Raw genomic sequence first — 121896 nt, 5'->3', positions numbered from 1 at the left:
TATCAAAAACTACCTTGACCAAAAACTTTAACCTGAAATTTGCACTATCATTTTCTATGTTCAGTGAACCGTAAAATTGGGGTCAAAACTCTAATTTGGCATTTAAATTAGAAAGATCATATCATAGGGCACATGTATACTAAGTTTCAAGTTGATTGGACTTCAACTTCATCAAAAACTACCTTGACCAAAAACTTTAACCTGAAATTTGCACTATCATTTTCTATGTTCAGTGAACCGTAAAATTGGGGGTCAAAACTCTAATTTGGCATTTAAATTAGAAAGATCATATCATAGGGCACATGTATACTAAGTTTCAAGTTGATTGGACTTCAACTTCATCAAAAACTACCTTGACCAAAAACTTTAACCTGAAATTTGCACTATCATTTTCTATGTTCAGTGAACCGTAAAATTGGGGTCAAAATTCTAATTTGGCATTTAAATTAGAAAGATCATATCATAGGGCACATGTATACTAAGTTTCAAGTTGATTGGACTTCAACTTCATCAAAAACTACCTTGACCAAAAACTTTAACCTGAAGCCAAAAACTTTAACCTGAAATTTGCACTATCATTTTCTATGTTCAGTGAACCGTAAAATTGGGGTCAAAACTCTAATTTGGCATTTAAATTAGAAAGATCATATCATAGGGCACATGTATACTAAGTTTCAAGTTGATTGGACTTCAACTTCATCAAAAACTACCTTGACCAAAAACTTTAACCTGAAGCCAAAAACTTTAACCTGAAATTTGCACTATCATTTTCTATCAGTGAACCGTAAAATTGGGGTCAAAACTCTAATTTGGCATTTAAATTAGAAAGATCATATCATAAGGAACATGTGTACTAAGTTTCAAGTTGATTGGACTTCAACTTCATCAAAAACTACCTCGACCAAAAACTTTAACCTGAAGCGGGACAGACGGACGAACGGACGAACGGACGAACGAACAGACGGACGAACGGACGCACAGACCAGAAAACATAATGCCCCTAAATGGGGCATAAAAATCAAGGAATTCAAAATGTAGAAAGAAATACTTGTTTTCAAAATATAGGCCATTGAAAATTTGGCGGGAAATAATTCTTTCTAGACTTTTCATATATTCAACATTGGCACTCTTTTTGTTTTAATAGTTGTAAAAAATTAAAAAGGATTTGATATGATTTTCTAATATGGCTTTTTAAACTATGTGTAAGAAGATCATTAAAATAAAAAAAGGGGTTACCGTGAAATTATTTTAAAGGCAATACATGGAGTGTTCCTAATATATGGCAAAAAATCAAAAACAAGCGACGATCCTTAATTCAATCAATAGAAATACATACAATAGTTTTATATTGTTATGAATATTTTGTGGCTCCTTTGACATCCGGCAGTAAAGGCTTATAGCTATCTGATTTAAATAAATACTTCAACTGTATACTAATAAAATTGAGAATGGAAATGTGGAATGTGTCAAAGAGACAACAACCCGACCATAGCGCAGACAATAGCATAAGGTCACCAACAGGTCTTCAATTTAACAAGAAATTCTCGCACCCGGAGGCGTCCTTCAGCTGGCCCCTAAACAAATATATACTAGTTCAGTGATAATGAACACCATACTAAACTCATATGGTTCACTTCTTTGACCTCAGGCATGAATGACTAAACACCAACTAATTTCAGGTGACTTAAACTAATTTGGCTCGTTTAATTTTCATAAAATTTTGACAAAATATTTACTTCGACCCTTTGACAAAAATTTCAAAATTCAAAAAAACTTGAACCAACCACATTATGGAAAGAAATGGGTTGAATATATAGCAGTTTGACAAACACTAATTTTGATCATTGAGAAGTATATTTTCTTAACAATCGAAAGTGATTAAACCATTCAACTGATTTTACAGAGTTATCTCCCTGTAGTGTTATGTACCACCTTAAATAAATGTCAATGCATGTTTCAGTTGTATTGTTCACTCCTTTGGCGTCAGCCAGGAATAAACTATAGCGAACTGAATACATACTAAATTATAATCCTGGTACCTTTGATAACTATGAATGGTGTCCCCTGTGAAATGTGCCTTCTTATTCTTTACTCATGTATCAATTCTACTAGCAATATCAAAACTAATTAAATTCGAAATTTATTTCTAGCTAAAAGCCAAAGCCATAATCATTTCACACATGGGTGCAAGTGTCAATGTAGGCATAATTGTGAAAATTCACATAGATATAAAATATAAAGATGTGTTATGAGTACCAATTCATTGGAATATGTCTATTTGAGGGAAAGATTATTTGTGAAGATCTGTCTTATTAGGATGGGGCTAATTGGAAAATTCAATAAATTAAAAAAAAAAACAAATACAAATATTTTTATTATTAAAATATATATTATCTGAAATGATTATTTACATTCATGGCTGACAACACATCTAAATTCTCAAAACATTTTAATAATAAAAACATACATTTCCCCCCACACAATTAAAGCTCAGAGTCAACTATAAATTTCATTGGTTTTTAAGATATCTGTATCATCCTGCAGCTGTCAGTGTAATATTGTAATGTTGACTGAAAAAAACTAAACGCTTTGAACAAAACAATCATAAAATTACAAAAGTTTATTTTCTTTTTCTGCTATTTCAAGAAAAACTTTTGTGAAAGTTTCATGAAATTCCATAAAGGTTTGACAAATTTCTTTTGATGTCCTGAAAAAACTGTTACCCCAAATTGTATTTTTTTATGTGAACTGTGAATGTACATGTATCAGTAAAATATGAAATGAATAAAAATATTTTCAAAAATTAATGCTGGACACTGTCTTTTGAACATAACTAAGATCTCTTGTTGTTAACTGTTTTATACATGAAAATGGTCAAGTAACAAAAGTGTATCAGAAATAAGATGGATCGACAATAATTGAAACTATAATGCATTAAGGACTTTTCCTCTTATTAAACATCAACAAGATAAAAAAAAGACTTGACTTATTTATCAATTGAAAAATTAATATAAATTGATTTCATCTAGATCTTCAAGTTCAAATATAGCACAAAACCAAAAAGTTCTATAAAACCTAATTCATATCATGCTTTTCAGATTGTCAACATTTTCAAAACATGATTCTTTTTTTAAACATCTAGTATACAATACATGTCAAGGTGACGTTTACTTGTTACAACATTGTTCAATTGAAAATCTTTCTGTATTTATTAAATTACAGATAAGATCCAAATAAATTACCTAGTCAGTAAAATCACATTGAGACTTTCTAGTTGTCATGTGACAATCACATGACAATCACATGATGATCACAGAGAGACATATTTATACACAATTGGGAATGTTATAGGTAAGTTATTAGGAAAAAATGGTTTCCATCAACAATTAAAACATATAAGTAAGTCATTGTTGAGTTTTAACTAAAGTAACGTTCTATTCATACTGACATGTCAAAATGAGTATCTACTGCAGAAGACTTTATACTGTTAATACCAGTAATGATACACCTAACCCAGTAGACAGAACTTAGAAAATACAGATTTAGTGTTGTAAGAATTACTGTTACATGACTTTGGAAAATATTTGACAATTATTTAATTTTGGATGTAAAGCGTCTTCTGATTGGCCGACGTTATTTTGTTATCAGACCATAGACATAATTTAGTCATGTGACGGTGACGTCATCAACGTTTTTTCAAGGTTTTCTACGGTTTAAAATGGAATTAGAATTAAATTATAAGAAATGACTGTAATATTTTTTCTGTCTATTCGAAATAACATAAACAAGGGTGCACACACTGAAATGTCTCGCCTTCTTTACTAATCATTGATATTACGTTGATAGTCCTAAGTATAAAGCTTTATTACAACTGTCACATAAACTTAACATTAACCAAGATAGCTAAACAAAGACCAATGAACCATGAAAATGAGGTCAAGGTCAGATGAACAATGCCAGGCAGACATGTACAGCTAACAAAGCTTCCATACAACAAATATAGTTGACCTACTACTTATAGTTTAAGAAAAATAGACCAAAACACAAAAACTTAACACTGAGCAATGAACCGTGCAATTGAGGTCATGGTCAAATAAAACCTGCGGGACTGACATATAGATCATAATATATTTCCATACACCAAATATAGTTGACCTTTGGCATATAATATTAGATAAAAAGACCAAAACTTATAAACTTAACTTTGACCACTGAACCATGAAAATGAGATCAAGGTCAGATGCCATCTGCCTGCTAGACAGGTACACCTTACAATCATTCCATACAGCAAATATAGTAGACCTATTGCATAAAGTATGAGAAAAACAGACCAAAACACAAAAACTTAACTATAACCACTGAACCATGAAAATGAGGTCAAGGTCAGATGACACCTGCCAGTTGGACATGTACACCTTCCATTCCTTCCATACACCAAATATACTAGCCCTATTGCTTATAGTATCTGAGATATGGACTTGACCACCAAAACTTAACCTTGTTCACTGATCCATGAAATGAGGTCGAGGTCAAGTGAAAACTGTCTGACGGGCATGAGGACCTTGCAAGCTACGCACATACCAAATATAGTTATCCTATTACTTATAATAAGCAAGAATTTAAGATTACAAAAATTCTGAACTTTTTTTTCAAGTGGTCACTGAACCATTGAAATGAGGTCAAGGACATTGGATATGTGACTGACGGAAACTTCGCAACATGAGGCATCTATATACAAAGTATGAAGCATCCAGGTCTTTCACCTTCTAAAATATAAACCTTTTAAGAAGTTAGCTAACACCGCCGCCGGATCACTATCCCTATGTCGAGCTTTCTGCAACAAAAGTTGCAGGCTCGACAAAAATGTAGTGCACACTGTTAAATAACTCGCTACGCGCGTTATTCAGTGTGCACCAATTTTTTTATGTTATTTCTTCATAGACAGAAAAAATATTACAGTCATTCCTTAATAAGACTATATTTCCCCAATGCACAGCTCTGATTCTCTGATTTGTGACCCGACTTTGACTTTATTTTTGGTTTATAAGCTCTTGTTTTGGATTTTCCCATAATTTGGCCTCAAGTATCCCTGAAGAGACATTAATGATGGCAATGTGTTTCAGGTACAGAAATGGTGGTACTGTTAACATCATTAACTCAGTGGTGAAACACAGTTTAATGTTTGTATGAAACGAAAAGGTGTGCATGTGACTTTTATGTATCAATGAATAAAACAGGACATTTTTTGGGGGGTAAATCACTATTAGAAAAAAAAATCTTATTTCAAAACATTCTTGTAACCTGATGTTAATGTCAGTTATTTCTATCTGTTCACTTTTTTCATTATAGTGAGGATAAAATCAGTCATTGTTTACTTTTTCCATTATAGTGAGGATACAATCAGTCATTGTTCACTTTTTTCATTATAGTGAGGATACAATCAGTCATTGTTTAAAAATTTCAAGTACATAATTCAACAATACAAGAAAAATCATAGCATAACAAATTGGATTTCTTTACAAAAAGTTCAATCACAGATTGACTGATAAAATAATAAAATAATATTGTCACTTCCTAGTTGTCATGGAGATTATTGATGGTGTTTCTCGGCAACAATATCATTGAGGGGTAGCCAATCATCCTCTAGTTGAAAGCCAAATGAAAATCTGTTTATTGTTGCTTCCAAAGTCAACAGTAATGACTTAGGACTCATGATTAGATACATTCTCATACTCTCAATCAGAAAAGCTCATATCACTCAAGTAGCTTCATACAAAAACTTATCACTAACAAGCAAAATCTATAGAATACACAAATGTCATTATTACAACAAATTATATAGAAAACAAACATAACAATAAAATTCACTCATACAATAACAACTGTTCTACTTCCAAACATAAATATTAAATAATAAAGTTAGTGTTAATTAAAGGGAATAAACTATAAACCAATTCTTACAATGGACTGGTGGATTGCAAAAATACACATTAGCAACAAATAAGATAGCATGGATTTATATTCCTTTATATTGTTGGATACTTATGTTAGTGGATACATGTTTTTATGTTCTATGATGTTTGATGTTGCTGTTTGCCAAATTCTTCTTACAAACCCTATTTCAATTTAAATCCTTGTTTGTACATCTAAATTTGTGGTTAACCTGATCATGGCTGTCGTGCAAAAAGTTAGAATGCCACAAATAATTTATAAATTTACAGTAAGCTCCCTTCTTGTACAGTGTTCCATTCACTTCAAATAAAACATTAAAATTTAGTGCCACTACTTAACTGAACTGAAATAATCATGTAAAAATTATTATCCCTTCTTCAGTAATTAAGGAACATCCATTGCACTGATTTAAGACCACTTCATTTAAATTAAGATCTGTTTTGTCTTTTCTCTGTAGCTGTATTTACCGATACAAAACAACAGCATACTAACTAGTCTGTAGAGTTACTTAACCAATACTGCATTGACTCAATCCACAATAATTGGCATCCAAGAATATAAATGAATTCGTCATATCTTAATGGTACTTGCATATAAAATGGGTGAATAAGACAAATATATATTTACTAGTGAGCTGCATATATATAGATAGTAATCAAATATCATTAGAAATGAAAATTGGTACCTGATAAAATAAATAAATCCAGAGAACATTTAACCGTATGCAAACTTTGTCATTTCCAACTGCCCAACAAGGTAACACTTATTGCCAAAATTTAAAATCATTGCATATATCAGACAATGAAAAAGATACTGCACACAGAGTACAGAACTTCGTGTTATAGACATGGCAGCTGTGTCCTGAAAATGGTGGTCGTCCTGACCACTAAAAATAGGTTGGTCCACCAATTTTGAGTGTAGTGATTTTTTGCCATCAGGTATTAAGTATAGCTACTGCTTATAATGTATATCAATATTTGATATTAAACAATATAACTATAACTTACCTAATTTATAAACAATTTGATACCACCAGATTTATAGTCTCTATGGTCATTGTAGCCATAAAAAACATTTCTAGAACTACGTGTATGTAACTAAAATAACTCTTTCAATCACTGTTTATGGTAGACACACAATTGTACATGTTTATGGTAGACACACACAATTGTACATGTTTATGGTGGACACACACAATTGTACATAAATGACTAAGTTCAGCAGTTGTCACGTCCAGGATGTGTCATAACCTTTCCACCCTTCTGGAGGGGCTAAATAAATTCTTTGACCAGAACGCATAAAGCTAACAACACCATGGTACGCAACTCTAGGTACGCCAGCCTGAAATTAAGAGAAAAAAAAATATCATCCCTTTTAATAGTTTGTTCAAAGAACTAATTTATATTTCAATAAAAGCAACACTCCTGGATTTTTCCAAAAGAAGGTATGATACTCTTGATGTCTTTATCTTGTCATTAATATTTGAATATGAACCTATGAGTGTCAAATATTTATATGAATAGCTTATTCATATCTAGGCTATAATCAAAATCTTCTTGTACTACAAAATGTATCAAACAAAAATGTGTCAATAGCCTAAAACAAAGTTGATCCTCGTCTTTCATGAATTCGATCATAGCATGTAGGTCTTTTTTGTCATTTAGCACTTTTTGAAATTTGTAGGTATTTACACATCAAATGTTTGAGTCTGAGTGTTCCTATTGAAGGTAAATTCAGAAAACTATTTAACTACATAAATGTTTCAATTTGTGAACAAATATACACATTCAGTACTGTTGTAATATCTGCATTACATACCTTAAAATCTTCCATTATTTTTAAAGTTTTAGCTGCCGATTTAAATTCTTCTTTTGTTGAATACTGAACTCGTAAAGCAGGAAGTGTCTTCTTCCTCAATGCTACCACATCTGTCACAGAAGCTAACGGTGTTCCGTAAACCGTTTTGTGGAATGTTGGATCATAATTTTCCTGTAAAAATATTAATATTGTTATTCCATTTAAAAGTTTGACATCGAGACCAGGATTCTTGGCACATTACTGAAAGTTCAAAATAAGTTTTATTCTCACAAAATCTGTTCTATTGACTAGTTAATATTTAAGTCAGAGAACAATAATTGTATTCCAAATGTTTCTGACCATAAAGACTTCTAAACATGAATCTAAGATGAAACTTTTTCTTGTTTACATTCCTACAGCTTAAGCACCATCAAACATACAGAGGGAAAATCAAGATAACCAGGAACCTAATGCTTTATGTCAGATTAATTATCATTAGTGGCACAAGGATATGCTAGATTATTTGGGTATTGGAAAACCATGCATTCAACTGTTCAACTATAGCTCATAACAAATTTTCTACAGTCTTTTATTCCGCTAACTTTAGCAATAAAACAAAATTCACCATAAAAATAAATGAATCAACAGTACACACAATCTACAGATGTTACAGTAATGTTGAAAACAAAAAACCTTTATTTTGATTTACTACAAATTCAGTTGGATCTGATGTTGCATTGACAACAGGTTATCAGAATTTAAGTCATTGTCCATGAAACTCGGATCATCACCAAAAAGTATACAGATCTTTAGATTAATATTACAAAGAAGTGTGTAAAGTTTAAAGCAATAATCATAAATTGTTTTTGAGATACACGCGACATGTTAAAAAAACCTCCCCCTTTTTACAAATTTTGAATCATCACCTAAAAGTATACAGATATTCTGATTAATATAACTAAGAAGTGTGTAAAGTTTTAAGCAATAATAAAGAATCGTTTTTGAGATACAGTGCGACATGTGAAAAAAAAACACCCCTGTTTCAGTTACAAAGTGCCGTAACTCAAAAAGTTTAAATCTTATTTTCACCAAAAAATATACAGATCATTTGACCATCATAAAAAACAACTATATTAAGTTTCATGAAATTTAGATAAGTCGTTCTCAAGTTACAGTGAGACATGTTTATGCCAGACAGACAGACGGACGGACACTTGTATACCATAATACGTCCCGTCAAAATTTTGAGGGGCGTATAAAAATCGATTTTAGATCAACAAAACTTGCAGAATTTTAACACATCCCCCACCCCCAAACTATTTGATTTAAGTTTTTTATCCTACATTGATCTTTTGATGTCATCCCTAACAAATCAAATAGTTTATCATTCATACTTACTTGTATTAAATAGGTTAAATCTTTCTTTGTAAAGTCTATTGGCTTCTCATTAAGCTTTATAAATTTTAAATGCTTGTCAAAAAATAATCCCCTGAAAGCAAATAAAATACAAAAAGTTAGAAGGTTTAAAATTCTGAGGAGGTAGATAAAAGGACATAATTCTTAAAAACAACAAATTATCTCCCCTTACAAGTTAGGTATACCTGGGGTAAAGTAAACAACTCCCACAAATCACTGGAATGTTACTGTCAACCTTTACAATAAACAAATAATACAACTTGTCTTTGGCATATAAATTATCAAAAATGAAGTGTTGAAGACAATTGGTGGCCCTACAGCTGTTTTCTGCTGTATGGTCGGGTTGTTGTCTCTTTGACACATTACACATTTTCATTCTCAATTTTAATGACCATTCAATTATGTATGATTTGTATTTGAACATAGTTTTGGTTTGATTTCACCAAAGTCTAAACAAATTCTAGAATTGTTTATTTGGTCACAACTCTTGAACCAGAAAATATTTGTGTTGAGGGACAATATATTGATAGGTACATTTTGGTTTAAGAACATTTTTGATTGTTGGTTGCGGCAAAACCTTTTATGCTTTCGAAAATGATAAATTTAAGAAAAAAAATATGATCTTTTTTAATGTTTAACAATCAATTTGAAATTCATGGCAATATTTGGCCAGAATTGAACCATGTCCTTTATAATACGTACTTGCTTACCCCCTTTTTTACCAAAGGTGCTTGTCCTACAGATATCTGGTTGTATACAAAATCTCTTTTATAATATGTACTCGCTAACCCCCTTTTTACTAAAGGTATTTGTCCTACAGATATCTGGTCCTATACAAAATCTCTTTTATAATATGTACTCGCTAACCCCCTTTTTACCAAAGGTATTTGTCCTACAGATAAAATTGAGAATGGAAATGGGGAATGTGCCAAAGAGACAACAACCCGACCATAGAAAAAAACACAACAGCAGAAGGTCACCAACAGGTCTTCAATGTAGCGAGAAATTCCCGCACCCGGAGGCGTCCTTCAGCTGGCCCATAAACAAATATATACTAGTTCAGTGATAATGAACGCCATACTAATTTCCAAATTGTACACAAGAAACTAAAATTAAAATAATACAAGACTAACAAAGGCCAGAGGCTCCTGACTTGGGACAGGCGCAAAAATGCGGCAGGGTTAAACATGTTTGTGAGATCTCAACCCTCCCCCTATACCTCTAGCCAATGTAGAAAAGTAAACGCATAACAATACGCACATTAAAATTCAGTCCAAGAGAAGTCCGAGTCTGATGTCAGAAGATGTAACCAAAGAAAATAAACAAAATGACAATAATACATAAATAACAACAGACTACTAGCAGTTAACTGACATGCCAGCTCCAGACTTCAATTAAACTGACTGAAAGACATAACCCGTGTCATGCCAACAACTGGTTTTTGAATAAATGTGTTTAGTTCCGATGCAAAGACCCTATAAGTGAATCAATATTAACGCCAAAATATGCAATCTTTAATGACCTGACAACAGTATCGTAACTATATCCCTTCTTAATAAGTCTATTCAAAGGTTTTGTTAGTTTTTGAGGTGAATACTGACACCTTTGTGCTTTATAAAGAATATTTCCATAAAAAATTGGATGTGAAATACCTGAACGTATAAGAAGTCTACATCTGGTCTTATACAAACTCTCTTTTATAATACGTACTTGCTAACCCCCTTTTTACCAAAGGTGCTTGTCCTACAGATCTCTGGTCGTATACAAACTCTATTTTTTCTTTGGTCAGGGTGTCTCATCCAGTCATCCCAAAATCTGAAATCAAAACAAATCTTTACTAGGAATCAATTGTAATGTCAGCAAATTCTTTATGTTTAAAAAGAAAGATACTTTTTTCTATCATAATTCATAGTTAAAAACTTATATAGTTAACCCACTTTTTTGCATAAGAAATGCCATGAATAAATTGGAAAGGTAACCTCAAACTGCTTAAAGATCATCAATATTGCTTTTAATCTGTAAACATAGATGGATCCAGGGGGCCCTGGGCCCCCCCTTTCGTGGGAAAAATTTGGTTGATTATATAGGGAATCATTGAAGCATGACTGGAGCGGGCCCCCCTTAGGAAAAGTTCTGGATCTGCCACTGGTAAACTCTACTTTTATGTTACACCCCAGGCTCAGCAGAGTGTTAAGGGCAAAGAAACACACATTTTCTTTATATAGATATAGGATATATAGGAAGATGTGGTATGAGTGCCAATGAGACAACTCATAATTGCCAAGTGTTGAGATTTGGCATTAGTCATAAAAAGCAAAATCACAAAAATACTGAACTCAGAGGAAAATCAATTCGGAAAGTCCATAATCACATGGCAAAATCAAATAACAAAACGCATCAAAAAGGAATGGACAAGAACTGTGATATTCCTGACTTGGTACAGGGATAAGTTGTTGCCTGTGATATTCATTGGGTTTTATTACAGTTATAGTATAAATTCTCGTAAATAATGTTTCACATTTTGCCTTGCCAGGGCTTTGAGGCTCTGGTGGTATGCGTATCTCTTTGAGGCTCTGGTGGTATGCGTATCTCTTTGACAATCATATCACATCTCCTTTTATTAAACTTACAAGTTAAGGTGTAAAACAACAAAATATATGTAGGTTTATTGTCTGTTTATGAGAAAGGCTTTTTTACATGTTTTTAAGGGTTTCATCAAATTGAATATCAATAATCAATATATTATTCCATTCAATGATACCAAAACTCTATAATACACATATACTTACGAATCTGGCCATTTCGGACTAAGTTCAAGCCAAACATGTTTTTCTAACATCCATCCCAATCCAGGAAAAAAGTCTGATCTGTATAGTAATTCTGAAATAAAAAGTCTGATCTGTATAGTAATTCTGAAATAAAAGTCTGATCCATCTGTGTAGTAATTCTGAAATAAAAAGTCTGATCTGTATAGTAATTCTGAAATAAAAAGTCTGATCTGTATAGTAATTCTGAAATAAAAGTCTGATCCATCTGTGTAGTAATTCTGAAATAAAAAGTCTGATCTGTATAGTAATTCTGAAATAAAAAGTCTGATCTGTATAGTAATTCTGAAATAAAAAGTCTGGTCTGTATAGTAATTCTGAAATAAAAAGTCTGATCTGTTTTTCAATTCTGAAATAAAAATTCAGCCTTGAGATTATGTCCCTTTGTTTGTACTGACATGGTTTCTAAAGCAGGCAATATACTGTGGATTCATTATTATTCGTTGGATACCAATTTTCGTGGATTTCGTTGGAACAGTTAAACCACGAAATTAAATGTTCAACAAATGACAAATTTCTTATGGCTTCTATGCAGACTTCGGCAAAACCACAAAATCAAATATCCACGAACATGTAAGTTTTCCTCAATCCACGAAAATTGGTACCCACAAAAATAAATGAATCCACAGTATAGTGAAGGACAAGTTTGTTCCAATTCAATATCTATAACTACTCTTGAACATTCTGTGTTCACATGAACTATCATTGATATGGTCATCATTATATAGCAACTATCAACAAAATTTTGACTTCTTTGTAATACTAGGGATCTTGTCCCCAAGTTATAGATTATGTTGAATTATACAAAAACTCAATAACTTATTTGGTCTATTTTTCTTTGATTGGAGCATCACTGATGAGTCTTTTGTAAAAGAAACATGAGTCTATCTGGCGTATAAAAATTAATCTTTTTTTATAAATTGTTAACCGAACTTTTTCTGAATACAGAGGATTTATTACTCGGCAAAACCTTACAGCATTTTTCTTTCTCATTAAATTGCAGGTGAAGGTTTCCACCCCGAGGGCATCATCAGGCCAATAGTCAGCACTTCTGTGTTGACATGAAATATCATTAATATGGTCATAATCATGTATTATATATGATAAAGTTTATTTACCTGGATCATCAGATACAATGCCACTTTAGTATATTTACCTGGATCATCAGATAAAACTGAGAATGGAAATGGGGAATGTGTCAAGAGACAGCCATCTGACCAAAGAGCAGAAAATAGTGTGCCACTTTTGTATATTTACCTGGATCATCAGATACCATGCCAATTTTACCATTATCATTCCAGGCTGACACACACCATAGAGTAGGATCTGCCTTTAGTATGGGGTAGGTGGCAGAAAAGTAGTCGAAGAAATCGGGTGAATATTCCAGATCATCTGAAAAATAAACCATACTGATATATAGCAACATAACATTTCTCACAGAATGACAGAATGCAATGAAAAATTACTGACAAAATTGTAAAAATGTAGATACAAATTATTGACGTCATTAGTGACCAAAATAAAATGTTGGGACCATAATCCCCAATATCAATCCCAACCTTCCTTCTATTGAACCTTCTAAAAAAATTTCATTAAGATCTATTCACTTAAACTAAAGTTATTGTCTAGAAACCAATGTGTTTTCTGACGACGCAGATGACAACGACATCATACCATTATATGATCCCAAATTTTTTTTGCAGTCGTATAAAAATCAACCATTGTAGAATAAAATCTATGTTTTGGTTAGATAACCTTGTACTAAAAAACAAAACATTTGGTCAAGGAAAAAAACTAAAGAAAAATAACATGACATTAAGAATTTTAATTTTAGAGTAGAAATAATGAAATAAGTATTGAGGTCTGGAGTTGGCATGTCAGTAAGGCCAGGGTTTTTTAATTTGTTGGTTTACGGATTTTCCCCATGAAAAAGTCGGGTCGGTGGGTCAAAAACTGATAAAGAAAAAAAAATGTAAAAATGTCGTACGAAAATAAGTTTCAACACACGTGTCAAACATGTAATAGACACGTCCATGAGAAAAACGAGAATATCGGGTTAATCTGTTGTCCTGCATTCCTGTTTTTTATCCAAATGGACGATATTTTTTTATTATCTATGAAACAAGAAAATACCAAATAATCATTTAATATTCAGTACTTTAACTTGATGTCTTCCACCTGTCCACATTTGGACAAGTCTATTTTTTCAGATGATGCATCTTACGGACTGATGACAAATATGGGAAACGAACTTATTGTGTAATTGGTTTTAAACACAGGTTTCGTTTTGCAAAATTATTTGCACAATTGACATTTCAAGGTGAGTTATAATTGATTTGTCTATTTTTAGAAATGTTAACTTGAAGTTTTATTTTTTTACTACAGAAAGTGTTATCAATTTTGTTAGTGATAATTAAATGCAATCATTTCATAAAAAAAAGACTATTCTAATTATTTTCAGGGATAATGCATTTGTTAGGGTCGGCGGGAATAAAAAAGTATGAAAAGTCAATTTTATTTTGGGTCATCGGATCCGTAAACCAACAAATTAAAAAATCCTGGCCTAACTGCTAGTAGTCTTTTGTTATTTACGTATTATTGTCATTTTGTTTATTTTCTTTTGTTACCTTTTCTGATATTGGACTCAGACTTCTCTTGAACTGAATTTTACTGTGCATATTGTTATGCGTTTACTTTTCTACATTGGCTAGAGGTATAGGGGAGGGTTGAGATCTCAAAAAAACATGTTTAACCCAGCCGCATTTTTTGTGCCTGTCCTAAGTCAGGAGCCTCTGGCCTCTATTAGTCTTGTATGATTTTTAATTTTAGTTTCTTGTGTTTCATTTGGAGTTTTGTATGACGTCCATTATCACTGAACTAGTATATTTGTTTAGGGGCCAGCTGAGGGACGCCTCCGGATACAGGAGTTTCTCGCTGCATTGAACACCTATTGGTGACCTTCTCCTGTTGTCTGTGCTATGGTCGATCAGTTGTCACTTTAACACATTCCCCATTTCCATTCTTAATTTTACTAGTTCTGAAACCATGAATTGTATAAAAATACAACCAGATGCTCAGCAGGGCGCAGCTTTATACGACCGCAGAGGTTGAACCCTGAACGTTTGGGGCAAGTATAGACACAACATTCAAGCTGGATTCAGCTCTAAATTTGGATTGTGATTAAATAGTTGACACAGAATAGGTTTTGGACACAGATTGAATGTGGTCAAATGAACTTAAAATAATTTTTTTGTCTTTGAGCAATCACTATGCTGTTGAATATTAATCCTCTCAAAAAAATGTTTGAAGAAATTTTCTTTTTATTTATGAAATCTGAAATGAGAACAATTTAACCCCCCCCCCCCCCCACACCATTTTTTTTTCACATCCCCCTTTCCCTTTTTTCAAAACTGATCTCAATTCAAATTTCTAATGGAGTTTGCAACAATAACTACTCATTTAAATACATCATAAAATATTAAAATGTAACAAAAAGTGCTGAATGGTAAAGATTGTTTGAATTTATCAGTTGGTAGTAAAAGTGAATATACATTGTGTATTGTATAAAACAATGATTTAAGTTGATTCAACTACTATTCTGAACAAAGAAAGATAACTCTAATCAATTGAAAATTTCTTGCTATTGCACAATATTGTGCAATTAGATATTTCTTGCTATTGCGCAATACTGTGCAATTGAAAATATTTGCTATTGCACAATACTGTGCAATTGAAGATTTCTTGCTATTGCGCAATACTGTGCAATTGAAAATTTCTTGCTATTGCACAATACTGTACAATTGAAGATTTCTTGCTATTGCTGAATACTGTGCAATTGAAAATTTCTTGCTATTGCACAATACTTAATATAATAATTTTGGATCCTGATTTGAACCAACTTGAAAACTGGGCCCATAATCAAAAATCTAAGTACATGATTAAATTCAGCATATCAAAAAAGCCAAAGAATTCAATTTTTATTAAAATCAAACTTAGTTTAATTTTGGACCATTTGGTATTTAATGTAGACCAATTTGAAAACGGGACTAAAAATTAAGAATCTATATACACAGTTAGATTTGGCATATCAAAGAACCCCAATTATTCAATTTTTGATGAAATCAAAAAAAGTTTAATTTTGGACCCCGATTTGGACCAACTTGAAAACTGGGCCAATAATCAAAAATCTAAGTACATTTTTAGATTCAGCATATCAAAGAACCCCAAGGATTCAATTTTTGTTAAAATCAAACTAAGTTTAATTTTGGACCCTTTGGACCTTAATGTAGACCAATTGGAAAACGGGACCAAAAATTAAGAATCTACATACACAGTTAGATCCGGCATATCAAAGAACCCCATTATTCAATTTTTGATGAAATCAAACAAAGTTCAATTTTGGACCCTTTGGACCCCCTTATTCCTAAAAACCTGTTGGGACCAAAACTCCCAAAATAAAACCCAACCTTCCTTTTATGGTCATAAACCTTGTGTTTAAATTTCAAAGATTTCTATTTACTTATAATAAAGTTATGGTGCGAAAACCAAGAACAATGCTTACTGGGGCCCCTTTTTGGCCCCTAATTCCTAAACTGTTCAGACCTCAACTCCCAAAACCAATCCCAACCTTCCTTTTGTGGTCATAAACCTTGTGTTTAAATTTCATTGATTTCTATTTACTTATACTAAAGTTATTGTGTGAAAACCAAGAATAATGCTTATTTGGGCCCTTTTTTGGCCCCTAATTCCTAAACTGTTTGAACTAAAACTCCCAAAATCAATCTCCAACCTTCCTTTTGTGGTCATAAACCTTGTGTCAAAATTTCATAGATTTCTATTTACTTAAACTAAAGTTATAGTGCGAAAACCAAGAAAATGCTTATTTGGGCCCTTTTTGGCCCCTAATTCATCAAATTTTGGGACCAAGACTCCCAAAATCAATCCCAACCTTCCTTTTGTGGTTATAAACCTTGTGTTAAAATTTCATAGATTTCTATTCACTTTTACTAAAGTTAGAGTGCGAAAACTAAAAGTATTCGGACGACGACGACGACGCCAACGTGATAGCAATATACGACGAAAAAATTAAAATTTTTGCAGTCGTATAAAAACATATTCAAGCTTCATAGCAACAGTGTATTCATTGGACATGTAATATATATGTTGTGAACAAGTTGTTATTTTGTACAAATTATAATTTGTATTTTAACTTCAAACAAATTGTAATTTGTACAATTTACAATTTGTACAAAATTTGTGTACAACATTATTGTTATAAAATGATGATTTTGAATTTCCTTCCTTTACTAGACAAGAAGATGCAGTTCTTCAACAAACTATAGGCCTTTAACAATGATCAAAACACATGCTTGCATAGCTATATGAGCAATAAAATGTCGCATTAAAAAAAATGAAATAAAAATTCAATTGACAAAACCAACAGCCTGACTTTGTACAAAACAATAAATGGAAAACAAAAAAGATATACAGCAGCAAAATTAAGACAGACCTCTATAAACTGAGTTTTACTGTGTGCACTGCTGGGTTTTGTTTATTCCATATATTACTGTTTAGGTGCCAGCTAAAGCCCGCCTCTAGGTTTGGGATTATCACTCTGCTAAGCTCTTATTAAAATTGCATATCATCCTATGTGACATCAAATATATTTGACCTGGACCTGGACCCTGTTTTTTGTGTTGTTGGGTTAATGTCTTACAGAAATGTCTCCTTCTTTTCAAATTGTGTCAAACCAAGCAACCAAAGTAAAGTTAACACTATGACAATAAACCAATTACAATTCATGATGACAGACACAAGGAATAGAGAATAATGGTAAGAAAACATAATGAATCAAGAAAAATGAGAAAACATAATGAATGGAGAATAATGGATTACAAAAGTATAAAGAACAAGAACATATCCCCAGTACACTGATTCCCCACTCGCACTATCATTTTCTATGTTCAGTGGACTGTAAAATTGGGGTCAAAACTCTAATTAGGCATTTAAATAAAAAGATCATATCATAAGGAACATGTACAAAATCAGTTCAAATTCTGGGAATCCTGGATGACGTAGTTGAATCTGATTGGATAAGATAGAAAAGTGTTGAGGGGATTTTCCCCTTTCAATTTTAGAAACGCCAAGACTTTTTTGTTACTAGTCCGTCAGACATTTTGGGTTACAAGTTTTGGTTGCCCGAGGTATAAATGTTGTAGTCCAGGCGTCGGGCTAGTGGATTTCTTAACCCCTGTAACTCCTTAAGGGGTCAATTGACCACTTTGGTCATGTTGACTTATTTGTAACTCTTACTTTGCTGTACATTATTGCTATTTAAAGTTTATCTCTATCTATAATAATATTCAAAATAATAACCAAAAGAAATTTTCTTCAAATTACCAATTCAGTGGCAGCAGCCCAACAACAAGTTGCCTGATTGTTCTGAAAATTTCAGGGCAGATAGATCTTGACCTAATGAATAATTTTATCTGTAGCAGATTTTCTTTTAATGCTTTGGTATCAGAGATATGAGCCAAAAACTGTATTTTACCTTATGTACCACTTTTAGCCATGTCAGCCATCTTGGTTCACAAAATTTTACAGCAGATAGATCTTGACCTGATAAACAATTTTATCCCTGTCAAATTTGCTCTAAATGCTTTTGTTTCAGAGATTTAAGCCAAACTCTACATTTTACCCCTATGTTCTATTTTTAGCCATGGTGGCCATCTTGGTAGGTTGGCAGGGTCACAGGACACATTTTTTAAACTAGATACCCCAATGATGATTATGGCCAAGTTTGATTTAATTTGGCCCAGTAGTTTCAGAGGAGAAGATATTTGTAAAAGTTAACGACGACGACGGACGGGACAGGTGAGCTAAAAAAAGAAATCACCAAATCACATGAAAAATTTGGTATTGTAATGATTTTAAGTAGAATTTTACAGGGTTGACCACCCCCTGCCAATCCATATTCTTAGATATGTAACTTTAGCTATGCACTTGCTCTACAAATGTTTGGGAAATTTTATATGCAACCAAGCTAAAATAAATCTCAAGTTCAAGCCAAAAAAGCCAGAAAGATAATGTGAAAGGAAAGATAACTCTAGATGATAGATTGAAAGTATAAGAATTTCTAGCAATGTTAGTTTACCTTCTACGATTATAACTGCCGTATAATTAAAAGTGAAGAAAATTTGATCGAGTGCCCATTTATAATGGCGGGCAATTTTGAAGTAGCCTTTGAACTTCTTCTGTGGCCAAGCAAGTTTTAAATCACTAAGGTCAGGTTGCTGGAAATAAATACATAATTACTCAATTAAGAGGTCACCAATTGATGGACAGGTCACCAATCGATGGACTGATTATGGATGTCATATACTGTAAACTCACACATTAATGGGTGACAATTAACACAAGGCAATTCAGTAATTTGTTAAAATGAAAGCTGATAAATTTAGAATATTCCATGCAAGAAATAAGAAATTTGTAGGTTGAGTATTTTAACTGTTATAGTAATTCACTCAATAACACCAAATGATGTTATTTAACCGACTCGCATCATGTTTGATGCTTTAATTCAAAAATTTAGAGAAATGTGACAAAGCAAAACGTGACAAATTCACTTAGATGAAAAAACATTCCACTAATTTATGAATTTACAGTAAAATGATTTTACATCCTACTTCTATAGCAGCCATCTAAAATTGCAAGAATATAAAAATTTCATTAGGATTTATTTTCTATATTCAAACAAAAAAAATCCAAAAATAAAACGGCTAAAAAATCAATTTTTGTTCTAGATTTAAATGTTCTGATTGTAAAAGTGTATATCTTGTGCATCCAAATTGCTTCTGAGAAATAAAACGAAAAGTAATTTTGTTCTATGTAATCAAAAAAAAGTCCTAAATAACAGCATATATATGTATTGCAAAATCAGAATGGCCACTATGAAAATACAAATGAATCATGGAGGTACAAATGACAAGTTACCATAGTTACAATGTATGGGGAAAATTAAGATGTTACTTAGTTTCATGCTTCCAGTTTAAATTTCACCCTATAAGTAAATATCTATGAAGACAACGTTAACATAATCTATGTAAATTTTCTTTGATAGAGCACTTCAAATCAAATTTTAGGTTTTCAAATTTTTATGAAAAATATTGGAGTTAGTCAGTCTTCAATCAATTTATTTTGAATAATACAACCAAAGAATAATTTATATTTTTAGTTCATAACTGATGATGAAATTTATTTACAATGTTTTTCCAATCTTCAACTGCCCTGAATAAATGTAATCTGTTTGATGAACCCTTCCTTAACTGGAAGGTCATAATATGAAAACAAGCATCTGATTTAATTTTACCCATACATGGTAACTTATTCCATCACCATGGCGACCTCTTTAGACCAATATTTCGCTGTTTACCTTCAACAATGATCACAGCTGTGTAATTAAATTTGTGGAATATTTGGTCGAGTGCCCATTTGTAATGACGTGCAATTTTGTAGTAACCCTTGAACTTCTTCTTTGGTGAAGGTAGATTAATATCAGTAAGATTTGGATGCTGAAAAGACACAAAGTTCTATGAGACAGTACTTTTAATTGGTTGAAATAAAGAATGTAACAAAGACTTTGATTGGCTGCTAGAGGTGGCATGTTTCAGCATATCTTCCTCACATATATCGGGAAAAACATCTGCAGTATATGTGGTTTTCTTCAATATCTTCATTTGCAATTATATTTAAGGTGTACTAATTTAAGAAATACACAATCCTTCTTCCTGTTATTTTTCTGTTTTTTTTTGCTATAGACTATATAAATACTACAGCAAATAATTGAAATGAATGTAAAGATACGAACCAATTTTTCAATGGTCAATTTTTTTTATAATGCATTGAGGAATATTGTGGAACTCATCTACCATGAGCAACTTTTGAACTCTGAACCTCAGTGTTGATAGGTTGGTGAACATGATAAACAAACTACCGTGAAAGTACTTTTATTTGTTGGGAACCAATTTTATAGATAAAAATGATCTAGAGAATATATTGAATATTGCAAAATCTGATAATATTATAATAGTAGTCACATGGCAAATGCACTATGAAATACAACTGCAGGCAGGATTATACCCATTTAATCTTTAAAAACATAAACTGTGCATTCAGTGTTTTCCGCAGATATTTGATTTAGCCTCCTGGTAAACAGGGGAAATTGAAATACCATGATCTTGTTTCTAAAAATTATAGCATCACATCCATAACATAATCTATAAGAAATCCTCTTCAGATAGCATCACATTAGATGTCAAACAGCCCTGGGGAGAACACTGACAATTTTTTTATCTTTTAACTCTCATTAAAAAATATTTTTTATCGATGAAAGTCAGATTCATGAAAGTCATGTATGATATGCTTATGATATATTGTTCATTTTATATCCTAATAATTCTTGTACGAATGGTAAATAATAATTTCATACTGGGCTTGCTTTTGATAAGAATTATTTTACAATTCATGATACGTTTATAGCATTTGTTTAATGTTTATGTAACTGTTTTCTTTAGGTGACATATTAATGGCCTAATTAACACCTTTGATGGTCTTTAATCTGTTGATCACTCTATCTCTGGTTTATTAGTGTGATCACATCAGTTTTACACGTGTTAATGTTTACTTTGCCTTCAATCCACACAAATTGTAACCTTAGTTTCTACAATGTTCTAATGACTTCAATTTTTCATTTTTTTTTTTTTAGAAAATTAAAATCCACCAACATATACATGTTACTCAAACCACAAAAATTGATACCCACTAATTAAAGTACTTTCACAGTACTCAAATTACTCAGCCACTGAGGCCTTTTATTTTGTAAAAATAATGATCTATTGTTAAAAACTACATAACGCCTCATAAAAGTCTCTTTAACATTGGGTTGTCCAAAATATTGATCTATAACCCATATATTTTGTCATACAAAACCCCATATACTATCTTCTATAACTTGTGCTCGCATATTTGTTTTCATCAATATTGCACAAATACATTGCACAAATATACAAACATTAGTTGGAAATATTGGGTTTAACCTATCAATTTCTCCAGAAAATGCCTGTACCAATTTAGGAATAGGACCATTGTTTTCTAGTCATCCTAATGGTTGATAAATGTTTTTTTTTGGTTTTGTCTTGTAAAGAACCTCTTTTTGCTAAAATTGCTTTTGAGTTTTGATATTTTTGTTATCTATTTTTTTTTTTAATTTGAGCATCAGTGATGAGTCTTATGTAGACAAAATGTGCATCTGTCATATCAAACTATCAGCCTGGTACCTTTGATAACTATTTCCCTGTTGCTAACCAAAAGATACAATACCTTTATATGGGTAACCAGTCCCTTCTCTTTCTTGACATATGTTTGTATGACATCAGATGTTGGTTTGTGGCCACAGTCCTGAGAGACAACAATAGGGAACCGGTCACCTTTTGGACGAATTCTAAAAAACACAATTATATAAAAATCTTTTCAACATTTTACGATTAAAATTAAACAAATATATAGTTATATCAAGCAATATAAAAATAAAAATGAAATGTCACGGTTCCACAAAGTTTGGAAAACTAACAAACCATGAGAATTGCCATTGACCAATCATAGGCCTCTAAACTGACCTAATTACAAACTTTAACATTTTAACATATAAATTATACAAAAGTCATGACCATTGGGAATGTGACATATAAATAATGATCATAGACCTCCTTCCAGTCATGTCCTTAACCAGAAAAAAATCGCCAATTATGTGGTCCTTTATAACAACCTTGTTTACCAGATAGAGGGAGTCACCTGTATCCCTGCACAATTAACATTTATCAATTAAATTGTGCTTTTTACAATTAATTGTTTGCAAAAGTATGAATTATTCTAAATACTAAGGATTTTCTTATGTGAGAAAATTACGTGTCTCAAAACTTGTATATGCAAGTAAAAAAGAAAATACTTTGCACCATTCGTTATGCTGGCATTTTCTCTTCACGATTTGTTAGCATTTCTTGTGGATAAATAATACATTTCGGCTACAACAGGAATACTTCTATAGCTGCATCAACTCGTCGTTGCATAATATTCATTTATGCACGATGAATGTAAACTTGTGTGTTGTATTTAGAACAGTGATCTTTAAATATTTTTAAAGCAATTAATTGCTGTGGAAAGACAATACACATATCAGTGATCAACAGTGCGTGGTTGTGTAACACAATTGTGTTTCATATCATTAATTATTATTATTATTACTGGAGTATTAATTAGGAAATTCATTAAAAAGGAATTGATTACAGCATAACCGAACATTCAATGAAATGTACTCTTTGGACACTGAATAACGATCTGTACGAATATTACAAACATATAACCTGCAGCCAATAAATGACCATGTATACTGTGAAATAACATGTATCCTGCGGGTTGATTGTATGGGTTGACAGTTGGCCACAGACTAGAATTATTCAGCACCCAGACTAATACGTAGCCGGCCATCAGCTATGGGCCGATGTTTATGGACCACTGGACTATATAAGATCCAGCTTTGGACTTGGACAGGAGGACGGATTGGTACAAGAGATTGGTACCGGAGATTCCGCCAAGGTCTTCCCCATCGTGGGTAGGCTGGAACTCATGCGCTTAATATCCGAAATACTCTAACAGGAACGAACAGTTATACCACTATACGATCACGTGCCCGTGTGAGACATTGAACATTCGAACAATTTAACTTTAAAGACAGTTTGTGAACATTCGAAAACATTTGAACTTTAGAATCTTTCTTGAATTTGTAATTACATAATAAAATATATTTTATCCTATTAATGACTTCGTCACATAAGTCACGATTTGGTGCCGTTTGACCACGATCGACTTGGATTGTCTAAAATAACGCGAAGGAATATAAAAGGTAAGAACTCAGTTACTTTCATTTTTCTTAATGGACAATCAAGATATTTCTATGTCAGTACAAAAAGTAGAAAAGGCTTTTCAAGGGATGGCACACATATTAAGTAAAGGTTTTGATTTTAAAGGGATTGAGGCCGTATTTTTAAAAGGCTGAAAATCTGAAGTTTGTTCACGAGATATGGTTGGCACGATTTTTGTTATTAGGTATTTTTAGGTACCATATATATAGGTCAATTTAAAAATTATGAATACACATTTTTTGTTCATAAGAATGAAAGGTTATTTTTGTTTGTGTTATTTTTTATGCTGTAGGTGTTGTTTACGAGATAGGATAGATTAAACATATGATTCTTCAAAATAAATCATTTTTTTTTTGTGAAGTTTAGAGAAGCTAGTTTTTCGTTTAAAGTAAATATGTAAAATGATAAAATGTCTGATACATTAGCATTTTTTTTTCGTATTTAATGGTGGTTTTTGGTCATATTATGGGTTATTTTTTTGAAGATACATTCAATTATTCTAGAAAATATGTATTTTACGTAAAATGAGCAGAGCACCGGTGTAAATTAAGGTTGATTTAGAACCTTTGGTAGATGAAGTTAAGGGTACATTGAGGATACATTGTTTGCGTATTCTAGCCATTTGATGATTAATGGGTTTATGCAGTTGGGTAGTGTGTATGCACATTTGTTAAGAGAAAACAAATAGTCTATAATTTTAGATTCCAACCCCTTCTTCGGATGATTAACATAAGTGATGTTAAGTTATTAAATGGTGCAAGTTGTTTATGGTGTTAGATTACGCCATATTTACATATTGTTAATAGATTAAGAGAAGTATCTTCATAAAGTAGCACATTAAAGAAAAACATGGATATGTTTGCCCTTAGGGATTTACTAGTATTGTTGTAGTAGACTGATATTTGTAAAGAAAAAATAAGAGACATATGAACTTCAGAACTTAATGTCAAAATTTTAGTGAAATAGATAATTGATATTAAAGGAAACATATAGCATTCAAATAAAATTGAAATTGAAAAGTAAACAATTATGAGGATCATTGTCAGAAATTAAAAATAAGGAAATAATTTAAAATTAAGGAGTTGAAAAAAAAAAAAAAATCTTAACGATGTGTTTTGTTCATAAGTAGGCATAGATTTTTTTTTAATTGTTTTAGTTTTTAAGAGGTTAGTTAAGTTTTAAATGTATATAATATTTTAAATCAGATCTCAACATATACCCTAACACTAAGTCGTATTGAAATGTATAAAAGGGATAGGCAGTAGGTTTGGAATTTTAAAACAAATGAAAAATAGATATATAAAAAAGAAAGGAAATAGTATGATAAGGAAACTATACCAATTTTAGAAAAATGTAATACATTACAGAGAACAACAATTTTTCGCAATAAGGTGTTGTTGTTGTCAAATATGGAATATAGTCAGTAACCAATTGCGCAAGATATAGTTATAATTTTTATCAATGGAATCTTAATTTTATTTTTAAGAGTGATGAGAATAAATATGTGATCATATGTGGTCTGTATTTTATGTTTAGCCTTAAGATTAATTAATGAGGAACTAAATTTAAATAAGTAAAAACTATTACAATTGGTAACAAAGTAACACATATAATTTTAGTAATTTTTTTTATTAGTATCATGTAGGTGTAGGGGTTATATAAAATGATCGAATTGATTTTTGTTTATTGTAAATTTTTAATGATTATTTTTACGTCTAATGTAAATATTATGTAGGATTTGTAAACTTGTAGAAGTTGTATACGACAGATTCCCCCTTTTATTTAGTTTTTGTTCTAACAGATAATTCGATAAAAAAAAGAAGATATTGATTTATATGTAGGAATTGTTTTACAAAATATTGCTAGGCTTGGACAATCCTGAGAACTCAAGGCGAGTGAACAAATTATCAATAATCTGATAGATGATAAATAAAAAAAAAAGAAACAAGGGGAAGTAAACAAGTTTTAGTTTGTACAAATTGAGATAAATTTATCAGCAGGGTTTAGGTGCGATCTTCATTGGAATAGCCATATTTGTGTACTGTTAATTTATTAAGAATATATCTTGGTTAGCCAAAAAGAGGGGTGCGAGTTCTAGTTCTAATGCCACGAACAGTTAGCACAACATGGTGTCAACGCAGTTGGTTGGAACAGATGTTACTGCTTCCAGAGAAACTGATGTCTTTCTCTGCGCCATTGATCAAGGATGAAACTTAACCCTATGACGATGTTATTAACAGCCTCTTTAGAAGGACGAACCAACCAGCTAGATGCGTTAACTACTACGTAATGAAGATGATGATGACCAACACTTGTACAAAGATTTGCGTCCTTTCCCGCAGTTGATGAACATTATACTATGATGGTGACGGAGATGGAACATGAACTGTGTATACCGAAATATTGAACTTGTGATTCGAATGAACTATGTGTAACTATGTTCCACTATTGGACTTGATGAATGTAATGAACTTGTTGTGTCCTGATATTGAACTTGTGGAACTTTGTAAACTTTAGATGTGTGGTGATGGTTACCGGAAACCTTACAGTGAACTATTGGGATGGTCTACAGGAAGAGAGACTACCGTATTTTGTTGAACTTTCGTTCTATTTTGGATGGAAGGCATGATATGTAACACAATTGTGTTTCATATCATTAATTATTATTATTATTACTGGAGTATTAATTAGGAAATTCATTAAAAAGGAATTGATTACAGCATAACCGAACATTCAATGAAATGTACTCTTTGGACACTGAATAACGATCTGTACGAATATTACAAACATATAACCTGCAGCCAATAAATGACCATGTATACTGTGAAATAACATGTATCCTGCGGGTTGATTGTATGGGTTGACAGTTGGCCACAGACTAGAATTATTCAGCACCCAGACTAATACGTAGCCGGCCATCAGCTATGGGCCGATGTTTATGGACCACTGGACTATATAAGATCCAGCTTTGGACTTGGACAGGAGGACGGATTGGTACAAGAGATTGGTACCGGAGTTTCCGCCAAGGTCTTCCCCATCGTGGGTAGGCTGGAACTCATGCGCTTAATATCCGAAATACTCTAACAGGAACGAACAGTTATACCACTATACGATCACGTGCCCGTGTGAGACATTGAACATTCGAACAATTTAACTTTAAAGACAGTTTGTGAACATTCGAAAACATTTGAACTTTAGAATCTTTCTTGAATTTGTAATTACATAATAAAATATATTTCATCCTATTAATGACTTCGTCACAGTTGAACTTTGAACTTGACTTCGATCACAATATTGAATGATAAAAATAGTGACATCAATTTTGTCCACGAGATTTTTATTTGGCGGGAAATATTATCACGTAGCAGTAAACTCAGGTGACCTTTCTGAATAACCGTGGGAAAATTCATTCAAGGTTTAAACTTGCTTTGTGTAATGATTGACATTTGTGTGTGTTAAGATTGAGGCTCTAGAAGGTCCTTTTGCTTTAATTAACCGGAATCTAAAATATAATCCTTTTCTGAATAAACGAACACCAGCCTTTTATTTTTACGTTTCTTAGTCAACACAGGACATAAACCTGGATATTATTTATACGTCCATAGTCAACAATATATACATGTATACATTAATGGAAGATTAAAACAGGATGCATGTCGTTCAGTTCCTGATGGGCGTTGGTAGAGATCCTCTGTGAAAATGTGTTGATTGTAAAAGTTCTATCCACATTTTTTTTTTACATATCTCTTACTTGTAGAACACATATAATTCATTTAAATATTCTATATTATAAATTGTTGAAATACATCTTTTTTTATTTCGCTGAGGACTTTTAACGAGCAGTACAATACGGATTGCGCCAATCCAATTTTATTTTTAATAATAAAAGATCAATAACAGATCATAACAGTTAAACTCATGATTTTTTTTCTTCATTGAATTAGGTTGTGATTATTGTGTTGTGTCTGGGCGGGGAATGTCTCTCAGTATTTATGAATATGAGGCACATCGCATATAAAATGTTTTCCCTTCGTTCAACAGAGTTGTCACTCTACAGTTTCTTTTTTAAATTCAAATATTTCAAGATGGTAATCTACTGAGGTAGTGAAACATAATATTTTACATTGCATAATAAATTGAAAGTAACAGAGTTCACTAGTTGATCTGATAAATTAACTCTTGGATTTAGATTGGACAAATTACCGTAAAAACATCATTTTGTTTTAAGCCAGTTGATATTTATTATATAATATTTAACAATTAATGAACCGGATATTGCTCACTGAGAAGGTCATAAAAGATTCTAATTGTGGTAAAATCGTCTTCGTTGAAAAAACAAAAATTATGACCTGATCGGACTATAATAAAAATACAAAATAAGTGTTTTATTTGTATTTTTATACATTTGTACGTTTTATTTCAAATGACAATGACATTAGGCAAATACATACAAGAATAATTATCTTATTTTGAATGAAAATGTCACACTTTTATCTGACAAAGAGAGGACATTTTCATAACGTATTTTAAAGCACACAGGTGCAATCAAGATCGATTAAATGTACAACGGTTATAAATCTGGCTAATTCGATTATGTTGTCACAAGTCATTAATTTTCAGTACATCTGATGGGCAATAAACCAATTAGCAGCCAGGCAGTGTTGGGAGAGAATCTTTAGAGGAAATTGGGAGTATACTGCGTGATTTGCGGTGTCACACTGCTACACTTGGAAATCGGTGATTAGAGTTCGTGATTACAAACTCTCTGGACATACTGTATAATAGCAAATGTTCTATAGTCAATAGACCTTGACAACAAATATCACAGGTGAACATTCAATGTACTTGCACCCGACTGTATGTACTTACTTTAATAAAGAGTCGAGACTGCGACTGACAGTAGTTCTATCACAGGAGAACATTAACACAGCTATCTTATGTGTGGCAGGATCAGTGTCTTTAACTCCATGAGTTTTCAGCTTGTTCCCTTTTTCTTTCTTCACTAGATAAATAATAGAAAGGGTTTGATGCATTTATAAAAACATTACCTAATCTTAAACAATACCCACTATATAGCAATGAAGAGGAGAATATATTAATTGATTCATTTTTTGCTTTAAATGCCAGTTCAGTACTATTGGGTATTTCATTGGCAACCAGTTTTTATTGATGGAAGAAGCCAGAATAACCTGAAAAGAAAAACAATATTCGGTTGTATAATACCTCTTGCAGGGTATTAACATGATTAACTTGCAACCTTGATGTTGACAAGCCAGTGGAACAGTTGTTAAAGATCTTAATTAGACTATAATGTAAATCATGATTAATAATATTAAAAGGCTGTTCATTTATTTTTGTTGGCTTCATAAATGTGTGATGGTAAAATAAAGATTTTAATGGTCACTTGGTTCACAATAGTTTATACATGAAAAGGAAAATTGACAACTATTACAAACTATTTAGCTTGAAATTTTACTAGAAATTAAGGTCTGCTGAGCTTAAAATGATGACAGGTATTACCAAAAATACTGGACACTCAAAACAGACCACAAGATCATACTCTTGATGAAGATGGAAAACAATCCGGTATACCAAATTATCATCCTGGTATCTTTGACCATTTTTACCCATTCTGTGTCAAAAGGGTTGTGAAAAAAACAATCTGACCTACACAGCAAAAATAATATTATTCTGTATTGTAACTGTAGTGACTTTTCTCCCATAATGCAGTAGAAATTTAATACCTGTATCTTCTTTTATTTGACGAAGATCTTCCAGTAGCTTTTCATTATCTCTAATTTGTTTCTCTATATCATTCTGTAGCCATATTAACCTATTGCTGACCGATTCACTGTCATTCTGTAAATAACAAATAAGAGTAAAAGTTTCATCTCAACCCATGACTAACCAACACAGTTCTTGTTCTGTAAAAATACTGTGACAGTATTTTAATTCATGGGAATCAATATTTCGTGGTTTGAAAAGATACATGTTTGTGGGTTTTTAAATTCATGGATTTTAGTTTCTTAAGAAATAACGACTTGAGTGAAGAATTAAAGCCATCAGAAGATTATCTAATATTAACTATATGGTGTTTATAATGTGGACATGGCAACATAAGGTGTTCATTTTCACTTAATACTTGTTGGTCAATTGCTTACAAATTGCCTAGATTGAAAGAAATTGCAAAGTAAACATTTGAATGCACATGTGTAATCAGAAGTGATGACACTAATTAATGGAATTTGCAACCATAATTACACGTTTAAATACATCATAAAAGTTTTAAAATATAAAATGACATACATAGTCATGGCTAAAATTAATCATACACATAAACACAAGTTATTGTCTGGAAATCTGGAAACAAAAAAAAAATGCTCATTTGGCCATTTTTTGGCCCCTAATTCCCAAACTGTTGGCCATGGGACCATAACCCCAAAAATCAATCATCCTTTAGTAGTTATAAACCTTGTGTTAAAATTTTTTGATTTCTATTTACTTTTTTTTTATAGACACCAAAATAGTCTTTCGGACGACTCTGAAGACGACGCCATGATGTCAATATACGACCATTTTTTTTAAAATTTAAAAATGGTCTTTTCATGGCAATAACCTCTTCAAAGAGACTACTGCAATTCAACTAATGTTGTAGATCTTATGTCTAGCTGATCATAATTTCTTATAATGTCTACAGTTTTTCTTTATCATTTAAAATGTTCAAAGCTAAACATGCTGAAGGTATAATTATCATCTGATAATTTTAGTTCTGCCAATTGGTATTATTGTAACCTGATTCAGCAAATGAAATTTCTCTTTCTACATTTTCAAGATGTTACTACTACCACTACTTGCATTTTATATCGTTAAAGTGTAAAAAACAGGACCAAGATTTATTTTCTCTTTTACAACAACCCTAATCAAAATAACATGACTAATGCCTGCAGGAAACATGTAGGTTTGAAATCCCTCCCCCCCCCCCCCCCCAACATTCCCTATTATTCAAATCAAATATGTACAGTGAATCAAAATCATGTTATCTCAAGTAAATCTATGTCATACAAATTTTCTCTGCTTAAGGAAACACATGTTTTATCAGCTATGACCATGATGGCAATAACACATTACATATTATATGTAAATTTATAGTAAGTTAAATAAGTAACAGCTGACAATGAACATTAAATATTTCATGAAATACATAATCATAAAAGCAAACCAGCCTTTAGTGAAAAACTACCTTATATAGATCTATTACATTTTTATTTTTGTCTTGTTTAATATAGCTAAATTATCAAGTCCTTTTATTTTCATTCATGACTTTTATTTCAATTCAACCAAATTCTTTTTATTTTGGCATTTTACATCATTTACTGTTAACATTTTTATTTAATTTTTCTTCTTCTTACTATATGTACTTATCTGAAGATTTTTATCTAGGGATTGTCATGAGAAAAGTTTTACAATTATCATTAATAAGTTTAAATTACATTTTTAATTGTTAAATGAAATAATAAAGTACATACACATATGTGTTTATTGCTAAAACATCACAGCCTTAAACTATTTAGTAGATTTCATCATGTTCATACTGGGAATGTAATATAAGTTGTCAATAAATAAATCTTCCTCCTGTTTTATCTATGCAATCTACATCTGAGGAAGTTGCCTTCAGGAAGTAGGTAGTATATAATGTGATGTAAGTACGCCTCTACCTGTTAGGTTTTATATTAACTACATGTATTACAAATGTACATCACTTGACAAACTTGTTTAGGCCAAAGATTACGTATGAAATTGAGAATGGAAATGTAGAATATGTCAAAGAGACAACCTGACCAAAGAGCAGATAAAAGCTGAAGTCCACCAATGGGTCTTCAACACAGCATGAAAATAGTGAACCCAAAGGTGGGCTTCAGCTGGCCCCATAACATGCATAATCATGTTAATCATGTTAAGAAAAATGTGTACTAGTTCAGTGAAAATTGTTATCATACTAAACATGCTAAATTCCAAAACATATATAAATGAATTAAAATTAAAAACATACAAGACTAACAAAGGCTGGAAGCTCCCAATATGGGACAGGCACAAAAATGGGGCGTTTAAATAGGTTTTGTGAGATCTCAACCCTAAAATATACCTCTAGCTAATGTAGAATAAACAAGCACAGTCCGTCAGTGTTACACACAGTAAAACTCAGGTTAAAAGAAGTCTGAGTCAGATGCCAGAATAGGTAACAAAAGAAATTAGCAAAATGACAATGATACATAAATTAACATAGGTATAGGAAGATGTGGTACAAGTGCCAATGAGACATACCTGTTTCTGTACCAGTATGTATATATTATAACTGGTTACCAAATAACATGAACTGAATGTTAATTTCTATCATAACATTTAATACTTGTCATTTGAGTAATAGGTTCTTAGGGTTGATATGTCTGTGGTCATTGTGGTATACAGTTTGAAAGGCCAAACAAATATATATATCATTGTATATTGGGACTGCTGTACATATATATGCAACTAAAATATGGTTCATTAACTCTAAAATTTTAAAAATTATATATTATAGAAACTATTTTTATATAACATGTACATGATGTATACGGTTATGAAAGAAATTTGAATTTTGTTCATGTTATTGGGGGGCAACCAGTTATAATAAATACCTATTACATGCATAACATGTAGACTTTTTTAAATAATTGGGGAATGTTTGTATGGTGCCCAGTATCGAAAAAGACTTCTAGTTAACAAGTTTAAGTTAACAGAAAACACACAGCTAAATTCAGATGCAAACTATTGAAAAATCATTATATTTTCCAATCATGAATGTTGTTGTATGCTGCCGTGGTCACATTTTTCAAAATTTCATTCTTTCTTAGGGTACTTAAAGATACTGTACCGTATCGGTCATCTTCAACACAAAAAATAAAATTATTCCTCTTTGTTTTATTTGTTCAAATTGTACTAAACATTTAGCTTAAATATTAAATTATTCATATAACGAAAGCTAAAAAATATTTTTGTAGCTGAAATTTACAACATTTTCAACGAAAGCAAGTTGATTACGAGTTACTATCATGAGATTTTTATTCGTAATGAAGCAATAAGACAGGGTTTATATTTTTGCCAAATATATTTTGTGTAATGTTAAACGATGCGAAGAAATTAGCAATTTAAAACACAAATTTATTCCAAATTTCTAACTTGATTCAAACACGCATTACCTCATGCCGTTGGTCGTTTTGTAGTTCAGTAGTACCAGGTCATTAAATAGGACAAATTCAATTGTCACTCACTTCATTTCTCATTTTGCTTTTAGAACTTTAATTGATTTATTGAAGTGAAAGTTTTGTTTTAATTGTAGTACACAAATCAAATCCTTCAGACCCGGAATATGGCTGAAGTTCATTGTTTTATTTGAGGAAATATTTTGTTGCAAAAACTTTAGTTGTTTTATTGAATTCATAGTTTTGTTATAATTGAATAATATGGCACACATTCGACACAGTCCTGTTAAACTATGTTCATCAAGTACGAAACTTAGTAGGAATGAAATACAATGGGATCAGTGTATTATATGTCAGGGTTCTGCTTCTGAATTGCTCATTTACATTTGAGGAATAAGCAAAAATAGCTTTATTGATGCTATGGAAGGATCATGTATATTCTAGGATATTGCATGATGTTTCAGACCTAGATCATCTTCGTGCTGATAATTACAAAATATTATACCACTGTTCGTGCTTTAAATCCTTCACTAGCAGACACAACTGCAGTTATTTCAAAGCTGATCGAATCATCATTAGGTATACCCGAGAAAACCCCTGCAGCCGTGCCAAACATGCAGGTTCAATCTATTTGCCAAGTTTTAAATTGGGATGTTTGTTTTTTTTGTAAAAATAAAACATTCAAAAAAAGACAAGAAGCTTCGCAAAGTAGAGTCAAATGACAGAAAGGATAAAGGTAGAAAGGTATTCCCCATGTCGCCAATATTGCAAATATATATTTCTCATCTTCCCGATCACCTACCAAAGAAATACCCTGTAACTAAACTACAAGATAAACTGGAAAGGTATTACAACAAGGCAATTATTGTCCAACCACAGTGCGGTCAAGGGAAGTCAAACTTTGTATTTAGGAGCAACGTGTCAATAGGTAACGTTGTTGCAGCTGCAAGAAAGTTGACATCAAAGTTGAAGACATCTAAAATTGAACAGGACGTATTGCAAGTGTCCGACAATATCAGCAATGATCAAATATTAATAATTCCTATTCCAGATGGAGGGGGTTTTTGGTTCAGGAAGGTGCTGATATTAACACGGAAACCATAGATGGAAATTTAAAAGACACCTTCCATTTAATGACAAGGGCTGTGTTCCATATTGGACATTATAACTAAGAACCAAACATAGATCAGTCAAAAATAAAAAGAACCAAAGAAAGGTCAATACAGATCAATTTGTTAAACAACAGAAACGCCTCGTAGAAATAAAAATGTATACAGCAAGCAAACTATCCAATACATCAGAAATGCTTTGGGTTCTCCTTACTGTCGATCTCTAGAAAGAATTTAGACATTCCTTTTTATTTCCTAACAGACGTGCCTCAGAAAATACCTTTTTAGACCAGCTATAACAGCTGTTTTTCGAATTTTAAACTCCATTTCTCGATAGTGACCTATACATCTATTATCGATTCTAAGCCAAATGATATGGCAACGGTATACACTACGATACGAAATTGTGTTGATATGACAGTAGCCATGGGCCAGAAGTATTCAGTTCAAACATTTGTCCAACAACTATACTCCATAGCATGTGCCAGAGACATTCCGAAATCACATAATATGCCTAGGTGGTTTCCATACATTATCATACTTCATTGCAGCTATTGGAAAGTTATGGGGTGATGGAGGTTTAAAAGATTTGTAAGTCGATTCTTCTAACTTCAATACAAATCCAGAAGTCTTATCATCGATTCATTCTGTAATGGCTGACATTGAACGTCACATGCTTCCTCTCTTGAAAGACTTTAGACAATGGGGTTGCAATGTACAATGTATCACAAACATTTAAATTTTGGGACATGTTTCTCACGACAGTCGAAATAATGTTCCAAAATATTTGATCCGAAAGAGAAGGACTATGGAGTTTACATTTGTCGTCAGTGTCGGCTATGGTGCTTTCATTTTTGTCACAAACAGGGTGAACTATTCTAGATGGTTGCCAGTTTATATACAAGATAAGTTCAATTTACCATACTCGGACAGGGACAGGACAATCATTTACACCAACTGTGCAAGGCTGTATAGCCAGTCAAGGTCGTTAAAAAAACATTCCATTTGTTGACAATCATTTTCGCATTTATCTGCATGTATACTATGAATAATATACAACTATAATATATAGCCTCTCTATATAATATAGCAGTGATCGCCATGGAGAAGAAACTTAGAATTAATAGCAGATTAAATACACTCTATTTATAATACAGATATGTATGTTATAGAATGCAGAAACAAGAAAATAATGGAATATATAACAGAAAACAAAATAATTATGGACTTTGAAAACTAGAGGCTCTAAAGAGGTCTATGTGCATTTTGGCCAAGTTTGGTGTAATTTGGCCAAGTAGTTTCAGAGGAGAAGATGTAAAAGATTACTAAGATTTACGAAAAATGGTTAAAAATTGACTATTAAGGGCAATATAAACTCCTAAAGGGGTCAACTGACCATTTCGGTCATGTTGACTTATTTGTAAATATTTTTTTGCTGAACATTATTGCTGTTTACAGTTTATCTCTATCTATAATAATATTCAAGATAATAACCAAAAACAGCAAAATTTCATTAAAATTACTTATTCTGGGGCAGCAACCCAAAACCGGGTTGTCCAATTCATCTGAAAATTTCAGGGCAGGTAGATCTTGACCTGATAAACAAATTTACCTCATGTCAGATTTACTCTAAATCATTGGTTTTTGAGTTATAAGCCAAAAACTGCATTTTACCCAAGGTTCTATTTTTAGCCATGGCGGCCATCTTGATTGGATGGCTGGGTCACTGGACACATTTTTCAAACTACATACCCCAAAGATAGTTGTGGCCAAGTTTGGATTGATTTGGCCAAGTAGTTTCAGAGGAGAAGATTTTTGTAAAAGATTACTAAGATTTACGAAAAATGGTTAAAAATTGACTATAAAGGGCAATAACTCCTAAAGGGGTCAACTGACCATTTCGGTCATGTTGACTTATTTGTAAATATTACTTTGCTGAACATTATTGCTGTTTACAGTTTATCTCTATCTATAATAATATTCAAGATAATAACCAAAAACAGCAAAATTTCATTAAAATTACTTATTCTGGGGCAGCAACCCAAAACCGGGTTGTCCAATTCATCTGAAAATTTCAGGGCAGATAGATCTTGATCTGATAAACAAATTTACCTCATGTCAGATTTACTCTAAATCATTGGTTTTTGAGTTAAAAGCCAAAAACTGCATTTTACCCAAGGTTCTATTTTTAGCCATGGCGGCCATCTTGATTGGATGGCTGGGTCACTGGACACATTTTTCAAACTACATACCCCAAAGATGGTTGTGGCCAAGTTTGGATTGATTTGGCCAAGTAGTTTCAGAGGAGAAGATTTTTGTAAAAGATTACTAAGATTTACGAAAAATGGTTAAAAATTGACTATAAAGGGCAATAACTCCTAAAGGGGTCAACTGACCATTTCTGTCATGTTGACTTATTTGTAAATATTACTTTGCTGAACATTATTGCTGTTTACAGTTTATCTCTATCTATAATAATATTCAAGATAATAACCAAAAACAGCAAAATTTCCTTAAAATTACTAATTCAGGGGCAGCAACCCAACAACAAGTTATCCGATTTATCTGAAAATTTCAGGGCAGATAGATCTTGACCTGTTACACAAGTTTACCCCATGTCAGATTTGCTCTAAATGCTTTGGTTTTTGAGTTATAAGCCAAAAACTGCATTTTACCCCTATGTTCTATTTTTAGCCATGGCGGCCATCTTGGATGGTTGGCCGGGTCACCGGACACATTTTTTAAACTAGATACCCCAATGATGATTTAGGCCAAGTTTGGTGTAATTTGGCCCAGTAGTTTCAGAGGAGAAGATTTTTGTAAAAGTTAACGACGCCGGACGACGACGGACGACGGACGACAGACGCCAAGTGATGGGAAAAGCTCACTTGGCCCTTTGGGCCAGGTGAGCTAAAAAAGGGACAGGGCTTAAAAATATTGTCCTGTCTCCATGTACCTGTATGTGACTTTTGATAATCATTTCTGAAATTCTTCAGACATAAAATCTTTTACAAAAATTCATCATAAAATAGTTTACAAACTTTTAACCAAGCTTTTTGAATGCCCGTGATTTCGCGGGTGTGTTCTTGTATATATTTATGAGGGGCATACTGAAATTCAATCTTGATCTTAAAGTTTTGTGGTAATAAGCATTGTGTTTAAGTTTCCACAAAACTCCGACCAAGATTTGATTGAGACAAACTTCATTTGAACTTATATATGTGTATTTGTAACATGTGTAAGGGAATCGAAACGAAAAAAATAAGCAATTTTTCCATTTGTGAGTGGGTTTTAACTCTAGAGAGGTAAAAGTGACGTCACTCAAACTTGATCTGTGTTTTCTGGTAATAGGCATTGTTTACAAGTTTCATGAAATTTGGATGAGGCAAACTGCAGTTAGAGAACAATTTTGGGACATACAGATGAACGTCGGTACAGACGGACAATGGTAAAACTTAATGCCTCTGAGCTATATATAACATAACCTGAGTTGGATTCTTTGAGACCAGGAAGTAATACATCAGAATGTTCCATGTCAGGAAGGATCAGAACAATATAAACCAGATGCTTGCAGGGGGCATCTTTATTTGACCGCAGAGGTTAAACCCTGAACAGTTGGCGCAAGTATGGACACAACATTCAAGCTGAATTCAGCTCTAAATTTGGATTGTGATTAAATAGTTGACACAGCATAGGTTTCTGACACAGAATGAATGTGGTCTAATGAACTTAAAATTTTTTTTTGCCTTTGAGCAATTTGAAAAGGGGCCCAAATAAGCATTTTTCTTGGTTTTCGAACAATAACTTAAGTATAAGTAAATAGAAATCTATGAAATTATTTACTTATAGATACTAAAGTTATTGTGGGAAAACCAAGAATAAAGCTTATTTGGACCCTTTTTTGGCCCCTAATTCCTAAACTGTTGGAACCAAAACTCCAAAAAACAATCCCAACCTTCCTTTTGTGGTCATATACCTTGTGTCAAAATTTCATAGATTTCTATTTACTTAAACTAAAGTTATAGTGCGAAAACCAAGAAAATGCTTGTTTGGACCCTTTTTGACCCCTAATTCCTTAACTTAACTGTTAGGACAAAAACTCCCAAAATCAATCTTTACCTTCCTTTTGTGGTCATAAACCTTGTGTTTAAATTTCATAGATTTCTATTTACTGAAACTAAAGTTATAGTGGGAAAACCAAAAGTATTTGGACGACGACGACGCCAACGACGATGACGACAAGGCTGACGCCAACATGATAATAATATACGACCAAAAAATTTTCAATTTTTGCGGTCGTATAAAAATTACCTTAGTTCGATTCTTTGAGACCAGGAAGTAATACATCAGATATTCCATGTGAGGAAGATCAGGACTATATATAACATTACCTTAGTCCTTAGTTGGATTCTTTGAGACCAGGAAGTAATACATCAGAATTTTCCATGTGAGGAAGATCAGGGCTATATATAACATAACCTTAGTTGGATTCTTTGAGACCAGGAAGTAATACATCAGAATGTTCCATGTCAGGAAGATCAGGCTATATATAACATTACCTTAGTTGGATTCTTTGAGATGAGGAAGTAATACATCAGAATGTTCCATGTCAGGAAGATCAGGACTACTAGGGACACTAATTGTTTTCTCCTCATGTTGTCATGGTAACCTATCAATAAAAATATCATAATAGCCTTGAGCCTTTTTATAAATCATAAACTTTCATCATGTTCATGTGTATTTAGCGAATGTTTTCAATTTTTCAAAGCTAAAATCACTTAAAAGATGTGATTCTGCAATCAGAATGATCAGGGATTCTTTTACCCTCATTTTTGCTCCTAAATTGGGCCCAAATCCCAAAGAGAAATATGCTTTTTTTTCCAATTTTCAACTCTAAAATTTCCAATTGTGTATATAGACATTGTCGCAAGATTTTGTTGGTGTCGTTTCATATTGTTTTCTTTACAATTCTCTTGAATCTTGATTGCTATTCATGCACGTAACTCCATTCTCAGGATTTTGTATCTAATTTTTCAAAATTTTCTTAGAGGGAGGGGGGAGGCACATTGCCAAACCCTCTTTGCTCTGTAAAAACAAACTAATATATTTTCCCCAAAGCCAACATTTCACGAACTTTATTCCATATTGCATGGGCCCTGGGTCTCTTACCCTAAATACTAGAAAACAATGGGAAAATCACTTAACTTGACTGAATGATCATGATGATCAAGCTTAAAACATAATTTTTGTATTTGTTTTTTTTAATTCTCATTTACAAATATAGGGCAAGTGAGTTGGAGTAGATGAGGCATTCCTGCATGTAAATGTATCAGCTGATGCAAAGTGGCCAGTTTAGAGGCCCTGCACCTACATGTTTGTTAAACAATTAAGTCAATCCCACTAAGGTCTTGGGTTTTTTTTCTCAGATACATTAAAACAGTTTTAAACCATTGTATAATTGTGAAAATAACTATGGTATAATTTTCACTTGCTGAGATTTATACTCTGGTTGCTGCTACATTCAATATGTTCCAAAACACCTAATCGGCATTTATTAATTTCATTCCAGGTAAGTTCTTAAATTTCAGAATTTTTCATCAAATTTTAGCATTTCCGTCTAAAATGGAATTGGCCACATTTGTGTTCATTCTTGATATTAAAATGTAAGTTGTATTTGATGATAATACATAACATACATAAAGGTTGAGGATGAACACAGATGCTGCCACTTTCATTTTTGACCAAAAAACATATGAAAAGTGACATATTATGGCATATTTGATAGATTTTTAATATTAAGCTTGGATTTGAGCATCTTTAATGATAAAATTAGTTCTAATCTTTCATATTAACTAATCATGCTAATTGAATCTACTAAAGTAGACACTTAAATGTTTAAAAAGTGTCCAAAATCTTTCATCATACATTGTCATATGAACTTGAAGTTTTAGGCTAAATCTGCCATTACCAGACTTACATTTGTACATGTACTCCTTTAAATGTTTTGTTTTTATTAAAGAACAAACCTACATGTATTTAAGTCATCGTAAACACTTCAAATCAATTTTTTTTTTACTTTAATTTGAGTTTGAAAAAAAGTGCATCATACATGTCATAATCTATCAAAGTTTCCTAGTGATCACTTTCTAAATTTTTCCTCTCTCAGCTCATTTCTAACATTTTGTCTAATGACCTTAGTTTTGGAACCTTCCAAACAGGACGTTGTTTTTTTTTAAGGTTGGACAAAAAAGCGATAAGGTGTATTGCTCTATTGTATAGCTAATGCAGACTCAGCCTAAACTAGAGCCTACAAGTTAACTTATGAATCTCATGTTACGATTCTTTTTCTGGTCATGTTTATATGGTCAGATCAATATATAATGTGTTTCCGTACATCATATGAATTCGTACTGTGCTTTTTCAATGGACATTTTGATGTAACAATGCATTCTCAGTAGCACGAAAATACAATCTTGAAAGGGTGATACATTTGTTAGCCTAGGAACAGAAACGGCTACTAACAGCTTAGTATTCATGATCTATATGATTATGATATGTTTTTATAATTTGGAGAACTTTAGGTGTCAAGACCACCAATTACTCCCTCCAATTTAGAACGTATGTAAAAGTAGTCCTACTCTGACACAAAATAGTGCATTTCATGTCATTGTTTACTTAAACTAACCAACAAATTTGCAGAAATGAAATTTTTGATGAAAGGGAAATATATTTAGACTATTTTGAGCCAAAATTCACTTGTCTATGAGTTTGTGTTAAAAATTCAGGATTAATAACCTACATAGTACACTAATTTAAGATTTTCAGAAAACCAGGAGTTATTTTGGTAGTACCTGTGTTTTCAAGATCAGAAATTTGTTATAAGACTTTAAACATTGGTTGAAAATTGGCATGTAGAAAGGTGATACATGTACAATTCAGGATATAGCTGGTTTCCTTGAAGTTAAACTTAAGGTAAAATATTTAGAAAGCTGTGAAAATTGCAAAATTTGGTTGAACAGATAGGGATTTTTAATTGGTGGTCTGACACCATTATCAATTTTGTTCAAAATATCAAAATGAGCATAAGCACTACGGTTCCGCATCTATCAACAACATGTGTGTCCAGTTTCAATGAAACATTCATAAATATAAAACTATAAAATATACTCAGTCGAGCATACTCAGTGATAGTGGATCATAGTGAATACCCTGTAAGTGGTAGAACGGTGCCTATTAATATTTGACGCTTCATATCATACATATAGGAATTATTTGTTCATAAATCTATTACCTGTAACAAATCCTGGTCAACATTATGGTTTGTACATAAATAAATATCTTATCAGCAATCTAACACGACTAAAATTTGACGATTATGTGGCATCTCGCGAGACGACTGGTCGCCAGGTAAATATATTTGATGCACCTGTAGTTTCTCAATAGTCCGGAAACCAGCGCAAATTTAATTACAAATCAAACTCCGATAAGGTAGTGCAAAAATTCCGGAAAATAATTTTTATTCATCTCAATCTTGATTGTATGCTGCTTCGTTAACGTCAAAACACATGGGCGTATACATGAATTTTGGAGGGAAAATATTTCGATCCAAATAAATTAAAGGAACTGTTTAAGGTAGATCATACGTAAATATTTTTTGAGACAGAATTTTCTTATACTTAGCCAGAATAAAGATTGTAATATACTCTTTTCAAAAATATAATAAAAAGTAGGGGTCACCGTGCTATTTTTCAAGCTATGAGTCGTTCAAAATTGCCTAAATTTGATTAGATTGTTCATGGAAAAACTCATTTGTGTGCATAAAAAAAAAATCTATGAGATAGAATTTTGAAATGAATTGTGAAAAGATAGGTTTTGTAATATGTTTTAAGAAAATAAAATGAAAAAATTATGTCACCGAACTCGTTTTCTTGCTACAAGTAAAAAGAAGAAAAATCCCTATCTGTCCAGTATAAATTTTTTACTAAAAGAGTTATCTTCCCTTAAATAGCTCGTTTGAAAAAAATGATTTTAAAAGCAAAAAAAATTACATTTGTTTAAATATTTTGAATTATACAATAAATTGCCAAGTTTTCTTTATATTATTGAACAGTCTAACCATTATATTGCAAATCTGTCTCCAAATTTGCAGATTTAGGCAAATAACTAGACCGATTGTTAACTGTGATTGTTCAATCCAAGATGGTGGTATACCATGAATCTACCTTAAGCACACTAGCAATTGTAATGTTTTCTTCGTAATTGAAGATAAAAATGATGAAATTTACTTTTTAATCAAATGGTATATTATATATTTCTTCATTACGATATCTGTCAAACTTTGAATCTACTTCAGGAATCTACTATGAATATTCAAATTGGAATACAAGATGAGTAGCTTAAATTGCCTTTTTATGTTACACCATCTATGAAAATTGATGATTTCATGGGTCCGTTAAAAGGTGTGAAAATTATATAAAGTTAAAATAATTGATAGATCTTGGTTTTTTTTTTAATATTTCTATAAAGTTTATTTTTTTGTCGATTGTTTGGCCAACTTAACATCTCCTTTTAAACATATTCTAAAGTAACTGGTTTGGGCATTTTTCTCTAAACCAATTCAAGCACCATCAGATTCCAAATCAACGTGCAATGAAATCAACATGAAACATGAAAAAAAAATCAATCTTTAAAAAAGAGGCGAAAGATATAAAAGGGATACTCAAAATCATCAGTTGGAAAACAATGTCATTTCAAAAGACAAAAAATTTAAACGATAAAAAGACAAACAATAGTACATAAAAGTCAAGACAACATAAAATAACAATCAAAGTCCCAACTATGTATTGGCCCCCGAAGCTACACAAAACACCTTACAAATATAGATTTATTTCGTCTTCAAGCCATTGTTCCACTACTAAAGTGTCTATTATTCTTACCAGTACACTTGGTACAATCAAAAACCTGATAATAGATTGTTCAAATAAGGCCTTCGAAAATAGTGGAATTAATTACTTTTGGAGTGTCAAGAACTCGTTGGAAGTACTTGATAAATTGCATGCATATATTGGTGATTTTGAATCTTTTCAAAGTTTTGATTTTTCTACCCTATATACCACATTGCCTCACATTCTCATTAAGAAAAAATTCACACACCTAATTAAATGGGCATTTGAAAAGTCAGAATGTGAATATATATGTTCAAACTCTTTTAGGTCATTTTTTAGTAGCAATAAACAAAAAAAACTATGTCAATTGGACATTCTTTGATACTATATCTGCCCTTGAATTTTTATTAGATAACATTTTTGTTCGCTTTGGAGATTCCGTATAGCGTCAGGTGATCGGAATTCCAATGGGGATTAACTGTGCACCACTTATTGCGGACCTTTTTTTGTATTGCTATGAGTTACAATTTATGACAAAAATCAGCAAGACAACATCGAAACAACATCTGATACACAAATTTAACAATACTTTTAAAAAAATTTGGATGATATTTTGGCTCTCAATAATGACGACTTCAGTACTGTATCCTAAAGAAATTCATCCTGCTGAATTTACTTTAAATAAAGCTAATATTAACAATGACCTTTTCCTCGACCTTGATATCTATATTTTTAACGGAAAGCTTCATACTAAAGTTTATGATAAAAGAGATGATTTTTCTATTCCTATCGTTAATCATCCATTTTTAGAATAGTGACGTTCCCTTGTCACCCTCTTACGGTATTCATATATCTCAACTTGTACGATTCGATCGTGTATGTAATAATGTTTTAGATCTTAACGAGAGGAATTTATGTATTACTGGCGAGTCTGACCGAAATAATGTAGATTGTATACGTATTTTATTCTTTTCGTAACAGCAACTTTGAACCATAGCCATTCCCGAATGGGCCTTACTCCCAAAAAATCAATTCAGTGTGGCTTTCCCCCAGTTACAGCCTTTCATTTGAGCAATATCCGGAGGAAAACTTTGCCATACGGAGGTGGCGAGTGTTACCAAAAAAATTGTCGGTTGTTTACGTATATTTTTTTTCTGAACAGCAATTTTGAATCATATACTAGTATATATATACCAATTCCCGATTGGGCCTAACTCCCAAAAAATCATTTCAGTAGGGTCTTCCCCCAATAATACCCTTTAATTAGAACCTTGTCCAGTGGCGAATTTTGACGTACGGAGCTGGCGAGTCTTACTGAAATAATGTATACATATTGTTTTTCTTAACAGCAAAGTTGAACCATAGCAATTCCCGAATGGGGTTACATACCAAAACATAATTTTAGTAGTTATACCCTTTCAATTGAACCATGTCCGATGACGAACTTTGCCTTACGGAGCTGATAAATCTTGCCGAAATAGTGTAGTTTGTAGACGTATTTTTCTCTTAACAGCAACTTTTGAACCATAGCAATTTCCCGAATGTGCTTAACTCTCAAAAATGATTTCAGTAGGGACATTCTCCCTGTTATACTCTTTAATTTCAACCATGCCCAGTGGCCAACTTTGGTGTACGGAGCTGGTGTGTCATAACGAAACAACGTAGGTTGTATACGTAGCTTTTTTTTCTTACCATCAACTTTGATCCATAGCAATTCCCGAATGGGCCTTACTTCCGAAAAATCATTTCAGTTGTGCCTTTCCCCAGTTATACCCCTTCATTTGAACCATGTACAATGGCCAACTTTGTGGGACTTTTTCTGTCATTTTATATAAATAATGTTTCAAACTGTTTATGTCATTTATACTCTAAATGAAAAATAATCTTATTCAGATTGTCTCATACAACTGCCAAGGACTTAATTCAATTGAAAAGCGAAGAGATGTTTTAGACTATCTAAGAGCAAAAGATTGTAGCATGTATTGTCTTCAAGATACACACTTTTCTGAAAAAGATGAACAATTTGTTAAGAATCAATGGGGTGGAGAATGCGTCTTTAGTTCCTTTTCTTCAAATCAAAGAGGAGTGGCCATTTTATTTAATAATAATTTTGAATATAAGATTTTACAAAGCAAAAAAGATCAAAATGGAAATCTATTAGGATTGAATATTAAAATTGAAGATAACAATATCACTTTAATTACATTATATGGTCCAAATAGTGACAGTCCTGATTTTTATGATAAAGTTAGCGAAATAATTGAAGAATTTGATAATCATACTGTCATTGTGACAGGAGATTATAACTTAGTGCAAAATCAAGACCTTGATACTTTTAATTACTTGAATATAAATAATCCAAAAGCTAAGGAAAAAGTGTTAGATATAAAGGAAATTTACAACTTAACTGATCCATTTAGAGAACTATATCCAGAAAGTAAAAGATATACTTGGAGGAAACCAAACCCTATAAAACAGGCCAGACTAGATTTTTTTTTTAGTTTCACAGAGCTTTTATCCAAATGTACATGACTTAAAGATACAAAATAGTTATAGATCAGATCACTCGCCTATTATTTTACAAATAAAACTTAATAACTTCAGAATTGGGAGGGGTTTATGGAAATTTAACAATTCTCTTTTATATGATCCAGATTATATCCATATTGTAAAAGAGGTAATAAATAAAACTAAAGAACAATATGCTTCTCTTGTATATAATCGAGAAAACCTAAACTTAGTAGACTCTAGTGAAATTGAGTTCACAATTAGTGATCAATTATTTTTAGAAACATTGTTAACTGAAATAAGGGGGAAAACAATATCGTATGCCTCATTTAAAAAGAAAAAAACAAATAAATTAGAACATTTGCTAGCTGAAGATATAAACAAGTTGGAAGAAATAACCCAAACAGATGAAATTTTGGAACAGATAGAAAAAAAGAAAACGGATCTTAGAATTATCAGACAAAATAAAATGAGGGGTCAATACATAAGGTCAAAAACACAATGGGTAGAAGAAGGAGAGAAACCGTCAAAGTTTTTCATAAATTTAGAGACAAAAAATTATGTCAATAAAACAATTCCTAAATTAATTGATCAATCAGGAAATATAATTGAAAACCAAAAACAAATTCTAAACGAAGCCAAAAATTATTACAAAAATCTATATTCCAAAAATGAGACTATAAAATCTATTAATCTGAATAATGCTTTACCCCATAAAGATATACCAAAACTATCTGAAAATATGAAAGAGTCGTTAGAAGGGGAAATATCATTTATAGAATTGACTGATGCAATTAAAAGAATGAAAAATGAGAAAAGCCCTGGATCAGATGGATATACAAATGAATTTCTTAAATTTTTTTGGATTGATATAGGTAAATTCATACATAGATCAATCAAATATGGCTATAATCAAGGGGAAATGTCTATTACCCAAAAACAAGGAATTATAACTTGCATTCCAAAAGGTGACAAACCAAAACAATACATGAAGAATTGGCGGCCAATCAGTCTTTTAAATAATATATATAAATTAGCATCAAGTTGCATTGCAGAAAGGATAAAGTCAGTTTTAACAATTTTAATTAATAATGATCAGACCGGATTTATACCTGGTAGATTTATTGGTGAAAACACCAGATTAATATATGATTTACTACACTACACTGAAGAAAATGATATCCCCGGCATTCTCCTCCTCATTGACTTCGAAAAAGCTTTTGATACAATATCCTGGATTTTTATAGAACAAGTTCTTGACTTTTTCAACTTTGGAAATTCCATAAAACATTGGGTTAAAACTTTTTTTACAAATACTAAATCAGCAATAACGCAGAATAATTTTCTATCAGATTTTTTTACAATTGAAAGAGGTTGCAGACAAGGGGATCCTTTATCTCCTTACATTTTCTTGTTATGTGCAGAAATTTTAGGAATATTACTAAGAAAAACGAAAACATAAAAGGTATTACTATTGAAGACTCTGAATTTTTGATAACACAATATGCTGATGACACCACACTTATTTTAGATGGTTCACCAGAATCCTTAGATGCATCTCTTTGTGTTTTAGAACTATATGCTGAATGGTCTGGTCTCAAGATGAATTTAGAGAAAACAAAGGTAGTCTGGATTGGGAAAAAGAAATATAGCCAAGATACAATGTGTGTAAAGTGGGGATTGGAGTGGGGTTCCAACAGATTTACGCTCTTGGGTATTAAATATTCAGTAGACTTACAAGAAATGGAAACACTAAATTTTGAACCCAAATTTTAAGAGATAGAAAGAACAATGAAAAGCTGGTCTAACAAATACTTATCCCCAATTGGAAAAATTACAATAATTAAAAGTCTTATAATTTCAAAGCTCAATCACCTATTTTTAACTTTACCAAATCTTAATAATGGATTACTAAATCAATTCATAAAAAAATTATTTGATTTTATTTGGGATGGTAAACCAGACAAAATTAAAAGGGAAACAATTGCTCAAATATATGAACTGGGTGGACTTAACATGTTAAATCTAAAACAATACATCAAAGGATTAAAACTAACTTGGATAAGAAGAATAATCAAACAAACTAATAACTATTGTAAATTACTAACTTGTACTGAAAAAATTGAATTAAATGAATTATTCTTGGTAGGTCCAAGAACACAAGTTAAAAATCCTTTTTGGCTGGAGGTTTTTAATGCTTGGACTGAACTACAAACCAAAGTAGCTATTAAGAACGAATATGATTTTATCGCATCTAATCTTTGGAATAATAAAGAAATTAAAATTGGTAATCAAACCCCTCTGTATAAAAAATGGACTGAAAAGGGTGTCTGGCTAATAAATGATTTAATTGATAATGATGGACATTTAATGAATTGGCAGGAATTTAAAAAAAACATATGATGTTGATACCAACTTTCTTATATTTCAAGGAGTAATGTCAGCTGTTTATTTCTATATGAAAAGTCTTAATATTAAAAATAATCAGCTTATGAAGCCTTATGGGCCAATTATACCAACTACTATTTCTATATTTATGAAATCTACAAAAGGATCAAAAGACATGTATAATGTTTTAAATAAAAAAATAACCAATATCACATCACAGGAAAAGTGGTCTTTAATCCTAAATAGACATAATATTATTTGGAATAAAATATACAGACTTCCATTTTACATTACTAAAAACTCAAAATTACAGTGGCTCCAATACAGGATTAATCACAGAATTTTGGGAACAAATAAATTTCTCTACAAAATTAAAATCTCACAAAACAATAAATGCACTTTCTGTTCAGACTCAATAGAAACTATTGAACACATATTCTGGACATGCCCAAAAGTTTTTGATGTTTGGGAAGAACTTAATAAATGGATATTTGCAAAAGTCCAAATTGAACTACCACTTAATTTAGATATTGTCTTATTTGGGATATTAGAAAAAACAGAAAAAAACTACATAAGAAATCTCATAATACTATTAACCAAATATTATATATACAAAACAAAAATGCAATGTGGACAAGTAAATAGTGTAGCCTTAAAAAATTACCTTAAAGAAAATTTGTTCATTGAAAAAATAATATTTTATAAAAATAAACCATTGCAAAGAGCGTACACCTGCTGGAACCCCTGGCTCCTACTAATAGAATGATTTTATAAGCTAACTCTCATTCTTTGCCAATAAACACATTACAAAAAAAAACTTTGGGGTACGGAGCCGGCGAGTCTTACCGAAATAATGTAGATTGTATACGGTTTTTTTTGCTTAACAGTAATTTTGAACCATAGCAATTCCCGAATGGGCCTAACTCCCAACTTAAAAAACATTTCAGTATAGGCCCTTCTCCCAGTAATACCCGTTCATTTGAACCATGTCCACTGGTGAACTTTGCTGTACGGAGCTTGCGAGTCATACCGAAATTAATAGGTTGTATACAATTTTTTCAATCTTAACAGCAACTTTGAACCATATTAATTTCCCAATGGGTCTAACTCCCAAATAATCATTTCAGTGGGGTTGTCCCCAAGTTGTACCCTCTCCTTTGAACCAAGTCCTGTGGCGAAATTTGCCGTATTGAGCTGGAGAGTATTACCGAAATAATGTAGGTTTTATACGTATTTTTCCCCACTTAACAGCAACTTTGAACCATAGCCATTCCCGAATAGGCCTAACTCCCCAAAACTCATTTCAGCGACGTCTTCCCCTAGCCCATTTTATATCTCATTTGCACCATGGCGGGTGGCGAACTGTTGCGGACGGAGCTGGCGAATCTTACCGAAATAATGTAGGTTGTATATGTATTTTTATTTTCTGAACAACTTTGAACCATAGAAATTCCCGAATGGGCCTAACTACCAAAAAAATCATTTCAGTAAGGCTTTCTCCCAGTTATACCTGTTCATTTGAATCATGTTTAGTGGCGATTTATGCCGTACGGAGCTCGCGAGTTTTACCGAAATAAAGTACGTTGTATACGTATTTTTTTTCTTAATATTAACTTTGACACACATAGCAATTCCCGAATGGACCTAACTCCAATAAAATCATTTCAGTGGGGCCTTCCCCTTGTTATTCCCTTTCATATGAACCACGTCCGGTGGCGAACCTAGCCCTACGTAAATGGCGAGTCTTACTGAAAAAAATATGTTGTTTATATATCTTTTTTTCTTTTCTGAACGGCAACTTTGATCAATAGAAATTCACGAATGAGCCTAATTCCTTAAAAAAATCAGTGGGGCTTTTCCCCATTCATACCCTTTCATTTGAACCATGTCCAGTGACAAACTTTGACGTACGGAACTGGCGAGTCATACCGAAATAATGTAGGTTGTATACGTAGCTTTTTTTTTCTTACCAGCAATTTTGATCCATAGCAATTCCCGAATTGGCCTAACATCCGATAAATCATTTCAGTGATGGCTTTCCCCAGTTATACCCCTTCTTTTGAACCACGTCCAGTGGCCAACTTCGGCGTACGGAGCTGGCGAGGCTTATCGAAATAATGTAGGTTGTATACGTATTTTTTTCTTAATAGCAACTTTGATCCATGATTTCAGTAGGGGATTTCCCCAGTTATACCCTTTCAATTGATAAATGTCCGATAGCAAACTTTGCCGTACGGAGCTGATAAGTCTTGCCGAAATAATGTAGTTTGTAGACGTATTTTTTTCCTAATAGCAACTTTGAACAATATCAATTCCCGAATGGGCCTTACTCCCAATTTTAAATGATTTCAGCAGGTGCTTTCCCCCTGTTATACCCTTTCATTTCAACAATGTCCAGTGGGCTACTTTGGCGTACAAAGCTGGCGAGTCATATCGAAATAATGTAGGTTGCATACGTATTTTTTTCTTACCAGCAACTTTGATCCCTAGGAATTCCCGAATGGGCCTAACTTCCGAAAAACCATTTCATTGGTGCCTTTCCCCAGTTGTACCCCTTTATTTGAAACGTGTCCAGTGACATACTTTGGCATACGGAGCTGGCGAGTCTTACCGAAATAATGTAGGTTGTATACGGGTTTTCTTTGTTGCTTAACATCAATTTTGAGCCATAGCAATTCCCGAATGGACCTAACTCCCAAAAAGACATATCAGTAGGCCCTTATCCCAGTAATACCCGTTCATTTAAAAAAATGTCCGATGGCAAACTTTGCCGTACGGAGCTGTTGAGTCTTATCGAAATACTATAGGTTGTTTACGTATTTTCTTTCTTTATATCAACTTTGAACCATAATAATTCCCGAATGGCCATAGCTCCAATAAAATCATTTCAGTGGGACCTTCCCCCTGTTATATCTTTTCATTTGAACCATGTCCGGTGGCAAATTTTGCCGTACGGAGCTGGCGAGTCTTACCGAAATAATGTAGATTGTATACGTATCTTTTCTTTCCGTAACAGCAATTTTATAGCAATTCCCGAAAGGGGATAACTATCAAAAACTAATTTAAGTAGTTATGGTAGCAATACACAGTTAGGAAAAAAGCTTAAAATTGACACTCATAATTTTTAAACACCCTCTTTCCCCTACTGTCTAACAAAGAATGCTTTATATGTGTGTTATGCATGTATATACTTATAGAAAGAGAATCTTCCATAGATTTGATTTATAATGGTCATAAGGGTGAGATATAATCCCTTTTGGGTGTAACCATGGCAACAATCTGCATTTCTTATATACAAAACATAGCAAAAAAGGGGGTGAACATGTCACAAAAGTCTCCAAAACTTGGTCTAAAGGAAAATTTCAATCAATTACAGTGATACCTTTCCTGAATCCATAGGCTTATATCTATCAAGTGGTCCAAAAAAATCATATGCATTTCTGCTCGTTTTTCCATAAAATTGAATTGAAAAGATCGAGCGCAAAATCTAAATGTTTATTTAAACCCACTAAGAAGGCTGTATTATTCTTCAATTATCTAAAAATCAATTTTATTGTACAAAAACTTTCATATTTAAAAAATTCACAGGGGCCATAATGCGAAACTAAACTTCTAACTGTGTATTGCTACCTATTGGGCCTTACACCTACTCAGTAGGTTTTTACCCCAATAATACCCTTTAATTTTAACCATGTCTAGAGGCGAATTTTGCAGTACGGAATTGGCGAGTCTTAACAGCAAATTTGAACCATAGCAATTCCCGAAAGGGGGTAACTACCAAAAACTAATTTTAGTAGTTATACCCTTTCATTTGAACCATGTCCAGTGGCGAACTTTGCCGTACGCAGCTGATAAGTCTTACCGAAATGATGTAGTTTGTAGACGTATTTGTTTTCAACCGCAACTTTGAACCATAGCAATTTGCCGAATGTGTCTAACTCCCAAAAATGATTTCAGTAGGGGCTTTTCCAGTTATACCCTTATATTTGAACCATGGGCGATGACGAACTTTTGCCGTACGGAGCTTGCGAGTTTGATCGAAATAATGTAGGTTGTATACGTATTTTTTTTCTATCAACAGCAAATTTGAACCATGTCAAAAGAAAGTTATCTGTACTGTTGGAGAGAATGTGATTTTAAACTAGGCACACATAGACAAGTCAAAACTACAACCGTACAAACACGAAGATATGAGACTTATGATCCATGTTGCAGTCAGGGATGGTTTATAAAAGATCAGCATCAAAACTGCGGATACAGACGTTATTGTCATCGCTGTCTGTATTTAAGGACATGATAGAAGCTGGTGATATATGGATAGCATTTGCAACCGGGAAACATTTCCATCGTATAATTTATGGGTCCTATTAAATCTTACCAATGCTCCACGCATTTACAGATTGCAACACTGTATTTTCATTTACAGGACGAAGAAAGAACACAGCATAAAGCTCGAGGATACATGGAATGCTTTCCCCGAAGTCTCAGCTGTTTTTAGGCAGATGATAGACCAACCAAATAAAGTATGTCGAGATTCAATTCTACAATTGCTGGAGCGATATGTTGTTCTTTTGTATACCATCGGACAATTTAGTGAAACCAACAGTGTAAATGAAGCTAGAAAAGTAATCTTTGAACATACAGGTAGATCAATCGACTCTGTATCACCAACACGACAGGCACTTTACCAACATGCCAAATGTTCTGTGTAGCAAGCTTGATTGGTTGGATACAGTGTTTGCTTTTACAGCCAGTTCTTCCATCCCAATATAGACTTGTAATGGTTGGAAGAAGCAAGACTACGGCATGTGGAACCCGTTCTGGACAATATTGATAGAGGCAGCCTCTTCACTACAAGAGCTTGTTCACAGTGGATGCAAGAAAGGTTGTAGCGGAGAGTACAAGTGTTTCAAATCCGCCCTTCTATGTACAGCTTTATGCAAGTGTGGTGGAGATTGTGCCTGATTGACCGACACAAACAGAATGAATGAACGTCTTATTGCACATAAAAGCTACTGTATGTATATTACTTTAAATTGTACTCATCTGATATATTTTTTGGTAAATACTGCAACGTCCTATTGACCTCATTTTTGTTTATGGTCGCATTCTTGGAAACACTGGAATTTGAGAGTTATTTCATATTGGTTTCATCTTATCCCAGGCATAGATTACCTTAGCCGTATTTGGCACAACTTTTTGGAATTTTGCATCCCCAATGCTCTTCAACTTTGTACTTGTTTGGCTTTATAAATATTTTGATACGAGCGTCACTGATGAGTCTTATGTAGACGAAACGCGCGTCTGGCGTACTAAATTATAATCCTGGTACCTTTGATAACTATTTCATATCTTTATTTGTTAAGAATGGTTTTAAGAGATGATATGCAACGTTTCCAGGCGTTGTCAGTTTCTTTTCGATTTATGAGTTTGACTGTCCCTCTGGTATCTTTCGTCCCTCTTTCATTGTTTTACCATCTTTTCTTTGATATTTAGTTTAGAATTTTTGCAATTTTTTCCGCCATCTTTAAAAAAAACGTTGATTTTTTTTTCTCAGTTTGGCTTCATATCTTATTTTTTAGAATGGTGTTAGGAGCTTATATACCAAATTTTATGCTTTTACCACATTGTGAAGGGTTTTGCTGATATTTCCTGGACAATACCGGTGTTCTGTTTTATTTAAAAGAGGGACGAAAGATACCAAAGGGACAGTCAAACTCATAGATCTAAAACAAACTGACAACGTCATGGCTAAAAATGAAAAAGACAAAAACAGCACACATGACACAACATAGAAAACTAAAGAATAAACAACACGAACCCCCAAAAAACTAGGGGTGATCTCAGGTGCTCCGGAAGGGTAAGCAGATCCTGCTCCACATGTGGCACCCGTCGTGTTGCTTATGTGATAACAAATCCGGTAAATAGTCTAATTCGGTAGGTCACATTCATGAAAGGGAAGGGGATTGTAGTTACGACGTAAGGAACATATCCGATATCAATTTACGAAGAGATGATTTCAACTTCAACAATCGGAACTCTTGGTTTAATAGCTTCCTTGTGAGCAGCAACCCTCTATCAAGAAAATCATGATAGGAAATGCAAGCACGGGTATATCGTATCAATTGGGAGATATGTACCCCGTATGCAGGTGCTGCTGGAATGTTGCTACTTAGAAATGGAAAGTTCACAATTAGAAAGCTGAAATCATCTCTTTTGTCGTAAAGTTTTGTTTTCAACCGTAATTATTTAAATCTATTACAGAGTTTTCCATTAAAATCACCTGTACCTTTTTTTCGAAGAATTCTGATGACAACAGGTTAAGTACACACTTTGCCTACGGAGCAGTTTTCAAGCAGGTACGCCATTGCATATCCGGGTCGTATGCGCTGTGGTTCGTCAACATCCTTCTCTACCTTTCCCATGAAACCACGTTTTTCGTGCTCTTTAATTATGTCTCATGAAGTTTAAATCTGGTTCCTGGTTGAAGTGGTTAAAAGATTCTTGCAATCATCTCGTTTGTTTGTAATTCACGACCTATTTCAATCCATGGACGTTTGGTACTTTCCATTCTCATATGCTATCGATGTTGATGATAATTGTTTGATGTTCTGTTTCCTCGTGTTCAGTTTGTCGTTTTCTTGTTTACGTTGCAAGAAGCCATTTTCTTTAACAATTGCCGGGCGTAACATACACAATAGGAATACCGTTTCTAATTAAAATAAATAATTTGGTCCAATTTCCAAAATCTCTCAATATCCTCTTTTGTGTTACTAGATAAGATGTGCCTCATATGTGAATATTGCGTTGTACTCTTGTGCATGTAAGTGGTCCAGATAACAAATATCCTATTTTTGGCTCATCGCTGTTGGTCCGTCGCCTCGAACGATATCATCCTTGGTTACATCCCAGTAGTGGTCTGCTCTAAAGAAGTTTAAAGAAATCTCAAAGTTATTATCCTCTGATAACGGCTGAGCTAGTTTTAGACCCTTCAAATGATGGAGTTGCTGTGAAATGTATCTTCGATTATTCTTGATCGGCGCTGCTATTGTAGTTACAATCAATACCTGTAAAGGTATTTTCTCTCCTGAGTCTGCTTTTAAATACACCGTGGCTTTATACATGTGGCGAACATTCTTGTCAGAATTTCTAAAGGCAGATATGTTGAGGGTGTCCTTTCCATCTGGCTTTACATTCAACTAGTCGGCTATTTCATGCGTCATAAATGATCGTTGTGCTCCTTAACTGAAAGACAGTAGAAGACGGTAGAATTTTCTTTATTTCTAGAAGATGTATGCATGATTGGCGTGTGATTTTTTTAATGGAATATTCATTGCGTACACTTGTGTGGTGCTTACGTTGACATGTACGGCATGTGTTTTTCGACGAATCCATCTTATATCCTGGTCTTTGTACCATTCTCGTGATCTTATAATTGTAGAATGCGTTGTGTTATGAAGTGAGAAAAAAGACGTCTATAGATACAAATGGATGATTTAATGCTAGAATACAATGACGTTATCGCAAAGCAACCATGACGTAACATATAGAGAGCGCTAACGCGTATAGGTAAATATGTGATCCCCGCGTACTGTGATATTTATTCTCGACAGATTGTTTTCATATAATTGATCATAAATATATACTTTTTTAAAAACTTAAAATGTCGGCATAAAGCATATCGGTTTCTACTCCTGTAAAACTTGGAAACACATTTGTTGTCATGGAATACTAAACCATTAATGTAACTGTATACAATTTGTTGCACAAGATTGTTTAGTTTTACAACCCTAGAAACATCAAATAATCAAACTATACTGTTGTTGTTGATTAAAGCTGCTCAATGTATTTGATGTTTCTACGATTGTAAAATTGAAGACGCGTTAAAAAAAAACCCCAAAAAAAACCGACCCACTTGATATCATTATAATTTTCAAACCATAGATTATTCATTGGATGAAGTAAAATGCTCTTCATGAAAGTCTTTATTGCTCTTTGATAGTTACGTATACGTCTTCCGGTCGTTTTTTCCACTGTAAATTCGTTTTGAATTTTGAGTTTCTCTGTCTCCTCTTATACGAAGAGAATAACACATTTTCTTCGTTTTGAATAATTTTCTGCATTCCATGTCTTTTTTTACTTGAATATTATGTTTTATCATTTACACAAAATGTCGTCTATTGAAATTGGATACCCTACATGTATCATGCTTTTCAATAACATGAGCCGCGTCGGATAGAAATCGACCTTATGCAATTTGACGTCAAAATGAGTAACGTTATGATAAAGTTTCAAATAGTTTCTGACCTGATAAAAAAAACTCCATGTCTCTTTCTTACAAAACTACTTTTTCAAAAAAATAATTAAGGACATTTCTGTACATGTTCATTGCATGAGATCATAGAATTGGACGACAAAATTATTTATAGATAACTAATCGAGAAATTCAAATAGAGAAAATATTCAACACATTAATTCACGAATGTTAACTATCAGTGTTGCTCAGTCATGAGTTGAATATTTTTCGATATTTGAATTTTTTAATTAGTTGTTCTTTTTATTCCTTTGGCCAAGGACGTATATTAGATGTTAGTTATACGTCCTTGCTTTGGCAAATGACTTTAAAAAAAAAAAAAAAAAAACTTAATGTAAAACATGTTAGGAACTTTATCTTTTTTCTACGCATTCACAAATTGTTTTAATCCGCCGTTATCGACATCTTGACCACTCCTATTGTTGTATGACGTCAGAGAGTACGTTACGTTTGTGAAATTATCTGTTTTTTATTTAAGTGGGAAATCAATGTAATTCATTGCAAACAATGTAATAAAAAAAATTAAACAAGTTACATATAGGACAAAATTAGTTAATTATTTCTGATACGTAAATGCCGATAATCTTTCACGGGAACCGCCTTATCCGGTCCGACTAGAACATTTCAAAATTATCTGGGAACTGTCACCTGCTTGTCGCGTGTCGGCTGCTTTAATAAAATAACTTATGTTTCTCCTCCTGAATCCTGTCATATTCTTAATTAATTCTTAATCAGTTTTGGGGTAAAGGTATACACTGTTTTAATAAGGCAGGTATGTCTTAAACGTTCTGTATATTGAACTATTTTTACGTCCACAATCTTTTTTTCACATTTCATTCAAAGTGAAAGAACTACGGATCTATTTCTAAATAAATCGTATTTAATTTCGTTTTGTGGCATAACATCTGTCGTAAAAAAATGTTTTAAGTTTTACTAAATAAAGTGATTCGTTGAAAAACTACTTTTGGTGGCTTTTAACGAAATTTTTGATGTATTGCTAAACTTGCTACTCGAAAAAAACAATATTAGTTATACCCTTTCATTTGAGCCATGTCCGGTTGCGAAATTTGCCGAACGGAGCTGGCGTGTCTTACCGAAATAATGTAGGTTGTATACGTAATTATTTTTCTTAAGAGCAACTTTGAACCACAGCAATTCCCGAATGATCTTAACCTCCAAAAAAATGGTTTCAGTGAGACCTGCTCCCAGTAATACCCTTTCATTTGAGCCATAACCTGTTGCGAAATTTGCCGTACGGAGCTGGCGAATCTTACCGAAATAATATAGGTGGTATACGTATTTATTTTTCTTAACAGACATTTTAAACTACAGCAATTCCCCAATAGTCCTTACTCCCACAAAATCATTACAGTGGTTTCTTTCCCCCAGTTATATCCTTTCATGTCTGGTCGCTAAATGTGCCGTACGGAGCTGGCGAGTCTTTCCGAAATAATGTAGGTTGTATACATATATTCTTCTTCACATCAATTTTGAACCATAACAATACCCAGATGTTCCTAACTCCCAAAAAATAATTTCAGTCGGGCCTTCCACTAGTTTTACCCTTTCTTTGAGCCAGGTCCGGTGGCTAACTTGCCGTACGGAGCTGTCGAGTCTTATCTAAACAATCTAGGTTGTATACGTATTTATTTTTCTTAACAGCAACGTTGAACCACAGCAATTCCTGAATGATCCTAACTCTAAAAAAATCATTTCAGTTGAGCCTTTCCTTAGTTATACTCTTTCATTTGAGCCATGTCCGGTTGCGAAATTTGCCGAACGGAGCTGGCGTGTCTAAACGAAATAATGTAGGTTGTATACGTATTTTTTTCCTAACAGCAATTTTGAACCAAAGCAATTACCGAATGGTCCTAACTCCCATAAAATCAATTCAGTGGGGCCTTCTCCTAGTTATACCCTTTCATTTTAGCCATGTCCGGTTGCGAACTTTGCCGTACGGAGCTGGCGATTCTTACCGAAATAATGAAATAATGTAGGTTGTATAAGTATTTTTTCTTAACAGCAACTTTGAACCACAGCAATTCCTGAATGATCCTAACTCCCCAAAAATAATTTCGTTGAGACATTCCCCAATTCAACCCTTTCATTTGAGACATAAACGGTTGCGAACTTTACCGTACGGAACTGGCGAGTCTTACCGAAATAATGTAGGTTGTATACATATATTTTTCTTCACATCAATTTTGAACCATAACAATACCCAGATGGTCCTAAATCCCAAAAAATAATTTCAGTCGGGCCTTTCACTAGTTTTACCCTTTTTTTGAGCCAGGTCCGGTGGCTAATTTGCCGTACGGAGCTGTCGAGTCTTACCGAAATAATCTAGGTTGTATACGTATTTATTTTTCTTAACAGCAACTTTGAACCACAGCAATTCCTGAATGATTCTAACTCTAAAAAAATCATTTCAGTTGGGCCTTTCCTTAGTTATACCCTTTCATTTGAGCCTTGTCCGGTTGCAAAATTTGCCGAACGGAGCTGGCGTGTCTTACCGAAATAATGTAGGTTGGATACGTAATTATTTTTCTTAAGAGCAACTTTGAACCACAGCAATTCCCGAATGATCTTAACCTCCAAAAAATGGTTTCAGTGAGACCTGCTCCCAGTAATACCCTTTCATTTGAGCCATGTCCTGTTGCGAAATTTGCCGTACGGAGCTGGCGAATCTTACCGAAATAATATAGGTGGTATACGTATTTATTTTTCTTAACAGACATTTTGAACTACAGCAATTCCCCAATGGTCCTTACTCCCACAAAATCATTACAGTGGTTTCTTTCCCCCAGTTATATCCTTTCATGTCTGGTCACTAAATGTGCCGTACGGAGCTGACGAGTCTTTCCATAATAATGTAGGTTGTATACATATATTTTTCTTCACATCAATTTTGAACCATAACAATACCCAGATGGTCCTAACTCCCAAAAAATAATTTCAGTCGGGCCTTCCACTAGTTTTACCCTTTCTTTGAGCCAGGCCCGGTGGCTAACTTGCCGTACGGAGCTGTCGAGTCTTACCGAAATAATCTAGGTTGTATAAGTATTTATTTTTCTTAACAGCAACTTTGAACCACAGCAATTCCTGAATGATCCTAACTCTAAAAAAATCATTTCAGTTGAGCCTTTCCTTAGTTATACCCTTTCATTTGAGCCTTTTCCGGTTGCGAAATTTGCCGAACGGAGCTGGCGTGTCTTACCGAAATAATGTAGGTTGTATACGTAATTATTTTTCTTAAGAGCAACTTTGAACCACAGCAATTCCCGAATGATCTTAATCTCCAAAAAATGGTTTCAGTGAGACCTGCTCCCAGTAATACCCTTTCATTTGAGCCATAACCTGTTGCGAAATGTGCCGTACGGAGCTGGCGAGTCTTTCCGAAATAATGTAGGTTGTATACATATATTCTTCTTCACATCAATTTTGAACCATAACAATACCCAGATGGTCCTAACTCCCAAAAAATAATTTCAGTCGGGCCTTCCACTAGTTTTACTCTTTCTTTGAGCCAGGTCCGGTGGCTAACTTGCCGTACGGAGCTGTCGAGTCTTACCTAAATAATCTAGGTTGTATACGTATTTATTTTTCTTAACAGCAACTTTGAACCACAGCAATTCCTGAATGATCCTAACTCTAAAAAAATCATTTCAGTTTAGCCTTTCCTTAGTTATATTCTTTCATTTGAGCCATGTCCGGTTGCGAAATTTGCCGAACGGAGCTGGCGTGTCTTACCGAAATAATGTAGGTTGGATACGTAATTATTTTTCTTAAGAGCAACTTTGAACCACAGCAATTCCCGAATGATCTTAACTTCCAAAAAATGGTTTCAGTGAGACCTACTCCCAGTAATACCCTTTCATTTGAGCCATGCCTTGTTGCGAAATTTGCCGTACGGAGCTGGCGCTTTTTACCGAAATAATATAGGTGGTATACGTATCTATTTTTCTTAACAGCAATTTTGAACCATAGCAATTCCAAAATGGTCCTTCTCCAAAAAAAATTCATTTCACTCGTGTCTTTGATCAGTAATATCCTTTCATTTGGGCCATGTCCGGTGGCGAAAATTGCCGTACGGAGCTGGCGAGTATTACCGAAATAATGCAGGTTGTATACGTATTTGTTTTTCTTAACAGCAATATTGAACCATAGCAATCCCAAAACGGTCCTTACTCCCAAAAAATCATTTCAGTGGGCCTTCCCCTAGTTATACCCTTTCTTTTGAGCCATGTCCGATGGCGAAATTTGCCATACGGAACTGGCGAGTCTTACCAAAATATTTCTAGGTTGTATACGTATTTATTTTTTTACAGTTATTTTGAACCATAGAAATTCTCGAATGATCCTAACTCCCAAAAAATCATTTCAGTGGGCCTTCCCCTATTTATACCCTTTCTTTTGATTCATGCCCAGTGGTGATATTTGCCGTACGGAGCTAGCGAGTCTATGAATGTGTTTTACTTGATTTTAGTCTCTGATGCATGATTTTTTTTATTATCAATTGTTTTTGGCTTTTAACTAGCTGTCAGTAACTGCGAGTACTCTCAAATCGTATTTTCTTGTTAATTCGACCTGTTGATACTTTTTATAATTTTTTTTTTGTTATTTTATATTAAGATGGATCTTGTCTATATACCAACTTTGATTATTTGGAATATCTACTAATTTTCAATTCTTCGTACTACATTTGTATGAACATCAAGATTATTCTCCTTAAATCTGTACAGGGAAGTTTTAGCTAGCTCTTATTGTATAGTTTTATTGTTGATATTCACCCCAATTTGTATCTAGTGTTAAATTATGAATTTATATGACATAACTTTCTTGGTATTCCTAATTATTGGAAGAATTTTATACACATAAGTAGTATACCTAAAACGACAAAGTTATTTTTCATTTACCTGTAGATATTATGAAAACCGTTTTTTTTCAAAAGTGATTATTTTTGAAGGCTTAAATATTTCGCGGAGGTGTTTTGCCATGACTTTGTTTGGACGTTTTTGTTTGCTTTTTGGCCTTGCATGTTTGTCCCTAATATTTTATTAACTGTGCATTTGAATTCAGGTATCGCAGATCAAATTTATTCGTTCATAGTGTGTTAAATTACGTTTTTTGATTGAGTTAAGTCTTCCAATTGATATTTTATCGTGTGGTTTTCTATGTTGTGATGTTATGCTATTGTTTCAGGAAAACGGAGAAGGTTTGGTACCATTAAAACGTTTAATCCCGATGCAAATGTTTGCACCTGTCCTAAGTCAGGAATCTGATGTACAGTAGTTGTCGTTTGTTTATGTAATTTATACGTGTTTCTCGTTTCTCGTTTTTTTTTAATATAGATCAGACCGTCGGTTTTCTCGTTTGAATGGTTTAACACTAATAATTTCTGGGACATCTACAGCTTTTTGTTCGGTGTGAGACAAGGCTCCGTGTTGAAGGCCGTACATTGACCAATAATGGTTTACTTTCATAAATTGTTATTTGGATGGAGCGTTGTCTCATTGGCACTCACACCACATCTTCCTATATCTATTTTTAAACCACAGCAATTCCCCAATGGTCCTAACTCCCAAGAAATCATTTCAGTGGTGTCTTCCCCCAGTTATATCCTTTCATGCTCGGTGGCGAAATTTCCCACACAGAGCTGGCGAGTCTTTCCAAAATAATGTCTGTTGTATACGTATTTTTTTTTCTTAACAGCAACTTAGAACCACAGCAATTCCAAAATGGTCCTTACTCCAAAAAAATCATTTCAGTGGTGTCTTCCTCCAGTTATATCCTTTCATTTGAGCCATGTCCGGTGACGAAATTTGCCGTACGGAGCTGGCGAGTCTTACCGAAATAATGTAGGTTGTATACGTATTTATTTTTCTTAACAGCAACTACGAAACACAGCAATTCCCGAATGGTCCTAACTCCTGAAAATAATTTTGGTGAGGCCTTCTCCAATTATACCCTTTCATTTGAGCCATGTCCGGTTGCGAAATTTGCCGTACGGACCTGGCAAGTCTTATTGAAATAATGTAGGTTGTATACGTATTTATTTTTCTAAACATCAACTTTGAACCAATTCCCGAATGATCCTAACTCCCAAAAAATAATTTTAGTAGGACCTGCCCCCAGCTATACCCTTTTATTTGAATCATGTCCGATGGCGAACTTTGCCGTATGGAGCTGGCGATTCTTACCGAAATAATATAGGTTGTATACGTATTTATTTTTCTTAACAGAAATTTTGAACTACAGCAATTCCCCAATAGTCCTTACTCCCACAAAATCATTACAGTGGTTTCTTTCCCCTAATTACATCCTTTCATGTCTGGTCGCTAAATGTGCCGTACGGAGCTGGCGAGTCTTTCCGAAATAATGTCTGTTGTATACGTATGCATTTATTTTTCTTAACAGCAATTTTTATCCACAGCAATTCCCAAAAGATCGTAACTCCAAAAAAATCATTTTTGTGGGACCGGTCCCAGCTATACCCTTTCATTTGAGCCATGTCCAGTGGCGAACTTTGCCGTACGGAGCTGGCGAGTCTTATCGAAAAAATGTAGGTTGTATTAGTATTTTTTTTTCTTAACAGAAACTTTGAACCACGGCAATTCCCGAATGATCCTAACTCCAAAAAAATAATTTCATTGGGGCCTTCATCCAAGTATACCCTTTCATTGAGCCAAGTCCGGTTGCGAACTTTGGCGTGCGGAGCTGGCAAATCTTACCAAAATAATGTAGTTGGTATACGTATTTGTTTTTCTGAACAGCAATATTGAACCATAGCAATTCCAAAATGGTCCTTACTCCCAAAAAGTCATTTCAGTGGGCCTTCCCCTAGTTATACCCTTTCTTTTGAGCCATGTCCGATGTGATTATTTTTGAAGGGTTAAATATTTTGCGGTGGTGTTTCGCCATGGCTTTGTTTGGACTTTTTTGTTTGCTTTTTGGCCTTGTTTGTTTGTCCCTAATATTTTATTAACTGTGCATTTGAATTCAGGTATCGCAGATCAAATTTATTCGTTCATAGTGTGTTAAATTACGTTTTTTGATAGAGTTAAGTCTTCCAATTGATATTTTATCGTGTGGGTTTCTATGTTGTGATGTTATGCTATTGTTTCAGGAAAACGGAGAAGGTTTGGTACCATTAAAACGTTTAATCCCGATGCAAATGTTTGCACCTGTCCTTAGTCAGGAATCTGATGTACAGTAGTTGTCGTTTGTTTATGTAATTTATACGTGTTTCTCGTTTCTCGTTTTTTTTTTATATAGATTAGAACGTCGGTTTTCCCGTTTGAATGGTTTAACATTAGTAATTTTGGGGCCCTCTATAGCTTTTTGTTCGGTGTGAGACAAGGCTCCGTGTTGAAGGCCGTGCATTGACCAATAATGGTTAACTTTTACAAATTCTTATTTGGATGGAGCGTTGTCTCATTGGTACTCACACCACATCTTCCTATATCTTTTTTTAAACCACAGCAATTCCCCAATGGTTCTAACTCCCAAAAATCATTTCAGTGGTGTCTTCCCCCAGTTATATCCTTTCATGTCCGGTGGCGAAATTTGCCGTACGGAGCTGGCGAGTCTTTCCAAAATAATGTCTGTTGTATACGTATTTATTTTTCTTAACAGCAATTTTGAAACAGCAATTCCCGAATGGTTCTTACTCCCAAAAATAATTTCGGTGAGGCCTTCTCCAATTATACCCTTTCATTTGAGCCATGTCCGGTTTGAACCACAGCAATTCCCGAATGATCCTAACTCCCAAAAAAATAACTTTAGTAGGACCTGCCCCAGCTATGCGAACTTTGCCGTATGGAGCTGGCCATTCTTACCAAAATAATCTAGGTTGTGTACGTATTTATTTTTTTTTACAGTAATTTTGAACCATAGAAATGCCGAATGGTCCTAACTCCCAAAAAATCATTTCAGTGGGCCTTCCCCTAGTTATACCTTTTCTTTTGATTCATGCCCAGTGGCGATATTTTGCCGTACGGAGCTATCGAGTCTGTGGATGTGTTTTAGTGGATTTTAGTCTCTGATGCATGATTTTTTTATTATTAATTGTTTTTGGCTTTTAACTAGCTGTCAGTAACTGCGAGTACTCTCAACTCGTATTTTCTTGTTAATTCGACCTGTTGATACTTTTTATAATGTTTTTTTATTTGTTATTTTACATTAAGATGGATCTTGTCTATATACTAACTTTGATTATTTGGAATATCTACTAATTTTCAATTCTTCGTACTACATTTGTATGAACATCAAGATTATTCTCCTTAAATCTGTACAGAGAAGTTTTAGCTAGCTCTTATTGTATAGTTTTATTGATGATATTCACCCCAATTTGTATCTAGTGTTAGATTATGAATTTATATGACATAACTTTCTTGGTATTCCTACTTATTGGAAGAATTTTATACACATAAGTAGTATACCTAAAACGACAAAGTTATTTTTCATATACCTGTAGATCTTATGAAAACCGTTTTTTTTAAAAGTGATTATTTTTGAAGGGTTAAATATTTCGCGGTGGTGTATTGCCATGGCTTTGTTTGGACTTTTTTGTTTGCTTTTTGGCCTTGTATGTTTGTCCCTAATATTTTATTAACTGTGCATTTGAATTCAGGTATCGCAGATCAAATTTATTCGTTCATAGTGTGTTAATTCACGGTTTTTGATTGAGTTAAGTCTTCCAATTGATATTTTATCGTGTGGTTTTCTATGTTGTGATGTTATGCTATTGTTTCAGGAAAACGGAGAAGGTTTGGTACCATTAAAACGTTTAATCCCGCTGCAAATGTTTGCACCTGTCCTTAGTCAGGAATCTGATATACAGTAGTTGTCGTTTGTTTATGTAATTTATACGTGTTTCTCGTTTCTCGTTTTTTATATATATAGATTAGACCGTCGGTTTTCCTGTTTGAATGGTTTAACATTAGTAATTTTGGGGCCCTCTATAGCTTTTTGTTCGGTGTGAGACAAGACTCCGTGTTGAAGGCCGTACATTGACCAATAATGGTTAACTTTTATAAATTGTTATTTGGATAAAAAGTTGTCTCATTGGCACTCACACCACATCTTCCTATATCTAATTTTAAACCACCGCAATTCCCCAATGGTTCTAACTCCCAAAAAATTATTTCAGTGGTGTCTTCCCCCAGTTATATCCTTTCATGTCTGGTGGCGAAATTTGCCGTACTGTGATGGCGAGTCTTTCCAAATTAATGTCTATTGTATACGTAATTTTTTTTTCTTAACAGCAACTTAGAACCACAGCAATTCCAAAATGGTCCTTACTCCAAAAAAATCATTTCAGTGGTGTCTTCCCCAGTTATATCCTTTCATTTGAGCCATGTCCGGTGGAGAAATTTGCCGTTCGAAATTGTCGAGTCTTACCGAAATAATCTAGGTTGTATACGTATTTATTTTTCTTAACAGCAACTTTGAAACACAGCAATTCCCGAATGGTCCTTACTCCAAAAAATAATTTCGGTGAGGCCTTCTCCAATTATACCCTTTCATTTTAGCCATGTCCGGTTTGAACCACAGCAATTCCCGAATGATCCTAACTCCCAAAAAATAATTTAAGTAGGACCTGCCCCAGCTATGCGAACTTTGCCGTATGGAGCTGGCGATTCTTACCGAAATAATATACGTTGTATACGTATTTATTTTTGTTAACAGAAATTTTGAACTACAGCAATTCCCCAATGGTCCTTACTCCCACAAAATCATTACAGTGGTTTCTTTTCCCCAGTTATATCCTTTCATGTCTGGTCGCTAAATGTGCCCGTTCGGAGCTGGCGAGTCTTTCCGAAATAATGTCTGTTGTATACGTAAGCATTTATTTTTCTTAACAGCAATTTTTAACCACAGCAATACCCGAAAGATCCTAACTCCAAAAAAAACATTTTTGTGGGACCGGCCTCAGCTATAACCTTTCATTTGAGCCATATACGGTGGTGAACTTTGCCGTACAGAGCTAGCGAGTCTTATCGAAAAAATGTAGGTTGTATTAGTATTTTTTTTTCTTAACAGCAATTTTGAACCACGGCAATTCCCGATTTATCCAAAGTCCAAATAAAAATATTTCATTGAGGCCTTCATCCAAGTATACCCTTTCATTGAGCCATGTCCGGTTGCGAACTTTGCCGTGCGGAGCTGGCGAGTCTTACCAAAATAATGTAGCTGCTATACGTATTTATTTTTTTTAATAGCAACTTTGAACAACAGCAATTCCAAAATCGTCCTTACTCCAAAAAAAAAAATCATTTCAGTGGTGTCTTCCCCCAGTTATATCCTTTCATTTGAGCCATGTCTAGTGGCAAAATATGCCGGACGGAGCTAGCAAGTCTTACCGAAATAATCTAGGTTGTATACGTATTTATTTTTCTTTACAGCAATTTTGAGCCATAGCAATTCCCAAATAGTCCTAACTCCCAAAAAATCACTTCAGATGGCCTTCCCCTAGTTATACCCTTTCTTTTCAGCCATGTCCTGTGGTGATATTTGCCGTACGGAATTGGCGAGTCATACCGAAATAATGTAGGTTGTATACATATAAATCTTCTTGACAGCAACTTTGAACCACAGCAATTCCTGACTGGTCCTAACTCCCAAAAAAATCATTTCAGTAGGACCTTCTCCTAGTCATACCCTTTCATCAGAGCAACGTCCGGTGGCAATATTTGCCGTACGGAGCTTCTGAGTCTTTCCAAAATAATGTCTGTTGTATACGTATTTATTTTTCTTAACAGCAATTTTGAAACAGCAATTCCCGAATGGTTCTTACTCCCAAAAATAATTTCGGTGAGGCCTTCTCCAATTATACCCTTTCATTTGAGCCATGTCCGGTTTGAACCACAGCAATTCCCGAATGATCCTAACTCCCAAAAAAATAACTTTAGTAGGACCTGCCCCAGCTATGCGAACTTTGCCGTATGGAGCTGGCCATTCTTACCAAAATAATCTAGGTTGTGTACGTATTTATTTTTTTTTACAGTAATTTTGAACCATAGAAATGCCGAATGGTCCTAACTCCCAAAAAATCATTTCAGTGGGCCTTCCCCTAGTTATACCTTTTCTTTTGATTCATGCCCAGTGGCGATATTTTGCCGTACGGAGCTATCGAGTCTGTGGATGTGTTTTAGTGGATTTTAGTCTCTGATGCATGATTTTTTTATTATTAATTGTTTTTGGCTTTTAACTAGCTGTCAGTAACTGCGAGTACTCTCAACTCGTATTTTCTTGTTAATTCGACCTGTTGATACTTTTTATAATGTTTTTTTATTTGTTATTTTACATTAAGATGGATCTTGTCTATATACTAACTTTGATTATTTGGAATATCTACTAATTTTCAATTCTTCGTACTACATTTGTATGAACATCAAGATTATTCTCCTTAAATCTGTACAGAGAAGTTTTAGCTAGCTCTTATTGTATAGTTTTATTGATGATATTCACCCCAATTTGTATCTAGTGTTAGATTATGAATTTATATGACATAACTTTCTTGGTATTCCTACTTATTGGAAGAATTTTATACACATAAGTAGTATACCTAAAACGACAAAGTTATTTTTCATTTACCTGTAGATCTTATGAAAACCGTTTTTTTTTAAAAGTGATTATTTTTGAAGGGTTAAATATTTCGCGGTGGTGTTTTGCCATGGCTTTGTTTGGACTTTTTTGTTTGCTTTTTGGCCTTGTATGTTTGTCCCTAATATTTTATTAACTGTGCATTTGAATTCAGGTGTCGCAGATCAAATTTATTCGTTCATAGTGTGTTAATTCACGGTTTTTGATTGAGTTAAGTCTTCCAATTGATATTTTATCGTGTGGTTTTCTATGTTGTGATGTTATGCTATTGTTTCTAGAAAACGGAGAAGGTTTGGTACCATTAAAACGTTTAATCCCGCTGCAAATGTTTGCACCTGTCCTTAGTCAGGAATCTGATATACAGTAGTTGTCGTTTGTTTATGTAATTTATACGTGTTTCTCGTTTCTCGTTTTTTATATATAAAGATTAGACCGTCGGTTTTCCTGTTTGAATGGTTTAACATTAGTAATTTTGGGGCCCTCTATAGCTTTTTGTTCGGTGTGAGACAAGACTCCGTGTTGAAGGCCGTACATTGACCAATAATGGTTAACTTTTATAAATTGTTATTTGGATAAAAAGTTGTCTCATTGGCACTCACACCACATCTTCCTATATCTAATTTTAAACCACCGCAATTCCCCAATGGTTCTAACTCCCAAAAAATTATTTCAGTGGTGTCTTCCCCCAGTTATATCCTTTCATGTCTGGTGGCGAAATTTGCCGTACTGTGATGGCGAGTCTTTCCAAATTAATGTCTATTGTATACGTAATTTTTTTTTCTTAACAGCAACTTAGAACCACAGCAATTCCAAAATGGTCCTTACTCCAAAAAAATCATTTCAGTGGTGTCTTCCCCAGTTATATCCTTTCATTTGAGCCATGTCCGGTGGAGAAATTTGCCGTTCGAAATTGTCGAGTCTTACCGAAATAATCTAGGTTGTATACGTATTTATTTTTCTTAACAGCAACTTTGAAACACAGCAATTCCCGGTGCGGAGCTGGCGAGTCTTACCAAAATAATGTAGCTGCTATACGTATTTATTTTTTTTAATAGCAACTTTGAACAACAGCAATTCCAAAATCGTCCTTACTCCAAAAAAAAAAATCATTTCAGTGGTGTCTTCCCCCAGTTATATCCTTTCATTTGAGCCATGTCTAGTGGCAAAATATGCCGGACGGAGCTGGCAAGTCTTACCGAAATAATCTAGGTTGTATACGTATTTATTTTTCTTTACAGCAATTTTGAGCCATAGCAATTCCCAAATAGTCCTAACTCCCAAAAAATCACTTCAGATGGCCTTCCCCTAGTTATACCCTTTCTTTTCAGCCATGTCCTGTGGTGATATTTGCCGTACGGAATTGGCGAGTCATACCGAAATAATGTAGGTTGTATACATATAAATCTTCTTGACAGCAACTTTGAACCACAGCAATTCCTGACTGGTCCTAACTCCCAAAAAAATCATTTCAGTAGGACCTTCTCCTAGTCATACCCTTTCATTTGAGCAACGTCCGGTGGCAATATTTGCCGTACGGAGCTTCCGAGTCTTACCGAAATAATGTAGGTTGTATACGTATTTATATTTCTTAACAGCAACTTTGAACTACAGCAATTGCTGAATGGTCCTAACTCCCAAAAAATCATTTTAGTGGTGTCTTGCCCCATTTATGCCCTTTCTTTTGAGCCATGTCCGGTGACGAACTTTGTCGTACGGAGCTGGCGAGTATTACCGAAATAATGCAGGTTGTATACGTATTTGTTTTTCTTAACAGCAATATTGAACCATAGCAATCCCAAAACGGTCCTTACTCCCAAAAAATCATTTCAGTGGGCCTTCTCCTAATGATACCCTTTCATTGGAGCCATGTCTGCTTTCAAAATTTGCCGTACGGAGCTGGCGAGTCTTACTGAAATAATGTAGGTTGTATACATATTTATTTTTCTAAACAGCAACTTTGAACCACAGCAATTCCTGAATGATCCTTTCGATGAGACCTTCCCCCAATTATATCCTTTCATTTGAGCCGTGTCCGGTGGCGAAATTTGCCGTACGGAGCTGGCGAGTCTTACCAAAATAATGTAGGTTGTATACGTATTTTTTTTCTTAACAGCAACTTTGAACCACAGCAGTTCCCGAATGATCAAAACTCCCAAAAATCATTTTGATGAGGCCTTCATTCAATTATACCCTTTCATTTGAGCCATGTCCGGTTGCAAACTTAGCCGTACAGAGCTGGGTATTTTTACCGAAATAAAGTAGGTTGTATACTTATTTATTTTCCTTAACAGAAACTTTGAACCACAACAATTACCGAATGGTCCTAACTCCCAAAAAAATCATTTTGGTGAGGGCTGCCCCCAGTTATACCCTTTGATTTGAGCCATATCCGGTTGCGATCTTTGCCGTACGGAGTTGGCGACTCTTACCGAAATGATATAGGTTGTATACGTAATTATTTTTCTTAAAGGCAATTTTGAACCAAAGCAATTCCCGAAGTTATATCTCCTTTGAGCCATGTCCGCTGTCAAAATTTTCCATACGGAGTTGACGACTCTTACCAAAATAATACAGGTTGTATACGTATTTATTTTTCTTAAGAGCAATTTTGAACCAAAGCAATTCCCGAATGGTCCTTATTCCCAAAAAAATATTTCAGTGGGACCTTTCCCTAGTTATACTTTTTCATTTGAGCCATGTCCGGTGGCGAAATTTGCCGTATGGAGCTGGCGAGTCTTACCAAAATAATGTAGGTTGTATACCCATTTTTTTCTAAACAGCAACTTTGAACCACAGCAATTCCCGAATGGCCATAACTTCCAAAAAATAGTTTCGGTGAGGCCTTCCCCAATTATACCCTTTCATTTGAGCCATGTCCAGTTGCGAAATTTGCCGTATGGAGCAGGCAAGTCTTACGAAATAATGTAGGTTGTTAAATGTATTTACTTTTGATAACAGTAATTTTAAACCATAGCCATTTCCGAATGGTCCTAACTCCGAAAAAATCATTTCAGTTGGAACTTCCCCTAGTTATACCCTTTTATTTGAGCCATATCCAGAGAGGAAATTTGCCGTACGGAGCTGGCGAGTCTTACCAAAATAATGTAGGTTGTATACACATTTTTTTTCTGAACTGCAACTTTGAACCACAGCAATTTTCGAATGATCCTCACTCACAAAAAATAATTTTAGTGGGACCTGCCCTCAGCTATACCCTTTCATTTGAACCATGTCCGGTGGCCAAATTTGCCGTACGGAGCTGGCGAGTCTTACCCTATTAATGTAGGTTGTATACGTATTTATTTTTCTTAACAGCAATTTTTAACCACAACAATTTCCGAATGGTCCTAACCCAAAAAAAGCATTTCAGTGGTGTCTTCCTCTAGTTATATCCTTCAATTTGAGCCATGTCCGGTGACGAAATTTGCTGTAAAGAGCTGGCGAGTCTTACCGAAATAATGCAGGTTGTATACGTATTTGTTTTCTGAGCAGCAACTTTGAACCACAGCAATTCCTGAATGGTTCTAACTCCCAAAAAACATTTCAGTGGTGTCTTCCCCCAGTTATATCCTTTCATTTGAGCCATGTCCAGTGGCGAACTTTACCATACGGAGCTGGCGAGACTTACCAAAATAATGTCTGTTGTATACGTATTTCATTTTCTTAACAGCAATTTTGAACCATAGCAATTCCCGAATGGTCCTTACTCCCCAAAAAAATCATTTCAGTGGGCCTTCCCTTAATTATACCCTATCATTTGAGACATGTCCGATGGCGAACTTTGCCGTATGGAGCTGACGATTCTGATCGAAATAATATAGGTGGCATAAGTATTTATTTTTTTTAACAGCAACTTTGAACCACAGCTATTACCGAATGGTTCTTACTCCCAAAAAACATTTCAGTGGTGTCTTCCCCCAGTTATATCCTTTCATTTGAGCCATGTCCAGTGGCGAACTTTACCATACGGAGCTGGCGAGACTTACCAAAATAATGTCTGTTGTATACGTATTTCATTTTCTTAACAGCAATTTTGAACCATAGCAATTCCCGAATGGTCCTTACTCCCCAAAAAAAATCATTTCAGTGGGCCTTCCCTTAATTATACCCTATCATTTGAGACATGTCCGATGGCGAACTTTGCCGTATGGAGCTGACGATTCTGATCGAAATAATATAGGTGGCATAAGTATTTATTTTTTTTAACAGCAACTTTGAACCACAGCAATTTTCGAATGATCCTCACTCACAAAAAATGATTTTAGTGGGACCTGCCCTCAGCTATACCCTTTCATTTGAACCATGTCCGGTGGCCAAATTTGCCGCACGGAGCTGGCGAGTCTTACCCTATTAATGTAGGTTGTATACGTATTTATTTTTCTTAACAGCAATTTTTAACCACAACAATTTCCGAATGGTCCTAACCCAAAAAAAGCATTTCAGTGGTGTCTTCCTCTAGTTATATCCTTCAATTTGAGCCATGTCCGGTGACGAAATTTGCTGTAAAGAGCTGGCGAGTCTTACCGAAATAATGCAGGTTGTATACGTATTTGTTTTCTGAGCAGCAACTTTGAACCACAGCAATTCCTGAATGGTTCTAACTCCCAAAAAACATTTCAGTGGTGTCTTCCCCCAGTTATATCCTTTCATTTGAGCCATGTCCAGTGGCGAACTTTACCATACGGAGCTGGCGAGACTTACCAAAATAATGTCTGTTGTATACGTATTTCATTTTCTTAACAGCAATTTTGAACCATAGCAATTCCCGAATGGTCCTTACTCCCCCAAAAAAAATCATTTCAGTGGGCCTTCCCTTAATTATACCCTATCATTTGAGACATGTCCGATGGCGAACTTTGCCGTATGGAGCTGACGATTCTGATCGAAATAATATAGGTGGCATAAGTATTTATTTTTTTTAACAGCAACTTTGAACCACAGCTATTTCCGAATGGTTCTTACTCCCACAAACCCGTTTCAGTGGGGTATTCCAACAGTTATACCCTTTTATTTGAGCCGTACGGAGCTGGCGAGTCTTACCCAAATAATGTAGGTTGTATACGTATTTATATTTCTTAACAGCAACTTTGAACTACAGCAATTGCTGAATGGTCCTAACTCCCAAAAAATCATTTTAGTGGTGTCTTCCTCCAGTTATACCCTTTCTTTTGAGCCATGTCCGGTGGCGAACTTTGCCGTACGGAGCTGGCGAGTCTTATCGAAAAAATGTAGCTTGTATACGTTATTTTTTTTCTTAACCGCAACTTTGAACCACGGCAATTCCCGAATGATCCTAACTCACAAAAAATAATTTTAGTAGGACCTGCCCCCAGCTATACCTTTTATTTAAATCATGTCTGGTGGCGAACTTTGCCGTACGGAGCTGGCGAGTCTTACCGAAATAATCTAGGTTGTATGCGTATTTATTTTTCTTAACAGCAACTTTGAACCACGGCAATTCCCGAATGATCCTAACTCCAAAAAAATAATTTCATTGAGGTCTTCATCCAAGTATACCCTATCATTTGAGTCATGTCCGATGGCGAACTTTGCCGTATGGAGCTGACGTTTCTGATCGAAATAATATAGGTGGCATAAGTATTTATTTTTTTTAACAACAACTTTGAACCACAGCTATTACCGAATGGTTCTTACTCCCACAAAACCGTTTCAGTGGGGCATTCCAACAGTTATACCCTTTTATTTGAGCCGTACGGAGCTGGCGAGTCTTACCCAAATAATGTAGGTTGTATACGTATTTATATTTCTTAACAGCAACTTTGAACTACAGCAATTGCTGAATGGTCCTAACTCCCAAAAAATCATTTTAGTGGTGTCTTCCCCCAGTTATACCCTTTCTTTTGAGCCATGTCCGGTGGCGAACTTTGCCGTACGGAGCTGGCGAGTCTTATCGAAAAAATGTAGGTTGTATACGTTATTTTTTTTTCTTAACCGCAACTTTGAACCACGGCAATTCCCGAATGATCCTAACTCACAAAAAATAATTTTAGTAGGACCTGCCCCCAGCTATACCCTTTTATTTAAATCATGTCTGGTGGCGAACTTTGCCGTACGGAGCTGGCGAGTCTTACCGAAATAATCTAGGTTGTATGCGTATTTATTATTCTTAACAGCAACTTTGAACCACGGCAATTCCCGAATGATCCTAACTCCAAAAAAATAATTTCATTGAGACCTTCATCCAAGTATACCCTTTTATTTGAATCATGTCCGGTGGCGAACTTTGCCGTATGGAGCTGGCGATTCTTACCGAAATAATATAGGTTGTATACGTATTTATTTTTCTGAACAGACATTTTGAACTACAGCAATTCCCCAATGGTCCTTACTCCCACAAAATCAATACAGCGGTTTCTTTCCCCCAGTCATATCCTTTCATTTCTGGTCGCTAAATGTGCCGGACGGAGCTGGCGAGTCTTTCCAAAATAATGTCTGTTGTATACGTAAGCATTTATTTTTCTTAACAGCAATTTTTAACCACAGCAATTCCCGAAAGATCCTCACTCCAAAACAATCATTTTTGTGTGACCGGCCCCAGCTATACCCTTTTATTTGGGCCATGTCTGGTGGCGAACTTTGCCGTACGGAGCTGGCGAGACTTACCGAAATAATGTCTGTTGTATACGTATTTAATTTTCTTAACAGCAATTTTGAACTATAGCAATTTCCGAATGGTCCTTACTCCCCTAAAAAATCATTTCAGTGGGGCCTTCCCTTAAATATACCCTATCATTTGAGCCATGTCCGGTGGCGAAGTTTGCCGTATGGAGCTACCGATTCTGATCGAAATAATATAGGTGGCATAAGTATTTATTTTTTTTAACAGCAACTTTGAACCACAGTAGTGTAAACAGGCCGATTCTGCCCCACTGCCTATTTTAAGGGTAAATTGTGCCTAAAATGTAAAATCCCAAAATTGAAATGTAAACGTACGATGTCCCAATTGATCATTAAGTAAATATAAGAATTATGGCTTTTGAAAACAAAAGTATGAATAAGGTGGAATGTCTGAAAGGTTTCTCAGAAGATTTCATCAGTGAGGACATCTTCCAGGAAAAGGTGCAAGAGCAGAATAAGTGGAAGGACTTGCCTACAGAGAATATTTATAAGATTTTGGAGCTGGTGGAAGTTGATGGTAAGTTTGGTAAGAGTAGAATTCTTACTTTGAAAGACAGGCAAGGAGAAACCACCAGAGTCTGGGCTTGCCCTACGCTGAACAAAGAGACGGATCCATTGGAAGGAGCATTTGTTCGAAGCACTGGATTCAAGCTGAGCAAGGAGACCAAAAATCAGTATCTCTCCTACGATCTGGTGAGGAAGTAAAAAAAAAAAATAACCGAGGGCTTGGGGGGTGGGAAGGGGGGGGGGGTTGTAGGAAAGCAACAAAAAAATTCCCAGTCCAAAACTTTTGGATTTGGAAATTTTTTTTATTTTTTTATTGTTACTTAACGCCTTGAACGGAGCGGAGCGTAGCGGAGTGGTGAGGCGTTTCAATTTTTTTAAATTTAAAAAACTAACTAGATTGAATTTTTTTTTTTATATATAACTTAGGATTTTTGTTCCTTAAGGTCCTCACTAAAAGGGATTGAAGGCTTTCGTAACTGATCCTTCTCATCATAATAATTTTTCAAACAAAGTACGGAGATGGGAGAATTGGAGAGAATCTGGGATTTATAGGTTCTTGCTAAACGCACTGTATTTTGATGCTTTTTCTTCTTTTTGGCAACTTGTCGTGAGATCAAGGAGAGAACTAAGTTGGCAGTGGCGCTCAAGCAGGCTAGTGAACCTAAGGGGATGGATGCCAAAACACCTACGCCAGTCAAGGCTGAACCCATGGTGCCACTGGTCAACAACAGACTTCCAACGGAACAAGCACCCAAGGCTACGGAGACCACCTTATCCAACCGATTATAAATTTTCAAGGCATGCTCATACCTCAAGATATCTGCAGAAAGCACCTCCTCCATGTATTCTATGCGATCAGAGTCCAATTCATCAGTCATTTATTTATACCTACAGAAGCATACCTAGCAGGGGAATGTTCTTGAATGGACTGTTAGCTCCCAAAACCAAGCCAGATCCCTGCTGTTGGAATTGCTGACCGCGTTTCAAGTAGAGTCCATTACCCTGAACAATCTTTGCGGTTGATGGTTTGAGGTAAAAACCACGGCCACTAGGTTCAACTGTACATACACACCCACCACGTTTCAAGTACAACCCCGAACCAACAGCCTTGGATACGGCAGCACTTCCCAAACCACTCAAGGCCCCCATACTTAGAGCTGGCAGAATGGTCTTAGCCAACATTAGAAGAGCTCTTGCAGCCAGACCAGCCAACATGGGTAGAAAACCACCCACCTTTTGCATATTCTCCTTCATTTGGGCTTTACTTAACTCCAAAATTATACCACCAGAACCTTTTTGCAGGAACTTAGCAATCTTTTGAATCTGTCGATTGGTGAGCATCATCTTGTGGACAACCCTTTTTGGCTGCCTGCTGTAGTTTATCAGCTTGACCTTTTGTCAAGTTTAAACCATATTCTTGATAAGTCATTTATTTATACCTCACGAAGATGAAAGCGGATGGTGAGATGTTCACCCCTGAAATCGATGGGCCTATCGTCTTGATCGGTGAGATATGTTTGCATGCGATTGATGGTTCGTAAGGTCACTTGCAAGTATGCTAGATTCTTAGGGTTTTGAATGATGTTCATACCAGGATCGTCTGCGGGAAAGAAGCTGTAGATGGTAGACTGCTGTGTACCATTCACATAACTTCCATGGATAATATCACTATTCACCAGAATGCTGTTGATGCTGATGATATTTACAATGTGTTCCCCTTCCGTATAGCCGTTTGTGATCATATCGAACGTGTAAGTCTACCGCTCGAATCCCAAGACGGTGTTGATGCTATTGACAACGTTGAAGTCTACTTGATACTGTCTGGCGAGGGTCAGCGTTGCTCTTAGGGTCGCCCGGTTGGCATCAATGATGATCTTCGTTTTGTGTTCGTTGAGCCGTAGCCCCCGCTGGATCTCATTGTTGATGTCTTCGATGTCATAGGAACCTGTGCTCAATGCGATGGGAAACCAGTTGACACCATCGTCGGGGGAGTAGCGGAAGGAACTGTTACCTGTATGAATGTTGGGGATGGAGTTATAGGTTTCCAGGTTTACCAAGGCCATTTCGTAGGTTTTGTGCTCTTTCAACTGGAGAGGCGGATTGAACCTGGTTATCATTTGACTGCCGTTCCCAGACACGATCAAAGAGAACCCCTGCTTAGGGTCTGTGTTGGTAGCTATTTGCTGTAAAAGTTTTTTGTCCATTTATTTATTCTCAGTAGACAACATTCATCTTCTGACCGTCAGATTCAAATTGTAAGATTCTATCGGAGATAAAAAGTGCAAAGGCTTCTGTATCGGCGGGTACATTGCGTTCAAATTCAGCTCGGACCTGAATATCGACGGTTGATTCCTTCAATCTCTCAGACTGATGACTAACATCGATGACAAAGAGAGGGTAAATATCGATGAAATCTGAGGGGTTGATAATACCGTTGCTGAGCAGACTTTCCATGTTGTAGAACTTTTTGCGGAACTCGGCAGCATTTTTGAACACTCTAGCAACCTTTTTCTGAGTAAAACCGGTATTGTAATCTACGGCGGGATAGCGTTCTGCATTGAGAGTGGCATGTATATTTCGTAGTTGTCAATGGTCAAACACGGCGGAGTTATGCAGCTGATTGCTGCCCTTTTCGGTTTGGAATGCGACGATGATCCATCGAGGTTTTTCATGCCCACTTCTTGTGGCTAGACGCCAAGTGAAGTAAGAGGTTTGGGGTACGGTTATGGAATCACACTGTCTCATGCGAAAACCACAGTTAATCTTGGTCTTGCTCTGGATGGTTTTGTACAGACGCAGCTTGTTTTCATCGGAGGGAGTGACATGGGGAATAAACCAGGATACCTTGCTTAAGACCACCTTAGCTACCTCGTTGACGGCTGCTGCTCTGAGCACTGCATTGGCATCAGAATCACGTACCAGGGAGAGTTCATGTTTGAACCCATAAACGATCTTGTCATAATCCTCGTCAAAACCGAAGATGTGTTTTAGGGTATGGTAAAAGAGAATGATCCCTTGTTGGTTGGTTCGGTGATGATATACCCATGGCGAGCTGCAAAACCGGTGTTATCTGCCTCGGCATCAGCTGTTGAATCCTTAAACCACAACTGATTGAGGCCCTGTGATTTGGAAAAGTCGTCAGGATAGGTAAGCATTCCTAGCATAGTGGTGGAAATACCTGGGTCGTTGATATGCTCGATCTGCTGACCAGATAGTCTATAACTAATACACTTGAAGAGATACATAATACCGTTGTGAACGAGGGACACTAAATCTCCATCGGCATATGCAGTATCATCATTCTTTTGAAGCTGACCCTCCACCAATAGATAACTTTCGGCGAGGTGAAGGAACAGGTCTTGAGTTTCAATGTTGATCCTTATTTCAGTACCGGGTTTGTTGAGTTGAGCACCAGCTTGAGGTTCGTATTCATGAACTTCATATTCCTGGAGACTTTCGTCGAAAGATAAACTTTCAGTGATTGCTAAGATATCAGACATTATGTATTTATTTATAGAGCTGCACGAAATCGTGAATGGTGGCAATACCACTCCCTGAGATTAGATTGTTCAGTCGAGTCTGCTGCCCAGGGGTCCTCTTTGGTTTACTGGATGTAGTTTTCTTTTTGCGGGTAATTCTCTTGGCGACATGGTCTACAGCTTTAGTAGCACCTTTTTCCATTCCCTTCATAACTGCATTGGTGGCGGCGTTCATGGCCTTACTCCCCAATGTCTTTGCTACAGAGGATGTGAACATGCGTCCGGCTAAATTGGTAATGGTGTCAAAGAGTCCTCGTCCTCCGACTGCATATTTTCGGCGATAACCATGTTTAACTATCAATGGCATTGTATATTTATTTAAAGGATACGACGATGTAGCTTTTTGTACTCCTCACCGTTGATGTAACTGAATTTTCTCATAGCATCAAGGATGGCAACAATCTCATTTCGCACACCATTATTTCCAGCTTTGTAAGCGGCGGTGCAAAGATCCAGACGATCAAAAAGAGAATTAAAGTCTTTTGGGAGGAACACTTTGCTTAGTCCACTGCCATACTTGTTCTGCCGATAGATGTGTGATACAATCTCTTTCCACTTGTAGCTTCGACTGGCCTTAGGAGTCCGTGACAGAACAGAGTTACTTTGGTACATAGCCCCGGATGCTTGAAGTATTTCACCATAAGTCTCCAAGTCTTCGGGTTCGAACGATTCTGGACGCTAATTATTGTTGGAAAGAGTCAAAAACGCAAATGTTGAATTTTGGAAAACCATTGTTTGAAAATCCAATGTTAAAAACATATTTGGAATGTTTGAAATGAATTTTGAATGTTAAAAACGAATGTTCAAAATTGAATCTTGAAAACAAATGTTGAATTTTGAAATCCATTGTTGAAAATTGGAAATCGAATGTTGGAATTTTTAAAAGTTGGAAACGAATGTTAAATGTTGAAAATTGAATGTTAAAAACAAATGTTGAAAATTGAATGTTTGCAACGAATGTTGAATTTTAAAAACCATTGTCGAAAATGAATGTAGAATGTTGAAAACAAATGTTATTGAAAAGTGAATGTCAAAAACGCAAATGTTGAATTTAGAAAACCATTGTTGAAAATCCAATGTTAAATACAAATTTGGAATGTTTGAAATGAATGTTGAATGTAAAAAACGAATGTAGAATGTTGAAAATTGAATGTTGAAAACAAATGTTGAATTTTGAAATTCATTGTAAAAAATTGAAAATCAAATGTTGAAAACTAATTTACAATATTGGAAACTTACTTGATGTTAAAAACGAATGTTGAATGTTGAAAAGTGAGTGTTGTAAACAAATGTTAAATTGAAAATTGAATGTTGAAATCGAATGTTTTTTTGTTAAAAATTGAATGTTGAAACCAAATGTTGAATTTTAAAAACCATTGTCGAAAATTGAAAATCGAATGTTGAAAGCTGAAAACGTATGTAAAATGTTGAAAACGAATGTTAAATGTTACAAAGTGAATGTTAAAACCGCAGATGTTGAATTTTGAAAATCATTGTTGAAAATTGAAAACCGAATGTTAAAACCGCAGATGTTGAATTTTCAAAATCATTGTTGAAAATTGAAAATCGAATGTTAAAACTGCAGATGTTGAATTTTCAAAATCATTGTTGAAAATTGAAAATCGAATGTTAAATGGTAAAAAGTGAATGTAAAAACCGCGGACATTGAATTTTAAAAATTTGGAATGCTTGCAATTCGAATGTCGAATATTTTTAATGAATGTTGAATGTTAAAAACGAATGTTAAATGTTCAAAATTGAATGTTGGAAACGAATGTTGAATTTTGAAATCCATTGTTCAAAATTAAAAATCAAATGTTGAAAACTAATTTTTGAATGTTGGAAGCGAATGTTGGATGTTGGAAATTGAATGGTAATTTTGAAACCATGGTTGAAAATCGAAAATCAAATGTGAAAAAATGATTTGGAAACTAATTTTGGATGTTAAAAACGAATGAGGAATGTGGTAAATTGAATGTTGAAAGCTAATGTTTTAATTTGAAAACCATTGTTGAAAATTAAAAATCAAATGTTGAAAACTAATGTTGGAAACGAATGTAAATGTTCAAAAGTGAGTGTTGTACGAATGTAAAATTTTGAAAACCATTGTAAAAAATTGAAAATCGAATGTTGAAAACTAATTTTGAAAGTTGAATGAATGTTGAATTTTTAACAATGGTTTTCAAAATTTTACATTCGTACAACAGACGAAAGTTGAAAATAAATGTTAAAAACGAAGGTTGAATTTTGAAACAATTGTGAGTGTTGAAAACGAATGTTGAATTATAAAAACTTTTGTTGAAAGTTGAAAAAATCGACAACTAATTTTGTATGTTGGAAACGAATGTTGAATGTTGAAATGTTGAATTTGGAAACCATTGTTAAAAATTGAAAATCGAATGTTGAAAACTAATTTTGAATGTTTGAATCGAATGTTGAATGTTGGAAATTGAATGTAAAATGTTGAAAACGAATGTAAAATGTTGAAACGAATGTTGAATATTGAAAATTGAATGTGAAAATATTTGATATCAAATGAAATTTGACAAGAGCTCTTGGTTTTTCCGGAAGATTGAGGTTTTCAGTTGTTGCTTTTTCAATAAACAAATAATTAGTTTTATTGGTATCATTTGATATTTGATTTTTGTATATTCGTTGAGGGCATTTTACGACAGCATACAGTTCCCTCAAATTGCTTGTAAGATTCAAGAACTGTACCATTTATATGGTTTTAGCTATTTGGATCCCAAAATATACAATAACTGGCCTTTGCCAATGACTTGCTGTTATTCTCCATCAATGTATACTTCCATTATTAAATGTCCGCAATGTTCAGGAAAACGTAAACGTTGTTTTCGTAGACTTTCTCATGCAACGTGATGAACATGGTTTTGATTTATGAATATTATTTTGTTACAATAAAAATGTTTATATTGATAGCAAATAGTAAAATTGACGGTACTGTTATACAATTTAATGTCTATCACACAGTAAAATCTATCCTAAATCACGAATCGAGTTTACAAAACTTGTGAATTTGTCGAAAAACTAAGGATTTTTTAATCCCAGGCATAGATTACCTTTGCCGTATTTGGCACAATTTTTTTTAAATTTTGGGTCCTCAATGCTCTTCAACTTTGTACATGTTTGGCTTTTTAATTATTATTTGACATGAGCGTCACTGATGAGTCTGGTGTAGACAAAACGCTTGTCTGGCGTACTATATTATAATCCTGGTACCTTTGATAACTATTTACACTACTGGGTCGATGCCACTGCTGGTAGACATTACGTCCCCGAGGGTTTGACCAGCCCAGTAGTCAGCACTTCGGTGTTGACATGAATATCAATAATGTGGTCATTTTTATAAATTTCCATGTTTACAAAACTTTGAATTTGTCGAAAAACTAAGGATGTTCTTATCCCAGGCATAGAATACCATAGCCGCATTTTTTTTTTTGAAATTGTGGGTCCTGAATGCTCTTCAACTTTACTTGTTTGGCTTTATAATTATCATTTGATATAAACGTCACTGATGTAGACGTCTGGCGTACTTAATTATAATCCTGGTACCTTTGGTGACTATATAACAGAAAGTTATTACAGGTTCTCCATATTGAACAATAATCTAAGTCAGGTAAAACGTAAAATAAAATTTATATATTATCTATGCCTGGGATAAGAAAATCCTTAGTTTTTCGACAATAAATTTAGCTTTGTGATTTAAATATTTCTTTATCCTTTTCAGTAAAGCCAAAGAAGAGTTAACTTTTTGATTATATAATCGATATGAGAAGACCAAGATAGAGATGCATCAATAAACTTTCTATAATTTGTTGTCCATTTAAAGCAAGATTAATGTTTTCATTTAATGTGAAGGAAAGCTTCTGTTTAGATCCAATGCATATAGGTTTCGTTTTGATACATTTACAGCCATTTTATTGTTATCACAGCAGCAAAACAGATTTTAACTGATGCAACTTTTGTTTTGTCCAATGATTCTATCATCAGCAAAATAAATTGGTGTTATGACTAGTATTAAACAAACGAAGATGATTAACAAAAAATTAAAACAACATCGGTCCTAATACGGATGGATACACCCGTTTTATTTATTTTTGTACGTCTTATTATGTATTTGTAGATACTTTCTGAGCTGAAGGACTATTCACTCACTATTAACTTTTCATTAGTCAAAATTCATGACTAGTGAACTGTGTTTTTTTGCACTATTCACTATTCAGGTTTTATTCTGTTACACCGTTCCGTAATTTATATAGTTCGTTTGATTATATTCTTAATCTATTTATGTGTTCCAACCTAGGAGGATTATTCATCTTTAACGTTAAAACATCGTACCGTCGCTACCTTTCCCTCTCTCAAACTGAACATTGCAAGGTCATACCAGTTCTGGAGAACTTTTCAAAGGACAAACGTCATCTAGGACACAATTCGTGGCTAACCACAGAGTGAGTTAACTTTACAACATTGTTTTTGAAGCCTTCAAATTACTCTATACATATTTGAACATTCTCTCTGTGAAACACTGGAAATTTAACTGCTCTTGAAAGTACAACATTTTCTCGGATTCAACGGACTGTGCTATCTATTACTTTTGACATTTCGTTTTAATAACATTAATTGAACACATTGTAAAATTGTATTTTATTTGTTTTTCAGCTTTTTACCATATGTCAGATTGGTTCATAATTAAAGTATCAGCACCTGATAGTCTTTTCTCCTTGAGCCCAATCGTCGGTTATACTTAATGGTCAGGCCATTACAGTAAAAAGTCTACAACTTGCCTGTTGTGTCTCACAGATAACGCCACTCCACGTTAGTTATACAGCTACATAACAACCTACCTGTTGAGCCCTGCATGTACGCGTCATCCCTTGACGTACAGTAAATTGACGACAACCTGTCTTTACATATCCAGACAAGGAACGACAACGTAGCAACGTACATACGTACATACCTTTACACTGACAGTGGACTACATATCTTGTGTAAACTCGACAGCAACCCAACAACGTTGAGTCAACATGGATCCCAGTCATGTGGAACAACAAGAAGAGATTCAGCCCCAAGATGGAGATGTCCCTGAACTATTAGAAAATCCGTCTAATACATCACAGTCAGATGAAACTCCCGAGGCTAGGCGAGTACGTGACCTCACGGAAAAAGGACAAGGAGCTTTCACTGAAAAACGTGACAAGTTCTGTCAGGAACTAGAGGCTCTCTGGGCAGACATTGAATCCCAGTTATTGGAAGTAACAACGCCTCCTAACGATCTCCAGCAACTCCTAACAGTCCAGGACAAACTTGTTAAAGCCTGTAATAATTATCGTAGGCTCACAGATGAATACCTAGACTTTCTGAAAAGGACCCGAACATTGGAGAGTCAAAAAGAAATTGATGCATGTAAACTCTCTTTGGATTTACGACTGTCTAAAGTGGAGCTAGTTATGGAAAAACTACACGAGCATCGCCTCGCTCTAACAAAGGCCAAATCCACTAAATCAAAGACCTCAAGGGGTAAGAAAACCTCGCACAGCGGTAGCTCTAACGTGTCAGACATGTCAAGCCTGGCACGGAGAAAGCGAGCCAAGGCAGAGGCTGCAAAGTCTAAGATAGCATTTGTCGAAAAACATGCCCTTATCCTACAACAGGAAGCAATGTTAGAAGAACAAGCCCTGTTCAGACAAAATGAAATGGAACAGGAAGCAGCACACAAAAAGGCTGAAATGGAACAGGAAGCCAGTCGTAAACAGGCAGAAATGGAGCAAGAAGTCGCTCAACGTAAACATGAGGCCGCACAGAGAACAGTTCAGCTAGAACAGGAGGCCGCTCACAGAAAAATGCAATTAGAACAAGAGGCCGCTCACAGAAAAACGCAATTAGAACAAGAAGCTATGCGCAGAAAGGCTCAAATGCAGCAAGAAGCCGCACGAGTAAGCCGGGAAAAGGCCGAGCTTAAAGCCAAATATAACCTTCTTGAAGCACAGAGAGAAGCTGCAGCCGCAGAAGCCGAGGCTCGTATCCTGGAATACGATGATAGCCAAGCGTATAGCGATCTCCCTGACGAAAAGGAAGACCCGCTCCAGCGTGTGCAAGATTTCGTCAATAAACTTCCTGTATCAACTGTTGTAAAGGAAGTAACAGGACCTCAAAAGAAAAAACAAATTCCTGTTAAGATCGAGCTGAGTCACGAAGCACCAGCGTTCGTGCCGTCAGTGGCACTGAACTTGATGTCACAGACATCTGCTGTCTTACCTTCCGATACTAAGTCACCGGAAGTTACCTTAATCCCAGATCTGGAATTAGTAACTGGCATACAGAGACTAGGCCTTTCGGATGAGAGCCCTACTGAACACCAAAAACAGGGTGTTAAAGAAGCGATCCCTGTCTTACGCACTAAACAAGACTTTATAGAAGAGATCCCTGTTTCACACCAAAAACAAGGCGTACTAGAAGAGATCCCTGTTTCACACCAAAAACAAGGCGTACTAGAAGAGATCCCTGTTGCACACCAGCAACAAATCAACTTCACATCGGAGATAACTAGATTCCTCTTACGTAAGGACCTGCTTTTCTCCAGGTTAACAAGCTTTAACGATCGGGCAGAATCCTTCCATACTTGGAAAGCAAGCTTCAAGAATGTGACTGATGAGTTACAAGTCTCTGACTCAGAACAGATCGATTTACTGATCAAGTGGCTCGGTCCAGAGTCTGCTACACACGCCATTAGCATAAGAGCGTCGAACGCCAATAATCCTACAATAGGTATACAGAGATTATGGAAGAGGCTTGACGAGCGGTATGGTGCTCCAGAAATGTTGGAAGCCTCTCTCATGAGTAAACTTGCCAAATTCCCAACCTTGACGAATAAGGACAACGCACGTCTCTACGAACTGTCTGACATTCTATCTGAAATAGAATATCACAAGGAAAATCCCAAGCTGGGATGTTTGCTAGCATACTTTGACTCTTCGTCCGGGATAAATCCTATTGTGGAAAAACTACCATACGGACTCCAAGAAAAGTGGATCACAAGGGCTTCAAGATACAAGTCCAAATATGAAGTTGCCTTTCCGCCATTCACAGAATTTTCCGCCTTCATCAGGGAAATGAGCAAAATTAAGAACGATCCTGGGTTCATCTTTGGGTCAAAAGTAACACCAAATACAAAAGACTCTACGCCAAGGTTCACACCTCAGACGTACTCCAAAGTCAACGTCCATAAGACGGCTGTTGAACAGCAAACTGAAGACAGCAGTCAACAACAAAATCTGTGTATCCTACACAAGACAAAGCATACCTTGAATGAATGCCGAGCATTCCGAGCCAAACCAATCGAGGAACGCAAGGAACTGTTAAGACAAAACAATGTGTGCTACAAGTGTTGTGAGTCAACCACTCACAGAAGTCGGGACTGCAACGCAAGTATCAGTTGTAACGAGTGTGGAAGTGAACGACATACCACAGCACTTCACATCACTAGACCACAACAATCTGAAAGTTCCCAGTTTAGCTCACCCAGACAAGCCTACGGCGGGGAGCTAACACAAGTCTACGGCGGGGAGCAGACAGAGTCAGCTGAAACAAAGTTAACCTCTGTAAGTTCGATCTGCACAGAGATCTACAAAGATCATAAGAGCGAGAAATCTTATGCCAAGATATTACCTGTGGACGTGTACCACAAGGACAAGACAGACAAAATTATCAGGATGTACGCCATTATTGACGACCAAAGCAACCGGTCTCTTGCCTCGCCTGAATTCTTCAGTCTGTTCAACGTTCGGGAGAAACCTGAAAACTACTCTCTTACGACATGCTCCGGCAGAGTAGCTACTTCCGGGAAAAGAGGAAAAGATTTCGTCATAAAATCTGTACATAGTGACGTACAATTTGATCTGCCTACATTAATTGAATGTAATAATATTCCCAATAATCGAGACGAAATTCCTACTCCTGAAGTTGCAATGCATCATCCTCATCTGACAGAACTCAGAGGAAGTATTACACCACTAGAGGAACGTTGTCAAATTCTACTCCTAATTGGAAGGGACCTTATAGAGGCACACCACGTCCTTGAACAACGACTAGGGCCATCACGAACTCCATTTGCCCAAAAGTTGAGACTTGGTTGGGTCATAATTGGAAATACATACATTGACAAACAAACTGTTCCTATTGAAGTCAACACAAAGATAACTTACGTTTCAATCACGGAATCAAAACAACGTCTTGCCTCAAGACCGGAAATAGCCGTTAAGGACAATAATCCAATTGTTGTTCAGTCTAACGACAAAAACCTTCATTCGAATGCCAAGGTCGCTAAATCGCATTCAATACAATCCCTTGAATGTACAGGACCTAGTACCAAGCCTGGTAAACGCACAAATTCATCTAAAGGGACATCACTCGCGTCACTAAAAGCAAAATCTGTGACTTCTATAGAAAAATCTATAGATAAAGAAAGTTTCAATCCGAAATCAACAGAACCTAAAGTTCATGGAGAGGAAATCAATAGCATTCACAAACCTATTCCGAAAGAAGGACCTATTGCCAATCTCAATCTGCCCTTGCATGAGCAACGTCTACTACGAGAAGGAAGCAGTATTGCCAAATCTGACTTGAATATAAGTGAAAAGGAACAAGTAGTCTTATCTGGACATCGTCACAGAGTAACACCTTTTCTTGGACATTACTACAACAAAATCAAACATAGAGGACCCCACTTCACAGATAGAACAACTGGATCAGCAGGATGGAACGTTAGGACGAAACGCTTAATTTCGTCTGATACTCAAAAAGATGTTACATTTCGCCAAACTGGAAGAGGACCGAGTATTAGCTCTCGTCATACCCACCGGAAGACCACCTTCAACCGTCGTCGCCGTCTAACAACGTTGGAGAAAACAGTTCCTACTACCTCAACAACAGCTATGGAACATTCTACAAATCACAGCGATCTCATTGGAGAGATCCTTCTTCATAGGACAAGAAACTGTGCCAAACCCAGTTTTCCGTGGAATTAATCTATTCTGGAAACTTTATAGTGAAATGCCGGAAGTTGAAACCTGACATTTCTCATACGACCAATAGTGGACATTACTCTTGTACATAATCAATTTATGTTCGGATTTTATTTATTTCATATATTCATATGCGATTAAGTTATGGAAAAGTGATATCAGATAGACATCAGACGGGGAGTATTCTGTTACACCGTTCCGTAATTTATATAGTTCGTTTGATTATATTCTTAATCTATTTATGTGTTCCAACCTAGGAGGATTATTCATCTTTAACGTTAAAACATCGTACCGTCGCTACCTTTCCCTCTCTCAAACTGAACATTGCAAGGTCATACCAGTTCTGGAGAACTTTTCAAAGGACAAACGTCATCTAGGACACAATTCGTGGCTAACCACAGAGTGAGTTAACTTTACAACATTGTTTTTGAAGCCTTCAAATTACTCTATACATATTTGAACATTCTCTCTGTGAAACACTGGAAATTTAACTGCTCTTGAAAGTACAACATTTTCTCGGATTCAACGGACTGTGCTATCTATTACTTTTGACATTTCGTTTTAATAACATTAATTGAACACATTGTAAAATTGTATTTTATTTGTTTTTCAGCTTTTTACCATTATGTCAGATTGGTTCATAATTAAAGTATCAGCACCTGATAGTCTTTTCTCCTTGAGCCCAATCGTCGGTTATACTTAATGGTCAGGCCATTACAGGTTTATTAAATTGAATAACTGTAGAAACTACTTGTATTTATAAACATTATGACACAGACATCAAAAGCTTCAGTTCACCGTACGCCTTCAGCAATGTGCAAATCCCATACCGCATAATCAAAAACATAAAAAAAGGAATTCAAAAGAAAAAACTAACGGTATAATTATTATTCTTCTAAACGAATAAAAAAAATCTCAACGATTTTTATGTAACAATATTTTCATATTATTAATCTATATCATAATTTTTTTTTTTTTTTTTTTTATGAGTAATCATTAAAGAAATGAATTAGTGACAAGCGATAAGAAATAAATGTTATTTTGCAAACGATAATGAGATAGGCTTGAGGTCAAAAAAGAAAGTTCTGTAAGTAGAAATCTCTGTTGCAACAATACATCACAATGTACTCACTGTCATCCCGATGTAAAATACATCAGTTGTAAAAGGCTTTACTCATGCGATGCATACACATAAAAATTTAGTTTAAGCACATTTATTGATAGTGGATTGGGAAACAAGTTTTGCAACTTATTATATTAATCCCTTTCCACTTTGCAGGTCCGAGTGCTGCCTTGTAGCGGCATAAGTCTGCTCTTTTTCGAAATCTAGAAGGGTGTCTTTTACGTGCAAGCGATATATCTCGTTTAACACGGGTCAGCTATTTATCGTCCCCCTCAGACAGACTATCGTCGTTTACTCGCAAATGGTGTCAAAGCAGAGCCGCAAATTCAGATTCCTGAAATTTTCATCCCAACCGGCAATCGAACCAGGAACCCAGAAATCCATATAACAAAAACATAGAAGGTACCGGTACATCCATACAACAACAAAAAAAACCACTGAGTGCATATCTGAGAGTTTTCTCAAAAACTGACAGCTACTTTATAGCAAATTCTTACTAATAAAAAAAGCATCTAAGTATCAATCAGTGCACAAATGAAACAATGATTAAGTGTCCATAAGATCATAGAAAAAACATGACATTGTGCAATGCCAAGTTACAGGAATCGACAGATTGTAGATCAAAGTCATTTATTTAATGTACTGATAAAAACAAAATTAGCTAACACAAATATCAACAATAATTCAAAGAATTGAATTGGTAACCTTTTCGAATAAGTTTTTTAAAGGGTCGATAATTAAGAGTGCATTTGTTTTTAATCCGAAATTGTGTCATCGATTACTATCGTTTAGTAAACGTAAAGCTGCTAGAAACAAAAACATCGTTTAATAAACTTTATCGACCCCACATAGTCAGACCGAAATAGATTACACTCACGCACTGTAAACAAACAGGTAAAAGTGCGGGAAATAATAAGCAGGACTTAGATGAAGAAACAAATTTATCGTTTACACGTCTCAACGATAACCGATCAACGACTACGCGACTATTTTGCGCGTACATCGTTTATGTGAACAATGTCAACGTGGACCAAAAAATGTAAGAAACAAATGAATTAAACGACTACGCGCATAATCGTTTACATCGTTTAGGTTAGAAACAAATGCGCTCTAAGCTGGTTTGTTTTGCTATAATTCGATTAAAATATACTATCAGCTTAAAACTTTGGGGCTTAGTATTATCAAGAGAAAGGATATTTGTCAGGCCTATCACATTTATAGGAAATGGGGTCTACTTTTATTCATAAAGTGAGCATTCATTTCCAACTCATTTCACTATCAAGGTGTCCACACTAAATGTAATCCGCCGACTGAACCTTAATATTGTGTCAGGGGAGTGAAAAAATAAGTTTTTATAATGTAAGTGCCAATAATTCCTTTTAAATTCTCAAAAGTTTACACAATTATATATAAAAAATATGAAAGTCTATTATAAGAGGTAATTATATACACATGTGATGAAAGTTTTGTATAAAAAAACTAGGGGTTTTCTCAAGAAGAATCTAATAATAGCATCGATTTTTGAACCCCTGAATCCCTTTATTACGAGTATATCATATATATCATCAGAAATCTAATAGAATGAGGAATAAAAACTATATAGTGAATATGTGGCACAGATGCAATTTAAGGGGTAATAGTAATAGAGATCCCGAATACAAAAAACGTCCGAATCTAAGGAAAAATACTCCAACAAGAACGTTACGATTGAATTTTGAACCCCGGAATCCCCTAATTACGGGTATATCCTATATATCATCAGAGAGCTAAAAGAATGAGGAACAAAGCTTTATAGTGAATATGTGGCACAGATGCAATTTAAGGGGTAATAGTAATAGAGATCCTGAATACCAAAAACGGCCGAATCTAAGGAAAAATACTTGAACAAGAACGTTACGATCGCGTTTTGAACCCTTGAATCCTCTTATTACGGGTATTCATCAGAGAGCTAATAGAATGAGGAACAAAACCTATATAGTGAATATGTGGCACAGATGCAATTGAAGGGGTAATGGAGGTCAGAAATACCAAAAACGGCCAAATCTAAGGAAAAATTCTTCAACAAGAACTTTACGATCGAGTTTTGAACCCTTGAAACTCTTAATTACGGGAATATCCTATATATCCTCAGAAAGCTAATAGAATGATGAACAAAAGCTATGAAGTGAATATGTGGCACAGATGCGATTGAAGGAAGGGTGATAGAGGTCCCGAATACCAAAACGGCCGAATCTAAAGAAAAATACTTCCACAAAAACGTTACGATCGAGTTTTGAACCCTTGAATCCCCTAATTACGGTTATATCCTATATATCCTCAGAAAGCTAATAGAATGATGAACAAAAGCTATATAGTGAATATGTGGCAGATATACGGTTTAAGGGGTAATAGAGGTCCCGAATACCAAAAACGGTCGAATCTAATGAAAAATACTTCAACGAGAACGTTACAATCGCGTTTTGAACCCTTAAATCCCCTAATTACCGGTATATCCTATATATCCACAGAAAGCTAATAGAATGATTAACAAAAGCTAGGAAGTGAATACGTGGCACAGATGCGATTTAAGGGGTAATAGAGGTCCCGAATACCAAAAACGGTCGAATCTAATGAAAAATACTTCAACAAGTACGTTACGATCGCGTTTTGAACCCTTAAATCCCCTAATTACCGGTATATCTATATATCCTCAGAAAGCTAATAGAATGAGGAACAAAAGCTATATAGTCAATATGTGACGCAGATGCGATTTAAGGGGTAATAAAGGTCTTGAATCCCAAAAGCGGCCGAATCTAAGGAAACATACTTCAACATTTCGGTCATTATTATATTCGGGCACTCCACTACCCCTTAAACCGAATCTATGCTATATAGCTTTTGTTCCTTTGTTTTGTTTCTTATTTTATTAGCTGTCTTATGGTATAAACGATATACCTGTAATTAGGGGATTCAAGGGTTCAAAACTCGATCGTAACGTGCGTGGGGGAGCTTTTTTTCTTAATTTCGGCTTTTTTTTATATTCGGGCACTCCAGTACCCCTTACACCGAATCTTTGCCATATATTCACTATATAGCTTTTGTTCCTTATTTTGTTAGCTTTCTTATCGTATATTACGGGATTCAAGTGTTCAAAACTCGACCGCAAAGTGCTTGGGGAAGCTTTTTTTCTTAATTTCGGTAATTATTATATTCGGGCACTCCGGTACCCCTTAAACCGAATCTGTGCCATATATTCACTATATAGCTTTTGTTCCATATTTTATTAGCTTTTGTTATGTAACATGTATATAGTATATACCTTTAATTAGAGGATTCAAGGGTTCAAAACCCGACCGTAACGTGCCTGGGGGAGCTTTTTGTCTGAATTTTGGACATTTTATATTCGGACGCTCCAGTACCCCTTACACCGGATCTGTGCCATATATTCACTCTACAGCTTTTGTTCCTTATTTTATTAGCTTTCTTATGGTTTATAGGATATACCTGTTATAAGGGGATTCAAAGGTTCAAAACTCGATTTTATATTCGGACGCTCCAGTACCCCTTACACCGGATCTGTGCCATATATTCACTATATAGCTTTTGTTCTTTATTTTATTAGCTTTGTTATGGTATATAGGATATACCTGTAATTAGGGGATTCAAGGGTTCAAAACTCGACCGTAACGTGCATGGGGAAGCTTTTTTCTTAATTTAAGCCATTTTTATATTCGGGCGCTCCAGTACCCCTTAAACCGAATCTCTATGCTATATAGCTTTTGTTCCTTTGTTTTGTTTCTTATTTTATTAGCTTTCTTATGGTATATAGGATATACCTGTAATTAGGGGATTCAAGGGTTCAAAACTCGACCGTAACGTACTTGAGGGAGCTTTTTTTTCTTAATTTCGGCCCATTTTATATTCGGGCGCTCTAGTACCCCTTACACCGGATCTGTGCCATATATTCACTCTACAGCTTTTGTTCCTTATTTTATTAGCTTTCTTATGGTTTATAGGATATACCTGTAATTAGGGGATTCAAGGGTTCAAAACTCCACCGTAACGTACTTGAGGGAGCTTTTTTTTTTTAATTTCGGCCCATTTTATATTCGGACGCTCCAGTACCCCTTAAACTGGAGCCGAATCTTTGCCATATATTCACTATAGCTTTTGTTCCTTATTTTATAAGCTTTCTTATCGTATATAAGGGGAATCAAGGGTTCAAAACTCGACTGTAACGTGCTTGGGGAAGCTTTTTTTCTTAATTTCGGTCATTATTATATTCGGAAACTCCAGTACCCCTTAAACCGAATCTGTGCCACATATTCACTATTATAGCTTTGGTTCCTTATTTTATTAGCTTTTTTTATGTTACATGTATATAGGATATACATGTAATTAGAAGATTCAAGGGTTCAAAACTCGACCGTAACGTGCTTGGGGGAGCTTTTTTTCTGAATTTCGGCCATTTATATATTCGGACGCTCAAATACCCCTTACACCGGATCTGTGCCATATATTCACTCTACAGCTTTTGTTCCTTATTTTATTAGCTTTCTTATGGTTTATATGATATTCCTGTAATTAGGGCATTCAAGGGTTCAAAACTCAATTTAATATACGGGCGCTCCAGTACCCCTTAAACCGAATCTGTGCCGTATATTCACTATATAACTTTTGTTCCTTATTTTTTATTAACTTTCTTATAGTATATAGGATATACCTGTAATTAGAGGATTCAAGGGTTCAAAACTCGACAGTAACGTGCTTTGGTGACTGTTTTTTTCTGAATTTTGGCCATTTTTTTATTCGGGCGCTCCAGTACCCCTTTAACCGAATCTGTGCCATATATTCACTATATAGCTTTTGTTCCTTATTTTATTAGATTTCTTATAGTATATAGAATATACCTGTATGTAGCGGAATCAAGGGTTCAAAACTCAACTGTAACGTGATTGGGGAAGCTTTTTTTCTTAATTTCAGCCATTTTTATATTTGGACGCTCCAGTACCCCTTAAACCGAATCTATGCTATATATAGCTTTTGTTCCTTTGTTTTGTTCCTTATCTTATTAGCTTTCTTATGTTATATAGTATACCTGTAAATAGGGGATTCAAGGGTTCAAAACTCGACCGTAACGTGCTTGGGGGAGCTTTTTTTTCTTAATTTCAGCCATTTTTATATTCGGGCGCGCTAGTACCCCTTACACCGGATCTGTGCCATATATTCACTCTACAGCTTTTGTTCCTTATTTTATTAGCTTTCTTATGGTTTATAGGATATACCTGTAATTAGGGGATTCAAGGGTTCAAAACTCGACCGTAACGTACTTGAGGGAGCTTTTTTTCTTAATTTCGGCCCATTTTATATTCGGACGCTCCAGTACCCCTTACACTGGAGCCAAATCTTTGCCATATATTCACTATAGCTTTTGTTCCTTATTTTATAAGCTTTCTTATCGTATATTAGGGGAATCAAGGGTTCAAAACTCGACCGTAACGTGCTTGGGGGAGCTTTTTTTCTGAATTTCGGCCATTTATATATTCGGACGCTAAAATACCCCTTACACCGGATCTGTGCCATATATTCACTCTACAGCTTTGGTTCCTTATTTTATTAGCTTTCTTATGGTTTATAGGATATACCTGTAATTAGGGGATTCAAGGGTTCAAAACTCGACCGTAACGTACTGGAGGGAGCTTTTTTTTCTTAATTTCGGCCCATTTTATATTCGGACGCTCCAGTACCCCTTACACTGGAGCCGAATCTTTGCCATATATTCACTATAGCTTTTGTTTCTTATTTTATAAGCTTTCTTATCGTATATTAGGGGAATCAAGGGTTCAAAACTCGACTGTAACGTGCTTGGGGAAGCTTTTTTTCTTAATTTCGGTCATTATTATATTCGGAAACTCCAGTACCCCTTAAACCGAATCTGTGCCACTTATTCACTATTATAGCTTTGGTTCCTTATTTTATTAGCTTTTTTTATATTACATGTATATAGGATATACATGTAATTAGAATATTCAAGGGTTCAAAACTCGACCGTAACGTGCTTGGGGGAGCTTTTTTTCTGAATTTCGGCCATTTATATATTCGGACGCTCAAATACCCCTTACACCGGATCTGTGCCATATATTCACTCTACAGCTTTTGTTCCTTATTTTATTAGCTTTCTTATGGTTTATAGGATATTCCTGTAATTAGGGCATTCAAGGGTTCAAAACTCGATTTAATATACGGGCGCTCCAGTACCCCTTAAACCGAATCTGTGCCGTATATTCACTATATAACTTTTGTTCCTTATTTTTTATTAACTTTCTTATAGTATATAGGATATACCTGTAATTAGAGGATTCAAGGGTTCAAAACTCGACAGTAACGTGCTTTGGTGACTGTTTTTTCTGAATTTTGGCCATTTTTTTATTCGGGCGCTCCAGTACCCCTTTAACCGAATCTGTGCCATATATTCACTATATACCTTTTGTTCCTTATCTTATTAGATTTCTTATAGTATATAGAATATACCTGTATGTAGCGGAATCAAGGGTTCAAAACTCAACTGTAACGTGCTTGGGGAAGCTTTTTTTCTTAATTTCAGCCATTTTTATATTTGGACGCTCCAGTACCCCTTAAACCGAATCTATGCTATATACAGCTTTTGTTCCTTTGTTTTGTTCCTTATCTTATTAGCTTTCTTATGTTATATAGTATACCTGTAAATAGGGGATCCAAGGGTTCAAAACTCGACCGTAACGTGCTTGGGGGAGCTTTTTTTTCTTAATTTCAGCCATTTTTATATTCGGGCGCTCCAGTACCCCTTAAACCGAATCTGTGCCGTATATTCACTATATAACTTTTGTTCCTTATTTTTTATTAACTTTCTTATAGTATATAGGATATACCCTGTAATTAGAGGATTCAAGGGTTCAAAACTCGACCGTAACGTGCCTGGGGGAGCTTTTTTTCTGAATTTTGGACATTTTATATTCGGACGCTCCAATATCCCTTACACTACTTACACCGGATCTGTGCCATATATTCACTATATAGCTTTTGTTCTTTATTTTATTAGCTTTGTTATGGTATATAGGATATACCTGTAATTAGGGGATCCAAGGGTTCAAAACTCGACCGTAACGTGCTTGGGGAAGCTTTTTTCTTAATTTAAGCCATTTTTATATTCGGGCGCTCCAGTACCCCTTAAACCGAATCTATGCTATATAGCTTTTGTTCCTTTGTTTTGTTTCTTATTTTATTAGCTTTCCTATGGTATATAGGATATACCTGTAATTAGGGGATTCAAGGGTTCAAAACTCGACCGTAACGTGCTTGGGGGAGCTTTTTTTCTGAATTTCGGCCATTTATATATTCGGACGCTAAAATACCCCTTACACCGGATCTTTGCCATATATTCACTCTACAGCTTTTGTTCCTTATTTTATTGGCTTTCTTATGGTTTAGAGGATATTCCTGTAATTACGGCATTCAAGGGTTCAAAACTCGATTTTATATACGGGCACTCCAGTACCCCTTAAACCGAATCTGTGCCATATATTCACTATATATATAGCTTTTGTTCCTTATTTTATTAGCTTTCTTATCGTATATTAGGGGATTCAAGGGTTCACAAATCGACTGTAACGTGCTTGGGGAAGCTTTTTTTCTTAATTTCGGCCATTATTATATTCGGGCGCTCCAGTACCCCTTAAACCGAATCTGTGCCATATGTTCACTACATAGCTTTTGTTCCTTAAGTTATTAGCTTTCTGATGGTATATAGGATATACCTGTAATTAGGAGTTTCAAGGGTTCCAAACTCGACCGTAACGTGCTTGGGGAAGCTATTTTTCTTAATTTCAGCCATTTTTATATTCGGGCGCTTCAGTACCCCTTAAACCGGATCTGTGCCATATATTCACTCTACAGCTTTTGTTTCTTATTTTATAAGCTTTCTTATGGTTTATATGATATACCTGTAATTAGGGGATTCAAAGGTTCAAAACTCGATTTTATATTCGGGCGCTCCAGTACCCCTTAAACCGAATCTGTGCCATATATTCACTATATAGCTTTTGTTCCTTATTTTTTAGCTTTCTTATGGTATTAGGAGATACCTGTAATTAGAGGATTCAAGGGTTCAAAACTCGACCGTAACGAATTGGAAAAGCTTTTTTTCTTAATTTCAGCCATTTTGATATTTGGGCGTTCCAGTACCCCTTAAACCAAATCTATGCTATATATAGCTTTTGTTCCTTTGTTTTGTTCCTTATTTTATTAGCTTTCTTATGTTATATAGTATACCTGTAAATAGGGGATTCAAGGGTTCCAAAATCGACCGTAACGTGCTTGGGGGAGCTTTTTTTTTCTTAATTTTAGCCGTTTTTATATTCGGGCGCTCCAGTAACCCTTAAACCGAATCTGTGCCGTATATTCACTGTATAGCTTTTGTTCCTTATTTTATTAACTTTCTTATAGTATATAGGATATAGCTGTAAATAGAGGATTCAAGGGTTCAAAACTCGACAGTAACGTGCTTGGGTGAGCGTTTTTTCTGAATTTTGGCCATTTTTTTTATTCGGGCGCTCCAGTATCCCTTAAACCGAATCTGTGCCACATATTCACTATATAGCTTTTGTTCCTTATTTTATTAGATTTCTTATGGTATAAAGGATAATTATACCTGTATGTAGGGGATCAATGGTTCAAAACTCGACCGTGACGTGCTAGGGGAAGCTTTTTTTCTTTTAATTTCAGCCATTTTTTAATTGGACGCTCCAGTACCCCTTAAACCAAATCTATGCTATATATAGCTTTTGTTCCTTTGTTTTGTTCCTTATTTTATTAGCTTTCTTATGTTATATAGTATACCTGTAAATAGGGGATTCAAGGGTTCAAAACTCGACCGTTACGTGCTTGGGGGAGCTTTTTTTTCTTAATTTCAGCCATTTTTATATTCGGGTGCTCCAGTACCCCTTAAACCGAATCTGTGCCGTATATTCACTATATAACTTTTGTTCCTTATTTTTTATTAACTTTCTTATAGTATATAGGATATACCTGTAATTAGAGGAATCAAGGGTTCAAAACTCGACAGTAACGTGCTTTGGTGACTGTTTTTTCTGAATTTTGGCCATTTTTTTTATTCGGGCGCTCCAGTACCCCTTTAACCGAATCTGTGCCATATATTCACTATATAGCTTTTGTTCCTTATTTTATTAGATTTCTTATGGTATATAGAATATACCTGTATGTAGCGGGATCAAGGGTTCAAAACTGGACTGTAACGTGCTTGGGGAAGCTTTTTTTCTTAATTTCAGCCATTTTTATATTTGGACGCTCCAGTACCCCTTAAACCGAATCTATGCTATATATAGCTTTTGTTCCTTTGTTTTGTTCCTTATCTTATTAGCTTTCTTATGTTATATAGTATACCTGTAAATAGGGGATTCAGGGGTTCAAAACTCGACCGTAACGTGCTTGGGGGAGCTTTTTTTTCTTAATTTCAGCCATTTTTATATTCGGGCGCTCCAGTACCCCTTAAACCGAATCTGTGCCATATGTTCACTACATAGCTTTTGTTCATTAAGTTATTAGCTTTCTTATTGTATATAGGATATACCTGTAATTAGATGTTTCAAGGGTTCAAAACTCGTTCGTAACGTGCTTGGGGAAGCTATTTTTCTTTATTTCAGCCATTTTTATATTCGGGCGCTTCAGTACCCCTTAAACCGGATCTGTGCCATATATTCACTCTACAGCTTTTGTTTCTTATTTTATAAGCTTTCTTATGGTTTATAGGATATACCTGTAATTAGGGGATTCAAAGGTTCAAAACTCGAATTTATATTCGGGCGCTCCAGTACCCCTTAAACCGAATCTGTGCCATATATTCACTATATAGCTTTTGTTCCTTATTTTTTAGCTTTCTTATGGTATTAGGAGATACCTGTAATTAGAGGATTCAAGGGTTCAAAACTCGACCTTAACGAATTGGAAAAGCTTTTTTTCTTAATTTCAGCCATTTTGATATTTGGGCGTTCCAGTACCCCTTAAACCAAATCTATGCTATATATAGCTTTTGTTCCTTTGTTTTGTTCCTTATTTTATTAGCTTTCTTATGTTATATAGTATACCTGTAAATAGGGGATTCAAGGGTTCAAAAATCGACCGTAACGTGCTTGGGGGAACTTTTTTTTTCTTAATTTTAGCCATTTTGATATTCGGGCGCTCCAGTATTCCTTAAACCGAATCTGTGCCGTATATTCACTATATAACTTTTGTTCCTTATTTTTTATTAACTTTCTTATAGTATATAGGATATACCTGTAATTAGAGGATTCAAGGGTTCAAAACTCGACAGTAACGTGCTTTGGTGACTGTTTTTTCTGAATTTTGGCCATTTTTTTTATTCGGGCGCTCCAGTACCCCTTTAACCGAATCTGTGCCATATATTCACTATATAGCTTTTGTTCCTTATTTTATTAGATTTCTTATGGTATATAGAATATACCTGTATGTAGCGGGATCAAGGGTTCAAAACTGGACTGTAACGTGCTTGGGGAAGCTTTTTTTCTTAATTTCAGCCATTTTTATATTTGGACGCTCCAGTACCCCTTAAACCGAATCTATGCTATATATAGCTTTTGTTCCTTTGTTTTGTTCCTTATCTTATTAGCTTTCTTATGTTATATAGTATACCTGTAAATAGGGGATTCAGGGGTTCAAAACTCGACCGTAACGTGCTTGGGGGAGTTTTTTTTTCTTAATTTCAGCCATTTTTATATTCGGGCGCTCCAGTACCCCTTAAACCGAATCTGTGCCATATGTTCACTACATAGCTTTTGTTCATTAAGTTATTAGCTTTCTTATGGTATATAGGATATACCTGTAATTAGATGTTTCAAGGGTTCAAAACTCGTTCGTAACGTGCTTGGGGAAGCTATTTTTCTTTATTTCAGCCATTTTTATATTTGGGCGCTTCAGTACCCCTTAAACCGGATCTGTGCCATATATTCACTCTACAGCTTTTGTTTCTTATTTTATAAGCTTTCTTATGGTTTATAGGATATACCTGTAATTAGGGGATTCAAAGGTTCAAAACTCGAATTTATATTCGGGCGCTCCAGTACCCCTTAAACCGAATCTGTGCCATATATTCACTATATAGCTTTTGTTCCTTATTTTTTAGCTTTCTTATGGTATTAGGAGATACCTGTAATTAGAGGATTCAAGGGTTCAAAACTCGACCTTAACGAATTGGAAAAGCTTTTTTTCTTAATTTCAGCCATTTTGATATTTGGGCGTTCCAGTACCCCTTAAACCAAATCTATGCTATATATAGCTTTTGTTCCTTTGTTTTGTTCCTTATTTTATTAGCTTTCTTATGTTATATAGTATACCTGTAAATAGGGGATTCAAGGGTTCAAAAATCGACCGTAACGTGCTTGGGGGAACTTTTTTTTTCTTAATTTTAGCCATTTTGATATTCGGGCGCTCCAGTATTCCTTAAACCGAATCTGTGCCGTATATTCACTATATAACTTTTGTTCCTTATTTTTTATTAACTTTCTTATAGTATATAGGATATAGCTGTAAATAGAGGATTCAAGGGTTCAAAACTCGACAGTAACGTGCTTGGGTGAGCGTTTTTTCTGAATTTTGGCAATTTTTTTATTCGGGCGCTCCAGTACCCCTTAAACCGAATCTGTGCCATATATTCACTATATAGCTTTTGTTCCTTATTTTATTAGATTTCTTATGGTATAAAGGATATATATACCTGTATGTAGGGGGATCAAGGGTTCAAAACTCGACCGTGACGTGCTTGGGGAAGCTTTTTTTTTCTTAATTTCAGCCATTTTTTAATTGGACGCTCCAGTACCCCTTAAACCAAATCTATTCTATTTATTTTTTGTTCCTTTGTTTTGTTCCTTATTTTATTAGCTTTCTTATGTTATATAGTATACCTGTAAATAGGGGATTCAAGGGTTCAAAACTCGACCGTAACGTGCTTGGGGGAGCTTTTTTTTCTTAATTTCAGCCATTTTTATATTCGGGCGCTCCAGTACCCCTTAAACCGAATCTGTGCCGTATATTCACTATATAACTTTTGTTCCTTATTTTTTATTAACTTTCTTATAGTATATAGGATATACCTGTAATTAGAGGATTCAAGGGTTCAAAACTCGACAGTAACGTGCTTTGGTGACTGTTTTTTCTGAATTTTGGCCATTTTTTTATTCGGGCGCTCCAGTACCCCTTTAACCGAATCTGTGCTATATATTCACTATATAGCTTTTGTTCCTTATTTTATTCGATTTCTTATGGTATATAGAATATACCTGTTTGTAGCGGAATCAAGGGTTCAAAACTCGACTGTAACGTGCTTGGGGAAGCTTTTTTTCTTAATTTCAGCCATTTTTATATTTGGACGCTCCAGTACCCCTTAAACCGAATCTATGCTATATATAGCTTTTGTTCCTTTGTTGTTTTGTTCCTTATCTTATTAGCTTTCTTATGTTATATAGTATACCTGTAAATAGGGGATTCAAGGGTTCAAAACTCGACCGTAACGTGCTTGGGGGAGCTTTTTTTTCTTAATTTCAGCCATTTTTATATTCGGGTGCTCTAGTACCCCTTTAACCGAATCTGTGCCGTATATTCACTATATAACTTTTGTTCCTTATTTTTTATTAACTTTCTTATAATATATAGGATATACCCTGTAATTAGAGGATTCAAGGGTTCAAAACTCGACCGTAACGTGCCTGGGGGAGCTTTTTTTGAGAATTTTGGACATTTTATATTCGGACGCTCCAGTACCCCTTACACCGGATCTGTGCCATATATTCACTATATAGCTTTTGTTCTTTATTTTATTAGCTTTGTTATGGTATATAGGATATACCTGTAATTAGGGGATCCAAGGGTTCAAAACTCGACCGTAACGTGCTTGGAGAAGCTTTTTTCTTAATTTAAGCCATTTTTATATTCGGGCGCTCCAGTACCCCTTAAACCGAATCTATGCTATATAGCTTTTGTTCCTTTGTTTTGTTTCTTATTTTATTAGCTTTCCTATGGTATATAGGATATACCTATAATTAGGGGATTCAAGGCTTCAAAACTCGACCGTAACGTACTTGAGGGAGCTTTTTTTTGTTAATTTCGGCCCATTTTATATTCGGGCGCTCTAGTACCCCTTAAGCCGAATCTTTGCCATATATTCACTATAGCTTTTGTTCCTTATTTTATAAGCTTTCTAATCGTATATTAGGGGAATCAAGGGTTGAAAACTCGACTGTAACGTGCTTGGGGAAGCTTTTTTTCTTAATTTCGGTCATTATTATTTTCGGGCACTCCAGTACCCCTTAAACCGAATCTGTGCCACATATTCACTATATAACTTTGGTTCCTTATTTTATTAGCTTTTTTTATGTTACATGTATATAGGATATACATGTAATTAGAAGATTCAAGGGTTCAAAACTCGACCGTAACGTGCTTGGGGGAGCTTTTTTTCTGAATTTCGGCCATTTATATATTCGGACGCTCAAATACCCCTTACACCGGATCTGTGCCATATATTCACTCTACAGCTTTTGTTCCTTATTTTATTAGGTTTCTGATGGTTTAGAGGATATTCCTGTAATTAGGGCATTCAAGGGTTCAAAACTCGATTTTATATACGGGCACTCCAGTACCCCTTAAACCGAATCTGTGCCATATATTCACTATATATATAGCTTTTGTTCCTTATTTTATTAGCTTTCTTATCGTATATTAGGGGATTCAAGGGTTCACAAATCGACTGTAACGTGCTTGGGGAAGCTTTTTTTCTTAATTTTGGCCATTATTATATTCGGGCGCTCCAGTACCCCTTAAACCAAATCTGTGCCATATGTTCAATGCATAGCTTTTGTTCCTTAAGTTATTAGCTTTCTGATGGTATATAGGATATACCTGTAATTAGGAGTTTCAAGGGTTCAAAACTCGACCGTAACGTGCTTGGGGAAGCTATTTTTCTTAATTTCAGCCATTTTTATATTCGGGCGCTTCAGTACCCCTTAAACCGGATCTGTGCCATATATTCACTCTACAGCTTTTGTTTCTTATTTTATAAGCTTTCTTATGGTTTATAGGATATACCTGTAATTAGGGGATTCAAAGGTTCAAAACTCGATTTTATATTCGGGCGCTCCAGTACCCCTTAAACCGAATCTGTGCCATATATTCACTATATAGCTTTTGTTCCTTATTTTTTAGCTTTCTTATGGTATTAGGCAATACCTGTAATTAGAGGATTCAAGGGTTCAAAACTCGACCGTAACGAATTGGAAAAGCTTTTTTTTCTTAATTTCAGCCATTTTGATATTGGTGCGTTCCAGTGCCCCTTAAACCAAATCTATGCTATTTATAGCTTTTGTTCCTTTGTTTTGTTCCTTATTTTATTAGCTTTCTTATGTTATATAGTATACCTGTAAATAGGGGATTCAAGGGTTCAAAAATCGACCGTAACGTGCTTGGGGGAGCTTTTTTTTTCTTAATTTTAGCCATTTTTATATTCGGGCGCTTCAGTACCCCTTAAACTGGATCTGTGCCATATATTCACTCTACAGCTTTTGTTTCTTATTTTATAAGCTTTCTAATGGTTTATAGTATACCTGTAAATAGGGGATTCAAGGGTTCAAAATTCGACCGTAACGTGCTTGGGGAAATTTTTTTTCTTAATTTCAGCCATTTTTATATTCGGGCGCTCCAGTACCCCTTAAACCGAATCTGTGCCGTATATTCACTATATAACTTTTGTTCCTTATTTTATTAACTTTCTTATAGTATATAGGATATACCTGTAATTAGAGGATTCAAGAGTTCAAAACTCGACAGTAACGTGCTTTGGTGAGCGTTTTTTCTGAATTTTGGCCATTTTTTTATTCGGGCGCTCCAGTACCCCTTTAACCGAATCTGTGCCATATATTCACTATATAGCTTTTGTTCCTTATTTTATTAGATTTCTTATGGTATATAGGATATACCTGTATGTAGGGGGATCAACGGTTCAAAACTCGACCGTAACGTGCTTGGGGAAACTTTTTTACTTAATTTCAGCCATTTTTATATTTGGACGCTCCAGTACCTCTTAAACCGAATCTATGCTGAATAGCTTTTGTTCCTTTGTTTTGTTCCTTATTTTATTAGCTTTCTTGTGGTATATAGGATAAACCTGAAATTAGTGGATTCAAGGGTTCAAAACTCGACCGTAACGTGCTTGGGGAATTTTTTTTTTCTTAATTTCAGCCATTTTGATATTCGGGCGCTCCAATACCTCCTTAAACCGAATCTGGGCCATATATTCATTATATAGCTTTTGTTTCTTATTTTATTAGCTTTCTTATGGTATATAGGATATACCTGTAATTAGGGGATTCAAGGGATTAAAACTCGACCGTAACGTGCTTCGGGAAGGTTTTTTCTTAATTTAAGCCATTTTTATATTCGGGCGCTCTAGTACCCCATAAACCGAATGTATGCTATATAGCTTTTGTTCCTTTGTTTTGTTCCTAATTTTATTAGCTTTCTTATGGTATATAGGATATACCTGTAATCGGGGGATTCAAGGGTTCAAAACTCGACCGTAAGGTGCTTGGGGGAGCTTTTTTTCTTAATTTCAACAAGTTTGACATTCGGGCGCTCCAGTACCCCTTAAACCGAATCTGTGCCATAAATTCACCAGATATCTTTTGTTCTTTATTTTATTAGCTTTCTTTTTTTTCTTCTTTTCCTATCGACTGTAACGTGCTTGGGGGAGCTTTTTTTCTGAATTTCGGCCATTTATATATTCGGACGCTCAAATACCCCTTACACCGGATCTGTGCCATATATTCACTCTACAGCTTTTGTTCCTTATTTTATTAGGTTTCTGATGGTTTAGAGGATATTCCTGTAATTAGGGCATTCAAGGGTTCAAAATTCGATTTTATATACGGGCACTCCAGTACCCCTTAAACCGAATCTGTGCCATATATTCACTATATATATAGCTTTTGTTCCTTATTTTATTAGCTTTCTTATCGTATATTAGGGGATTCAAGGTTCACAAATCGACTGTAACGTGCTTGGGGAAGCTTTTTTTCTTAATTTCGGCCATTATTATATTCGGGCGCTCCAGTACCCCTTAAACCAAATCTGTGCCATATGTTCAAAGCATAGCTTTTGTTCCTTAAGTTATTAGCTTTCTGATGGTATATAGGATATACCTGTAATTAGGAGTTTCAAGGGTTCAAAACTCGACCGTAACGTGCTTGGGGAAGCTATTTTTCTTAATTTCAGCCATTTTTATATTCGGGCGCTTCAGTACCCCTTAAACCGGATCTGTGCCATATATTCACTCTACAGCTTTTGTTTCTTATTTTATAAGCTTTCTTATGGTTTATCGGATATACCTGTAATTAGGGGATTCAAAGGTTCAAAACTCGATTTTATATTCGGGCGCTCCAGTACCCCTTAAACCGAATCTGTGTCATATATTCACTATATAGCTTTGAAACTAATTTTGATCTTTTGAAACTAATTTTGTATGGTGTGAAACTGATTTTGACTGTTTGAAACTAATTTTGTATGGTTTGAAACTAATTTTCAATTTTGAAAACGAATGTTGAATGATGAAAATTGAATGTTGAAAAGGACTGTTAGATGATAAAAACAAATTTTGAAAGTTGAAAATCGAATGTTGAAAGTTGAAAATTAATTGTTGAAATCGAATGTAGAATTTTGAAAAATGTAGTTGCAAGTTAAAAATCGAATGTTAATAATGTGTGAAGATATATGTCAAAATTTGAAAACCTTTGTTAAAAATTGAGAATTAAATGTTGAAAACTAATTTTTAATGTTTCAGGTTGAAAACAAATCTTCCATGTTAAAAAAATGAATGTTGAATTTTGAAAACCATTGTTGAAAATTGAAATTCGAATGTTGAAAACAAATTTTGAATGTTGGAAACTAATTTTGTATGGTGTGAAACTAATTTTGACTGTTTGAAACTAATTCTGTATGGTTTGAAACTAATTTTGACTGTTTGAAACTAATTTTGTATGGTTTGAAACTAATTTTGACTGTTTGAAACTAATTTTGTATGGTTTGAAACTAATTTTGACTGTTTGAAACTAATTTTGTATGGTTTGAAACTAATTTTCAATTTTGAAAACGAATGTTGAATGATGAAAATTGAATGTTGAAAAGGACTGTTAGATGATAAAAACAAATTTTGAAAGTTGAAAATCGAATGTTGAAAGTTGAAAATTAATTGTTGAAATCGAATGTAGAATGTTGAAAAATGTAGTTGCAAGTTAAAAATCGAATGTTAATAATGTGTGAAAATATATGTCAAAATTTGAAACCCTTTGTTAAAAATTGAGAATTAGATGTTGAAAACTAATTTTTAATGTTTCATGTTGAAAACAAATCTTCCATGTTAAAAAAATTAATGTTAAAAACAAATGTTGAATTTTGAAAACCATTGTTGAAAATTGAAATTCGAATGTTGAAAACAAATTTTGAATGTTGGAAACTAATTTTGTATGGTTTGAAACTAATTTTGTATGGTTTGAAACTAATTTTGTATGGTTTGAAACTAATTTTGACTGTTTGAAACTAAGTTTGTATAGTTTGAAACTAATTTTGACTGTTTGAAACTAATTTTGTATGGTTTGAAACTAATTTTGACTGTTTGAAACTAAGTTTGTATGGTTTGAAACTAATTTTGACTGTTTGAAACTAATTTTGTATGGTTTGAAACTAATTTTCAATTTTGAAAACGAATGTTGAATGATGAAAATTGAATGTTGAAAAGGACTGTTAGATGATAAAAACAAATTTTGAAAGTTGAAAATCGAATGTTGAAAGTTGAAAATTAATTGTTGAAATCGAATGTAGAATTTTGAAAAATGTAGTTGCAAGTTAAAAATCGAATGTTAATAATGTGTGAAGATATATGTCAAAATTTGAAAACCTTTGTTAAAAATTGAGAATTAAATGTTGAAAACTAATTTTTAATGTTTCAGGTTGAAAACAAATCTTCCATGTTAAAAAAATGAATGTTGAATTTTGAAAACCATTGTTGAAAATTGAAATTCGAATGTTGAAAACAAATTTTGAATGTTGGAAACTAATTTTGTATGGTGTGAAACTAATTTTGACTGTTTGAAACTAATTCTGTATGGTTTGAAACTAATTTTGACTGTTTGAAACTAATTTTGTATGGTTTGAAACTAATTTTGACTGTTTGAAACTAATTTTGTATGGTTTGAAACTAATTTTGACTGTTTGAAACTAATTTTGTATGGTTTGAAACTAATTTTCAATTTTGAAAACGAATGTTGAATGATGAAAATTGAATGTTGAAAAGGACTGTTAGATGATAAAAACAAATTTTGAAAGTTGAAAATCGAATGTTGAAAGTTGAAAATTAATTGTTGAAATCGAATGTAGAATGTTGAAAAATGTAGTTGCAAGTTAAAAATCGAATGTTAATAATGTGTGAAAATATATGTCAAAATTTGAAACCCTTTGTTAAAAATTGAGAATTAGATGTTGAAAACTAATTTTTAATGTTTCATGTTGAAAACAAATCTTCCATGTTAAAAAAATTAATGTTAAAAACAAATGTTGAATTTTGAAAACCATTGTTGAAAATTGAAAATCGAATGTTGAAAACAAATTTTGAATGTTGGAAACTAATTTTGTATGGTTTGAAACTAATTTTGTATGGTTTGAAACTAATTTTGTATGGTTTGAAACTAATTTTGACTGTTTGAAACTAAGTTTGTATAGTTTGAAACTAATTTTGACTGTTTGAAACTAATTTTGTATGGTTTGAAACTAATTTTGACTGTTTGAAACTAAGTTTGTATGGTTTGAAACTAATTTTGACTGTTTGAAACTAATTTTGTATGGTTTGAAACTAATTTTCAATTTTGAAAACGAATGTTGAATGATGAAAATTGAATGTTGAAAAGGACTGTTAGATGATAAAAACAAATTTTGAAAGTTGAAAATCGAATGTTGAAAGTTGAAAATTAATTGTTGAAATCGAATGTAGAAAAATGTAGTTGCAAGTTAAAAATCGAATGTTAATAATGTGTGAAAATATATGTCAAAATTTGAAAACCTTTGTTAAAAATTGAGAATTAGATGTTGAAAACTAATTTTTAATGTTTCAGGTTGAAAACAAATCTTCCATGTTAAAATAAATGAATGTTGAAAACAAATGTTGAATTTTGAAAACCATTGTTGAAAATTGAAATTCGAATGTTGAAAACAAATTTTGAATGTTGGAAACTAATTTTGTATGGTTTGAAACTAATTTTGTATGGTTTGAAACTAATTTTGACTGTTTGAAACTAAGTTTGTATGGTTTGAAACTAATTTTGACTGTTTGAAACTAAGTTTGTATGGTTTGAAACTAATTTTGACTGTTTGAAACTAATTTTGTATGGTTTGAAACTAATTTTGACTGTTTGAAACTAATTTTGTATGGTTTGAAACTAATTTTCAATTTTGAAAACGAATGTTGAATGATGAAAATTGAATGTTGAAAAGGACTGTTAGATGATAAAAACAAATTTTGAAAGTTGAAAATCGAATGTTGAAAGTTGAAAATTAATTGTTGAAATCGAATGTAGAATTTTGAAAAATGTAGTTGCAAGTTAAAAATCGAATGTTAATAATGTGTGAAAATATATGTCAAAATTTGAAACCCTTTGTGAAAAATTGAGAATTAGATGTTGAAAACTAATTTTTAAAGTTTCATGTTGAAAACAAATCTTCCATGTTAAAAAAAATAATGTTGAAAACAAATGTTAAATTTTGAAAACCATTGTTGAAAATTGAAATTCGAATGTTGAAAACAAATTTTGAATGTTGGAAACTAATTTTGTATGGTTTGAAACTAATTTTGTATGGTTTGAAACTAATTTTGACTGTTTGAAACTAATTTTGTATGGTGTGAAACTAATTTTGACTGTTTGAAACTAATTTTGTATGGTGTGAAACTAATTTTGACTGTTTGAAACTAATTTTGTATGGTCTGAAACTAATTTTCAATTTTGAAAACGAATGTTGAATGATGAAAATTGAATGTTGAAAAGGACTGTTAGATGATAAAAACAAATTTTGAAAGTTGAAAATCGAATGTTGAAAGTTGAAAATTAATTGTTGAAATCGAATGTAGAATTTTGAAAAATGTAGTTGCAAGTTAAAAATCGAATGTTAATAATGTGTGAAAATATATGTCAAAATTTGAAACCCTTTGTTAAAAATTGAGAATTAGATGTTGAAAACTAATTTTCAATGTTTCATGTTGAAAACAAATCTTCCATAATAAAAAAATTAATGTTGAAAACAAATGTTGAATTTTGAAAACCATTGTTGAAAATTGAAATTCGAATGTTGAAAACAAATTTTGAATGTTGGAAACTAATTTTGTATGGTTTGAAACTAATTTTGTATGGTTTGAAACTAATTTTGACTGTTTGAAACTAATTTTGTATGGTGTGAAACTAATTTTGACTGTTTGAAACTAATTTTGACTGTTTGAAACTAATTTTGTATGGTGTGAAACTAATTTTGACTGTTTGAAACTAATTTTGACTGTTTGAAACTAATTTTGTATGGTGTGAAACTAATTTTGACTGTTTGAAACTAATTTTGTATGGTTTGAAACTAATTTTCAATTTTGAAAACGAATGTTGAATGATGAAAATTGAATGTTGAAAAGGACTGTTAGATGATAAAAACAAATTTTGAAAGTTGAAAATCGAATGTTGAAAGTTAAAAATTAATTGTTGAAATCGAATGTAGAATTTTGAAAAATGTAGTTGCAAGTTAAAAATCGAATGTTAATAATGTGTGAAGATATATGTCAAAATTTGAAAACCTTTGTTAAAAATTGAGAATTAAATGTTGAAAACTAATTTTTAATGTTTCAGGTTGAAAACAAATCTTCCATGTTAAAAAAATGAATGTTGAATTTTGAAAACCATTGTTGAAAATTGAAATTCGAATGTTGAAAACAAATTTTGAATGTTGGAAACTAATTTTGTATGGTGTGAAACTAATTTTGACTGTTTGAAACTAATTCTGTATGGTTTGAAACTAATTTTGACTGTTTGAAACTAATTTTGTATGGTTTGAAACTAATTTTGACTGTTTGAAACTAATTTTGTATGGTTTGAAACTAATTTTGACTGTTTGAAACTAATTTTGTATGGTTTGAAACTAATTTTCAATTTTGAAAACGAATGTTGAATGATGAAAATTGAATGTTGAAAAGGACTGTTAGATGATAAAAACAAATTTTGAAAGTTGAAAATCGAATGTTGAAAGTTGAAAATTAATTGTTGAAATCGAATGTAGAAAAATGTAGTTGCAAGTTAAAAATCGAATGTTAATAATGTGTGAAAATATATGTCAAAATTTGAAAACCTTTGTTAAAAATTGAGAATTAGATGTTGAAAACTAATTTTTAATGTTTCAGGTTGAAAACAAATCTTCCATGTTAAAATAAATGAATGTTGAATTTTGAAAACCATTGTTGAAAATTGAAATTCGAATGTTGAAAACAAATTTTGAATGTTGGAAACTAATTTTGTATGGTGTGAAACTAATTTTGACTGTTTGAAACTAATTCTGTATGGTTTGAAACTAATTTTGACTGTTTGAAACTAATTTTGTATGGTTTGAAACTAATTTTGACTGTTTGAAACTAATTTTGTATGGTTTGAAACTAATTTTGACTGTTTGAAACTAATTTTGTATGGTTTGAAACTAATTTTCAATTTTGAAAACGAATGTTGAATGATGAAAATTGAATGTTGAAAAGGACTGTTAGATGATAAAAACAAATTTTGAAAGTTGAAAATCGAATGTTGAAAGTTGAAAATTAATTGTTGAAATCGAATGTAGAATTTTGAAAAATGTAGTTGCAAGTTAAAAATCGAATGTTAATAATGTGTGAAAATATATGTCAAAATTTGAAACCCTTTGTGAAAAATTGAGAATTAGATGTTCAAAACTAATTTTTAAAGTTTCATGTTGAAAACAAATCTTCCATGTTAAAAAAAATAATGTTGAAAACAAATGTTAAATTTTGAAAACCATTGTTGAAAATTGAAATTCGAATGTTGAAAACAAATTTTGAATGTTGGAAACTAATTTTGTATGGTTTGAAACTAATTTTGTATGGTTTGAAACTAATTTTGACTGTTTGAAACTAATTTTGTATGGTGTGAAACTAATTTTGACTGTTTGAAACTAATTTTGTATGGTGTGAAACTAATTTTGACTGTTTGAAACTAATTTTGTATGGTCTGAAACTAATTTTCAATTTTGAAAACGAATGTTGAATGATGAAAATTGAATGTTGAAAAGGACTGTTAGATGATAAAAACAAATTTTGAAAGTTGAAAATCGAATGTTGAAAGTTGAAAATTAATTGTTGAAATCGAATGTAGAATTTTGAAAAATGTAGTTGCAAGTTAAAAATCGAATGTTAATAATGTGTGAAAATATATGTCAAAATTTGAAACCCTTTGTTAAAAATTGAGAATTAGATGTTGAAAACTAATTTTCAATGTTTCATGTTGAAAACAAATCTTCCATGTTAAAAAAATTAATGTTGAAAACAAATGTTGAATTTTGAAAACCATTGTTGAAAATTGAAATTCGAATGTTGAAAACAAATTTTGAATGTTGGAAACTAATTTTGTATGGTTTGAAACTAATTTTGTATGGTTTGAAACTAATTTTGACTGTTTGAAACTAATTTTGTATGGTGTGAAACTAATCTTGACTGTTTGAAACTAATTTTGACTGTTTGAAACTAATTTTGTATGGTGTGAAACTAATTTTGACTGTTTGAAACTAATTTTGTATGGTTTGAAACTAATTTTCAATTTTGAAAACGAATGTTGAATGATGAAAATTGAATGTTGAAAAGGACTGTTAGATGATAAAAACAAATTTTGAAAGTTGAAAATCGAATGTTGAAAGTTGAAAATTAATTGTTGAAATCGAATGTAGAATTTTGAAAAATGTAGTTGCAAGTTAAAAATCGAATGTTAATAATGTGTGAAGATATATGTCAAAATTTGAAAACCTTAGTTAAAAATCGAGAATTAAATGTTGAAAACTAATTTTTAATGTTTCAGGTTGAAAACAAATCTTCCATGTTAAAAAAATGAATGTTGAATTTTGAAAACCATTGTTGAAAATTGAAATTCGAATGTTGAAAACAAATTTTGAATGTTGGAAACTAATTTTGTATGGTGTGAAACTAATTTTGACTGTTTGAAACTAATTCTGTATGGTTTGAAACTAATTTTGACTGTTTGAAACTAATTTTGTATGGTTTGAAACTAATTTTGACTGTTTGAAACTAATTTTGTATGGTTTGAAACTAATTTTCAATTTTGAAAACGAATGTTGAATGATGAAAATTGAATGTTGAAAAGGACTGTTAGATGATAAAAACAAATTTTGAAAGTTGAAAATCGAATGTTGAAAGTTGAAAATTAATTGTTGAAATCGAATGTAGAATTTTGAAAAATGTAGTTGCAAGTTAAAAATCGAATGTTAATAATGTGTGAAAATATATGTCAAAATTTGAAACCCTTTGTTGAAAATTGAGAATTAGATGTTGAAAACTAATTTTCAATGTTTCATGTTGAAAACAAATCTTCCATGTTAAAAAAATTAATGTTGAAAACAAATGTTGAATTTTGAAAATCATTGTTGAAAATTGAAATTCGAATGTTTAAAACAAATTTTGAATGTTGGAAACTAATTTTGTATGGTTTGAAACTAATTTTGTATAGTTTGAAACTAATTTTGACTGTTTGAAACTAATTTTGTATGGTGTGAAACTTATTTTGACTGTTTGAAACTAATTTTGTATGGTGTGAAACTGATTTTGACTGTTTGAAACTAATTTTGTATGGTTTGAAGCTAATTTTCAATTTTGAAAACGAATGTTGAATGATGAAAATTGAATGTTGAAAAGGACTGTTAGATGATAAAAACAAATTTTGAAAGTTGAAAATCGAATGTTGAAAGTTGAAAATTAATTGTTGAAATCGAATGTAGAAAAATGTAGTTGCAAGTTAAAAATCGAATGTTAATAATGTGTGAAAATATATGTCAAAATTTGAAAACCTTTGTTAAAAATTGAGAATTAGATGTTGAAAACTAATTTTTAATGTTTCAGGTTGAAAACAAATCTTCCATGTTAAAATAAATGAATGTTGAAAACAAATGTTGAATTTTGAAAACCATTGTTGAAAATTGAAATTCGAATGTTGAAAACAAATTTTGAATGTTGGAAACTAATTTTGTATGGTTTGAAACTAATTTTGTATGGTTTGAAACTAATTTTGACTGTTTGAAACTAATTTTGTATGGTGTGAAACTAATCTTGACTGTTTGAAACTAATTTTGACTGTTTGAAACTAATTTTGTATGGTGTGAAACTAATTTTGACTGTTTGAAACTAATTTTGTATGGTTTGAAACTAATTTTCAATTTTGAAAACGAATGTTGAATGATGAAAATTGAATGTTGAAAAGGACTGTTAGATGATAAAAACAAATTTTGAAAGTTGAAAATCGAATGTTGAAAGTTGAAAATTAATTGTTGAAATCGAATGTAGAATTTTGAAAAATGTAGTTGCAAGTTAAAAATCGAATGTTAATAATGTGTGAAGATATATGTCAAAATTTGAAAACCTTAGTTAAAAATCGAGAATTAAATGTTGAAAACTAATTTTTAATGTTTCAGGTTGAAAACAAATCTTCCATGTTAAAAAAATGAATGTTGAATTTTGAAAACCATTGTTGAAAATTGAAATTCGAATGTTGAAAACAAATTTTGAATGTTGGAAACTAATTTTGTATGGTGTGAAACTAATTTTGACTGTTTGAAACTAATTCTGTATGGTTTGAAACTAATTTTGACTGTTTGAAACTAATTTTGTATGGTTTGAAACTAATTTTGACTGTTTGAAACTAATTTTGTATGGTTTGAAACTAATTTTCAATTTTGAAAACGAATGTTGAATGATGAAAATTGAATGTTGAAAAGGACTGTTAGATGATAAAAACAAATTTTGAAAGTTGAAAATCGAATGTTGAAAGTTGAAAATTAATTGTTGAAATCGAATGTAGAATTTTGAAAAATGTAGTTGCAAGTTAAAAATCGAATGTTAATAATGTGTGAAAATATATGTCAAAATTTGAAACCCTTTGTTGAAAATTGAGAATTAGATGTTGAAAACTAATTTTCAATGTTTCATGTTGAAAACAAATCTTCCATGTTAAAAAAATTAATGTTGAAAACAAATGTTGAATTTTGAAAATCATTGTTGAAAATTGAAATTCGAATGTTTAAAACAAATTTTGAATGTTGGAAACTAATTTTGTATGGTTTGAAACTAATTTTGTATAGTTTGAAACTAATTTTGACTGTTTGAAACTAATTTTGTATGGTGTGAAACTTATTTTGACTGTTTGAAACTAATTTTGTATGGTGTGAAACTGATTTTGACTGTTTGAAACTAATTTTGTATGGTTTGAAGCTAATTTTCAATTTTGAAAACGAATGTTGAATGATGAAAATTGAATGTTGAAAAGGACTGTTAGATGATAAAAACAAATTTTGAAAGTTGAAAATCGAATGTTGAAAGTTGAAAATTAATTGTTGAAATCGAATGTAGAAAAATGTAGTTGCAAGTTAAAAATCGAATGTTAATAATGTGTGAAAATATATGTCAAAATTTGAAAACCTTTGTTAAAAATTGAGAATTAGATGTTGAAAACTAATTTTTAATGTTTCAGGTTGAAAACAAATCTTCCATGTTAAAATAAATGAATGTTGAAAACAAATGTTGAATTTTGAAAACCATTGTTGAAAATTGAAATTCGAATGTTGAAAACAAATTTTGAATGTTGGAAACTAATTTTGTATGGTTTGAAACTAATTTTGTATGGTTTGAAACTAATTTTGACTGTTTGAAACTAAGTTTGTATAGTTTGAAACTAATTTTGACTGTTTGAAACTAATTTTGTATGGTTTGAAACTAATTTTGACTGTTTGAAACTAAGTTTGTATGGTTTGAAACTAATTTTGACTGTTTGAAACTAATTTTGTATGGTTTGAAACTAATTTTCAATTTTGAAAACGAATGTTGAATGATGAAAATTGAATGTTGAAAAGGACTGTTAGATGATAAAAACAAATTTTGAAAGTTGAAAATCGAATGTTGAAAGTTGAAAATTAATTGTTGAAATCGAATGTAGAAAAATGTAGTTGCAAGTTAAAAATCGAATGTTAATAATGTGTGAAAATATATGTCAAAATTTGAAAACCTTTGTTAAAAATTGAGAATTAGATGTTGAAAACTAATTTTTAATGTTTCAGGTTGAAAACAAATCTTCCATGTTAAAATAAATGAATGTTGAATTTTGAAAACCATTGTTGAAAATTGAAATTCGAATGTTGAAAACAAATTTTGAATGTTGGAAACTAATTTTGTATGGTGTGAAACTAATTTTGACTGTTTGAAACTAATTCTGTATGGTTTGAAACTAATTTTGACTGTTTGAAACTAATTTTGTATGGTTTGAAACTAATTTTGACTGTTTGAAACTAATTTTGTATGGTTTGAAACTAATTTTGACTGTTTGAAACTAATTTTGTATGGTTTGAAACTAATTTTCAATTTTGAAAACGAATGTTGAATGATGAAAATTGAATGTTGAAAAGGACTGTTAGATGATAAAAACAAATTTTGAAAGTTGAAAATCGAATGTTGAAAGTTGAAAATTAATTGTTGAAATCGAATGTAGAATTTTGAAAAATGTAGTTGCAAGTTAAAAATCGAATGTTAATAATGTGTGAAAATATATGTCAAAATTTGAAACCCTTTGTGAAAAATTGAGAATTAGATGTTCAAAACTAATTTTTAAAGTTTCATGTTGAAAACAAATCTTCCATGTTAAAAAAAATAATGTTGAAAACAAATGTTAAATTTTGAAAACCATTGTTGAAAATTGAAATTCGAATGTTGAAAACAAATTTTGAATGTTGGAAACTAATTTTGTATGGTTTGAAACTAATTTTGTATGGTTTGAAACTAATTTTGACTGTTTGAAACTAATTTTGTATGGTGTGAAACTAATTTTGACTGTTTGAAACTAATTTTGTATGGTGTGAAACTAATTTTGACTGTTTGAAACTAATTTTGTATGGTCTGAAACTAATTTTCAATTTTGAAAACGAATGTTGAATGATGAAAATTGAATGTTGAAAAGGACTGTTAGATGATAAAAACAAATTTTGAAAGTTGAAAATCGAATGTTGAAAGTTGAAAATTAATTGTTGAAATCGAATGTAGAATTTTGAAAAATGTAGTTGCAAGTTAAAAATCGAATGTTAATAATGTGTGAAAATATATGTCAAAATTTGAAACCCTTTGTTAAAAATTGAGAATTAGATGTTGAAAACTAATTTTCAATGTTTCATGTTGAAAACAAATCTTCCATGTTAAAAAAATTAATGTTGAAAACAAATGTTGAATTTTGAAAACCATTGTTGAAAATTGAAATTCGAATGTTGAAAACAAATTTTGAATGTTGGAAACTAATTTTGTATGGTTTGAAACTAATTTTGTATGGTTTGAAACTAATTTTGACTGTTTGAAACTAATTTTTTATGGTGTGAAACTAATCTTGACTGTTTGAAACTAATTTTGACTGTTTGAAACTAATTTTGTATGGTGTGAAACTAATTTTGACTGTTTGAAACTAATTTTGTATGGTTTGAAACTAATTTTCAATTTTGAAAACGAATGTTGAATGATGAAAATTGAATGTTGAAAAGGACTGTTAGATGATAAAAACAAATTTTGAAAGTTGAAAATCGAATGTTGAAAGTTGAAAATTAATTGTTGAAATCGAATGTAGAATTTTGAAAAATGTAGTTGCAAGTTAAAAATCGAATGTTAATAATGTGTGAAGATATATGTCAAAATTTGAAAACCTTTGTTAAAAATCGAGAATTAAATGTTGAAAACTAATTTTTAATGTTTCAGGTTGAAAACAAATCTTCCATGTTAAAAAAATGAATGTTGAATTTTGAAAACCATTGTTGAAAATTGAAATTCGAATGTTGAAAACAAATTTTGAATGTTGGAAACTAATTTTGTATGGTGTGAAACTAATTTTGACTGTTTGAAACTAATTCTGTATGGTTTGAAACTAATTTTGACTGTTTGAAACTAATTTTGTATGGTTTGAAACTAATTTTGACTGTTTGAAACTAATTTTGTATGGTTTGAAACTAATTTTCAATTTTGAAAACGAATGTTGAATGATGAAAATTGAATGTTGAAAAGGACTGTTAGATGATAAAAACAAATTTTGAAAGTTGAAAATCGAATGTTGAAAGTTGAAAATTAATTGTTGAAATCGAATGTAGAATTTTGAAAAATGTAGTTGCAAGTTAAAAATCGAATGTTAATAATGTGTGAAAATATATGTCAAAATTTGAAACCCTTTGTTGAAAATTGAGAATTAGATGTTGAAAACTAATTTTCAATGTTTCATGTTGAAAACAAATCTTCCATGTTAAAAAAATTAATGTTGAAAACAAATGTTGAATTTTGAAAATCATTGTTGAAAATTGAAATTCGAATGTTTAAAACAAATTTTGAATGTTGGAAACTAATTTTGTATGGTTTGAAACTAATTTTGTATAGTTTGAAACTAATTTTGACTGTTTGAAACTAATTTTGTATGGTGTGAAACTTATTTTGACTGTTTGAAACTAATTTTGTATGGTGTGAAACTGATTTTGACTGTTTGAAACTAATTTTGTATGGTTTGAAGCTAATTTTCAATTTTGAAAACGAATGTTGAATGATGAAAATTGAATGTTGAAAAGGACTGTTAGATGATAAAAACAAATTTTGAAAGTTGAAAATCGAATGTTGAAAGTTGAAAATTAATTGTTGAAATCGAATGTAGAAAAATGTAGTTGCAAGTTAAAAATCGAATGTTAATAATGTGTGAAAATATATGTCAAAATTTGAAAACCTTTGTTAAAAATTGAGAATTAGATGTTGAAAACTAATTTTTAATGTTTCAGGTTGAAAACAAATCTTCCATGTTAAAATAAATGAATGTTGAAAACAAATGTTGAATTTTGAAAACCATTGTTGAAAATTGAAATTCGAATGTTGAAAACAAATTTTGAATGTTGGAAACTAATTTTGTATGGTTTGAAACTAATTTTGTATGGTTTGAAACTAATTTTGTATGGTTTGAAACTAATTTTGACTGTTTGAAACTAAGTTTGTATAGTTTGAAACTAATTTTGACTGTTTGAAACTAATTTTGTATGGTTTGAAACTAATTTTGACTGTTTGAAACTAAGTTTGTATGGTTTGAAACTAATTTTGACTGTTTGAAACTAATTTTGTATGGTTTGAAACTAATTTTCAATTTTGAAAACGAATGTTGAATGATGAAAATTGAATGTTGAAAAGGACTGTTAGATGATAAAAACAAATTTTGAAAGTTGAAAATCGAATGTTGAAAGTTGAAAATTAATTGTTGAAATCGAATGTAGAAAAATGTAGTTGCAAGTTAAAAATCGAATGTTAATAATGTGTGAAAATATATGTCAAAATTTGAAAACCTTTGTTAAAAATTGAGAATTAGATGTTGAAAACTAATTTTTAATGTTTCAGGTTGAAAACAAATCTTCCATGTTAAAATAAATGAATGTTGAATTTTGAAAACCATTGTTGAAAATTGAAATTCGAATGTTGAAAACAAATTTTGAATGTTGGAAACTAATTTTGTATGGTGTGAAACTAATTTTGACTGTTTGAAACTAATTCTGTATGGTTTGAAACTAATTTTGACTGTTTGAAACTAATTTTGTATGGTTTGAAACTAATTTTGACTGTTTGAAACTAATTTTGTATGGTTTGAAACTAATTTTGACTGTTTGAAACTAATTTTGTATGGTTTGAAACTAATTTTCAATTTTGAAAACGAATGTTGAATGATGAAAATTGAATGTTGAAAAGGACTGTTAGATGATAAAAACAAATTTTGAAAGTTGAAAATCGAATGTTGAAAGTTGAAAATTAATTGTTGAAATCGAATGTAGAATTTTGAAAAATGTAGTTGCAAGTTAAAAATCGAATGTTAATAATGTGTGAAAATATATGTCAAAATTTGAAACCCTTTGTGAAAAATTGAGAATTAGATGTTGAAAACTAATTTTTAAAGTTTCATCTTGAAAACAAATCTTCCATGTTAAAAAAAATAATGTTGAAAACAAATGTTAAATTTTGAAAACCATTGTTGAAAATTGAAATTCGAATGTTGAAAACAAATTTTGAATGTTGGAAACTAATTTTGTATGGTTTGAAACTAATTTTGTATGGTTTGAAACTAATTTTGACTGTTTGAAACTAATTTTGTATGGTGTGAAACTAATTTTGACTGTTTGAAACTAATTTTGTATGGTGTGAAACTAATTTTGACTGTTTGAAACTAATTTTGTATGGTCTGAAACTAATTTTCAATTTTGAAAACGAATGTTGAATGATGAAAATTGAATGTTGAAAAGGACTGTTAGATGATAAAAACAAATTTTGAAAGTTGAAAATCGAATGTTGAAAGTTGAAAATTAATTGTTGAAATCGAATGTAGAATTTTGAAAAATGTAGTTGCAAGTTAAAAATCGAATGTTAATAATGTGTGAAAATATATGTCAAAATTTGAAACCCTTTGTTAAAAATTGAGAATTAGATGTTGAAAACTAATTTTCAATGTTTCATGTTGAAAACAAATCTTCCATGTTAAAAAAATTAATGTTGAAAACAAATGTTGAATTTTGAAAACCATTGTTGAAAATTGAAATTCGAATGTTGAAAACAAATTTTGAATGTTGGAAACTAATTTTGTATGGTTTGAAACTAATTTTGTATGGTTTGAAACTAATTTTGACTGTTTGAAACTAATTTTGTATGGTGTGAAACTAATTTTGACTGTTTGAAACTAATTTTGACTGTTTGAAACTAATTTTGTATGGTTTGAAACTAATTTTGACTGTTTGAAACTAATTTTGTATGGTTTGAAACTAATTTTCAATTTTGAAAACGAATGTTGAATGATGAAAATTGAATGTTGAAAAGGACTGTTAGATGATAAAAACAAATTTTGAAAGTTGAAAATCGAATGTTGAAAGTTGAAAATTAATTGTTGAAATCGAATGTAGAATTTTGAAAAATGTAGTTGCAAGTTAAAAATCGAATGTTAATAATGTGTGAAAATATATGTCAAAATTTGAAACCCTTTGTGAAAAATTGAGAATTAGATGTTGAAAACTAATTTTTAAAGTTTCATGTTGAAAACAAATCTTCCATGTTAAAAAAAATAATGTTGAAAACAAATGTTAAATTTTGAAAACCATTGTTGAAAATTGAAATTCGAATGTTGAAAACAAATTTTGAATGTTGGAAACTAATTTTGTATGGTTTGAAACTAATTTTGTATGGTTTGAAACTAATTTTGACTGTTTGAAACTAATTTTGTATGGTGTGAAACTAATTTTGACTGTTTGAAACTAATTTTGTATGGTGTGAAACTAATTTTGACTGTTTGAAACTAATTTTGTATGGTCTGAAACTAATTTTCAATTTTGAAAACGAATGTTGAATGATGAAAATTGAATGTTGAAAAGGACTGTTAGATGATAAAAACAAATTTTGAAAGTTGAAAATCGAATGTTGAAAGTTGAAAATTAATTGTTGAAATCGAATGTAGAATTTTGAAAAATGTAGTTGCAAGTTAAAAATCGAATGTTAATAATGTGTGAAAATATATGTCAAAATTTGAAACCCTTTGTTAAAAATTGAGAATTAGATGTTGAAAACTAATTTTCAATGTTTCATGTTGAAAACAAATCTTCCATGTTAAAAAAATTAATGTTGAAAACAAATGTTGAATTTTGAAAACCATTGTTGAAAATTGAAATTCGAATGTTGAAAACAAATTTTGAATGTTGGAAACTAATTTTGTATGGTTTGAAACTAATTTTGTATGGTTTGAAACTAATTTTGACTGTTTGAAACTAATTTTGTATGGTGTGAAACTAATTTTGACTGTTTGAAACTAATTTTGACTGTTTGAAACTAATTTTGTATGGTGTGAAACTAATTTTGACTGTTTGAAACTAATTTTGTATGGTTTGAAACTAATTTTCAATTTTGAAAACGAATGTTGAATGATGAAAACTGAATGTTGAAAAGGACTGTTAGATGATAAAAACAAATTTTGAAAGTTGAAAATCGAATGTTGAAAGTTGAAAATTAATTGTTGAAATCGAATGTAGAATTTTGAAAAATGTAGTTGCAAGTTAAAAATCGAATGTTAATAATGTGTGAAGATATATGTCAAAATTTGAAAACCTTTGTTAAAAATTGAGAATTAAATGTTGAAAACTAATTTTTAATGTTTCAGGTTGAAAACAAATCTTCCATGTTAAAAAAATGAATGGTGAATTTTGAAAACCATTGTTGAAAATTGAAATTCGAATGTTGAAAACAAATTTTGAATGTTGGAAACTAATTTTGTATGGTTTGAAACTAATTTTGTATGGTTTGAAACTAATTTTGACTGTTTGAAACTAATTTTGTATGGTTTGAAACTAATTTTCAATTTTGAAAACGAATGTTGAATGATGAAAATTGAATGTTGAAAAGGACTGTTAGATGATAAAAACAAATTTTGAAAGTTGAAAATCGAATGTTGAAAGTTGAAAATTAATTGTTGAAATCGAATGTAGAATTTTGAAAAATGTAGTTGCAAGTTAAAAATCGAATGTTAATAATGTGTGAAGATATATGTCAAAATTTGAAAACCTTTGTTAAAAACTGAGAATTAAATGTTGAAAACTAATTTTTAATGTTTCAGGTTGAAAACAAA

The 121896-nt window shown here is 33.3% G+C and overlaps 2 protein-coding genes across 5 annotated transcripts; one reads left to right on the top strand and one right to left on the bottom strand.

Moving 5' to 3' along the window:
• Positions 1-2356: 2356 nt before the first annotated feature.
• On the bottom strand, positions 2357-41755 carry LOC143051832 (alpha-1,3-mannosyl-glycoprotein 2-beta-N-acetylglucosaminyltransferase-like). 4 transcript variants are annotated; one of them, XM_076224807.1, is made up of 12 exons: positions 41605-41755; positions 38873-38982; positions 29710-29824; positions 28835-28967; positions 22368-22488; positions 20422-20560; positions 13248-13382; positions 11955-12045; positions 10876-10980; positions 9148-9238; positions 7771-7941; positions 2357-7293 (listed from the first exon to the last, which is right to left on the bottom strand). In XM_076224807.1, exons 2-12 carry the CDS (start codon positions 38966-38968, stop codon positions 7180-7182), a joined length of 1311 nt encoding a protein of 436 aa, XP_076080922.1. In that variant the 5' UTR covers positions 38969-38982; positions 41605-41755; the 3' UTR covers positions 2357-7179. The 4 variants fall into 4 exon arrangements, with proteins under 4 accessions (XP_076080922.1, XP_076080924.1, XP_076080925.1 ...); XM_076224809.1 differs by lacking the exon at positions 20422-20560 and adding an exon at positions 19144-19282; XM_076224810.1 differs by lacking the exons at positions 38873-38982; positions 41605-41755 and adding an exon at positions 38793-38850.
• Positions 41756-82955: 41200 nt separating this feature from the next.
• LOC143052067 (uncharacterized) lies at positions 82956-86917 on the top strand. The gene is made up of 3 exons (XM_076225038.1): positions 82956-83169; positions 83381-84936; positions 86903-86917. The coding sequence occupies exons 2-3, from the start codon at positions 83746-83748 to the stop codon at positions 86915-86917; spliced, it is 1206 nt and encodes a 401-aa protein (XP_076081153.1). The 5' UTR covers positions 82956-83169; positions 83381-83745.
• Positions 86918-121896: the final 34979 nt, after the last annotated feature.

Source organism: Mytilus galloprovincialis, chromosome 11 (assembly GCF_965363235.1).
Source record: "Mytilus galloprovincialis chromosome 11, xbMytGall1.hap1.1, whole genome shotgun sequence".
Classification (NCBI taxonomy): Eukaryota; Metazoa; Mollusca; class Bivalvia; order Mytilida; family Mytilidae; genus Mytilus; species Mytilus galloprovincialis.
This window is presented reverse-complemented; position numbering and strand designations above follow the sequence as displayed.

Coding starts and splice junctions, on each gene's coding strand:
- LOC143051832 (XM_076224807.1), bottom strand. CDS start 38,968: ATGAGGAGAAAACAATTAGTGTCCCTAGTAGTCCTGATCTTCCTGACA. Junction 28,968..29,709: donor TCAAATAAAAGAAGATACAG/GTATTAAATTTC, acceptor TTATTTATCTAG/TGAAGAAAGAAAAAGGGAAC. Junction 22,489..28,834: donor AGTCTCGACTCTTTATTAAA/GTAAGTACATAC, acceptor TGTGTTTTTTAG/AATTCGTCCAAAAGGTGACC.
- LOC143052067 (XM_076225038.1), top strand. CDS start 83,746: ATGGATCCCAGTCATGTGGAACAACAAGAAGAGATTCAGCCCCAAGAT.